We start from the raw sequence: 144,179 nt of genomic DNA on the forward strand, positions 1-144,179 counted from the left end.
TGAATAATCCTTGAATAAATCAATCTGTTTAACTTCAGCTCATGTAGTGTTTCTCAAACTAGGTTGAACTCAGAATTTTTTCTTCATGTAAATATTTATTAACTTTCCTTGGAGGTGGTTTAGTAAAATACACTTTGAGAAACACTTAGAGATGTTGGAATACACTTTTACACTTTGGATAATACTTAAAAGATTAATTTTATTACTTTTTATTTTTTAAAAATTTATTTATTTGTTTTCAGCTGCGTTGGGTCCTTGTTGCTGCATGCGGGGCTTTTTTTTTTTTTTTTTGGGGGGGGGGTTTTTTTAGTAGTTGTGGCGCACGGGCTTAGTTGCTCCGTGGCATGTGGGATCTTTCCGGACCAAGGCTCGAACCGCTGTCCCCTGCATTGGCAGGCGGATTCTTAAGCACTGCGCCAAGATTCTTAACCCCAAGATTAATTTTAGAATTAAGATTAGAATTAATTTTAGAATTAAGATTAATTTTAAAATTGATTAATTTTAGAAAAATTGTGTAAGTCCTAAGAAATTTGACAGATTTGGGTAAACTGTTTTTACTGCCCATTTGAAGACTGTGTTGATATTCACGTTGCCAAGGTTCGGTCAGGGTACTCTGAGAAGCCAAATGGGAACATGAAGAGGAACTCGTGGGGTGATTTAAGGGAAGGTGTCTGAGTGACTACCTGTCCTGTGGATCCCCACGAAGCATCTAGTGGTGGGCTTGGGGTAGCTGCTGGCCGGCAGGCAGAGCCCTTAGGAAGATGGAAGACAGCAAGGACAGGCTGGAACCGCTGGGTCCGAGCTATTCTTTCAAAGTTGAAGACCTTTAGAGAGGAATGGCTGCCCCGGAGCTTCAGCCTTCTAGATCTTATTCAGATCAGATCTCTTTGGCCAACTCTAACACAACTATACAGGGGAAAAGGATGCTGGAAAAAGTGGTTCCCAGTTTGATGGCGTTGCACAGAGCAAACCACCTTTTTGGGTTACTAGTGAAATGAAAAAGAACAAAAAAGCATACCTCCTTTCAGTCTGAAAACAGCATTCACATGACTCAGACTTAAGGAGCTTTGGGGGAATTCCTACTCAGTGCCAGGCACTCTGCCAAATATTTTCACACACACCCCCCCCACACACCCCTACATAAACACAACTTCTGTAGTAGCATCACACCATATGCTACCTTTCCCCGTTTCTGTTGGTCACAATGAGAGAAAAATGAAGAAGAGTTTGGGCAGACCAGGAACTTTACTGACAAGAGGTAAACAACAATACAGTGGAATACGATGTTGTGTCATAGTTAGGAGAGAAAGCTCTAGAGTTTCCAGGTCCAAATCGTGGGTCCTGTGACATGAGAGTTAAGTGATCTTGGGCACAATATTTAATTCCTCTATTTCTCAGCATTGCCATTGCAAATTTCAGATAATACTCACCTTACTGGGTTGTTGTAATGATTATATGTTATAATATATGTACAGCACCTGGGGTTAAAAAAAAAGAAAGCTCAGTCTAGGAATAATTGAAAAATAAGTATTAGTGAGATTTTTGCTTGTGCCTATAAATACATATATATATATTTAAATATTCTATTGCTGAAACAGAATGGTTTTAAATTATAGTTATGTATTTTTAACTCACGTTCTCTCTTTTTTTATTATCTATCAAAATGTTTATACCGATCATTGTTTAGTAGCATACAGATCACCGAATATGTTACATATATCACAGTCTCAAAATCCAGGATATTCAATTTTTAAAATTATAATTTGCAGTAGAATACATAAGTATGAAGTGACATAAATAATTCCAAATTACTGAATAAACAATTTAAAATAATCGAGTGAAAGGCAGCATACGTTGCATTTTAATAACTTAAAAATTATGATAGGAGAGTCTATTTCGCTGTATATTGTTAAATCTATATGTCTGTATAAAGTTCCTGTTAACTACAGCTTCATGATCTGGATGTTTGCCTAAATTAATGTCAACACATTAGCCCTTCCTCTTCATGATTTCCTGAAAATCAATAGCAATCTCCTGTCCTTGGTCCTTCCTTTACAGCTATTTGTCCTAAACGTAACAATGATTCATTCTGCTACAATAAGAAGATCCCTTGGTTCTTTGACCATGACTCTCAAATCACTTGTCATTGACTCTCAGTTGTTCAATGCTTTGCACTCCTTCCTCATATGTTCTTTCCTTCAATCTTGATTAAAGCATAAATATACTTCTCTGGATAATTTACAAGCTGCTTAAAACAAAAGACCTTAGGCAGAAAATACAGTTTGGCTAGCAAACATTGGATGAATTTTAACTCATACTTAATATTGGCTGTTACCTTTTAAACATTCTGATCAATACTATTAGTACTGGCATGTTCTTTTTACCTCGTATTGAGTGCAAATTAACTGGAGAGGATTTTTTTTTCACTGCTCTGTTCTTCCTTTTCATACACATGAAAACAGCATTATTGATTGACTCTGTAAAGTTCATTTTAAATTAAAGGCTTATTTTTATCCATTGACATTACTCAGCAAAGTGAGAATCAGATTTAAGATATTCATAGTTATCCATTTCAAAGAACAAGCGGGCACCTGCCCACTGGTTACATTTCACTTACACTATAATTTGTATGACTCTTAATCAAGGGGTCTTCTGACCCAGAAGGCAATAAGCGATTCCATAGCAATGATATCATTTAAAAATTCATGTCCTTAGTCAGTATGTGTCAGGATGTGCTAAAACACATGGCATATATTCAGCTGACCGACAAAAGTTATCCTTAAAAGACCCATGACAATTTGCCTGAAGCTCATGCTTTGTGAAGCAATGCCACATTTGGCCAGTAGATAGCACTCAAGATATTCCACTAAACGGAGAGAAGGCGCCTCGGTGCGATTATCACTCTGCCAGCGAAACATTAGACAAGTTCATTTTAGATCAGCAGAGGGGGAAAAGAGATGCCCCCCAAACACCTAGAAATTGGGATTTTTTTGTACAAAACGCCAGCAGCCACTTAATGTAAATCTGTACTTTATTAGGGTAGGAAAACTAGCCCACTTGTTTCCTAACACAATTTCTGTTGGAAGACAAGGAAAGTACCACTCATGTGACACAGACTGAAATAAAACATGAAAGCAGCACCTGAATGGTAATGTTGAGGTCCAGAGAGACCACAAGTGGAATATGCCAGTTGCCTTGCACAAAAAGACTAAAAAGGCAAAACGCTGTGATTCATCCATCCTGCTAAAAAGCCACATGCATTTCAGAATGCCATGTTTAAATAAATAAGAACCTGGCTATAAACAAAAAATGAATTGTAACTGCTTGAAGCCAATGGACAGTGCCGTGGCGTGGTTAGACCTACGCATAAGGGTAACTACTGTTACACTTTGATAAGTGATGGCTTCCACGGTGCGTAAGAACCAACTCATGTTTGCTCAGAGGCTGGAAGTGGTAAAGGGAGCTGCTCCCGTGATTTTTTTGTGTCTGTGGTACGTGGGCCTCTCACTGTTGTGGCCTCTCCCATTGCGGAGCACAGGCTCTGGACGCACAGGCCCAGCGGCCATGGCTCACGGGCCCAGCCGCTCCGAGGCATGTGGGATCTTCCCAGACTGGGGCACGAACCTGTGTCCCCTGCATCGGCAGGCAGACTCTCAACCACTGTGCCACCAGGGAAGCCCTGCTCCCGTGATTTTGAAACCCTCTCCCACATGTCGCAAGCTCAGTTCATCTGATACAGCAAGTACGGGTCTGTGCTAAATGAGGTGATGGTTATCAAGCTGCTGTCCAAGCAGACACAGAAAGCTGGAGTGTGAGAAGCTAGGAGATGAGAATCATTCAAATATCTATCAAAGAAAAAGGGGAGGCACCTAAGCTAGGGAAGACCATGTCAAGGGAAAAAGACATCTGAAAAAAAAAAATCAGTGAAAAGCTAAAGAAACAACTTCAAATTCCTTCTGCAGAAAATTGGTGGTGGTTGGGAGGTGGTCAGGCTCTTACAAAAGTCAGTTCCTAGGAGGACAGGTTTTCATTCCCTGCTCTCCAGGGTCCAACCTTAAGCTCTCTACAGCTGTGCTCCCAGCCCACTTTCATGGACTTACACACAGAATGGCTAACCCAATATCCTGCTCAAAAATTTCTTAATTTAGCCTCAAATTGCCTGAAACTACCTTTAGCCTTTGAACTTACTGTTCCCATAGCCATTAAATGGCTTTCTGTTGTAAGTGCTCAACTTGTTTGAGTTGTGTTTGGGTATTTGCAACCAAAAGTCTCTTTTGACTGTGCTAGGCTTACTCTGGGGTAGGGTGGAGCTGTGGACTGCCTACTGCCTGATCCACAATGATTACAAAAAAGACAACAAGGGAAAAACAACACTTACAGAATGTTATCTTAGCCAATCAAAGGACAATTTTCCAATTTGAGAATGCTTAGGGTTCCTAGAAGGAAGACAAAATCTGGGATGAAAAGAGATTGGATTGAGCTCCCCCTTGCACTGACCCTGGAGTCTAGCCTTCTTCTGCCACAGTCTGGCTGTGTGACCTTGAGAACATCACTTTCCATCTCTGGGCCTCAGTTTTTTCATCTATAAACTGAAGGGTTAAGCAAGATGTTCCAATTCTAACCTTCTGTGGTTCTGTTCTCCTGCCTTCTTTCCATATAGGAAGCTACATCTGAAAGAGGTTAAATGATTTCCTAGTAATGACATCCATCATATTCGATGCACCAGTAGAAAAGGTGATTGATTATTCAGTCAGGTAATCATGCATATATGAACAATGCATGGGAATACACACGGAAAGACAGTGACAAGTTTGCAAAAGTCAGTCTGATTTGGTAGAGATGCTCTCTCCTGCCTTGTCGGTCTTAAGTGATGCTCTCTTCACCCAGGTACCTTCTTATCGCAGGACCCACTGGGACCCGCAGGCTGCCTCTCTTCCTCTCCCTCCAGCCTCTCCCCTTGGCTTCTGACAGTGGCATTAGCCACCAGTACACTGCTGGCAGCATCTTCTGACATCCAAGTGAAGAGATGGTGAAGAGAGAGAGTTGTGGCAAAAAAAACAATTTCACTGTAGAAGAATTCTTTGATTTGTGTTTGAACTTGGAACAACTGATACATTTGTGTGATAAAACTTCATAAATCCCCCAATCATGTCGAAACGGCTACAAAGAAAATGTCCAGTTCTCTCCTGAAAAGTTCTGTAAAAACTAAGGATGTAAATAGGTTCTGATGATGTTCTGTTAAAGGCCTGAGTGCATTCCAAATGTGTGGCCTATTAAGAGAGGGAGGGAGGGGGGAGGGAGGGGGGAAGAAATGTTTCTGGTAGAGTTCAAGTTCTCAACCATGGCTGTATAGTGAAATCTCCGGGTGAAAAATACCAATGTCTGAGTCCACTTTTAAAGAGGTTAAAGTCCCCAGTGCCATCAGAGTTGAGAGTCAATGTAACGCAGCATCATTTTAATAAAACAGCGACTCAAGAATAGTCAATTACTCAACAAGAATGGCAACTCAAAAGGATTTTCATTAAGAATTGCTACCAAAAAGCCCACCAGCTTCTTATCACAGAGGTCTAAGAGGTCCAAAGGGTCCCTGAGAATTCCCTCTATCCTTGGGGTAAGCACTGCCATGTTCTTGAGTCCCCATTCCTCCTCTGAGGCCTGCACAGCTCCTCTGAGCCCTGTGCCATGTAATTCTCCATATCTCTCACCCTTCTAAAATTACTACCTGATCAGTGCTTCAGGCTCAGTACAGTCAAACCTCTTTTCCTGATAATAAGATCGACTCAGGGGCTTTTAACATCCGTAGATCATTCCTGTAACTCTTATTCGCTAAAAGTTCATTCATTCACTACATCACAACTTTTACAACTGCTGGCCAGCTGAAAAATACCTGAGGCAGAGTGATGAATTGGAAAGACACTGTACCGAGAAACTGAAGGCCTTGAATCAAGCTTCAGATTGGCCCATGCCTCTCTCCAGATGACCTGATGCAAGTCACATAACATGTTGAGCTTCCATTTCCTTAAAGGTAAAGTGAGAAATCTGGTTAATGTCTGATATCCACGGCAGCTCTGAAATGTTATACTGCAGATGATGTTCTTATCCACGTTCTGGTAACGATGCTAATGAACAGTAAAGGGTGAGAAAGTAAGTGCAGAGGAGAAGCACAAGGAAAAAGCTAATGGTCCCGGTGAGCCGCAAGTTGACAGACTGGCTCTCAAAGCATCGACAATATCCCTATAAGTTACCTTTTTAAAAGACTACAGTGGAATCTTATGGCAGTAAAATTTGGTGAGTTCTACTTTCTGCTACTTTGTCTGTATGGAAAGACCATTTTCACTCCCCTCACACTGGGAAAACCACCCTTTCAAAATGAAAAGGCAATGATCTGATTCTCCAGTTGTTAAATTGCCTCTAAGAGGAAAAGGGATTATGTTAAAAAAAATTCCTCTAATATGCCAGGAAAGTTTTACAATATTCCAACCCCAAATTCAGTTCCTTGTTCCTCTGTAGGAGCTCTTGCACCCACATCTCTCCATTCTTTTCTTTCCAGCAACCATGACCATCTCCTCATGGAGCTTCGTCCTTAAGACAATCCTGCCTGCTACCACTGCATATATCTTTATGCCACTTGATGTCTGACTTTTCTACTCCAAAAAGTTTGAAGACCAAACTTTGGTCTTATTTCCTGCAGACCAAGTTAAACTATTGATATTTAGCCTGGCATTTCCAGATCCCTACAAGTCTAGCTTGTAACCTACTTTTTCTCTCCCTTTTTCTCAAAGCCAGTCTGACCCACTTTACTGTCCATCCCTCAGTTAAGTCACACGAAGTCCCTCCACTGGGCATTTGCTTGTGCTGTTCCTCCCACATGGAATAGCTTTCCCCATTTTCTCCCACATAGACTAACCTTGGCTATTCTCAGAAACTGAGCCAGCTCACATTTTGTCTCTGCCATGAAGCAGTCAGGCTGGTCTACAATGATCTGTCCTTCCTCCAACTACACTAGGCAGCGATTAAACTTGAACTCCCCTGTATTGTCTGCCTTTTGTTTGTTGCATGTTTCCTGGTTAGACTGCATGTTCGGAATGACAGTCCATGTATTTAATGCTTCTATCTTTCCCCCTTTTCTCCCTCCCTCCCTCCTTCCTTTCTTCCTTTCCTTCCACTTTCCCATAGTACTTACAGTAAAATTTGGGGAATACACTAAATTAGCAGTAGTCACCTTAAAAATAACCACAGTGATACCAGACTTTAGTCAAGGGGGTCCTTGGTGCTTCTCTCTGCCACAGCCTGATCAACGGGACACACGTTCTATTGTGTCCGTTAGCTCTTAGCTTAGAATCCAACACCTGCAGCAAGTTCCATTGTGAGAATACTTAGTATTACTAGGACACATGTCCAAGTTTAGGTTCTAAAATTTTATGCATAAATTTCCCAAAAGGGTAGAAATGGTCTAAGAAATAGCAACAAATTTAAAGAAAAGAGTGAAATATTCCAGTCATTAAATCACTTATTCATTTCAATAGTGTGTTAAGTCATGCGCTCCTCATTTAAAGAGCTAATGATAACAGAATCGGAAACTACTAAATCAAGAAGGGACCTCACCTTCTTGTTTTAGAGACGAGTCAGCTGGGGCTCCGGCAGAAACACTGAGTCTGTATGAGGTACTGCCTCTTGCAATGCCATTTGCCTTCTTCCTCTTCTAGCAGCCCCTCTCCAAAAAGGGGTCCTTCTAATGTCTGCCAAACTCGTTCCCTATTAATCACTTCCCAAAGATTGTCTGTAAATAAAATGCAGAGGCAAAGTTGGACAAGAAGATCAACCTACAGAGATCACTCCCAATTTTTGAAATTATCTTATTTATGCTTCTAGGATAGAATAACTTTCTAGAAGTGAGCTCTAAGCCTAGGTCAAGAGAATTTTTGTGGAGGTGAAGGGTAGCTATAGGGAGGTGAGTTATATATTTAGATATGCAAATAATGATTTTGTTTGTTTTTGAGTCTGTTGCAAGGAAAAGGAAGAGTCTGAGGACAAAGTGGGTTCTCGCTGCTGCAGCCTTTGCCATGGGCCCCAGAATCTCCCAGTCAGGCCAAGTGAGGCGTTAGGAAGGATATACAACCCTCGCTTGCCTCTCTTCCTCCATACAGGAAATGGAGTTGTATTAGAGAGGTACCCCACCTGCAGCCTCAGGGACAACTTTCAAAGTCACATTGGGACCCCAGAACACTCTGGAATGACCTCCCTCCCCATCTGCACAAAATTGACACACCCGGTAAAAGGAAGGGTGGGACCTTGCCCTACCCAGGTCAGTCCTCCTGCCCTTGGTCCTGCACCATTCAAAGACTTACCAACTCCCCTTTCATTTTATTTGGGGGTAGAAGAGCAGTAAGAGCAGGAGATGGAAACGTTTTTCCCCTAAAATTCCAACCCAAATTTCACTTTTTGTTGTTTTTTTTTTTTAAATAAAAATCTATCTCAATTCCACTCTCTTGCCTCAACGTGTTTTTCATTTGCAAGAGGATGTAGGAACTAGCCTTGCTTTGAGTGTTCTTTTGAAGTAGCTGCCTAGAGACTCATCCCTGGAGAACTGATTTTACCTCTCTGGACCTTAGATTTCCCATCTGTTCAATAAAGAGGCTGATGGATGATGTCTAAATTCTCACCCGCCGTAAACGTGGGAGTACCTGAGCCCCACTGTCCCTTGACTTTTCCACTAGAGGGTCCAGCACAGAGATAGTTAAAGGTTAAGGATCTCTCCAATGGAGAGTTGTTAACATGGGGTTGAGGGATCGCGGGCAGCAGGTTTCTGGCCTCGCCCAGCCGCGGCCTCAGAAATATCCCTCTCCAAGATTTCCCAACTGGGAGGGAGGCTGCGGCAGGGTCTCCTCTTCTTATTCTTCTCCCCAGGCGCCCGGGCGCAGCTCTATCCTCCTGGACACCGAGCGGCCGACAGCATCCTCAAACCCGAGTAAGCCTGGACCCCTACACCTAGCTCGGTTTCTCAGAGCCCTGCCGCTACCCCTCCTCAATGTCCCTCTAGGTGCCCACTACTTTCCACTTCCAGACATTCTTCCAGCCGCACCAGCCTCACTTTGGACCCCCTGCGCCGGGCTCTGAGAGCCAGGGCTGCTGCGGAGCAGGGCGCTCTCCCGGGGCGTCCCGGGCTCCAGCACCCCTCCACAGCACCACCACCCCCGCCCCACGCCCCGCCTCAGGACCCTGCCGTCGCCTTCCCCTAGAACTCCCTGGGTGCTCTCCCGGCGCGCTCCTTCCTGCATCCACTCAGGGAGACCACCCGTCCCCCCCATCCCCGCAGCCACCTCCCCGGCAAAACAAGAGCTGGTCAGTGGGCAGGGCACCCGGCCCAACCGGCCCTCTGCTGGGCGGGGGCGGAGAAGGCCCCGAGCCTCGCAGGGCTCCCGGGCGCGCTCAGCTCTTCCGGGAGCAGCCTCGCGCGGAGGCGTGGCGCGGCGCTGCGCTCGGATTCCGGGAGGGAAGCGCCGCGCGGAGTCCCTGGCGTCCTCAGTCCTGCCCCGCGAAGTGGAGATGCGCGAGAGGCAGGCGAGGGCGCGCAGCTCGTGAGACGCCGCGCCAGCCGGCACCATGCGCCTGCGGCCGCTGCCCCTCGTCGTGGTCCCCGGCTTGCTGCAGCTGGTGAGTGCCCGGCCCGCCGCGCGCCCCACGCCCCACGCGCCGGGGCCGCGTTTCGGCGGGAAAACCGCTCCGGCTGCCGACTCGGAAGCAGAGTCTGGGGCTGCTTGGGACATGGGGTCGGGGGCGCAGGCAGTGGAGGGAGTTTAGGGTTGCCTTAGAGGTTGAAGGGAAAGAATCAGGGAACGGGGATCAGAGTGGGGACCCTGAGGCGAGTGCGGTGCTTATGGAGGATTGGGACTGGAGGGCTGAGGTAAAGAAGGAAGAAAGTGGCAGGGAAGAAGGTGAGAGAGAAGGAAGAGGTTTATTGAGGAGCGGTCAAGGAGGGGATAAGGGTAGACGGACGCGATAAGGATGGGCTGAAAGACCTGCCTCTAGCCCAGAGTTTGGGGGGCTTGGTGGTTATTTTTCACGTGGTATTTTGCCCGGATGCCCGCAAACACTTATAAAGCACGGCATCGTGCATCCTCGCTCTCAGGGCCGGTTGGTGGCTCCTTGCTGGGGAAAAACTTAGGCAAAAGACCGATTTGGGAGGCAGATTGGATTTCTCTTCGTTTTCTATCTGGCACTGGGGACTAGGATGGGGTTTTGTGCCGGCGGGGACGCAGGATGTAACTTTCAAATCCAACTCCACACAGGAGCCCCCTCCCCGTCGTCTCTACGCATTTTGTTCCCAAAGACCTCTCCTGTCTGGGCTGGGCGGCTCAGGGGGCACCGAGGAATATGAAGGGTATTAGAAGGTGGTTGCACAGTCCGCCAGGGAGGCTCTAGGCGACCATTCCAGTGGTGCCTCTCATCTCTCCTCGCTTTTCCCGCGTGGCGCCACCCTCTCCTCCTTCCGAAATATACCTGTATGCTGTATGGATTGCTAGCTAATTCTGTTTAAGGGAGATCCCAAGTAAGACGTTCAAGAAGACAACTTTTAAAGTACAATTATAGAAGGGGATTGCTTTGGCGCAGTCCGCCTCTGTGATGGATTTCTCTTGCTCTCTTGGCACTTGTCTTAATACGGTGCTATAAAGAGGGCTTTCTCCAGAAGCCAAGGTTTCTTTGGTCTTCATATTTAAGACTTTACCCAGTTTAATCTGGCTGTTAAAACAGGGTTAAGGAACCCAAGGATGATGATCCTTCCTTTTTTCCTTCCTTCATCCCTCCCTTCTCTCTCTCTCTCTCTCTCTCTCTCTCTCATTTCCCTTTAGAGGGAAAAATCAAGTAACTTATTAAAGTTTCTCTATGATACATATGATATTGTAGACACAAAGATACTCTGTAAGTTTGAGGATGGAAGGAGTTCTAAAATGTCTTAGTGAAGGGGAGAGAGCACGAAAGGGCCTGTCCATTCCTTTTCCACAGAGATTAGCTTCACCTGCACAGCATTAAGAAATTCTTCAATGGCTTCAAGAAGAAAATGCAGTGATGTTCCCAAATGTCCTTAAATGAGCCAGCACATACTGCCTATATACAAGATGGCATGTTAAAATAAATTTTACATCTAAGGCATTAAGCATGCCACATATATGCCATAATACTCTTCAGTATCCCTTGCTTTTTGAAATGTTTGATCTAGATTCCAAAAAAAGGTGATTTAACAAAGCAACATTTGTATGGTGTGTGTAAGTAAAACTGTAAAAACCTGGGGAACTCAGGTACTTAGGTAGGATCTTCAGAATATCTTCATGAATCTCTTAGTTCATTCATTTATTTTTGCATTCAATGATCATGAACTGTGTATCTGTTCCACTGTATTAGACTCTTAAAGATAAGGAGCTATACTGGGGGATGTGTTGGGAAAAGTTCTTCCATCAGTTTACTGTATTGGGAATGTTAGATTTTTTTTTTTTTTTTCACACCACCAGAGTCAATAGGGAATAAGAAATACATCTTGACAAGATTATATACCCTCCTTAAGAGCTAGATTCTAATATTACAACGTGGCTTGATTTATCAGTTTTTAAGGAAGTGTATGTCAAATTCTAATCCATTTTTGGATTGTGCTTGGGTTGTGATGTTTTTTTCCTGGAGCACTTTATCATGGTAAGTGAGGTGGGGAGCTGCAGCTGGGTGATAAGCATACATTCCTTACACTGCCATCCTTTTGGACAATAAAAAGCTGTTTACATTCTCCACAATCTTAGAGCTGTTTCCAGCCTTATAACACAAGGGGGTTAGGATGTGAAAGGAAAACAGAGTGGCTGAGCAGGGTAGATCTAAATGAAAACACCCCCCAATCCCACCATTCGCCCCAACCCAGCAGGTATCCAAAAAAAAAGTTATAATTTGGCCCTTCGGATGGCTTATAGTTTTAGTCTACCTTTTCAGCTAATATTGAACTTCTTTGGTAAATCCCAATAGCAAGTGGAGAAAATGTTTGAAAACTAATTTTTTCATTTTCTAGGAACCATGTGTACATAGTACATCTGCCCTTGGGGGGAGGGAGTGGAGACGAGGTTGGGTTATCGCTGGAACTGGATTTTACTTTTCCATTCCCACTGCCATCCTAAAATGCTAAATATTTTTAAATGAGTAGTGGATTCATTGGGGGATATTGAAATTTTAATTTTAAGAAAATTGCCTGATTCATATGAAAGCAGTCAGAGGGAGTTGGGCCCAAATAAGTCCCTATCATATAATACTGATACAATAACTAGAAGATTTTTACTTATTTGGGGGATATTTATAATTTTTAAGAAAACAATAAGCTGAATTGATAAATATTGCAGGTAAACTATGAGGTATGTGTGTCTGTGATTTGTCCTTACCCAATTTTCCTGGCCTGTGTCTAGTGTTTTAACAGACAGGTTGCTATACCTAATTAATAAGATTACTAGGCATTTGCAGAATTAAGTATCAATCCTGAATGTATTATTTTCTTTGAAATTCTTATTCAGCAACATATCTTTATAAAAATACTAATAGCACATTATCTCTTGTCTGCCATCTAATGAAGAGAAAATTAGCATTTGAAGTTAATATTATAATGAGTGTTATTTTGTGACATGATACAAGGTAAAGACTTCGCCAGTTGACAGCTTCTTACAGATTTGCATGGTTATTTGTAACTCATAATAAGTGTGATTTTTGCCTCTAAGTAAAATGCAGATTGTAAAAAGATTAAATTTGAATTTAAATGGATGCTAAGCTTGAGTTTAAGATAAAATTTAGTGGTGATTTTAAAAATTAGTTTGTTATACATTTCAACTTGTTTTTCTGTGATATAATGATGAGTTTATCAAGTAAAATATAAATTAAAAAAGCGATACAAGTTAGCAAATTTTTAGAATCCTATAAAATCAGAATACTTGTGATGCAAAGTGTTAACAATTTTAAGCTCATCCTCATTATATAGTATCATCCCACATGAACTTATTGAGGATATTTTTATCTTAGCAAATTATTGATTTTAATATTTATTTAGTGTCATAGTCATAACTTATATTTATTCCCAGTTCTGTATTTTCAAGAAGTGATAACTCATGACTGTCTTCCATTCAGAAATCACAATTTCCCTTATACAGTTTTGATCAATTAACATCAGAACAGTATTTTCCAGTGCAGGATCAATAGTCGTCTGTTGCCTAGATGACAAGGCAGAGGAGAAGAAAAAACCACCATATCATGGTTAGGACTTAGAGTTGGCTGGGCTTTGAAATTGACTCCTCATTAAAAGGATCATTATCTTAGACATTTTTAAAAATGAGAACTAGGATTAGACAATTAAGTCCTCTATTCCAGCCACTCACCTCCCAGTATAAATTGTGTTCCCTTGGCCTATTTTAAGATTAGGTTTGTGTAGTTCAGTTTTAAATGCCTTCCACATAGGAAACTGACTCCTCTTGGGAACCTATTTTATAGCTCAATAGATTTCCGAATGGAAAAGAAAAGCCTTGTTACTTTTTGTTCCATAGTTTCTTTCTTTCTTTTTTTTTTTTTTATAGTTTTTTTCTTAATTTTTTATTGTTTCTGATTAGTGGTCAAAATGCTAAATAAGGCAGAAGGCTTTTTTGAAAAACTTTTATTAGAGGTTTTCCATTCTCAGCTTAAAATGTGTAGCTCTTGCAAATCGAATGAATTAAGAAATGTTGATTTTTACAACACACTGCCCACCTTTTATCTATTAAAGAGCTAATCAATACATTGTGAATGATCTCATTATTTAGTAGTAGCAATCAGAGATGAATATAAGTGTGTCAAGGTTTGTGATTTTGTAAAAGCTCCAGGACTGTCTCCTACTGTTTACATATTCTGCGGTCTCTTTTACCTGAAGCTTTGCTGGGTAAGATTTGAAAAAAGAATTATAGCCACACGCTCAAATGCCTACAGTTAGGGCTGTGTCAGCATTTCTGTGAAGAATCTCATTTCCATCTTAGCCATAAGCATTATAGCTGGTTAGAAGTTGGCATTTAATATCTTGATTTGGGAGTCAATTATTTTAAAGCTGCTTTAAAAAATTGGTCCAAGTGATTTTGAGCACTCATCCATGTGAGTTTACTCTCTAGATATTCTTATAGTATGTGGAATGATGATTTAAGAAACTAATTTCTATATCATTCTTGCACAGTGGTTATAATTTAAAATGTAGCATGTTTGAATTATTTTCAATAATCTCTTCCAAGTTAACCTATTTATTGAACCACTGTAAGATATTGTAACACCGTTTCATCACGAACAATTTTAATTGTGCCAAATTCAGCTGCCTTAGTTGGTCTTTATTTACTAAAAATTGTAAGAGTCTTTATTTGCTGACAATCTGTTTGAATTTTTTATTACTTGTGATATGACCAACGGTATCGATGACAACTCTGTTCTTTATTTCAAAATCTTGCTCAATAAAAGAAGTATCTAAAGCAATTTACAGTGTAGATTTTCATATTATAGAAAGAATTCTAAGATATGATTGATTGAAAACTTCCAATTTATGTTGTTTTTAGTTTATGAAGATCTAGATACAAACCTTCAAATAACTGTTTGGTTCATTATGCTGTAAGATCAGTATTTAATAAGGAATTCTGTTTCTTTATAGAACTACCATTAAAAATGAATATTTCATTATCTAAACCCAAAAGCTATAAGAAATGTTTTTCTTAGCCCGATCATTCAAGAAGTTAAAATAGTTGTCTTTAAAATTGTCATTCTTGTAAATTTTGCTTTTCTTAGATTTATGGACCCATAGTAAGAAAACTGGGAAGTTTTACAAATTTAAACTACAATGATAATAATGCTCTCTTAGATTTGCATATACCTACCTGTTTTCAAGTTTCTTTCACACAGTTTATCACATTCTGTTCTCCCAAAAAATCTACAAGAAGGACATGTTGAAAGTTTCCATTTGTGTACTGGAAAGAACAATGTATTTGAAGTCGAAAGACGAGTTCTATCTCTAAATAAATTGCATATTCAACAAATAGTTACTATTTTGTCCCTGACTTTACACTGAGACTGTAGCAGACATTGAGGACATAACAGTAAAAAAAACGGAACTGCTATGAGAATATGAGTGTGTGTGTGTGTGTGTGTGTGTGTGTGTGTGTGTGTGTGTGCGCATGCGCATGTCTGTGTGTCTTGGGCTGGTCATTTAATAACCTCAAATCCCTCATCTGTACAATGACGTCATCAGTGATAAAGAGAATGAAAAATGATTTCTAACATCTCTTTCCTTTTTTTAAGGTACAGTAACAGTGTTACTGTATTTTTCTTTTATGAATTATGTACATCTTTACTGTACGATTTAAAGTATGTCTTACCTACAAACATAATTGCTTTAAATATAAGTTTTACATGGAGTTTGTGCTTTTAACCATATCACAAATGGTACATCTATTTAGAAATAGATTTAAAATACTACAAGACTGCTTAATGTTATATCTTCTTGTGGAAAAGGACAATTTAGTGAAACTAGGCAAAGGGAATTGACAAATACTTATTTAACACATGTAATCAGCAAAATCAATAAAATTTAAATTAAAATGGTACAATAAGGGCTTTTCCCCCTATATACCATTTTTAAATTGTAAACCACTAACATCTACTCCTTTCTTTAATTTAAATAAAAAGTAAATTGGCTCTCAGTTAAATTCTAATTATTAAGATAAGCAGCATTACAGCTTAATACTGTACCTCAACCAGAAAACTAGCATGTGACTTTTTGTACACCTCAGTAGAATCCAACCTATTTAAATCAGGAATACTATTAACTAACTCCAAAGGTCTTGGGAATTCTGATATTAATGGTATGAAATTTTAAAAAGAAAACCAAGAAAGAACTGGCATGTGAGACCTATCAAAGATGGAAGAAATTGTTAATGCTTTTAACATCAGGGGACAAGTCAACTGAAACAGACTGACTAGTCCTGGGGTTCAGTCCAACTATATTCTAAACAACATGAATGTCTTTAAAAATGAAACTTGACTTTGTGATAGTGCTGGTTTGGGCCAAATAAAAGGATTCTCAGGTCATAAAAACACTTAAGTAAATCTCTTTATTCAAGATTATGCAAGATGGTGATTTTCAAGCATTGACATATATATTGACAGTTTTAAAATCTCATCAGTTTTACCTTAAGTTATATGGCTTGTATATTTATTCACTCAAAACTGTAACTTAGGAAATAGTTGAGATTACTTGAAGGGAGAGACCACATATGTAATTTATATGGCTGTTAAAAGTCCATGATCTGCATGATATTTTGAACGGATAATGTGTACATAAGAGAATAGGGACTCAAAAGAACCATTTAACACTTTGTAGCAATGATAACGATCATTTTTATTAATACAGTTTTTGCATTTGGATAACCCAAACAGAAGATAGTTGGGATCAGTATAAGAAATGTGGCTGCAGAAATGAAAAGGGAGGTGAAGTTTTCAAAAGTGTGTTTTCCACAGTCATGAATTCACCTGCTGCTTCCATGTTGATGATTCCCAAATTTGTACCTCAATTCTTACCCTACTGCTCAGCCTCCAAGGCCATCTCTCCATAGCTCACTTTCTTTGCCTTGGATGTTTTACTGCCAACTCACACTCAACATGTCCACAGCCACACACAGCTTTCCTGAACAAGTAACCTTCCAACATTCATGGATTCAGATCTTGAAGTCACTACCTTGTCCCCCTTTTTAATGTCTGGTATCTTTGTGTTGGGACAAGCAACTTAGTATAAAGCATCACATGGTTTATAAGATAATTTCATGTGTGTGATCTCAGGGTTCATCTTCACATCAGCTCTGGAAGGTAAACAGAGCAATAGTTATTGCATCCATTTTTAAAAATGAAGACACAAAGGCATGGAAGATTTCCAAGACGGACTGTATACAGACCACACAAAAGGCGCAACTTGAATTGTCCGCCCAGTCCATCCCCAAGGTCACGGTAGCATCTGTTTGTAGCAGAAGGCTGTGAGATCCATCATAGACCCCCAGAGTGAAGGGCTTGAGGGACGTTTCCAGGAAATGTTCTGTTCTGCTCAGCAGCCATGCCGAGGCAGAAACCTCGACTCACTCATTCTAGGAAGGTTTTAAACAAATTTGCCGTGAAGTCAACAGGTTTAACAGAGTAAACAGATTTTTAGAGCCTGGCTCTTAATCGGGAGTCCCGTTTAGAATTTAGCCTCAGAGTTTAGTTTCCAGGTGCTCCAGCTTTTACAGCTTTAGGGCTAAGTGGACGGCCTAGTGATGTGGTTCCAGTTAGGATCAGCAGAGGGTTGGAGAGTTCCTCTAATTCCTCAAGATCTCAACCTGTCCCGCTTCAGATGGAAAAGGTGAACAGGAAGAGAGAGAAGGGCTTTAACTACTATGAAGAGCTACTTATTCTTGGTTTTTTAATGGACAGGTGGGAATGTGAGAAGGAGCCAGTGGGGTGGGGGGAGGCATCTAGTAGGTGCTGACACCTACTAGACTCGCAGAACTTGTGAGCTTCCATAGAAGATTTTACTCTACCAGTAGCATTCTTGCTCTTGCCCTCTCTCCCTTTCTTACTTTTTATGAAAATATGTATTTGATTACAGAGGTGGTATAGCATAGTGAATGTTTTTGGCTTTCCACCCAGATCCCTTTGGATCTCTTCTTACCATTTCTGTGCGCCCTCTCCTTTTTTGGTTTCTGTTCTAACGCTGGGCACCTATAACTCTCCTTCAGAGGATTTCCCTGGGGGTGTTGGATGCCCCTTGCCAGAAAGCATTCAGAGCCAGACTGCAGTTCCCTTCCTTCTGGGACAGCTCTTGACAAATGACTGACAGGTGCCAGAGTGTGAAAAGCCCAGCTCCCTTGCTCAGAGGTTTAAGGAATACATTGGAGTGTCCCTGTGAGAGCAGGTCAAAGCTCCCCTCAAGGGGACTTCGCTTGAGATCGCACACGTCCATGGCTTCCTCTTGTTCACTGCCCCGCTGCCCCGCTTCCCCACCAGACTCCCCTGGATGCGCTTCACTATAAATCACTTGCACTCAAACACTTGTCTTGCTGTCTGTTTCTGGGGAACCCAACCTAAGGTGTCTGTTTAAATTTTTTTTAACATGCAGAAATTTTTAAAGCAGCTATTCGTACCTCTGCCTGCTTTGTGCCATCTTATACTAAGAGATCACTATTAGTAGTTTAATGTGTCTCTTTCCAGAAATTACGGATATGTATGCTTTCATCATAATTATATCAACACAACATAACACCATGTAACATGTATTTTTAATGCAATAATATACTGTGGCCATTTTTATACAATGTACAACTTATATTTTTGAGAATTCTTAGTATTTCATGGCATTGATGTGCCATAATGTATTTAATCAGTCTCTTATTAATGAAAATTTTGACTGTCTTGAATTTTTTCAGTTCATTTGTGAGTATATTTATAAAATGAATTCCTAGGGGGGTGGTGGGATGAATTGGGCGATTGGGATTGACATGTATACACTGATGTGTATAAAGTGGATGACTAATAAGAAAATAAATAAACATTTAAAAAATAGAAAAAAAATAATAAAAAATAAACAAAATGAATTCCTAGAATTGAAAATACTTGTCCAAGGCCGGGAATGTACAATATGAATTTTGATAAATATAAATTTTCCCCTTAATGACTATACAGTACCACTCACAGTGGATATGCATCCTATATCCCTATCTGGATAGTGGCTTTTTTGTTTACTTTTTCAATCTGTTAGAGGAAAAGACCTCATTGTTTTTAAAATCTGTTATATATTACTTATTAAGAAGGTGAAGTTTATTCTTATATTTAATAATCCTTTGAATTTATTTTGTGATTCCTTCCTTTTTAAATAATTTCCCATTTTTCAGTTCTTTTTGTCTACAGCTTTTAAACTTTTATAGTTTTTTTTTTTATATTACTCTTGCACAAATGTTGTTTATTTTACTATTCCTGGATATTTTATATATTATGGGGTTGTGGCTACATTTCTAGGCCTGACATTTTTAAATTGATTTTTGCTGGAATTTAAAGAAAGCTACTTATTTTAGTATATTTATTGTATCAGTTCTATTTCTGAACTGGATTATTAGGTTTAATAACTTTTAATTTAATTCTCTTGAATTTTATATGTAGACAATCATATTACCTATAAATAATCGTATATAGAAGCTAAATAGAAACTTTCTGGGGCAGATTCCATAGCTGATTGACTAAGTGGCCTAGGTTGAATGAAGCCTGGAGTTAAGGGGTGCGCATTCAGGACCTCAGCCCTCTTTCTACTTTAGTGAAGGACACGCATCCTCCTGATAGCTGCCCTGCGCCTGCTTGCACTCCCAGGTCCTCCCGTGCTGATTTTGGTGGTGGGAAGAGGGGATTCTGTCCGGGGGGGGAGGCGGTAAACCCCTGTTCAGGTGCTGTTCTCTTTTGCCTTTGTTTGGTTACTGGCTGCTCAGCACACTTGGCTTCTCCATCATTCTGATTCACTCTTCTTTACCTCTTCCAGAGATTCTCACATTTTGTGGACCCTTGGCATCCTTTCCTCTTTGTAGCACTAGGCACTCGTTCTTGATTTTGCATTCCTAGTTCATTTCATTGGAAATTTGAGAGAGAGGAAAGGTAAATACATTCACTCATCTTTCCTCATTGCAACTCAAAATCTTTTAGTCATTTTTGGCTCATCTTTCTTCATCCCCTACAGTATCCATTCAGTCACAAAATCCTGTGAAATTTCCTTCCAAATCCATCTGTAAACTGTCTCTTTCTCTCCACCTGCTTCCATTTCATCACTACAGCAGCCTCCTAGCTGGTCTATTTTATTCCAACATGAGCCCTCTAAACGTATTCCACATGTCACAGATCATCTTTCTTAAATTCTCCTTTGATTTACTATGCCACTCCACTATTAAGGATGAGACTGTGATTCCCTTTTCCTTAATACATTGAGTCTAAGTTTCTCTTTCTGGTTTTCCAGCCTTAAATCTCCCATCCAATATTCATCACATACTCTTAACTGCAGCCAGGTCTGTATCCTTATACTCCATGAATACTTCAGAGTAAGGAGAAAGCATAGGTTTTGGTGTCAGACTGACTTGGATTCCAATGCTTTTTCTGGCACCTTGGACAAGAGAACACATCTACTCAATTTCAGTGGGTTTTTTGTCCTGAAATAATGGTAATTATAACTATTTCTTAGGGTTATGATGATTATATACCAAAAAAGTGAAATGCCTAGTACCTAGCATTAGCTTAACGAAGGTCAATTTTCCTTTCCACCTGCAACAGCTTACTTAGGTTTTTTGTGGGTAAGCAATAGAAACTGACTTTGACAAACTTAGAGAAGAAATTCGTGAAAACAGGGCAGCTCACAGGAAAGGTTGGAGAATCAGGCATGTCTAGAGCAAAATCAAGGGTCTAGGTATCGGGAAAGTATCAGTTGGCCAAGATGATGAATAAATGTCCATCTTTTTCTCTCAAGTTTTTCTTTCACTTCATTTAAGATGCCATGTTCTGGTTGAGAGAGCCTAGATGGCTTGGGTCATAATGCCTTGGCTTGAGAAGGGTGGGACACTTTGATGAACAGTTCCACGCATCCTAGGGAATCAACACTATATGTTCCTGTTAGAGAACCTGTGATCAGAACTCCCACCGCAGGAAGAGCTCGGAGAAAGAGACCCAAGCACCCACAGTGAAGACCCATTCCAGCTCTTTGTGTTAATCAACCAGATCTCCACTCGTAAATAGACATAGACCACAAGATCACCAGACATTTAAGTGAAATCTTTAGCAAAAAAATAATAAGGAGGAGAAGGACAAAGAGAAACTAACAGAACCTACCCTGGAAGAAACAAATAATACAAGGGACAGATTTCAATTTTAAAAATTCCTAATTAGGATTCTCAGAGAGTCAAGAGGATATTGCATCCTAAAAACAAGGCCTTTTCACAGACTGCTATGAAGAAAGATCAACTGGGTAATAAGAAGGAGTTCTTGGAAGTGAAATATATAACAAAATTAATAGGTCAGGGAGAAGGTTAGGAGGAGTAGGAACAGAGATCATGCTGGTGAACTGTAAGGTGAAATCAAGGGAACCTGCCATGACAGAGCCGGAAGACCAACATGGAAAATACGAGAGAACAGTGACGAGACTTAGAGGATAAATCCGGCGAGGAGCCCTAGAAACAGATAACAGGAGGCTATGAGGGGAAGGAACATAGTCAACAGGGTTGAATGGGCTGATAAAAAAAATAAAATCCTGGTGAAATTCCTGAACTCAAAGGAAAAAATAGAAAACCCTGAGAGCTTTCAGAGATTACTAACAAAACAAACAGACGCCTCATTAACCACACTGGATGTTAGAAGCAATGGAACAATGCCTTCAAATTTCTGAATATTCTGAAAGAATATTGAACCAACAGCCAAATTATCAATCAAACATGAAGGGGAAAAGTAGGAGGAAGAGAAGGAAGAGAAAATAAACAATGACATTTGGAGCATGCAGGCGTCTCGGGGGAGTTACCACTCACTCCATATGGAAAAATCCTCAAAGAAGTACATCAGCAAAGCAAGAAAGAATATAGCACAAGGGGATGATGTGGGGTAGCGTGGTATCTGAGTATGACTCAGAAGAAGCAAAGGAGGCTAGAGAAGGGTCCATTAGCCTCTGACCCAGGGGAGATGTGGGGTCTGTTTCCTTTGGTGTGGTCCAGTCACACTGTGGCCCTACTGGGAATTTCATTTAAACCATTCAGTTTTATAAATGCTATTTATTAACTTGCTGTGTTTAAAATGGATTTGTACTCAAAGCAGGAATGATTTAAACATAGTTTAAGAATGGAATGGGCTTCCCTGGTGGTGCAGTGGTTGAGAGTCCGCCTGCCGATGCAGGGGACACGGGTTCGTGTCCCGATCCGGGAAGATCCCGCATGCCGCAGAGCGGATAGGCCCGTGAGCCATGGCTGCTCGGCCTGCGCGTCCAGAGCCTGTGCTCCGCAACGGGAGAGGCCACAGCAGTGAGAGGCCTGCGTACCGCAAAAAAAAAAGAATGGAATGTAACTATAATAAACATTAATGAACTGAAATAATAAAAATTGGAAGTAAAGGGAATACAAGAGGTGAAGCTAGGTGAGCATATCAGTTTCCTTGTTTTTCATAGTAAGAACTTAAGCTGTCTAATGTTAATAAATTAAGAAGTAGACTTACAAATAATAATACAACCAACCAAAACCAAGAATTGGAGAAAGGGAGATAGGCACAGTCATCACCCTTCATAAAAAGAAGTCAATGATATTATTTAAACTGAAACAGAGTAGTAAAACAATCAAAAATTAAAAAAAACTCTACATGGTGAAAAAGAAATAGACTTAAAGCCTTAAAAGCTACCAAATAATAGAATTAAAAATAATACAACCAACAAAAATTCAGTATGTAAGTTTATTTACTCTATGCTCTAATTTCTTCTATCATTTAAATAGATTAGAAAATGAATATTAACATCTGGAAAAGGCATTTTGACCTTAAAATGTGATTTTGTATTTGTGCCCTTCTTTTTCTGTAGTGCTTTTGACAAATATCATTCATCAGTGAATTTCAAGATAAAGTGGGTCTTTTCAGTGGTAGGAGCTGTCCAGCAGTTGTAAAGACATGCTCAGGACATGGCCATAAGCGCACCTTCCCTAGGAGGTGATAGATATGTTTATGGTGTAGATTGTGGCTTGATGGTTTTTCACAGGTGTATACTTATCTCCAAACTCATCAACTTGTATACATTAAATATGTATAGCTTTTTGTGTGTCAATCATTCCTCCAAAAAAGTCATTTTATAAAAAAGAGGTAAGCAGAGGCCATCTGTTGTGTCATGCCTCAGGGAAGGGTTTCTCAGCCTCAGCACTACTGATATTTTGGGCCAGATAATTACTTGAGTGGGGGGAAGGGGTGGAAGAAAAGTGGCTGCCCTGTGCCTTGTAGGATGCTTAATAGCATCCCTGGCCTCTACCCACTTAGATGCCAGCAGCACACTCTCCCAATTGTGACAACCCAAAATATCTCCAGACATTGATAAATGTCCCCTGAGAAGCAAATACACCCCAACTGAGAACCACCAGTGAAGGGAATTCCTGGCTGTGAGAAGCTGAACCAGGTGAGCTCTTTGGACTCTCCCAATTAAATACTTTGTCTTTGAACTGTTGGGAAGGGGTCAGCATTTTGCAAAGACCTAGTTTATTTCTTAACACTTCTTTCCATCTCAAGCAAGTTTCCTTCAGTTTAGTTTTTGAGTGCCAAGTCCATCAGGCACTGTGCCCAGTGCACACATCTCTGACAAATTTTCCTTTTTGAGGGAAATGATTGACGAGTGATCCCCCTGATATTCCTCTCCTGGATAAGAGTTCCCTCCAAGAAAAGTTCACACATTTCATCTTGCCTCAGGTACACATCTTACCAGTAGTTAGGGCTGGCTCCAAGAGTTTTAGGAAAGCTTTCGAGTTTCCATAATTTACAATGCAGTAATGAGGAAGTGTTACTTTGTAATGAAGATAGCAAATAAAACTGAAAATGATAACCATAAATAATAGTTGGTTAATAAAAACGTGAACTAAAACATCCTCGATGTGCCTATTTGTTATAATTAAAATATAGTGGGATTACATTCTTCAAAGAATTGATCCCAAACCCAGATTACTATGGATATCAAAACAGGACAGTAACACTTTTGAGTGGAAGATTTGACCTAGTTTTTGAGATTTTTAAAATGTAACTTAAAACTATTCAGTTCAACTTTTGAGGGCTAGACTGCATTTCTTTTTGTTGAAAATTGGGGATTTTCAAGTTTACAAATGTAAACTGTGAGTTACTCTATTTTTTATAAATGGTATATGAATCACTTTCTTCTACATCAGAATGCATTTTTTAATTAAGTTTCTCCTTTAAGGCAATTCTCATTTTTTAAGAAATTGTATCTATGAAGGTACTATAAGACTTGCATTTTCTTCCCCAGAGATAAACGTGGTAATAAAAAAGTAAAAAGAATCCCAGCTGGTGTTAAAATTTGAAATAGAGTATATTTTCATGAAATTAAATCTATACATAAATAATGACCTTATTTATTGGGATAAAATCTGAGAACTCCAGTGAACTGCAGCTGGGCTGCCACTCCAGGGATATATAAAGGGATATATCCCTTTATGTCAAGGCGGGTAGGCCTTTGTATAGGCTCCTGTAGCTTTCCACATGAGTGTGTTACAGACACGCCAGGCACGTCAGGGCTCCTGCATTCCAGCCCATGCCTTTAATACATACACACATACATGCACACAGATGACATTCTCCTACTGAACCTTTCCCACTACATCAAAAGTGGTATCCTGGGGCTTCCCTGGTGGCGCAGTGGTTGAGAGTCCGCCTGCCGATGCAGGGGACACGGGTTGGTGCCCCGGTCTGGGAGGATCCCACGTGCAGCGGAGCGGCTGGGCCCGTGAGCCATGGCTGCTGAGCCTGCACTTCCGGATCCTGTGCTCCGCAACGGGAGAGGCCACAACAGTGAGAGGCCCGCATACCGCAAAAAAAAAAAAAGTGGTATCTTTTCACTTGCAAGAGGATGTGTTGTCTCTACCATGAAAGTTACAGACCTGTATAATGCTTCTGTCACTCTGTACAAATGCCTAAATAAGTCGTTACTTACTGATTTACTCTTAGCTTCTGTCAAAGATTAATGTAGGATGTGGCTGTAGGAAAACACTTTTTTAGTTAACACATACTCACATTTTCATTCATTGCTTTATTCGACAGTTGAAGTGTCTACTGTAGGCATGACACTATGCTAAGCCTTTCCTTGGAATATATTCCTAAGGACAAAAACCTGTTTTCCTGATAAATCAAGCATCCTTATTTAAAGAATGAGAGTTTCAACTCAGTTTGGCTCCTTTTTCACTTTTCATACCGGGAAGAGCAGAGGTAATTTATAGCTCATTGCAACAAATACCTTTATTAAGCCCATTTTCTTTTTTTTTTAAATAAATTTATTTTATTTTTATTTATTTTTGGCTGTGTTGGGTCTTTGTTGCTGTGTGTGGACTTTCTCTAGCTGCGGAGAGCGGGGGCTACTCTTCGTTGCAGTGCATGGGCTACTCATTGCGGTGGATTTTGCTGCGGAGCACGGGCCTTAGAGCACAGGCTCAGTAGTTGTGGCACATGGTCTTCAGTAGTTGTGGCACATGGGCTCAGTAGTTGTGGCTCGCGGGCCCTAGAGTGCAGGCTCAGTAGTTGAGGCACACGGGCTTAGTTACTCCGCGGCATGTGGGATCTTCCCAGACTAGGGCTCGAAGCCGTGTCTCCTGCATTGGCAGGCAGATTCTTAACCACTGCGCCACCAGGGAAGTCCAAGCCCAGTTTTCTTGACGTTTTCTCTCCTGTTATATAGTTCTTGACCTTGTACAAATGGTCCTGTTTTATATGGCTTATATCATGCACTTTGGAACTACTCTTTGAAAGTATTTGGACCAAATTTTTCTTTGCCAGATGTTCCACAACTGCTGTCCTAATGTGCCCGAAATCTGTTGAAGTCAGTTCAGTTCTGTGGGTGTGAATTTCCTCTAAAATTCTCCTTCTGAAAATGGAGGTGGTTGGAGTCAGTGATTCCCAAACGCTGGTTCATGGGCTGGCTGCAGCAAGAGAGCCTTTTCAGAGTCTCCAGGCATGTTACATCAGTGTCTCCAGGCTGAGGCCCAGGCACCAGGTGATGCTGGGGCCCAGCCAGATTTGGGAACCCCTAGAGCAGATGGTCTTTTGGATGTCCCTTGGCTTTATGAATTTATAGTGCTGTTGGAACCTTGGCCCTTTGTTGGTGGAATATAAGCCAGCCCCGAGGAAAAGAGCCACAGTTATACAGATTACACTGCCCGTGACACAGGAGGAAGAATGCCTCAGGTCCCCAGGGGTCACCTAGCTTTTCAGATCTCCCCTCCAAAGATACCTCTGTGTTAAGTGTGTCCCTCTGGGCTCCTGCACGCTGTGCATACCTCCGCTGTAGTATTTATCTCATGGCACTGTATCTGCAGGTGCTCCTCTTTGCATTCCACTTAACCCAAGTGAAATCTATGAACACAGAGAATGTGGATGTCAGTCTGTGTAACACCACAGCCAGTCACATAGTAGGCATCCAGTAAGTGCTCAAATGAATGAATGAATGAGTGAACCATTGAGAGAAATCACTCAGTATCCTTCCTGATAGGCTGTGTTTCCAAGTCAATGGAAAACTACCTGTGACCGATTACAGAGAAGTTTGGCTGGCAAATTAAATCCAAGCCCTAAGTCTGCTTGTTCAGTGTCGCTGAACTCCTTCAACGTGTTCTTGAAGCCCTTTTGTTTTGAAGCTCTGGATTTACATGGGAAAAGGCCCTTAACTTTTCTTATTCTTAGCAGTATCATAAGGCTCCTTTGGGACAAAACTTCTACACCTAGGTCGAAGTGCCAAACCAAAATAGACTGTTATTTGTTCTGTCTGATTCTCTCAAGACTAAGTCTGTTTTCTTACATTAGAACAAAGAAAGGATATTCTCAGTAGCCAAGGGACTGGTCTGTTCCATTTTTTACCCTTTTAGAAGTAAATACAGTTAGCCACAAAAGATGTTTGTCCACAAATATCCACTTTGTAATGCTTTACAATCTCTTCCCATCATTGTTGACTCGTGTTTTTAGTACAATATGCCATGCTCTTGTCCTTTTTAATATATCAATATTTATATAATTAGAGAAGAAATAACATAGGAAAAAATTATTTCTAAAGTTTACAATCAATCATAAGGTGGAAAATACCTTGAAAATAAGGATTTAGACATTCAGCAATTTTAAATTTATGATCAAGATTTCTGATCTGGTTTTTAATTGTGATATTTTAGTGCTTCTCTACATTAAGGTCCTTATTTCATTTATTTATTTTTTTGTGAGGTAATAGGTTTAATTTGCTGACATTTATATACTAAGGGCTTTTTCTTAGTATAGATTAACTTACTCTTTTCAAATTGCAATCACTATGAATCAGATTTTTATTTAACTTTAACATTAATTAAGGTGATCATTTCATGATTTAGATTATTTTAAAAATTTCAAAGACCAGCTATGGTTTTAACATACCATATAAGCACTGTAACTTTGTTGTAACAATGAGATATGCCACAACTCTCCCACCTTCTCTACAAGTAGGTGAAACGTTACATAATGGTGCACGCACGTAGGGACAGCCGGACCTGAGGCGCCAGGCATGACTCTGTAGGGAATGGCCCCTCTTCTCATTATACTAAACAAGCATATTTCCAGCAGATAAGGGAGAGATCTACTTTCAGTTGAAGAGCGCTATCTGGTTTAAGCAGGACACAGCCCACAAGCTCCCATGTGATAAAGGCATCCTCTGTTTATCCACAGCAACTCCATAGAGGCTGTCAGGGAAGGAATTTTTCATCCAGGAAAAGCTTTTCTTCTGGGTTCTGAACAACAAAAATACCAGGGTATAATGAGCCCTTCTCGTGTGTTGTACAACGTTGGAGTTGGTAGACCAAAACTGACACAGTGAAGGCACGTGACCGGGTAATTAAGTGCATTCCTTCTACAATATTTGGTTTTGATTTGTCTGTGTTTGGATTTATATTGGGGAGATGTAGAGGCAAAGCATCTCTATCCAAGTTGTTACTAAATGAAATGCCTACAGTGGAAGAACAGTCTTTTATGAGTGCCTGCAGTGAGCAAAAGCTGTCAGCTTTGAATGTTATTAATGAGAGATTTGAAGTTTGTATTAAGAATTCTGGAATGTTCAAGGCTTCTGGGTAAACTGCTAAGCATGGGGAGAGACGTGCCAGCATTGGCATGAAATCTGGTTCCTTTGGTGATGTAACAACTGTTGTAGCCCGTGGACTTCTGTTATGTCAAGTTGACCTTGTTGATGATATAATAGAGTGTAGTTCAAGGCTCTCGTCTCCAGGTATGTCAGGGGTAGGCTAGAGGGTGTGCTATGAAAGAAGCAGAAGTCGTGCTTTTTGTCCTCACATCTGCTCCCTTCTCTCCTCTCACATATACTCAGCTTTGACTCTGCTTAATATGCTTTCCAACAGAAGCGCCTGTTAAGCTCTTTCTCCGGGGACCCATGTTGTCCTGGCTACTTCCCGGTTCTGTATATACCATCCTTCTCTAATCCAGGAAAGAAACGCTCTTAAATTTCAGTTGTACCTGACCCTTATGCTACTCTGGATTTTAAGAAGCCTAAACCTTTGCCACCGTATACTCTGAAATGTGATGACCTTTTGTATATTTAGCAATATTCCCATGACATCCCCTTCGAACACCTCCAAGCACTTTTAAATGGTTTGCTTCAGACGCCTGGCTTTTGCTTTTCTAAATTTCAGAGCTGCTAGGTTTCTCTTTAGCTGAATCTGCCAACCTTCTTTTTTATCTTCAGATGATACATACATTTGAATGCACACGATAAAACGTATTTTGCTTCAGATATGTACTTCAATCAGAATCTTTGAGAGTTAAATATTCTCATAGCTGCAAGCGGCCGGAAAACTACTTTCCCAACTTTATTTTAGTGAACTTTGTGGGTGGGAAGATGTACTCGGGTACTGATGCCCCATCCAGGATCCTCGTTTCTCAGCTTCAAATGGCACAGGAAACCCCCTTCTGATTTCCAACATACTCTCAGAATAGCACTCATTTCTGTTGCCACAGAACATGCTTCGGCTTCTTGCTAAAACCAACAGGAGGCACAGCAGATGTATTAGTAAATCACAGAAATTTCAAAACTACAAAGAAATACAGCCACATTACATTGAAAAGCTCTGATGCATAGGTGTGACTGGGAGTTGGCTGCGGCCCCTGACTGTTGGGGACCTGGCCAAGAAGCTGGGTGTCAGGGTTGCCCCATTGCTAGAGCAGTTGACAGCCATAGGTGAGTGGTAAGGTCAGGTGATACAGATCAGAGAGAATGTTTGGCATAGGGGTTAGCCCTGGGCAGCCAGAGAACATTTTAGAGACTGCCCTGGTGAAATCATTAGTTGAGGTTCGGCAGAGCCCAGGCAGGGAAGGCTGGAACGGCCTGGATAAGGTCAAATGGAGGGGAGGGTTGAGGCATATGGCAGCAGTAGGTCAGGCACAAGGACAAAAGCTTTGGACCTTTACGGATCTCTGAGCTTCAGGTAAAGCTAGCTCCAGCACCCTGAAATCCCTTTAGGATAGTAGACATTTACCTGGTCACGGTATTAGTCAGTTGGAGGCTTGTAGGTGCAGAGCCTGGTTTAGTCAGGTGGCCACTCTTGCTCCAAATAGTTGCTCGGCAAAGGGAGCTCAGGCCTTTGTCCAGAGCATGGTTTATGTAAAGAACTGGAATTCTTGTTCTCCCACCAGCATTTGGCTTCGGAAAGAAGGTCCACGTCTGGTCTGACTGAGAACTCTGCCAGCCTGTCCACTCAGCCTATGAGTCTGGAATGTTAATCTGTTAATCTGTGAAAGTGGCTCTCAACTGCCGATATGCAGCCACCTGGGAAGATTGCTAAAGATACATACTCTTGGGCTGGTGCTCAGGAGATAGATACCAGGTGTTGAAGTTTGGGCCCAGGAGCCTGCATTTTAAAGCAGCATCTTGCAGGGCTTCCAAGGCAGATTTTAGAGGCAATTTGAGAAACACTAACCTAAAGGGAGCTGGTTCTACTTTGTTTTAGAAAATATTCCTCTAAGGACATTATGGTTTTGTTTTTTTTTTAAATTTATTTTGGCTGTGCCGCATGTGAGATCCTAGTTCCCCGACCAGGGATCAAACCTGCACCCCGTGCAGTGGAAGCACTGGAAGAGCAGAGTCTTAACCACTGGACCGCCAGGGAAGTCCCGACATTATGGCTTTTAATGACAGACCATTAGCTAAGGATCTTGACAGTATTTCTCCTCCAAAGCAGGGACCCTTTATGCGGCAGATGAGATGTGGTTCCCCATACTCCACATGTAACTTCTCAGGATGTCACCGTTGGTAAGCATGTTCCTAACAGACAGCTCTTTCTGTTTCAGAGGGTCAGGCTGAGTGATCTTAAAACTTAAACAGATATTGAGTGTGGGGACAGACTCAGAGCATGCAACAAGGAAAAGAGAATGGTTTGAAGATGAGTTTATTATTGCCCCCTAGTGGCTGGGGAGCAGGTAGCCCTCTTACTTTACTGCTGTCTCACTAAGATATATAGGTATTTGTTCAATGCAGGGTTGGGTTTCTTAATTTTCCCAATTGTCTTTGAGAATGAACAAATTGTGGGTGAGTTTTAACTTTTTAATTTGGGGGAAAAAGTTTTAGGTTATGAACATGAAGGCTTTTTCAGAATGATTGTTAATTTAAACACTTTATAGAAGAAGAGTGGCAGAGGAATCTATAACAGACACTCTTGGCTGGCTGTCACAATCATCGTCTACAACCTCTTTGTTCCTTGTAAAATTCTAACACCAGGTAGCTTATAAGACCAGGTATGGCCAACGGCATATGAGTACAAATTTACTGAGTGCTACCGCCAGGAAATCTTTTCCTTTTTTGATTAGAATAAGGATAAATTTGGCTGGAATGCCTTTTGCCCTTTGGCACTTTGCCCCTTTCCCACCTTCCTCCTGGATTATAGAATTATAGCCAGGGGATGCAGCAGCCATTCTGTGAACATGAGGCAGCAAGCATGGGCTGAGGGCTACGTCTTGAGAATGGCAGAGAAGAGTGATGACAAAGCCTGTGTCTCGTACGGCTTTGTTGAGCATCTGTGCCAGCCCTAGTCTGCCTGTCTCAGGACTTCTTGTTTCTTGAGTTTCTGCCTGTTTAAGCCACTGTGGTAATTAAGTTTTTGTTAGTTGAAACCACAAGCTGTCCTAATAGACACAGGGTACTAAAATATTTTGTGAATGCATGACCTTAATAAGAAATAACCATTATCAGAGATAGCTGTGGGGCTTCCCTGGTGCCGCAGTGGTTGAGAGTCCGCCTGCCGATGCAGGGGAAGCGGGTTCGTGCCCCGGTCCGGGAAGATCCCACATGCCGCGGAGCGGCTGGGCCCGTGAGCCATGGCCGCTGAACCTGCGCGTCTGGAGCCTGTGCTCCGCAACGGGAGAGACCACAACAGTGAGAGGCCCGCGTACCGCCAAAAAAAAAAAGGAAGAAATAAAATCCTTAAAACCCACACACCAGAGTCTTATGGGGTTCAGAAGGAGTTACAAGGAGTTTGAAATGACAGTTTTCCTCCCCAGCATATATATTGCTTTCTAAATTGCTTTATAACTCAATGTGGGGGCCACAAAATGTCTCAGGAACCGAGATGGTGACTTCTGTATCTCCTAAGGTAGCCAAAGGAAACACTTCCGTGACATAAATGTATTGTGATTGGACCAACTCTCATCCTCTCAGAATGGGAGACCAAGAACGAAATGTCCCGGAACCGTTTTTGAGTGAACTTTTGGCTGGTGTTCTTGGTGAGGTACAGACCAAAGTCTGATGACTTCAGGATTCTCCAGACATGGTACACCCTCAGGGAAATCGATCTCTAAGGCCACAGTCTCTAATTATGAGTCTTTCAATTTTGAGGACTGGAATTTGCAAATGCAAGCATATGACAACAAATGTAGGACGTTTGATAGTGAGGCAGGGCGTGTTTCAGCCAGAAGACTTATGTGGGAGTTTGCAGGGCCTGATAGGTGAAGATGTGAGTCAGGCACAGAAATAATATCGTGTAGGGCACTCTGGCTTGGGGGCAGGAAGTCAAACTTGAACACTGAACTCTTCTCGTTGACCAGCTGTGTGACTCTGAGCAAGTCACCATATCACTGAACCTAAATGTTCTTTTGTAAATATTATATGAGCTTTAAAGTTGTGCTCAGACCTGAAATTCTGTGATTCTACAGTTATTTCACAAAGATAGAGGGACACGTCCTTTGGGTCAGAGCACATTTCAAGCAGAGGTCTCCTAGGTCCCTGGATAGCTCCTTGGTAATAATATTTAATAATGTTATACGTAGAACCCAGGTGATAATATTTAAGATCAGTGACCAGATTTTTCAAAAGAGGTACAATCTTATTCAATTATGATTTTTCATTTTTCTGGACTTCTCTGTTTTATAAAGGGTTTTGGCCTCTTTTATAAGAGTTAGTCTGTGGATTTAGGAAATAGAAATTTTCCTAAAACCTTGAGTCTATCTGAGAATCAAAAAGACTCATCCCTGATTCATCCTTGTGCCTCTCCCATCTCTCATCACACAGCTTACTGAGGCAAAATCGTAACAGTGGTACTGCTTTGGACAATCACTCCTGTCATTCACAAATGACTCTGGGAGAAAGTTCATGGTTGTGTGTATTAGGGGTCAACTAGACAAGCAGAACCAATGGGGGATTAGATTAGATGATAGATAGATAGATAGATGATAGATAGATAAATAGACATTACATATATATATATACACATACATACACACATATATATCCATCCATCTGTATATACATATTACAGATAGATACATACATACATGCATATACACACATATATCCATCTATATATGTGTGTGTTGTACATATATATACGCACATATAGATTACATATATATATATATATATATATATATATATGAGAGAGAGATTTGTGTATGTATGCACATAATTGGATCTATTATAGGGACTGACCTAATGCAATCTGTGGGCTGGTTAAGCTGTCTCTGTAAGGCTGTTGTCTCTGCATTTGATGCTAGAACTTGAAGGCCAGCCACACAGGCAGCCAAGAAGGGGAGATGACAAGCTGTCTAGAACCAACAAGGATGAGCTGCAACCCCACAAGGGTAGACCACAACCTATGTCAGGTCTCATTAACTCTGACCTTGGTTACAAGGCTTTCCTACAGAAGCCAGGGCTCTTCAGCATGAGCTAAATACACATACCCGGCCCAGGAGTAGAGGAGGTGGGGAGAATCCAAGGGAAGGTGGCCTGATCACAGACCCACCTGCTGCTTCGTCTCAACACAACAGATCAACAACACGTGTGACCCACCAAATGGCCCTTTTCCTTCCCTCTGCCTTCCAGATCTCACAAGAATCTCTTTTGTGGGCCACCCTATCAGCTTAAAGAAAATTCTGAGACATTCAGTCCAGCCCAGCCAAATTGGCCCATTACATGGCCAACACAGTGAGGAATACGAGGAAGTTTAAAGCATATATCTTGCCCACAGGAACTTTATAACTTGCTCAAATTAATGGGAATCTCTATGTAAAAGTACTCAGCATAATTCTTGTAAACAGCTAGTTCCCTTTCCCGGGGAGCTTTGTTTTGTGGAGGATTTAAACCCATGTTCATTCTTTTCTGTTGCAGTCATACTCCTTATAGACAGTCACACTTTCACAAAGTAAAAAAGAAAACTGCGTGCTACATCACTTTGCCTAGTGTGAGAGTTTAGTTATTAAAATGAGTGGCTCACAGACCCGCCAAGTGCTGCCTCATTTGTTCATTGATCCAAAAGTAAGGCTATAATTTAATACAGTAAATTACCTTTTAACCCATTTAACTGGTTTGCCAGTCTCACTAGTGGCTTCATTTCTCTCTGTCAAACTTCTATGCGGCACTGAGAGTTTGAGGTCACTAGATACCTTTCTGAGAACTTTCTCAGTACAATAGAGTTGCTGTTATCAAGTCAGCACCCAACTTATTCATGCCACCTCTGTTATTGTGATTCTGTAATTAATTATTACTGTAAACTGATAAAAACTGAAAGATGTTTTTATTTCTAAATAGTATTTAGTTAAATGCCTTTGAAAGGTTAAGTAAAAGCTAATTTTTTTTTAATCACCGGAAAATTAGGATGGGCAAGGCAACTGGGAAAAAAGCAAAAAATTTCCTAAAACTCTAGGCAGATTCTGTACCCAGATTACTTTGCAAGTATGTTCATTGTGGGGCGGGGTGGGGGGGGAGGTACTTAAAAAACTGGCACTGGAAATCTTAGAAAAGCTGTGGTTTTTATAAGAAATATGATGCCTAACTCCCATCACTGGGCCCATTCTCAGGGAAAGGTCTTGGCCTTACAATGAAAGATTGGCATATTTATATGTTTTGATCAAAATTTTAAATGTTTATATTAGGAGTCTTAACTAATGCACTGAGACAAGGAAAATAAGTAAATCCTGTTCATATTAGAAATGAATGAATAAAACTCTTTATTCATGGATGACATGATTGTATAACTAGAATATCCCAAAGAATCAACAGCAATAACAACGAAAAGTTCTGGAACTAATAAGTGAGTATAGCAAGGTCTCAGGATACAAGGTTAATATACAAAAGTCAGTTTCTTTCCAATATACCGGCAAAGAACAATTGGACTTTGACATTTTTAAAAAAAATACCATTTACAACAGCACCAAAAATAATGAAGTACTTAAGTATAAATCTAACAAACTATGTCAGGATCTATATGTAAAAAACTACAAAAGTGATGAAAGAAAACAAAGAAGATCTCAGTAAATGGAGAGATATGCTTGCTGTGTTCATAGACTGGAAGTCTCAATACTGTTTTCTAACTTGATCTACAGATTCAATGCAATACCAGTTAAAAACCTCAGCAAGCCATTTTGTAGTTATTCACAAACTGGTTCTAAAATTTACATGGAAAGGCAAAGACCTCGAATAACCAACATAGTACTGAAGGAGAAGAACAATGTTTGAGGAGTAACACTATTCAATTTTAAGACTAACTACTAGGCTATAGTAATCAATACAGTGTAAAGTTGGTAACATAGACACACAGATCAATGCAACAGGATAGGGAGCTCAGACATAGATTTACACAAGTATAGTCTGCTGATCTTTGACAAAGGAGCAAAGGCAGTTCAACAGAGAAAGGACAGTCTTTTCAACAAATGGTACTGGAACAATTGGACATCCATATGCAGAAACTGTACCTAGACACAGACCTTACATCTTTCACAAAAACTAACGCAAAACTGATCATAAACCTAAATGTAGAATACAAAACTATGAAACTTCTAAACAAAAATATAGGAGAAAATCTAGGTGACCTTGGGTTTGTTGATGAGTTTTTAAATAAAAAACCAGAAGCAGTCTGTGAAAGAAAAAAAACTTCACGGTGAAAGGACTAATAAGAAAATGAAAAGACAAGCCATAAACTGAAAGAAAATATTTGCTGAATACATATCTGATAAGGAACTTGTGTCCAAAATGTACAAGGAACTTTCATAACTCAACAATAAAACATTTTAAAATGGGCAAAAGATCTGAGCCTCATCATAGAAGACATACAAAATGGCAAATAAGCATGTGAAAAGATGCTCAACATCAGTTGTCATTAGGGAATTGCAAATTAAAACAGTTATGAAATATCACTACGCATCTATTAGAAAGCCCACAATCCAAGTAACTTTCAATACCAATTGCTGGCAGGGATGTTGTGGAGCAACAAGAACTCTCATTTGTTGCCGATGGGAATGTAAAATGGTACAGACAATTTGGAAGACAGTTTGGCTGTTTCTTCCAAAGCTAAACATAGTTTTATCATATGATTCAGCATCTGAGCTCCTAGGTGTTTACCCAACAGATTTCAAAACCTATTTGCACACCAAAACCTGCATGAAAATGTCTATAGCATCTTAGTTCAGAGTCACCAAAACCTGGAAGCTCTCAAGATGTCCTTCAGTAAGTAAACAGATAAACTGGGGCACACCCCATAATAGACTATTATTCAATGATAAAAAGTCTGAGTTTTCAACCTTTGAAAATATATGGATGATTCTGAAACGTATACTGGTAAGTGAAAGAAACCAGACTGAATGGCTATATACTTTATGATTCCAATTATATGACAGTTTGGAAAAGGCAAAATTATAGAGATGGTCAAAAGATCAGTGATTGCCAAGGGTTCAGGGGGCAGGGGAGGATTTGAATGGTAAAGCACAGGAGAGTTTTTAGGACGGTGAAACTATTCTATAGGCTACTATAATGGTAGATACATGGCATTATGCGTTTGTTAAAGCACATACCATTTTGCAGTACAGAATTAATCTTCATGCGTGTAAATTTTAAAGAATTATATAGAATTTGACTGAACTGAAAGAGCTTCCAGTGGTCAGAGCTGGACGATGTGGGCAACAAAGTCAATTAGTATTAGTCATAACCCAAAGTTTAAAATAAATAACTCTGAGTCCTTACTGATACAAGTTACTGAATAAACAAGTGGGGGAGAATAAACAAATCTCTCAGGCAGGAGAATTCCAAATGATTTATCGAGATGCTCCACCTTCAAGGATATGGACCATAACTCCACTTGTTAAGCTCAGGCTGTCCATAGTGACTTCCTTCCAAACTGTATGGAAAGGGAAAAAAATGCACATGTGGTGGGGAAAGCTGGCAAACTTTGGTCATCCAGGTGACCAGAGTTAAAATTAACAGTGATGTCATATTGACCGTCTATTTCCTTGATACAATGGAATCAAAAAGGCAGTTTAACTCTGTGGTCTTCCTCCTAAAAACAGAAGAGCATCAGACAAATCCCAGGGGAGGGACATTTCTCAAAATACCTGACCAGGACCCCTCAAAACTGCTAAGGTCCTCAGAAACAAAGTAAGTGTGAGAAACTGTCACAGACAAGAGGCGCCTAAGGAGAAACGAGAACTGAATGGACTGTGTATCCTGGATGGGATCCTGGATCAGGAAAGGACGTTGGGGAAAAACTAAGGGGATCTGAACAAAGTATGGGGCTTTAGTTAATAATAATGTATCAATATTGATTTATTAATCACAGTAAACAAGTATACCATACTGATGTAAGGTGTTAATAATAGGGGAAATCAGGCATTGTCACAATTTTCTATAAACTTAAAAATGTTCTAAAATAAAAAGTTTATTTTTTTAAATTTTATTGGGGTATAGTTAATTTATAATGTGTTAGTTTCAGGTGTACAGTGTAGTGATTCAGTTATACAGATACATGTATCTATTTTTTCAAATTCTTTTCCCATTTATTACAGAGTACTGAGTAGAGTTCCCTGTGCTATCCAGTAGGTCCTTGTTTGGTTATCTGTTTTATATATAGTTGTGTGTGTATGTTAATCCCAAGCTCCCAATTTATCCCTCCCCTGCCACATTTCCCCTTTGGTAACCACAAGTTTTTATTCAAAATCTGTAAGTCTGTTTCTGTTTTGTAAATAAGTTCATTTATTTAATTTTTTAGTTAAATTCCACATATGAGTGATATATGTGTCTTTCTCTTTCTGACTTAGTATGATAATCTCTAGGTCCATCCATGTTGCTTAAAAAGTTTACTTTAAAAAAAATGTTTAAGGTATGCATGATGTATGTACACATCTCAGATAGAGATAGATATCTCTTGAACTGGCTGAGTGCTAGGTCTAAACTCATCAAATAAGAGGCCTTCTCCTGAAACCTCTGCCGTTAATTTAGGACCAGGAATTCCACCTGATGCTTTCCTTTTATTATATCATCCAGTCCCGAACATAACCCCACAGAGACAGTGTTTTTCTTCAGATCCGTGAATAAGGAGACTAATGCTGAAATAAAATAAAGGATTTATCAGAATTCTATAGCTCGTTAATAAGATTGGAGTGGAAAAGAAATCATATGTGGACATTTTCTCTTTACATTTCCTTTTCACATCGTTAGATTCAGGAGGCCTTTTAAACCATGTTGTTAGCTAGAATTAAATCATTCTTTATTACTCTATTCTCAAAATTTATTTTTTAATCCCTTCAGGGCTCCATTTCATAGTTTAATGTATCTTTGAGACCAAACTCAAAGTAATTTAGGCATCTCAAATATTCCTAAAGTTATCTCCCCACAATTTCAATGATGTCTGTTAATCAATTTAGTATCAGATATTTAATGTTGAGTATTAAATATAATATTTAGTATTACAATTTAAATTCAGTATTCCTCACAGCCTTTCAAATAAGAATTGAAGAAAAATAGAGTAAAATTAATTTGAAAACATCTAAACAGAATTACGAGAGGATAAACAAATACTTTAACTGTAAAAGTTAATACCGTTGTTAAAATTCATCATGAAAGCTGCCACTGTTTTACCCGGTGGCCAAGAAAAACAAGGAATGTGATCAAATTATGTCTCCTTTGAAGAGGGAAAATACCAGTTTCTCAGAGAGGCAAAACAAAACTTTCCCCTGTTCCAGATTCTGAAAGAATTTATTATTTAGGGTATTTCAAGGGGGTAAAATAAAAGAATTGTTCACAATAGCTTCACAGCCAATATGGAAATAAAATGTATACGTTTGTTTCTCATAAAACCTGACTAAAAGATGGAAGACATAATAGTAAATGGTAATTCTATGCACATAGTTATTTGAGATGATATTCTAATGTGATCTGTGTGTATTTTAATATATTCCAAATTCTATTTCACTTTGAGTATATATTAGATAACCAAGAGCAGTATATAGCTATATGGATACATAGGCCTGACATGACATGTGAGTTGAGACCAGAGTGAAATGAAGAAACCGGAAGTGGGAATAGCTGGGGAAAGAGAATCTGTATCCAGGAAGAAGGTACAGAAATGCAATGATGCCCATTACTTCCTATTTTAGGTATTAGTAGATTGAATAACAAGAGCATTGAAATAGTAGATATAAATTTCAAAGGAAGGATGCTAAGGCTTGTTCTGGTATGACACCATTTAATATTGTCTGGTTCAGCAAGAATCCTTTTTGCCTCCCCTTGATGATGGTGGGGCTACTACAAGGCAGCTTTTGAAAGAGTAGTTTAATAAAACTGGAGATTGTGTCCTTGAAAGATGTAAATAGACTTACATTTTTCTTGGAATATTTTTCCATAAGATGAGAAAGACTATAATGGGAATAAACTTGCTTCTTCCACAAAAAAAAAAATATTGGATTGAGAGACATAAATTTGCCATTTATTAAAAATAAATTTTTAAAGCTACGAATAATATTGAAATGCAGTATTGAAAGACCCTAGTAAAGTCATAGGCCTGCCTTTGTAAAAAAGCAAAATGTATGGTAATTTTAATTATACTTTTAATTTATCTGCAGGAAATCAACTCTGAACTAAAGGGTAAAATCAGGAAAATAATCTGTGAATAGCCAATGGCAGGGTTTAGATTTAGCAGAGAGAAGTATTTAAAGAGGTCTTCTTGCCTTATCTAGCAAGAAGGTTAGGGCCGTGGAATTTGAAGTATATTTCCTAGAATAGAAAGCTTTATGTTATTACTCTAAGGTTATGTCATACACCGTTCACCAAATAAATATGTTCCCAAACTGACCATAGTTCTAAGAGCTAAACCTAGTGCCTCCCGTGGGGTTTATTCTATATTTTTTTCAAGTAACAAAGCATTTGTTAGAAAGTATTTAATAAAATAAACTCTGTTTGGTTTAACTCAGTGCCATTGACTAACTCTTGGTTAGTTTTTTAACAACCTAGAAATGTTTTTTCTTTCCAATTATTTTTATCATGTTCAGGGGTGCATTTGTCTGACCACAGAATGTTTTCATTCAATCAGTCTTGTCAGGTCCTTCAACGGAAAGAGCTGTCCTATGCCAGTGTGAAAAAGCCTGTAATATTTAGGGTTTTTTTAAATTGTCTTAGTTTCTGGGGCTGTGCATACATCTCCTTTTCCTGTTAATTTGATTTTTGAAGTCATGTTATTATCCAGTAGATTTGTCGTCATCCACTTGTGTATAAGGACTTCATAGGCAAGGACTGTGTCTTATTCACCTTTGTGTCCCTAATATCTAAGCAGAGTTCATGGCCTTACAGTAGCACTCAATACATGTTTGCTGAATGAATGAATGAGTGACTAGACAGATGAATGAGGCTTCATGCTGCTCTTACACATTTACAGCTCTACTTGCTGGGCTAGATCATGATATTTGTAATATCTAGATACTCTAGATAGAACTTTTTCTTATTTCATGAGTTTCTTTTATATCCAAAAAGTGATGAATTATTTAATCCTTCACTTGCTTGTATTGTCGGCTATATTTGGACTGTATATTACCGTTTAGAATTAAATTATTTCCATATATTCCAAGTTTTGGGGGTTCTGAGAGACACTCAAAAGGAGAACACACAAGGACTTTCACATTCATAAAATGCTTCTTTTGAACATAGTAAATGGTGAACTACAAAAAGAAACATCTTTTCGGTCTTTACCATGGAAAAAAAATAAAAGAATAAAATAAAATAAAATTGCCTCCTGTATTTTGGAGGCAACAGAAGATTGCATTATTATTTTCCTTCTGTAGGAGCCTCGTGTCACTGAATATCATTCTGTGTGTACACACCCTTGTGTATTTTCTGTTTAGGGCCAAGAGGAAAGAATGTTTAAACTGAAATACCCCCTAATCAGTGAAACACCCGGTATGCTATTTGCTTGCCTTCCCTGAGATCCACGGGTAATACGAGCACCAGTGCCCTGGGTTCCTGGCTGCAGCCTGACTTCGAAGCATTTTTGAAATGAAAAACAAAACAAGTCCTTTATGTAAGCAACACACTCCCTGCTATTGGTTTGCTTTAGATACGAGGAAACGCTTGCACTGGTCTTAAATTAAGTTGGTAGAGGAATGTTTGCTCATTTAAATTCATCCCTTATGAGGAACAAAAACTTACACTGTGGTGTTTTCATAAAAGAAATATTTCATGTCAGTGAATTTATTATTTTATCCTGACATTATAAACTGTACTCTTAACTATTTGTGATTTAAAATCATCGCTCTTTTTTTTTTCTTTTCTCTGTAGTTCAAGCAACCATCCTCAAACCCTTGAATGTTTTTGCTGTTTTATTTTTTAAACTGAGAATTCTGCTTGGGTTAAAGAGGCAGATAAAAGATAATGTGTATGGAAACCTCTAATTCTTGAGCTTGTGTTAAATTTTTTTTTTTTCTTTAATAAAGAGTTTATTCTTTGAATATCTTACGTGATCAAAATCCATCATTAGAAAATTTAAACACATATTGATAATATAGGGTAAAGTGTATGAACATAATTTGATAAACATAAAGAAATGTATGAGGCATATATGGAAATCACATATATGTGATTAAGTTTAGCACATTAAGTTTAGAATTACTTCAAAATAAAACTTTTTTTTGAGATGGGGAAAAAAATAAATATATAAGGTATTATCATTAATAGTAACTTTACTAATCAAACCTGAAAATGTAGGACTAAATGAACTAGGTCATCAGAAATGTGGCCTTTTGGTAAGAGAAGTAGATGTAGAAGTGAGAATGCAAAACTATTTTTCTTTTGTTCCATTTTATTATGTAATCACAAGTTAAGCTTGCTGACCACAATGCACAATTTTCTTTTTTAAAAAAATGCCATTCTCAGTCTAACAACAGGTGCTCTGTTTTGTATATTGATTCCTCTTCTTTTTAGTTTGTAATACCATGCCATCTTTGATTTCTAAAAGCAAATCCAATAGTAAGTGGACGTTCCTCTTTCTGCTGTTTCAACATGGCGATTTCTTCCTCTCACAATAAATACATTGCCAACAGTGTATTATTGTGTGCACGTGTATTTGTGTGAATCTCAAATCTCATTTTCCATTTCTGGCCCATTTCTATCCAGTTCAGTAATAAATCTTTCTAGCTGGTACCGTAATTTTGGCCCACCTTTTTGTTGTTTCTGCTATCATTCTTGTGCAAGGATTGGACCGTGATGGGGAGGCGACCCAGAACTGGCCTTACTGGGCAACAGGATGCCTTGTTGCAATGCTGACCTGTGGAGGATATAAATGATGACACTGAGCTAAGGTTTAATGAGCGCTCACTCTCAAACACCGTGCTAAAAGCTTCACAGCAGACCTTACAACAGTCCTCTGAGATCAGTATAGCCATTTCATTCCTGCATTACGGATGAGAAAACTGAGGCCAGCAAGATTAAACAAACATTAATTGTTCATCATCCCTCTTCCTTCCTGACACACTGCAACGTCACTAGCACCTAGCACAGTGCCTGGCACATAACAGCATTCATAAGACATTGGTTGAGTGAATACATGAAGGTGCTTGCCCTGGTAAATGACAAAGCCGTACAAGAATCCATGGCATCGGATTCCAAACCCATTCCCCTAGTCTCAAAAATAAGGTAGAGGGAAGCTGTTAAAATCATGGTAGGGAAACAAGTCCAGAAAGGAAGATCTGAGCAAGAAAGTCAGAGGATGAAGAACAAGGGGAGGTGTGCAGGTGAAAATGAGTCCGAGGCAGGGTAGATGAAGGTAAGCAACTGAAACTGGAAAAAAGAGAGATAGTCTAGCAAATTCTGGAGAGACAGTTGATACCCATAAATGGATTTTATGAGTGATTGGCATATTTTTTTGTGTGGTCAGGCTGGGTCAACTTCAAGCAGGGAAGGTACTCTCCCAGCATGCCTTCTCAGGCCTCTGTCCCCAGAAGGATGGACCCGGCCAGAGTTTGCCTGATTTCAGATAAAAAGCTCTTAAAGTGCACTGATGTGTGTGTGTGGTGAGATTTATGGCCACTTTTCTGATCCACACTCGTCCTAGAGCAAGCCCAGGTACAGCAGGGCCTCCAGCACCACAATGGTGCCATGTTCCAAAGAGGATCCATCAACACTGTGATGGTCTCACAGCCATGGCAAGGAAAAGGTCATAATCTGGGGCCAAGTGTACCATGTGGGGCCCCCCAACAGCCTTTGGGATTGTATTAAGAGTTTCAGTTGGATCTTCAGTGGTCCATCCAGATGGTGTCAAAGCACAGTCCCCAAACTCGGGTATGTGCCTCCTTGACTGTCCTAATAAACCAGGCCCTCCCCAAACTCTGCACCCAGCACAACCAGCCCCAGGACACTCACCAGTTCAGCAAGGTTTGTTAGGCAAGGGCACCATTTTTCTCTCCCTGCCAGGTCTCCATCAGGCTTAATAGGAACTGAACTGTCATAACCCTGTGGAGCTTGAGGATGTTTGATAAATGTGCATGAATGTTCATCACAGCACTGTTTATAACAGCAAATAATTAGGAACAATTATCAACAGCAGGATGCTCAAGTAACTTGAGATTTATCTCCATAGTAGAGTATTTAACCCTAGGTGGGCAGGAACTATAATGTACTTGATGAACCCCTGAAATAGGTTGGCACCTATAAATTTAAGGAGAAGCTTCTCACAAGGCAGGGCCAGGCACTGCGTCTATCATACAGTTACTCGTCTTTAGTGTCTCCTGGTCTAAAAACATCTTTCTTTGTAGGAAATCTACTTGGGGCAAAAAAAACTAAAGGAAGTATGTGGTGGCACTGGGCCCTTCTTTAAGATGAAGACAATGCTAACAACAGAATTCTGATGTGGAAATGACGGTGAGACTTATTCAGGGATAATGGAGTCATGGGGCTTTAAGTAAGAGAGGCCAGGGTGTAGGTTGTGAGCCACAGAGAGCAGTAGTCTTTTGTTGCCTTCCCATCTGCTTAGTTCAATATTTTTGTTTACAAGGAAGATTAGCAATATCCTTACCCACCAGGGGAGTCTTGGTCAGGTGGGCAGCTGGGCATATTGGGCAGGGTTTGGCTACCAAAGCTCCCTGTTGCTCTGAGAGCTATCGCAGGGCAACAGCGATCACCCTACAGTCAGATACAAGTCACCTTTCGTTCTCCGTATGACTGGAGCCAGGTACAACGAGGGAGCCTCGAAAGTCTTGGCCAATTTCTACACAAGGGATGCTCTTAGTTGCAGAAGTTGTATTGCCAGGTATTTGCAGACACAGTGAACTGCCCCTTCACAGTATATAGGTGGTTAATCTGTCTAGTAGCTTGTCCTTTCTTGAGATCCCAATGAGGGATAAACAGAGACAGATATCAGAGGGATCGATGGCGGCCATGAAGAGGTCTCCATTGGTTCCCAGGGGCATCTGCTATTATTATGTCGAAATTGATGAGACTGGAGAATTTGGTGGGCTTGGTTGTTACAGCAGGCTCAACACGCAACATCACCTTAATGCCTTCATAGAATGGGCCCAGGGTGTCAGCTTCATCCAATCGGATAGCCACATAAGAAGGAAGTCCAGTTGTGGGCTGCCACCTTCCTCACCCCAATCCCCATGACTGTTAACGCTTCCACCAGAATTTCACATGGTCGATAAAGATTTGACAATCACTTGGTGGAGTACGCCACCAGCTATGTCGTCCCGTGTGAGTAGGATGTCCATACCGACACCAAATGGAGTTATGACCCTTTAATCATCTTGCAATTATGAAGTATATCAAGTTCAGTAAATAAAACATTATAGACACAATTAAAGCACTTTCCTACTGTCCGTGCTCCCCCTCTGTAATTTAATTCCTCTCCCACCCCAAATGCAATAGCGCTGAAATTGCTCCTGAAATTGTACAGTGGCTTTTCCTGACATGTTACATGCTTTAATACATATAAATAAATTTATTATAATTCAGGACTATTCTCTGTGTTTTAAAAATGTACATAAATCATATCATACAATGAATATCCATTCGCAACTGTTTAACCCAATATTATGTTTCTAAGAATTTTCCTTTCACTTGCAGGTTTCTCCTATTTTTTTCTCAATTAGAAAGTATTAAACATAAGACTTCAAATCCCTAACAGGTCCAAATAATTCAGTTAAAAAAATAAAGAATATACGTAATGAGCAACGTGAAAACTTGAACAATGAACAAAAGAGAAAACATCAGTAGTCAGTACACATTTAAAAGCATTTTCAACCTCACTGATAATCACTAGCAAAAAGATTCTATTCCATATCCATCTGTGTGTTGGGAGAATTTAGGTAAACCGACTCTCTTAAACACGACTCGCAGAGTGTAAATTGGAACAACCACTTTAGAAAACAATTTGTTAGTATCCAGTGCAAACCCTGTGATCTCCTCGGTCCCGTTTCAGGGGATGACTCTTCTCTCTGCTTCTCCTTTCTAGCAAGAGACAAGAATCGTTAGCCATTCTGTTTGCTCAGCGTGCTAGGTGTCTGGCGCACCCAGCTACGGTTGCAACCAGAACAATGATCAGAGCAGTGTGAGGGCTTTCTCTGTTAGACTTTGGAGCTACAAGAGCCGATGTATGGGTGGATGGGCTCGCCTTGTCATCACAGCAGTGGCTGCGGCTGTTCCCACAGCTTTGCTAACTACACGTGGAAAGGTGACAGCTGGACACACATTTCTGCACGTGCACCCTGAAGGCTGCTAAGGTCCGGCTAAGGGTCCCGGACTCTTCAGGAACACATGACCACTTAATTGTCCACTGTGTAGCGGCCTGGGGATGGGAAGAAGCCTCTGGAAGCAGCAGTCTGCACTCAGAGATCCCCCACCAAACCAGGGAAGAAGTGAGCCTGACTCTCGGTCCTTGCGTGGTGAGGCTGGAGCCAGGAAGAACTCTTCCCCTCACACTGGAAGAAGCCAGACCTTAAGAACCAGAGCTGCACCCAAAGGAGAGTAACTGGGAAGCATGTTCAAGTTGGTCCATTAAAGTAAGGGAGGTTCAAGAAGAGGAAGGGAGTCTGGACACCTGAAGGAGGGAGACGTAGGGAAGATGGCAGCAAAGGGTAGCACATTAAGGGCATCGGTAAGTGTCAGGAAGATCAGATGCACACCTACCCACTGCCCAAACATTGAGCTAATCAAGGAAAAGATTAGTCTAAGAGGTGGTTTTGGACACTCAAAAACAGCCAGTTTATACAAGCCTGTAAAGACTAATATGAAATAGTAGGACCAGTACCAAAGATGACAATAAATTACCATTCTGCCTCTCTTTCTCCCTCTGTAAAAGCCTCTTTTTTTGTCCTATTCTTTTTCACTTTCCTTTATATTGACAAGAAAGAGATCCATTATTAAGTCGGTCATCAATTCACAAATTATTTATCTGTACTAATTAGAGGGAAAAACTTATTGCCTGTTTTATTTATAGTAAGAAAAAATTTTTTTTATAAATTTATTTATTTTTGACTGCATTGGGTCTTCGTTGCTGCGCGCGGACTTTCTCTAGTTGCAGCGAGTGTGAGTACTCTTTGTTGCGGTGCGTAGGCTTCTCATTGAGGTGGCTTCTCTTGTGGCAGAGCACGGGCTCTAGGTGCGTGGGCTTCAGTAGTTGTGGCACGCGGGCTCAGTAGTTGTGGCTTGCAGCCTCTAGAGCACAGGCTCAGTAGTTGTGGCGTACGGGCTTAGTTGCTCCGTGGCGTGTGGGATCTTCCCGGACCAGGGCTCGGCTCGAAGCCATGCCCCCTGCATTGGCAGGCGTATTACTAACCACTGTGCAACCAGGGAAGTCCCTATGGTAAGAAAATTCTTTTTAAAAAGTCCCTACATTCTAATGGTCACAACAAATTCATAACATTATACCTACTGAAAGAATAGTTTTTGCTATAGCCATGTCAGTCTTCTACTAATAATGTTCTTAAAAAGAGTAGGATAAAGACATGGCAAAAAATAAATAAATTAAAATAACAGGATCGCTTCAGTCATTTTTATAACAGTTTCATTGAGATATAATTCATAGACCATAAAATTCACCCTTTCAAAGTGTACAATTCAATGCGTTTTAATATAGTCACAAACTTGTACAACCATCACTACTAGTTTTAATTTTAGAGCATTTTCATCACCCCAAAGGAAATGCCATACCTATTAATAGTTACTCTCCATCTTTTCCCTCCCTTCCAACCCTAGACAACTTGAATTTACTCCTCATATGGATTTGCTTATTCTGGACATTCATACAAATGGAATCCTATGATAATGTCATTTGTGACCGGCTTCTTTCACATAGCATAATGTTTGCAAGGTCCTTCCACATTGTAGCATGTATCAGTACTTCATCCCTTTTTATGACTGAATAATATTCCATTGTATGAATATATACCACATTTTGTTTATCCATTCAGCAGTTGATGGACATTAGTTTCAGTCCATTTCTCCTAGAACTGGATCCTGCCCAGATGACCCTGATTTCAGAGAGGTACCTCATAACATACACAAAATCCATTTCTCCTTGCATTGGGAAACCTTATTTAATCGCTGCAGACCAACTGCCTTTGTCACAAACAATCAAAAGAACTATTTTGACACTATAATAACTCTCTTGAAATACATTTGCAAATGATTTCTTTTGGCAAGTTTTTTGAATTGTGAGTTGCAAGTGTTTACCAGAGAGAACAGTCCTGCAAATAAGAAATGATCTCACTAAATTATACCAATATGCATGGATTTAGAAGTGAAAATGCAGGATAAAATATTGTTGCTGTTTGTGTTTGCCATACCTAAGACCAAGTAATACTGGCCATTTTTTACCCCAGCCATATCTCTACTGTGATATAATTCATTCTATTCAAGGTCAATCTCTAGGCCTGCTAGATATCTGGAACCTGAGCTTCAAAAACACTGCTGACATTGCCAAAGCTTGAGTCAAGATTTATGTCACTATTTTTTTATTTGAGTTCATCTAATAAAGTTGACTTGCTCTGAGCTCAACAGCAAGGGCAGATGCATGCTTGCCAGGAGTGGATGTAGTTTCAGCCATTTGGGAGATTTGCACTGCTCCTCCATGTGTCCTGCTGGGGTCTCACACACACTCCTGTCACATGCATACATCATGGGATCAGCTGTTGTCAGTGGACACTTATGGTGTGTTGGAAACCTTGGGACAAAACCTTTCATCTTATCTGACTCTACAGTCGTACCAGAGTTTTTTGAAATGAATATTCACCACAAATGTTAGTAAGACTCAAATTCATCTCTTGCTTATCAAAAGCAACTACTGTTTTTTTCAATATGCTTTATTAAAAAGCCCTCACTTCATCCCAGGATTCCTCAGTATTTTAATGTTTGTAGGTTCCAGAAAAAAACCACACCTATTTCAGGTCTCCAGCCCCGCATCACAGCAGAGCACCTGAAGATAGTCAGAGGTATCTCACATCTGTGAAGCTGGACACCCAGCTCTGAAGTTGTTGAGGATAAATAAAACAATCTAAATTGGGAGCCCAAGACTCATTATTCCTGGGATTAATACCTCAGTAATGAACTGGTTCAATTCGAGCCAAATTTTGTGTTGATCTCTTTCACTTGGAATGCTGACAGTTGGCCAGAATAATGGGCAAATGATGGCATGGGATTGACTTTGCAAGCTTACTAAATAAGAGAGCAATATGCTAGATTCTGTGGAAGGTGTAACCATGAATTAGCAGTAACACATTTTACCATGGCAACATTCTCCCTGTTAATGCCCAAATCAAGCCCAATACTGGGGTTTCTCTGCTTTGAGCATCCTCTACTTCTGTCTGTTCTGCATCCAGTTAATTATATAAAGGCAGAAGGAAATAGAAGTAAATGTGGTTGATATCCAGTCATTTCTAGCAGCAATACAGGGTAGGATTAGATGTAAACACTACAGAAAGTATATAATACACTAAGTACTTTGCTTTCAAGTCAATGTTTGTTACTTTTGTTGCTTTAGTCTAGATTTTTTTCTAGTTAAATTTGGACGTTTGTGTCTAGGTTACTTCATTTTGCCATGATCTATAGTGGTTAGTACTCTGCATTATGTTTAGGTTATTTCATTTTAGGATTCCAAGTAGCTTATGAGTGGTACTACTTAGTTAAGTGACAAGAAGTGCCATCTCCAGTTGAGAAATCAGTTTGTTTATCTCTTCCAGAAATCACTACAATTTCAGAACTTCATTAGTGAGAAATATGGGGGAAAGGTGGGGGAGGATTTCCCACTTTTCTAGCATTTTTGAAAATCATTTCAAAGGGAAGGTAAGCAAAGGTAGCTGTCAGGGACTCTAGCCTAATACTTCACCAGTTCTGAACTCCCTGGGCTAGTCCTTGTCTGAGTGGCTGGATGAATGAGTGTGTGCAGGGCTGTGCAGGCCATCCGTCTCTTGGACCAAGGGTGTCCAGGGCTCTGCCAGCACTATCTTGGCCGGAGATATAACTGCCTGTGAACAACATGCTTCTGTGGACTGATTCCTAGTGCAGGCCTTACTGGTTCCCATGCACAACAAAGCCGAAACGTCAACAGCATTCATGGAGAATCTGGCCTAGTTGTCGAGCAAAGGTGTTTTCATTCCCTTTCTCCGAGCTGTTAAGTGGATTTCTGTTCTATTTTAAAATCAGTCATTTTCACCAGGAATGGATACAGCGCCTATGACTTGCCAGGAAAAGGTGGAGAGGGAGGCGGAAAGTGAGGGGATTGTCCCAACATGGCTCTTCACTTTAAGGGTCTATTTCAAGGCGTATTTTTCCCACCCAGCCCCCACTCACAGCTCGAGTTGTATCGGCTGTTCTAAAGTGCAGGAGGAACCAGCGCGCGTTTCCAACATTGCTTTAGCAGAATTTGCAGCATGCAGTTATGCACGTCAATTCAGGCCTTTTACGTAGCCTCCCTTTCGCCCTCAAGCCCCATTGTGAACAAAATTTTTACTGTGATCTATTAAGCAAGCAAGAGACTTTCAACTTTAGAATGCAATAAGAATTAAAATTTTGGATGATAAAAGTTATTACACATGAGTGAGTTTATCTCTCCAAATCAAGGAAATGAATTACATTCCCTACTTTGTAGCATATGGTATCCTCAGAATTGCCTGCATATAATTATAACTCTGTTTATTAAAAAGAATTATGTAACAATATGGTTGATTTATTCTGATGTGATTGGATTAGTAACTTAATTGGACTGAGCAGCATACCCAAGATAAAATTAATTTAATTAGCTGATTCATTTCAGGATGACTGGAACCCCTCATCCCACTTTGATAATCTTCTGCAGAGGTGCGCAAGCACGCAAGCAAATTTCAGGAACAATTGGACCTCTGTGTGGCATATTGAGTAAGAGAGGAAACAGGAAAAACAGAGCATCTCCAGCCAAAAAGTTGAAGAATAATACTTTACCTTGTGCTCCTAACTCTTTTTTTTTCCCCAAAGGACAGACTTTGTCTAAGATATCTGTGGTTCTGGGACCCTCTCTTCCTAAGGTGACTAGGATGACCCAGTTACCAAAATCTCCCCTGGTTCCTGAATTGCCCCATCCTCTTCTGCTGCAGTGTTGCAGCTGATCTCCAGCTGCTCAGGCCCTTTGCCCCACCTGAGCATGAGCTTGAGCCTGGCGTGGGCCTGTTTGCATGATTCTTTCCTGTGGATACGGAACACCATGGTGCAAAATTGCACCATTTCACGCAAGAGGATTATAGTGAACAGATATAGGTAGATTAGGGCAAACAGTCATTACAAAAACAACTGAGACTCTGTCCATCCAGATGATTCCAGAGTCAAGAACTACATCTCTCCATCTGTTTCCTATCTGTTCTCCCTGGTTCTGTTTGTTTGTTTTTTCTTCTCATTCTAATCCATTCTGTATAGTGACACTATATTTTACATATATTTCTGTTTCTTTCTTTCTCTCTTTCTTCCTTCCTTCCTTTCTTTCTTTCTTTCTTTCTACATACTTAACGATCTTACCTCATTCCAAAAAAGGACCTGAGGCAGCTTCACAACTGCTAAGTTAATCTTGCACCACACCTTTGATCATATGTCATTTCCCTACTGGAGAGCAGATGGCTTTCCATCAACTAAACTGCAGAAGAGAATCACAGTTCCTCAACCTGGCATCCAAGTGCCTCTACGGCTTGCTCCCACCATATTCCTCCCACCCTGCCTAGCGCAGTCCCACTGTGGGCACCCTGTGTGGCCAGCCCGTGGGACTTCTTGCCGTGTCCTCCCTTGATGGTTTCCTTCATCCTCCTTTGTGCCCTCCGTGCCTTAGCTCGTCTCAATATTTCCAAAGTAATTCCTCACTACATTGCATGTGAAGCCTTTCCTGATCAGCATGGCCAGTAATTACTTCTCCGTCTTCCAAATACGTGTGTGTATGAAATTTTGGCATCAATTATCGTGGGTGTTTGTATATGTCCATTTGTTTCGTTACACAGGAGCAGTGGTCCTTCTTCCCAGAGCCTCCTAGCACAGCAGTGTAGTGTGGAATCTAAGATGGAATTCAGTGGTTACTTGCGGCATGAATGAAAATGCATGATGGTGGTGATGATGATGATGACAGTGTTGGTGGTTGTGGTTATTATTGTGGATATTTTATTTTTAACACTGATGCAGTGCTTTGTTGTCTCTGCTCCTCAAGCAATACAGCATTGCCAGTGGAAACAATAATTGCAATCTTATGCACCATCCTACATCCAATGTGGACTTTAACCCATTGTTTTAACAAGTTTCTCCTCTTAAAAGAAAATAGACCCTGTTTCCCAGGAGTTCATTAATTATTAGAGACAAGGTATCTTTTGGGGTTTGCTGACCTTCATTGCACTCTCTAGAGCTTCTATGAGTCGCAAGCAGACAAGGTCCCTGAGGATGGTGTTATAGGTCTGTCCATCCCCAAAGAAGCTGATGAGAGATTAAATTCCCAATTCACCCGATTGTGTTCCCTTTGATGCTGTGGCACATACAGCATGAGCGATAATATATTTCCCTGCAAGCAGGACTCACTGGGCAGAGCAAGGGGAGCAAATTCAGACAGTCCCCTTGGTTCTGACTCTTTGTTTCAATGTAGTTAGATCAGAGTTGCACTGCATTGTATTGAACTTGGGTGATTTGATTTCCTTTGTTGTAGGAACAAAAGTGTAAAAGAGAGAATAGAACAGAGGTGCTTCTGCAATGAGCACCAAGGTGATGGAGGAAATCTGTATTGGACAAAAGACCCATTTATCAGTGTCAAGACAGTCCTTTGAATAACCACAGTGTGTTTTTTTTCTTAGTGTTTTACCTTGTGGACCAAAGTAATAGGTACATCTCTAAAGGCTAGATAAAGATTTTTGCACACAAGGAGGAGAGGTGAAAATATGTTTTCCAAAATAAAATTAGAAATAGTAGTTACCATTTGGGGGTGAGTCCACTAAATGCATGCATTATTCCAAGTGTATTTTTCTTCTTCTTCATTTTATTTAATTATAAGAACAGTCCCATTAGTTATATATCATTCCCATTTTACAGATAAAGAAAATACGTTTTAGAAAGTAATAGAGTCAGATTTGGAACCCAAAACCTAATCCAAATTCTACTATGATGGACTGGGTCTACGTATGAGAATGAAGATGTTCTGTTTAACAAGACAATAGAATACCTCCTTTGTGTTGATACTGGATTGATTTTTCACCACAAATTAGACTGGCAGTGTCTTTCAAAGGATGGCACACAAAATAATAATCCAAAGACGTGCTCTACGTATTAGTGGCCTGAAAATCATGTAAATATATTTAGACACTGATTAGGATACCAGCAATCTCAATGCTGTGACATGTATAATCAATGGCAGTGAGCAAACTTCTAAAAGTAGAATAAAAGGAATAAGCAATGGAATGAAGAAGAGCTATATTATTCAGAATTATGAGGAGTCAGTTATCAGGACTTCAAATAAAAGGTCCAGGCCACAAACTAGACTCAGAATACCAGCAGAGGGAACATTTAAAAGACCCTAGGCTCAGAGGGAGATTGGGATTGACATATATACACTACTATATATAAAGCAGATAACTAACGCGAAGCTACTGTAGAGCACAGGGAACTCTACTCAATGCTCTGTGGTGACCTACATGGGAAGGAAATCTAAAAAAGAGTGTGTATATGCATATACACAGAAACTAATATACACAGTACAGTGTGTATATGCATATACACAGAAACATATACACAGTACAGCAGAAACTAATACAACATTGTAGAGCAGCTATACTCCAATACAAATTAAAAAAAAAAAAAAAAGACCCTAGGCTCAGGAAGAGACGTCGAAGAGAAAACAGCACAGGTTCTTAAAGCCAAAGTGATAAGGCAGTCGAGAAGGTCAGGGCCCACATGGGGAAGGTTTGAGGTGTAGGAATCAGAAGGTGAGACCACCAGACCTGAGAGAGCCAGGGGATCTCCCCTCATGTAGAAAAGGTCCGCAGCCTCCAGTGTAACATTGACAGAATTTTACAGGAGACCTTCTCGTGAAAGAAGTCCCCATCCTCACAGTGGGGACTTTTGAATGGTGCCTTTTACCTCTCTTCCGGTGCTGTCCCCATGACAGATCACCTGCGGAGCTCCCCGGCCCCCTCTTCTTCTCTCTGATTTTCCATGGACCAAATTTCTCTACAGTAGTATCCTAAAAATACTTCTGATGCCTGAGATGATACATCCCTAATCCCAGAGCCCCGCTTCTGACACAGCACGTGTGCTATTAACAAAACTTGGAAAGCAACGCAGTCTGTAGTTTCTTCTTTCCAGTTTGACACACTCCATATTTAAACCAAGATTTCTGAGGACCATCAAGCCGTTCTTTAATTCCTTTGCCACATCAGTCACGTTTTTCTCATTTCTGTTTCCTCTTAATCCACGTCTTCAACCACACCGGCTCCCTTGGAGCAGCCTACCCAGACATCATGTTCAGACTTTGGGCAGAGGTGCATACACGCAGATCACAGGTCGAGGCAGTGTACAACGCATGAGAACTGAGAAAATAACGAGAAACAACTGTAAGACTTTGGGGGCAAAAACAGAGGCACGGGGGCTTCCCTGGTGGCGCAGTGGTTGAGAGTCCGCCTGCCGATGCAGGGGACACGGGTTCGTGCCCCGGTCTGGAAAGATCCCACATGCCGCAGAGCGGCTGGACCCGTGAGCCATGGCCGCTGAGCCTGTGCGTCCAGAGCCTGTGCTCCGCAATGGGAGAGGCCACAACAGTGAGAGGCCCGTGTACCCAAAAAAAAAAAAAAAAAAGAGGCACTATTTCAGAAGGAAGTGACTCTTAGGAATTGTGAAGTCAGACTTGTCAAGCCCACGCCATCACCTCCCCCTCCTCCTTGTGATGGTTTGATGGCTCTGTTCACCATAGACCAGCATGCTGGTCTTAAGTCCCGAGTCTCCCGTCCTGTCCTTCATCCCTAAGCCTCCAGTTCTCCCCTTGGGTTGACCGCTCTCGTTTCTAACAAATCTCTCTACAAGTTTGCTTAAATCTTTCAGCTTTAGCGTCCATAGACTTCTAAAGGCTTAGGCTGGCATTTATGGGAGAAGGTAGAAACAACTTCACCAACCAAGCACAGACAGGGATGAGCATTTTTATAGTCTCATCACTTTGACACCTACCTTAAGTTGCCAAGGGCCTGGAGAGACTCTTGCCAACATGCAGACTATTTGCGAGTTGCCACAGTGCTCTCTCCCCTCCAGAATTTATTTAACATGTGGTGTTCCTGGTTGTCACTGCTTCCTCAGCTGCTAGATTAGAGCTAGCAAGAACAGGTGCTCCGTAAAAGCATACTGCTTACATGTAACCGAGCCTCTTCCTAAATCCGATCAGTTCACTTTCAGTGACTTTTTTGTAACCAGAACAGAGCAATACTGAACCCACAGTCGTTTATCTATTCAACAGATATTCCCCAGCCCCTTATGATGAACACATAGAGCATATCCTATGCTCAGAGAACAAGTGAAAAGTGGTTCCTGCTCTTCAAAAGCAAGTAGTATCATGGAAGACAGAGACTGAAAAATTAAAGAATTAGATACTGTTAATAGGAGCTCTGAAGGAGAAGAACAGGGAGCTCTAAGACAAATGAAAAGGGATACTTTGGTAGTCAGAGGAGACGTCTCTAAGGAGGTGATGTTTAAGGCAAGAATCAAAGGATGATGATAAACGGAAGAGCACTCCAGGGAGAGTAAAGAGCCTATGTGAACCTCTCCCCCCAAGATGCTGTTAGAGTCACTTATTGCTACATAATAAACTACCCCCAACTTAGTGACATAAAATAGCCAATTTACTGTGCTCATCAGCCCTGTGGGTCAGGAATATGGATAGGGTGCAGCTGGAACGGATTGTCTCTGCTCCACAAAGTATGGGACATCACCTGAGATGACTCAAAATATCTGGATAACTTGGATTACTAGGGGCCGAAATGAGCCAGAATTGTTAGGACTTCACTCCCACGTCTGGCTCTTGTGCTAGCATGACTCAAAGGCTAGGCTGTGTTCACAGCAGCACTATTTACAATAACCAAGACCTGGAAGCAACCTAAATGAATGGATAAAGAAGATGTGGTACATGTATACACTGGAATACTACTCAGCCATAAGAAAAGAATGAAATAATGCCTTCTGCAGCAACATGGATGGACCTGGAGATTATCATACTAAGTGAAGTGAGCCAGAAAGAGAAAGATGATATGATATGATATCACTTATAAGTGGAATCTAAAATATGATACAAATAAACTTATTTACAAAAGAGAAACAGACTCACAGACACAGAAGACAAACTTATGATTACCAAAGGGGAAGAGTGAGGAGGGATAAATTAGGAGTTTGGGATTAGCAGATACAAACTACTATATATAGAATAAATAAACAAGAAGGTCCTACTGTATAGCACAGGGAACTGTATTCAGTATCCTGTAATAAATCATAATGAAAAAGAACATGAAAACGTCGATACATGCATATATATATAACTGAATCACTGTGCTATACACCTGAAACTTAACACATGATCGTAAATCAACTGTTCTTCAATAAAAAATTTTTTTAAAAAGAGGCTAGGCTTAGCTGGGGTCATGAACCCAAGCATCTACACATAGCCTGGCCAACGGCTTGGTCTTCCTCATAGCATGGTGCCTTGGGCTAATCATATTTCTTACCTAGTGGCTCAGGGCCTCAAGAATTAGCAATAGATGTTGCTTAACTTTTATAACCTGGCCTCAGAAGTGTTGTGGGCTGAATATATCCCCCAGAATTTATATGTTGGAGTTCTATCCTCCAGTACTTCAGAATGCAACTATATTTGGAGTTAGGACTTTTAAAATGGTATTTAAGGTGAAATGAGCTCATATGGGTGGGCCCTTCCAATATGACTGGGTCCTTATAAGAGGAAGTTAGGACACAGACAACACAGACAAAGGGATGGCCATGTGAGGACACAACAAGAAGATGGCTGTCTACAAGCCAAAGACAGATGCCTCAGAAGAAACCGTCTTAGACTTCCAGCCTCCAGAACTGTGAGAAAATACTTCTTTTAAGCCACCCAGTCTGTGGTATTTGTTATGGCAGCCCAAGCACATTCATACATCACAAAACATCACTTATGATATACTCTACTTCTTCATGGACCCCACTTCTTCATGACAGGAGTGTCAAAAGTTCTGGGACCATGTTTTAAAACTGCAACATATGTTGGAAGGAGCTTGGCAGTCAGAGGAACTAAAAGGCCAGTGTAGCTGGGCCATAGTGGGCAAGGCACCACACAGGAAGAAGTCATGTCAGAAGGTAGGTGGGATCTGCTATTTGAGGACGTTTAAGCCACTGCAAAGAATTCAGAGCGTGCTCTAAGTGCAGCAGGAAAATTTTAGGTTAATCGGGAGGATGATGTTTTGATTTGTATTTTTAAAAGACGTTAAAGCAACTGGGGGGAAGGGGATGAGAGGAAGCAGAGTGACTGATTCTGAGGCTCACCGAGCAGCTCAGGTGCACAAAGCTGTTGGCTTGGACAAACGTAGTGGTGTTGAAGACAGAGAGTGATGGGTGGACACAAAGTAAGGTTTGAAGGTGAAACTGACAAGTCTTGAGGAGGAACTGAATGTGCTAATGGAGAGAACTGAAAGTATGAAGGATCACTACCAGTTTCTGGCTTGAGAAGTGAATGGTGATATTTACTGGGGTGGGAAAACCAAGGATATACAGATTGGGACAGGAAGAGGAAAACAAATCAAAAGTTTTATTTTGGATCCAAAATGTATCTTCTGAACTTTCCTCAAATAGGGTTTAACAAATCTTCCCTAAAAAAATAATCCAGAAATGAAAAAGGGTCCCTAATTATTATTCACATTTTTCTCATGTAACACAAGCAGATCAGAAAGAAATTATCTGGAACTATTGAAGGCAAACACCAGGAAGGTCACCTCTAACATCCAATCCTTTACTTCCCTACCTCATCCCCAGTTGAAGGTGGACTCCAAGCATGCAAGTATGTACTGGAAACTGTGCTTTCAATGAAAAAAAAAAAAAAAAGTAGAAGATTAGACTTTTTTGGAGCATCAATCTCACTTTATAAAAGAAGAAATATCATTTCTTTCAAGGAACAAGTAAATCCAATTTGTCCAGGAAAATAATTGGAATGATATTAAAACTCTGTATACGTCTAGAAAAAAATTGAACTTTAAGCAGAATTCAACATCAACCTCATTTTTTAGAAGAGGAAATAACATATTTTCTTTTTAAGAACAACAACTACAACCTCTTACCTGATAAAATATTTAGCAAAACATAAGGGTAGTTCTGAACATCGGGAGAAGAATGGACCCATACACAGTAATCTAAAATGTTTTCTCTGAAAAGCAGATAATCTTGTATAATAATTGGGCCAATATGTATAAGAAGAAATATAAGTAAAGTTCTGATCAAATTTAACCCTAAAAATTAAGTAGATTCATAAGGTATTTTAATAACTACCAGGAAATGGCTTCAACCCTTTAGCATAACTTTGTGTCTACATGAATCCCAACAGTTAGAATGAAAAATGAAAACAGAAGTCATTAAAATAGTTTGTAAAGCCACATCTGGATTTTTTTTAACTGATTTTCCCCATTGTGATCTATAATTTTGGCTTTGTTTATTATGCAAATCTTGATGTCTAGATAATGGCAAACATTTTTATCAGAGAATAAGTGTGTCTACATTGTTGTTCTGGCAGTATTTTCATCTAGGAATTTTTTATTTACACTGTGTTTGTAAGCATTGTTTATTCTTTAAGAAAGAATGTGTTTTAGGTGAAAGCCTTCTGTTTGACTTCTAGCACATGAAGCACGCTCTTATCAGAAATAATAAAAGCTAATATTTATATTGAGATCCTTCAATATGTCAACTACTGTGCTAAGTAATTGAAATGACTTTCTTTTTAATTCAAATACTCATTATCAGGTATGTGCTATTTTTATACCCAGAAGGTTGAAAACTCTGTTTTAGAGATTATATTAGTCTTCTAGGACTCTTACAAGAAAATACCACAGACTGGGTGGCTTAAACAACAGAAATTGATTTTCTCACAGTTTTGGAGTCTGGTAGTCCAAGATCAAGGTGCCAGCAGGGTTGGAAAACAGATGGCCACCTTCTCACCATGTCCTCACGTGGCCTTTCCTAGGTGCCTTCAGAGAGAGAGCTCTGGTGTCTCTTCCTCTTTTTATAAGGGCACCAGTCCTATCAGATTAGAGCCCCACCGTATGACCTCATTTAACCTTAATAACCTCTTTAAAAGCCATATCTACAAATACAAGCACATTGGGGGCTAGGGTTTCAAAGTATGAATTTGGGGGGAACACAGCACAGTCCGTAACAGCGATGTGAAGAAACCTACCCAAGGTCAAATACCCAGGAAATATGAGAGCTAAGTTTGGAATCCAGGCAGCCTGACTCTGGAGACTTGAGCCTCCAACTACTATTTAATATTTTCATTCACTTAGCCTTATACAGTAACATCTGTCTCTGTCTTCCAGAAACCTTGGCAGAGTACACAACAATTAGGAGTAAACTCAGTTGGCGGAAATGTATTTAGGTCAAATAATATGAAAACATGTCATATACACAACAAATAAAATTTGGTCTTTGGTGCTGTGTTGGAGATATTTTATGCATGTTCCTTTTTTATTTTTTTTTCAAATTGATACAAATTAAGCAGCTGATTTCGGTATGGATTGAATTTTTTTTTTTTGCGGTACGCGGGCCTCTCACTGTTGTGGCCTCTCCCGTTGCGGAGCACAGGCTCAGGACGCGCAGGCTCAGCGGCCATGGCTCACGGGCCCAGCCGCACCACGGCATGTGGGATCCTCCCGGACCGGGGCACGAACCCGTGTTCCCTGCATCGGCAGGCGGACTCTCAACCACTGCGCCACCAGGGAAGCCCTGGATTGAATATTTTTAATCTCTAGAAATCCTAAGGAAAGTATTACAGTAATAATAATGGTTCATTTCAGCAGCACAATTTCTACATCTTGATTAATAATCTAGGGGGAAATATATCAACATTATGTTAATTAAACTCTAAACTGGCGGTACCAAGGGAGATATTATGAATGGTGCTGAGGAGAAAAAGTCAATATGCAAATAGTTACAATATCAAGATATAGTCAGGAAATTGTAGCACAGATGAAACAAACTTATATATCTAGGAAAGAAGAATATAAATGGAGATAATGTGTATGACAGTAAATACTAGAAGCAGGCATCCCAGAACAATGATAATACTTCTTACCTGTGCATTTGAAAATTCTCTACACACAGTAAATGGACTTTTAAATGCAGGAAAATATAAAAGCACAGAGACTGTCAGAGAAAGCCACTGATCATTGAAGCTGGAAAATACAACTCATTGTCAGAAGACTATTTTGAAATACAAAGAACTATATACATAGTTTGGTGGAACAAATGTGGGATAAACTCAAGAATAAGAAGCAGTGTATCTACAATGCCAAATATTACGTAACATAAGTTACATCTGTAACAACCTGTTGCCACAATCATGAATTAAAACTATCTGTGAAAAAAAAGCTTGCATGAACTTTACCTAAAACAGTCACAATTTAGCATCTATTAATTATTTGCCTTCAATAAACAAATGTTCAGTCAACAAGCATTTACTGAATCAGACACTCATATCACATAAGAAATCATAGCTTTGTGGATTTATCTCTTTTCTCCATCCTCCCCCAAGGATCTAATATTTATCAAAGATTGGGACACTAGTAAATACAGTAAAATCTGAGTTCAGAGGATGGGTAAATATGTGAGTCTGTCTTATCTATTTGGGGATGCAGAGTCCATTAACAAAGCATCAAGTGAAAACTTTAAAAATCGACCACTTAGTAAATATTTGTAGTGCATTACCTCAAATACCTGCACATTTTAAAACTTACAGAGGTTTGAAGTAGCAGAATAAAATATTCCAATAATTAACTGGCCTCTCAACTCTTTTGTTATGGAATCGACATAATCCATGTTTATATTTCAGACTACATTTTCAAAGCAAATGCAAATTGTATTTTAATCGTTCTGTGTCTTAGCTCATCTTTTTCACCACTGCCATTTGTTAACAAAAAAATAGTGAGCCGTCCATATGTGGAACTCCAGAAGAAGGGCTCGGTCATAGTAACAGTGGCAATCCCAGCGACTGCTGTCAGCGTGTCTCTTCCATTCATAGACTAATTCTCAACTATGTGTACTCCTATTGTGTTAAGAGAGCCAAGTTCCAAAGGGGCCTACATGCTACATGCATGAGTGCCTGCTGTGTAATAAGCACTCCGTTGATGTTTATTTAGTTAATTATAACATTCCTCTTCTTGAGCCATTAACAGACTAATTTGGACAAAAAACACATACGCACAAAATTATCAGTAGTAGAGTTTTGCCATTTCATCAAATTATCTGAGCACCGAAGCAGTCATATACTATGGCTACACTCAGTGTTTCTTCCCAGTGAGGCTATGCTTTTCTTAAAGGCAACAATAGCAATAAATAATGTGAGGGGGAGAATGGTACCGGGAAAGGTACCATTGAAAGGGACAGGTATCCAACAGTGAACAGTGATCTGCTGAACTCTCCCCACCAACCCATACAGAATGCTTCATACAGTGTTTGTAAGTGCGCACGCACACACACACACACACACACACACACACACCCCATAAGCCCATTGCACAGCAGTGGTTTGCTGAAATTGTCTGACATGAGTTCATTCCTTGCTGAAGCTTCATCACTTATTGCAAACTCTGAAGACATGGAGTAAAGCCGTCATGCTAAGTGTGATGCAGTACTCCCTAAAGTTGATAAAATCTTCTCTCTGCCTAATGTTGCTCCTGATACAAGTATTAATAAACCATGAAATGAATGGTTTAGGCATAATGGCGAAATAATCCACAAGCCATACATACTAGCCAGTGAGAGAGGAGGACATCTGAGGCCACAGAGGAGAGGCCTGGCCATCTGTCTCCGCTCAGTCAGTTGTAACATCTGTGGGCTGGGGGTGAGTGACCTGGCCTCTGTCAGTCTCGAGTTCCACCTCTGAAAATTGGAAATACCGATAGTCAATCCAGAGTGCTACTGAGAGAATTAAACTGAATTCTGAGGACCTGACAGGAGGCAGAGGGCCAGTAAAAGTTGGTATCCCTTTATGATCTAAAAGCTAAGGGCCGGAACTTCCCTGGCGGTCCAGTGGTTAAGATTTCACCTTCCAGTGTCAGGGGTGCGGGTTTGATCCCTGGTCGGGGAGCTAAGATGCCACATGCCGTGCGGCCAAAAAACCAAAACATAAAACAGAAGCAATATTGTAACAAGTTCAATAAAGACTTCAAAACTGGTCCACATCAAAAAAATCTTTTAAAAAATTAATAAATAAATAAAATAAAACCTAAGGGCCTTTGAGATGCCTAACCCTAGGAACTGAACTGCTTGCCTTGGTTTTCTTAGTATCCTGATTTTTCTGGCTGTATCTGCACATAAAACGCTGCACCTTGCCCGTTCAGTTCCTAGGATTAGGCATCTAAAATATGTGGAATCTAGAAAAATTATACAGATGAACTTATTTGCAAAGCAGAAATAGAGACACAGACATAGAGAACAAATGTATGGATACCTAGGGGGAAAGGAGGAGTGGGGTGAATTGGGAGATTGGGATTGACGTATATACACTACTATATATAAAATAGACAACTAATGAGAACCTACTGTATAGCACAGGGAACTCTATTCAATACTCTGTGGTGACCTAAATGGGAAGGAAGTCCAAAAAAAGAGGAGATATATGTATACACATAACTGATTCACTTTGCTGTACAGCAGAAACTAACACAGCATGGTAAAGCAACTATACTCCAATAAAATTAATTTAAAAAGAAAACCAAGGCTGCTGCCGTAACAATTGGGCTAACATGAAAACCTCACTTGAAAAGAAGCCTTACAGCTTAGTCATTGAAAACTAGATTCCTGGAACAGGTTTGGGTCAAAGGGGTTGGTTTCTCCTCAAATGTCAGGTATTCTGGTAGGTACACTTAACCATGTTTTTTTTTTTTCCATCCATTTTTCATTTTTTCAGTATTTATAATGTTCAGTGAATTTCTTTTTTTCATTGCTCTCTCTGGAACTAAATTCTCTGCCACAGTTGATTGTTGCTTTTCAGGGCTTCATTAAAGCTACTTGGAATAAAGCTTTGAGTCTTGAGAAACACAGTTTGTGTGTTTATTTCTGTTGCTTGGCTGTGCTTCAATGCGAAAACCTACAATGAATCTCCTCAGTGCTGTTCTGAGAAAGAAAATATCTCGTCTCAAGGAGTTCTTGTCTCTGCTTGCCCTGGCGATAGATATAAAAATAATGCGACACTTAACCTCTTTATTTTTGTTCACCCAGAAGACAAGTAGTCCAGGACACAGGAAGCAGTAGATAATAACTGAAAAAGCACCTTATGCCACTTTTTTCCCCTTTATTTTATTCTGTTCTCCTCTCCCATGTCATTTATGATTTGGGCCTTTACTGATGAGGAGAGAACTTCTGGCGAAAAATCTAAACTCAGATCTAGTTTGTACAGAGTTTCCTACCCTTCTTTCATCCTTCTTTCCCCCCTGTGCCACTCATGGCTAAGCTCTTCTTGGGCCAAGCAGCTGGAGAGGCTAAAAAAAACCTCCAAGGAAGGTGGAAGGGAACTCAGGTTTTTGAGCAACTGTCACATTCTAGGCATTTTATTTACTTTGCTTTATTCTTACAAGACCAGCCAAAACTTTCTTGAGCCAAAGTTCCCACCTTAACCATCCATCAGCAAATCCTGTCGGCACCACCTTGTTAAAACATCCAGAGTATAAGCACCCCACAACACCTCCACTTCCTAGTCGAATCTAGAACCTCTTCATGGCTCTACTGACCTTTCATAGTACCACCTCACTGTGGGAATGATGCCCCCCCCGACACCCCCTACAGTCTGTACTCAACACTGCAGCCCCAGTGAGGCTCAGGCAAGTCAGGTGGCGCCCCTGCTCTTCTCAGGACTCCTTGCCATCTCTCTGATGACTCAGAGACGATGCTGGCCTGGATGCCTACCAGCGCTTCCTTTGCGAGCCTCCACGCTGCCTGCGGATCCCACTGTGATCTGACCTGCACCCCCTCCCTGACCTCATCTCCACCACTTTTCTTCTCCTGCCACACGTGGCTCCTTGATGTTCCTTCCCCCATGCCCAGCTTACTTCCGCATCAGAGCCTTTGCACGTGCTGTGTTCGAAGCCTAGAATTCTCTCTTCCCCAAACATCTTCAAAATTTACTCCCTCACTTCCTGCAGGTGGGTGCTCAAAACCTTATCTCAGATGCCTTCATTGATCACCTTATGTAAAAAGTGGTTCTCAGTTACTCTCTTATCCCCTCACACTGCTGTGTTCTTCTTTACTACCCATACCATCTTTGCAATATATTTGTTTATTGATGTCACTTCAGCTTCCATATTTCATGAGAGAGGCATTACGGATGAGATTGAGTCTCTGGGAGACATTAACTCACTTACCCATAGTGAAAATGGAGCCACTAGACCACAACCTCCAGTCTGCCTCTGCTGCCCATGCTTTCTCTGCTAAATGAAGCAGGGACAAGCAAAAATAGCCAGGCTCCATCCATTGTTCGTGTGGGTCTGCACATGCAACAAAGACAGAATGGTCAAAGCACAGTTGCACTCTCATATCTACCTGCTGCATCTAAATCCTGCAAACTTACAGGCATTATCCACCTGCTGACAAGGTTGCTCAGCCTGGGGAACTTTAAGCCAATGTTACTCTTAGGTTTGCAGAGGGGGGAAGAAAGGTAAGAGAGCAAGACGGAACCTAACGATGGATTCCTTAACTCCCGGAGTTTGTATCACTTGTCTAGCTATTCAACATACTCATTTTTATTAGCATTTTTCTGCACACGTCATATCGCACCCACTGCAACTTAAAAAAAAAGGGGGGGGCTTCCCTGGTGGCGCAGTGGTTGAGGGTCCACCTGCCAATGCAGGGGACATGGGTTCGTGCCCCGGTCCGGGAAGATCCCACATGCCGCGGAGCGGCTGGGCCCGTGAGCCATGGCCGCTGAGCCTGCGCGTCCGGAGCCTGTGCTCGGCAACGGGAGAGGCCACAACAGTGAGAGGCCCGCGTACCGCAAAAAAAAAAAAAAAAAGTCTAATGCTTCTATTGAAATAATGTGATCCCCCTGCCTGCAGTGTTACCACCAAGTCCTACCTCCAAATACCTCCAGGACATCCTCTGTACTGTTCCCAGGAAGGTCTTTATAAAACATGAACCTCATTATTTTGCTCCATTTTGAAAAAGAAAAACTGCTGTACCATATAATCATGATTCCTTGACCTGGCATGCTAGCCTACAAGGCCCTTTCTAACTGAATTCTTGTGTTCCTCTCAGCCTTCTGCTCAGACGTCCCCGACTCTGGCCACTTTTAATTTCATAATGCAAGAATATTTAATAAAGCCCACCTACATCGTTCAGTTTCACATTTAAACACTTTTTTTCTACTCCAGACACTCTGAAATACTGCCTTCTCTGCCCAGTTTTTTCCTGCTGTACATTTCTGATTGTCCTTCGTATCGAGCATCTATTGAGAGCCTGCTATGTGTCAGGTGTTATTCAAGGGGCTTTATGTATTGTTTAATGCTTACAGTAGCCCTGCTCACAAGCAGTTCTGTCCATCTTTTCAGATAAAGGAACTGAAGCTAAGAGAGCCCAAGATCCCATGACTAGACAGTGGGAAAACAGGCATCTGAGTCATGCTTTCTCGTCATGGCACCAGTGCCCATAATTTTCGCACTGTGCGCGGTGCCATGCATCTACCTTTGTGACAGTATCTCCTCCTAAGTGATGCAAGGCTCTCGGTGGCAGAGCTTTTTTTTTTTTTTCTTTTTGCAGCTACGTTGCCTCCATGACCTGGGTCATCAATTTTATAGTTACATAAATAAGATTAATTGTCCGTGTAAAAAACCATGACTAGGAATTACATCGCACACCACCAGTTGTAGACCAGTCAGCCCTTTAACCACATGACCTTGTCCCTCACCACCCATTCAAAGCTGGCTAAGAAAAGCCCCATACTTTGCTGAGGTTTACTCTTTCAGTTTATGATAACCCCAGCCGTGCACACACACTCATGTTTTGTTACTGTCTGCCGACAAGGACGTTTACTGCCATACTTATCTTTTCTGTTAGCCAGGATTTTGTTTGATGCATGAAGATGGAGTCCTCTACCACTCACTGCTTGTGCTCTTCATACAATCAGCAGGAGACCTGCTTTGCATTGTCCTCCCTTTGGTGAAAATGCCCTCTGTTGATTTAACCATACTGCTTTTTTATTTAAAAAAATTTTTTTATTACACTTACAATGCATGTTTCATGTAATCCCACCAGAATTCAACAGATTTATTTTTGCTACTGAACTGGATGATTTAAAAGTTCATATGTAAAAATAAATGCAAGGATGCTCAAGAATGTAAGAGGGAGAAAGAATAATGAGGTGGAACAGGTAGTACGAGATATTGGAATTTACTTTAAAGCTAATGTAATAAAAAAAAATGCTCTTTGCACAAGAAAAAGCAAATATAGCAGGGAATAGAATCAAACTGAGAAACATATATAAGTAAATGTGGAACATTACTATATGATAATGAGAGCATTTCCATGCCATGGGAATTAGAGTTTATTTAATAAATAATATTGGCATTATTGGCTATCAAAGCAAAAAATAATTTGAATGTTAGTAATATATTTAAACAATTCACTTTTAAATGAAGAAAGTAAGGAAGAAAAAAAATGAGGAAGAAAGTAAGAACACTATACATTTATAAATTTACATTTTTGATTTGTTACAACACATATTACCTTTGTAATTTAAAAGTAATATTTACATATTACATATTTCTAACATTAAAACAATTCAGAAGTTTTAGCAGTAAATACTGAAAGACTCCTTCCTTTCCCCAGTACTGTCAGTTTATAGTTTCTCCTCCCTGATATTTACATATATATATGCACACAGACATATTTATTTTACCTTAGTGAGGATGACACAATATTATGTTGCAAATTCCTTTCTTTTTTTACATTAAACATGTAATTGTGGACAACCTTGCATAAAAATATACGTTGACAAATCTCATTCTTTCCAAAGGCTATACAGTATTTCATTATCTGATTCCACTTCAATTTATTTAAGTAATCCTTTACTGATAAAGGAGGTATTTAATGTATTTTTTAAAGTCTAATCATACAGAAGGGTCAAAAATGAAATGTTCAGCTATCTTCTACTATATTTTGAATATTCTCCCCCAGGAATAAACACATGGAAGTTTCTGTGTTGTAGTTCTTCTGGGGTTATCATTACTGCTTAAATTATATTTTTCTCTCTCTCTTTCCTATTTGACTTCCTGGTATGAAAATTATACCATCTAATGAGTGATACTATGTCTCCCATCTCCTACTTCCCTACGTCTGCTGTTCCATGACTATGATTATTTATCCCATGTTTAGTCTATAGGCTAATGCAAAATTTTTAACCCCAACTTAAGAGGCTTTAATAAGATTATGCTCTTATAAATATTTACTGTACAACTGTTATGCTATTGGATTTAGAGAGAAAGCAATATAATGTTAAGACACTAATCTCCAGCCACTCAAAGGATGATGATTCAAGCATGATAGTAGTGGTTTCTCCTCTAATTTCTTTTGAGTTTTTCTCTTTCCTCATAAGACATTTCAGCTGCTACTCTTGTGGCTCATGGTGTACTCTTTTTTTTTTTTTTTAATTTTATTGGAGTATCGTTGATTTACAGTGTTGTGTTAATTTTAGGTGTACAGCAAAACGATTCATTTATACTTATACATATATGCATTCTTTTTCAGATTCTTTTCCCATGTAGGTTGTCACAGCATATTGAGTAGAGCTCCCTGTGCTATACAGTGGGTCCTTGTTGGTTATCTATTTTAATGTATATAATAGTGTGTGTATGTTAATCCCAAGCTCCTACTTTATCCCTCCCCGCTACGCTTCCCCTTTGGTAACTGTAAGTTTGTTTTCAAAATCTGAGTCTGTTTCTGTTTTGTAAATAAGTTCATTTATATCATTTTTTAAATTAGATTCCACAATGAGTGATATCATATATTTGTCTTTCTCTTTCTGACTTATTTCCTTTAGTTTGGTAATCTCTATGTCTATCCGTGTTGCTGCAAGCAGCATTATTTCATTCATTTTATGGCTGAGTAATATTCCATTGTATATATGTACCACATCTTCTTTATCCATTCCTCTGTCAGTGGACATTTAGGTTGCTTCCACGTCTTGAGTATTGTAAACAGTGCTGCAGTGAACATTGGGGTGCATGTATATCTTGTAGGAGGGTTCCCTTTTCTCCACACCATCTCCAGCATTTATTGTTTGAAGACTTTGTGATGATGGCCATTCTGACCTGTGTGAGGTGATACCTAATTGTAGTTTTGATTTGCATTTCTCTGATAATTAGTGATGTTGAGCATCTTTTCATGTGCTTTTGGCCATCTGTATGTCTTCTTTGGAGAAATGTCTATTTAGATCTTCTGTCCATTTTTTGATTTTTTTTTTATATGTAGAGCTGCATGAGCTGTTTGTATATTTTGGAAATTAATCCCTTGTTGGTCACTTCATTTGCAAATATTTTCTCCCATTCTGTGGTTTGTCTTTTCATTTTGTTTATGGTTTCCTTTACTGTGCAAAAGCTTTTAAGTTTAATTAGGTCTTTTAAATTTTATTTCTTTCTTGTTTGATCTGCTTATTATTCAATAAGAGCCTTATTGAATAATGCTTATGGACAGCTTGTGAGGGTGATAAACTTTCTGAGAATTTGTATGACTGAAAATGTTACATGAAATAATAGTTTAAATATGGAATTCTAAATCCAGAGTCATTACCCCAGTGAGTTTTCGGATGGTTTTTGTTCCTTTGAGTTTAGTGTTCGGTGCTGCTAATGGAATATCTGCTGTTAATCTGATTCTCCTTCCTTTATAGATGACCTCGTTTTTTTGTCTTTTTGGACATTTTTTAAATTGTTTTTCCAGAAATTTCAACAGAGAGTGTTTAAGTATGGATCTTTTTTTCCATCTACCTCACCTAGCCTTGATGAGACTTACTCAATATGAGGGCTCTTGTTTTTTCAGTCTGGGATATTTTTATTCCACTATTTCTTTTATTATCCCCCTCTTTCCTATCTAATCTTTCCTCTTGGAACTGATTTTCATCAACAATTGAGCTTCTTGGACTCTTTCTCCATATTTTTAATTTTTTTTTTCTTATTTTTGTGTCATTTTTGTTTTTTGTTTTGGACTGTTGGAAATTTCTTTGCCTGAGCTTCCAAATCAATAATTGTTTTTTAACTCTATTATAATATGTGGTGATCGATTGAATTTTTTATTTCAGCAATCATATTTTAAAATTCTTTTTATTTGGTAGGTGTAATAACCTCTCTAGTTTTTCTACAGATAATATTTAGAATTTTTAGGTCATTTGGGATCCTTTGTGTTTCCTCACCTTTCTGTTGATATTCTGCTATTTGTTCATATTTGTGAATCATACAGGTTGACCGGAGGTGCCACGCCATGAGTATTGTTAAAATTTCTGCAGGTGATTCTCATGTGGAGAAAAGAACTGGGGTATTTCTGCTGGGTAATAGAGAAGCTGTATGATTACGCACATGCTTTTTACCTTGTCTTCTTTAGTCAATAATATGTCCTGTAGATTTTTCCTTCTCAGTGTATAAAAAGCTTTCTCCCTTGTTAGGGCTTCATAGTATTCCATTGTGTAGGTATACTATAGTTACTTAATTACTTCTCTATTGGTTTGAAACACTTGAATTCTTTCAGATATTAGAGAGAGGAATTCTTTCCTTTAATGCTCAATGAATAATCTTATCCATCTATCATTTTGTACATGTGTACCTACAAGATAAATTCTCTAAAGATGGAACGCTGGCTGAAAAGTTAAATGTATTTTTAATTTTGATAAATATTGACAAATTGTTCTTCCATTTTAAACAGGAGGAAACAGCCCTAGAAAGGTGAGGTGGCTTGATCATAGTGACATAAGTTTATGCCCATATGGGGAATGGAACCTTGTGCTTTGTGTCAGTCCTGCATTTCTTCTACTATATGACACTTCTTTTACTGTGTCCTATGAACAAGGACTACAGCTATGTCAGGTAATTTGGTGAAACTGATCATCAGAGGTTATTCATGATATCATGAATTGGTGTCTGGAAAAGACAAAATAGCTACCTCGCATTTTCCATGGCCACATAATACAGTAAAAAAGATATACACATACGGAAACAATGCAACAATGATTGAAGATAAAGCAAGACAAAATAAAAATGAAGTTGACAATGGGCAAAAAAGTTTAAGGAAATTTTGGAGAGAGACAGCCAGAAACACCAGAGATAAGAATAGTTCTTCTTGAGATAGCTTCCAAAGAAACTATAAGTACAGTCAGGACAAAGGCAAGAGCAGATCATCAGCCAAACACCAAGATTTTTTAAGTTAAGAACTACATTTACAGCAGCCAGTCCAGCTCCTTCCCTAACTCTCACACCACCCCAATGTACAGAGCCTAGCAAGGGAGTATTTTGCCCTTAGTATTGAAGACCTGTTCTCTAAAGAATAGATGGCTAATGAGATTGCGGAAGAATCCTAGAAAATGTACAGGACCTGAGAGAGAAAAGAAATGAAGATTTAGGTAATTCTAGACCTCTACTTCAGAGAGTGAAGGAAAATATAAAAGAAGCAGCTCTGTCCAGGAATAAAAACAGGAAAGCCCTCTACCACCAGAGTAAGGTCTTTTTTCCCTTGACTCTTGTGGGATTCCTAGCGTCCTGTCTGCTCCAAGCCAGCATGTACCTGTCAGCATGCCAGTGCACTATCACTGATGAATTCTGCCCTCCAAGTCAGTAGAGGAAGCGTTTAGTAAGCCATCCTGCACCAGGGGTGTGTCACTTTGTTATAATTCATCCAGCTACACATGTAAAATTTGTGCAAAATTATAAACATCAAAAAACCCACCAACTAACTCTAAGTTGCAGCCAGGATTGAGAAACCCTGCTCTAAACAACTGAACTAAATATGTTTCTATGTGTCTAGTATAAAATGATATCTGTTTTTTTAAAATTGAGTTTAGAGTGAAAAATCAAATTCTACGTCGACTTAATAGATAACAGCTTTTGTGCCAAGAGAGCTATTAGCTTATAGTCAATTATAATAAATGTACAGGGACTCAAGTGAAAAGCAAAGTGGCTGTATGTAGTGCACCTACAATGCAATAGAATCCTTTTTAGCACTAGAGTCAACGGAGCACCAGTGTCTCCATCACTAATATAATCAGTGGATAATCTGTATTTTTCTTCAAGTTTCACATCTCCTCTTTCACATCTCACTGGTGTTCAGGAATTTCACTATGATGTATCTACTCATGGAATTGTTTTTACTCATCCTCTTTGGATTACTATTTGTAGATTAATGTCATTTATAATTTCTGGAAAATTCTCAGGCATTACTTTTTCAAATATTTCTTCTCCATTCTCTCTCTACTCTCCTTCTGAGATTCTAATTAGACATATGCTAGAACTTCTCTGTCATATTTCCATCTTCTTGTCCTCTCTGATGATATTTTCTTCAGAGCTCTCTTTCTGTCCACTAATTCTCTCTTTAGCTTTATCCAAATGGCACTTTTGCCTTTTGTGTCCCTCCAAAATTTTCCATTTTTAGAGTTTATATCTGATTTTACATAGAAAGTTTATATTTTACATAGCAACGTGGTCATTCCTGTTAATCCCTTGCTTCTTGCTTGTATTTTTAATTTCTATATTATTTCTTTGAATTGTTTACAGATAACTATTGTAATTCTACATCAGACAATTTCAGTGTCTGCATCCTTGAAGGCCCAGATCTATTCCTTGTCATTTCATTTGACTGTCACTCATGGAGCTTGCCTTATCTTGTGCTTGTCATTCTTTTTTTTTTTTAATAAAATTTGTTGTTTTTTTTTGGCTGTGCCACACGGCATGTGGGATCTTAGTTCCCCAACCAGGGATCGAACCCACACCCCCTGCATTGGAAGCATGGAGTCTTAACAATTGGACTGCCAGGGAAGTCTTTGCTTGTGGATCTTTGATTTCAGGCTTTCTGTTTCTTCTTCATTGGTGGGGATCCTAAGGGGATGCTTTCCTCAGGAGAGTGTTTGTATCTGCTTCTGCTGTGAAGTAAAGGTTTACACCAATCTGGGACCATTTGGTCTCTTTAAGAGTCACAATTCAAGATAGGATTCTCAGGCTCAGCCTGTCGATGTTGTTGTAGACCCACTGCTCAGGATCAAATTTACTGCACCTCTATAGGCATAAGACCTCAGAGCAACCCTGCCCCCTCCCTCTACTTCTAGTTCTGAGCACCTCATGGTTTGTTTTTTTATCATAATCAGAAAGTATGCCCTCACTAGGATCTTTTCTACAGCAGAAAGGTCCTTCACAGCAACACTGGTCCAGTTATCATTATAAAATAGTTTTAGCAATGTTCTGGGAAGCCATGAGTGATTATATCAAAAGTAAATGAGCATAGGATGAAACAATTTGGTTAGTTAAGACAAACTGTAATAAAAAATATTAATACGGTGAAAACAACTTTCTTTCTGATCTCTTTTGTATTAACCCAGAATCTATTTTCCAACATCTCTAATTAAATCCTAAATTAATTTGCTTGGCCACAATGTTTTATGGATTTTCATTTAAAAGTGTGAGAAAAATGTGTTAATAAGCCTTTTAACTAACGTTGCAAGTAACGTTAGTTAAACATATATTGCACATATGTAATGCTTTCTGTGATTTCCTTTGTTTCTCTGGATACAGGAATCACAGAGCTAATGTTAATGGACAGCAACAAATTGAAAAAAAAGTATCAGCATCTATCTGTCTACCTTGTATATGTGTATGCCTTTAGAGGTTACAAAATTTGGCATGAAGTTAGGTTGTTTTAGTACATGGTCTAGTTTCAGGTTCTAGATTCTGTTCTTGTGCTATTTTGCATAAATCTATTGTGGTGGGAGGACGTGGTGGAAATAAAGTAATTCTCATGTCTTAACACCGTTATCTCAGGTGAACCTAGTTTTCAGTACCTTACCTTATATTTTTTATCAGGCCATCGTCAGCAAAGTGTGTTTTTTCCAGTTTGTGGGGCAGTGATTCTGTGTTTAGAAGAATCCAGCACTCGCCTTGCATATCATCTTCAAAAAGACTGCAATATTCTTCCTGGGCTTCCCTGGTGGCGCAGTGGTTGAGAGTCTACCTGCCGACGCAGGGGACACGGGTTCGTGCCCCGGTCCGGGAAGATCCCACATGCCACGGAGCGGCTGGGCCCGTGAGCCATGGCCGCTGAGCCTGGGTGTCCGGAGCCTGTGCTCCGCAACGGGAGAGGCCACAGCAGTGAGAGGCCCGCATACCGCAAAAAAAAAAAAAAAAAAGACTGCAATATTCTTTCTAAGGTGCTGGGAATAGGGAAGTCTTATGTTTATGTGAGAAGGGTTACTCCATTTCTAGGAATTCAAAGAAATTCAGGATACAAAGATCGTCTAAATGAGGGTATATACAGCATCAAGTGAGGTACATGCATGACAGGCACTTAATAAATATTTGTTGAATAAATGAAAACAATGAATGGATGTACTTTTAAAAATAAGGAACCGATAACATAAAACTATCCTACTAGGAGTGAGCTAATGGTGAGATTTTATTTGCTCTCTTATTTAACACACACCCCCGTCACATATACACACAGAAGAGAGAGAAGCAGGAATAGAATATAAATTTAATTTATTCCAGTATGAATTTGAACCCAGAAATAACCAATAATTATAATCCAAACGAGTGACATATTGCGTTAGGACATATATTTAAGCACCTACACTTTTCTGACAACAAGAAAAAGGGAAGAAGCTCTTCTCACTGACTTTTCTAGCCTGTCTTGTTCCACTGACTGTAGGGTTTTTTCCTTTTTTTAACATAATTTGAGAGCGGTGCTCTGAATAGGAATGTGCCAATAGAAACTGAAATTTATCTTGTGAGGAGATAAAAATCAGTATGGAGGATTGTTCAGTAATTCACACTGAAAACAGAAAGGTTCAATAAGAAACTTATTGGATTCCCCTGTCGGGTCCATTGTTGAGTCTGTGTGAAACAAAAGGCAGGGAAGCATCCCCTGTGCCCTCTGTCCTGTCCCAGTCCTATTGTCTGGGCCCACGGCCTCATCACAGAATGCTTCGAGATAGCACTTCTCTTGGGACCCTCAGCAAGTGGAGATTTTGCTTGCACCAATTTTGCGGTTTTTTTTTTTTTTTTTTTTTTAGATTTCTACAATTGACTTTAAGTGCAGTGAAAGCCAGTCTTTAGAAAGGGTTTTCTGTTCTCGTGTTCTCCTTTCCTATTCTTTCCCTTTCCCTCACTGAAATCAGAAGATGAGTACTGAGCACCCCGGATCACCCAGTACCGTGCAGCAAAGCTGGGAGCCATGTTCGCTCGGTTTGCATCTTGTCTCCCTCTGGAGCATCTAAAGATGTCAGGGGAATAAAATATCTGTTACTCCTAATGAATAAGGGTCCCTCTTGAGACTGCTGGGGCCAGCAACATAGCTGAGGAAATCCGGCGTGTTCTCCTGTAACTCTGAGACTTGCTGCTCCAGTCAAGGGAGGCCAGATTCTCAGACAAGCAGCGGCCAAGGGCCCAGTCCCAGCCCCAAGTAAGAGCCACTCGGCAGGGTGGAAGCAGAACCCGAATAACCTCCAAATCCAGTTTTCTCCCCAAAGGAAGCCCTTTTCAACTTGGCAGAGACTGTTTCTCCACAGTTAACCACTGGAGGCCTGGATGCATTGGATAATTAATTTTTTTAATTTTTAAATTTTTAATTTATTTAATTTCATTCAGAGCATTTTCGTGAACAGCCAACATTAAAAATTATCAAGACAATCACAAATGGTAGACACAGCTGAGAGAAGGAAGAATTGGAGGGAATTTATCACGGGATATTTACTAAGTTGTTTCTTTTCTCAATAGTATTATCTGAATACCTGCTGTGTGGCAGGCAGGCTGTATAGGGTGTAGATAGACCTACAAGACACTGGACTAGTCCTCAAAGAGTTCTCCATCCAGACGTGGAAATAAAGGCTGAGCCCAAGTACTTGTAGTGCAATAGAGTTAGTGCACAGTGCCACAGAGTAATCAGTGCATGGCAGAACAATAAAGTCCGTCCTAAGAGCTTAGAGAAGGGAGAAAATAGCTCTGCCTCTGGGAGGTAAACTAGGAAGGTACACTTCGACACATTCACAGGCGTTGCCCTTGGTCTGAGGGTGAGCCACAGACAATCTGCTGCTGCACATTTCAGGCAAACAAAGCTACACTCAAAGGTGCCTGAATGTCTCAAGGCATGTGTTAGGGTTGGGAGAGGTGGTCCTGAGGTGAATTGTATTTAGGCTGTTTGGAGAAAACGGAACCGACAGAAGGTCGTCAGCCCAGAGAGGAGGGAGCTCCGAAGTCCAGTGTGCGTTGGCCTGAGGAGATGAGCCGTTCAGACCCTGTGACAAAGGAGTCCCCATTTTGGGTCATCGACCAGCCACTTGTTGTGATTCTGCAGTCACTTAATATTCTGGTTAGAAATTGGCTTCTAGTTTAAGTCTATCCATCAGGGAGAGACTCTTCTACTCATGTGACTCGCAGGCTTCGATCCCTGTAGGTTATAGTTGTCATTATAAATTAATTAATGTCATGGTCTCCTACAATGCATACACACACACACACACCAGTTCTATAAGCTCAGGTAACGTGTACCCATTCCTAAGAAATAATACTGACCAACATAAGCTTTCAAAGTCAGGTTCCCCACCTACCAGTCTGAGGATAGCACCTGATGTTAGTGAATGTCCCAAGGTGACCTGATTGAGACCATTTGGCAGCCGGCCGTCTGCCCTCTTCTAGCAGCACCCCAAGCTCACTGAATACTTTTCAGATCAAACTAAAACATAAACCAAGTGCTGTAAACTATGCGAGACCAGCAGAGGATATGCATTGTACTTCTAGCTGGAGTCATCACAGAAACTCTATCCTTGAACAAGTGTAGAGGCTCATTAGGCAAAGGGTGTTGGTGAACGAGAATCCAAAAGCCAAGTCATGAGCTAGATGCAGAGGACGTGCACAGCCTGGGCAGACAAGAAACACAGCTAGGAAACAGTAGGTGATCACGAGGGGAATGTGAGTTGGGCCATCGTGGGAAGTTGGGCCAACTGCGGGAGTTAGGTGTTGGAAATCATCCTGAGTAGGAACCAAGGGAGAGTTGAAGGGGGTTTGAGTGAAAGAATTTGTGCTGTATGAGCTGTACTGTGATTGCAGTTGACAAGATGGATTCGACTTAGGTGCACTTCAGAGGCAGTGAGACGAGTTTGGACAAGTGTGGAAGCTGTTGCCGTGAAATAAGTACAGCCACCAAGCAGGATGGAGGCAGATGGAGGACTGAAAGGAGAGTGTAAATGCTGGAAAAAGGTGAAGCAGATTCCTATAGGAGTGGCCATTAATTATCAGCCTCCTTTCTCTGGCTAAGAGTTTTACATAGAATTCAGTTACTGCGGCCATAAGACTGCATTGAATTAAAAGCAGCATCTCGCCTCATCTTGGTAAGAGGGGAGCCGGCCCTAGGAAGATGGCAGCAAGAGGAACGTTCACTAAAGAGCAGCGAGGATATCAGGAAGAAACGCTGAGGGCTCAAGTGAGGTCAAGCAGAGGCTGAGGAAGTGGTGGTGGGGATGCCAACTTGGATAAACGTTGGCCCTGGGTGATTTAGATGAGTTCGATTCGGAGGTGGATTAGACTTTTCAGCAGAGAGGGAGACGGAGAGTGAATGAATGAAGGCTATGTTAATGGGAGAGTAATTAGCCTAAAGCATAGAAAAAATGGTGTTAGTGAAGGAAACTCCCGAGGGCAACCATAGGTCTGGGGCTGGTAAACTGTAATAGCTTATAGTAAAATTTATCTTTTGGAGTCTGAGGTGGAGTAAGGATGCCAGGTAACTTCACGGTAACTGTCAGCTGAACTAACCACTATGCCTGGGTCTGGAGATAAGCTGCAAATTAGAACTCTTGTGCAGTCCTGGTTGGAATGTAAAATGGTGCATTTGCTGTGGAAATCAGTTTGGCCGTTCCTCAGAAAGCTAAACATGGAATTACCATATGATGCAGCCATCCCACTTCTCGGTATTGAAAAACAAGAAAATTGAAAAGAATTGAAAACAGGACTCAAACGTATACTTGTCCACCAGTGTTCATTGAAGAATCTATTCACGATAGCCAAAGGTGAAGACAAACCAAGTGTCCATCACCGGATGAACGGATGAGCAAAACATGGTACCTACATACAACAGAATGTTATTCAGCCATTGGAAGGAATGAAGTCCTAATATAAGCTACAACATGGATGAATCTTGAAAGCATTATGCTAAGTAAAATAAACCAGACACAGATGGACAAATACTGTATGAGTCTGCTTATACACAGTATTTAGAAGAAGCAAATTTACAGAGCCAGAAAGTAGGTTACCAGGGCCTTGGGGTGAATGGGGAGTTATTGCTTAATGGTTGCAGAGTTTCTGTTTGGGGTGATGAAGAAGTTTTGGAACTAGATAATGATATTGGTTGCACGACAATGTGAATGTACTTAATGCTGCTGAATTGTACACTTAAAAATCATTAAAATGTAAATTTTATGTTATGTATATTTTAGCACTATTTTAAAATATTTTTAAAAAAGAGAAGCTGCAAAGGTTGCTTGTAGGATTTAAGAGTGAGAGAAAAATGCAGTGCCTGAGGGGCCCTCCCTCACCTCCTCCTGGGGGATGCTGGGTCCCACTGCTGCTCCTATCATCCTGAGATACTGCAGGACCACAAGCGGAACCGCCAGCCCACATCCCAGCTTCCCCAAGTGACTCTCGGAGGAGTCAGTCCTGCGGGGTCTAAATAGCTAGTCCTGCTATTAGAGCACACACGGGGGCCAGGGGAATAGTGAAGTGCTGGTTTCTGCAGCGTTGGGTTTGGTAGAAAGCCAGAGAACACAGCTTTTGCTGTCATAATTGGTCTAAATTTAAACGCTCACTTGTTTTTGTTCCCAATTGGTGTGTGTGAATGTGGACATAGCCTAGGTCTGTGGGCATAGAGTATTTTGTCAACATGGAGAGAGTGAATCAGAGTGTTTTGTTGTCTAAACCAGCCCTTGTTTTCAGTCTTGATTTCCCTACGAGTTGATAATGTCCTCCAGCCTGTGAGTCAAGGAGAGGTTGGAATCCAACCATTTAATTGGAGGTTTTCCAGTTCACAGTAGTTAACTCTTCTACAACTTGTCTGCTTAATTTAGAACAATATTCAAAGAATAATAAACACTATCTCACATTAGTTTGGGCCTATTTCTAGACCTCTGTGTGGAATATTCAGAACACATTTATTGTCTTTCAAGAGTTTTCAGTAAAATTGTGAAGAAAGAAAACAAAGCCATCTTGAATTTTATTAGAGATTTTCAGTCAAATTGCTAAATGGGGTTATTTAATATTTTTCAGTGAATGCAGCATTAATTTGCATATTAAATCACATTACATCTGCCTCTATTAATGAAATTATTTTTAGGTTTAGGCAATCAATATAGTCTTTTGCAATATTCAAATCCTGACGTAAGAAATAGTGCTGGCTCAATTGTATGTTCAGATAGTTTCTAAAACATCTTAATTTGTCTGTGCTCATTCTTCTCCCAAGTTTAGGTTCATGGCTTTGGGGATCGTTTCAGAGCAGTTTGTGTGTCTGATGGCTGGGGAAAGTAGCAGCTGTTTTTGTTTTTGCTTTTTTCCAGATAGGCTTTCCTTATCGTCCTATGCCAGAAAAAAGAATGAAATTCTCTGATCTAAATACATTTATTAAATGCCCTGTGTACTAGACTAAATGCAATTGTGGACAAGACAGGGAAAGCAACGCATATGAGGCTTTGCCGAAAGACAGCCCTGGCATCTTGGGACAGTCAGAGTTGTGACTGCAAGCACAAATTATTCCAGTGAGGAAGAAATGGAGGAAGTATCTATAGTCATCAGCTTGACTGCCGAGGGAGCCTTCTGACAAGGTCAGATTTTAAAAGGGCAGACACAAGTCTTACTTATTAAATTAGCTGATGGCATGAGGCTCAGAGAGACAGGGGCGGGATATGTTGGTTGACAGGTTTCAAAAAGATCTCAGCAGGCTAGAGTGATGGACCAAATCCACAAAGAAGAAAGTTAAAAGGGATCATTTTAAGGTCTGACACTTGGATACAAAAAGAACAGCACCACCAGAGGATAAACGATATATGGTGAGCAAGTATGGAAAAGTTTTAGTTGCAATAAACTAAAGTTTTGAGTCATCAGTATGGCCAAAGCTTTCCAAATGTGCATAAGTTTTACAGAATGCTTATGCAACCCTAGACTGTATTAATAGACTGTGGTATTTAGTAAGAGAAAAGTGATAACATAAAGCATACTCAGGCAATATACACAGATGTCAAGTAAATGCTCTTTGGGGTCAGACAACCGTTTTTCAGATTGCATCTCCAGCTTATCGTAGCAACTCTTTAAGTGATTCGTAAAACTATCAAATGTGCATTAAACCTTTTAACTTCAACTATGAATGTTCATTCTTTTACACATTTTTTGGTGTAGGATCAAGCCTTTTCCTTTGCTGGTGGAGCTGACCTTCCACCAAATACACCCTGATACGGCCATATCTGTGATTTGTGACTGGCCTCCATTCCCGTTTGCTAGGCGTATGTTCTCATTGGTTATAATAATATTTGGAATATCATCCCCCTGCGTATGGGTCCCCTGACTGGAGTTTTTCATTTTCTCACTTAAACAAACCCCCTCATTAATTATCTAAGATTTCTAGCTGCTTTTTTTTTTAATAGAGCAATTACTTAAAGACAACTTCCAATCCATTCAAATCTTTTTAGAATTTTGATATTTTTTTTCTTTTGTCCTTTTACAGTTTTCTTGCTCTCACTTAGCTGGACAGAAATATTTTAAGAGACTCAGCTGCAACAAGTTTCTCTAAGCATTCAACTTGATTTTCATATAAATGATAACTTTCTTTTCTCACTCATATTTCATCAGCTTATGTAATATTGTATTAAGTTATATAATTTAAATGACCAATATAAGTGGCATAAACAGGATGAGGACAAATAGCTATCTCACATTCAACTCAGAAGAAGAGCCCACTAGCGGTGAACAATGTACTGTGAAACAGTATCAATAAGAGCAAAGTCACCAGGGTGTTTATGGGAACTGAAGGACAGCTTATGATTGAAGCAAGTGGAGGCATTTAGTCTAAAGAGGGGCTGGTTCAGTGATATGAATGTCTTCCACTGTTAGAAGGTTTATTGTATAGATTCACTGAGCTTCTTCTCTGGGACTCCAGAGAGAGACTGAGAGAGAGGGAGAGGACACAGACCACTCAATAATATTATAGGCAGGCAATGTTCAGCTCATATCAGGATGAACTGTAATAGAGAATTTAAAGATGACATAGGATCTCTTGGGAGATACCTGTCACTGGACATGTTTAAACACAGACAGGATGACCAACTTGCCAGTGATGGTACAGAGCAAATTCAGAATAAAGTGGAGAATTCAATTAGATAATGGTAACTTCTCGAATTGTAATGACAATGCAGGAAATCAGCAATTGAAGAAAATCTACTAAGAAGGATTAGGCAGAAGACAGTCCTTGGGCTTTTAGATTGCCAAAATAAGGACAGTTTGAAGTGTCATTGCTTCATCTTAACTTTAAAAAACACATTTTCTTTGTAGAAGAATGATTATTAAGATGTCTGGTATCTAAGAATACATGTGATATATATGTGTATACATCATATATATATATATATATATATATATATATAGAGAGAGAGAGAGAGAGAGAGAGAGAGAGAGAGAGAGAGATTCACAGTATGAGAATTCCATATCTCAAATCAAGGATAAAGAAACAAAGAAACACAGATCTTATTAATAATAATAATATTTTCTGTAAGAGGATTATTTTGCATCTCCACTACACAAATATTTGTTATATCAAATTGAAATGATTTACAAATCTGAAAAGAAGTGTATTAGATTGATAATGTTCAATAGTGCTTATTTGAAAAATATGGTGATATGTTCTACCCTGTTGAATAAGATCCACTTGACATAGTTATAGCTCTCAGAGTATAGCAATCTAATAGCATAGATATCCCTTTATTTTCTTATTGGGAGACAAGATACTGCATTATGGTAGCCTTTAACTCTAGATGGCTGTCACATTTTGAGGGACATAATTTGAACCCCAGTGTACCTTAGCTCCTTTCCACAACGAAGTTTAACTCTACTTCATAGCCAGTGTGTACTCATAAATTTCCAATTTGAATACCTTTAAAGCACATCTATATGGTTAAGAAAAATATCTTCCTTTCACATGTGGCCTCATCTATCCAAATTAACTCAGATGTCTTCATCTAGGGATTCATCCCATTTGGACCCTTTAACGTGAAAGGCTGCTCTTCAGCTGGTACTGTAGTGCTGATTGGTTATAGCCTGTGTCTGTTCTGATTGGTGGGCACTGACCAGCCGCCATTCTGATTGGCTAGTACCTGTGCTGAGCCAGTTGTTAGATCTATTTAGTATTACCACATTAGAATCCCCTGAGGAGCTTAATACCCAGGAGATGCTCAGTCTCCACATCCCTCGCATTCTGAATTAATTGGTCTGAGGTGGCACAAGCTTTCTAGGTCAGTGTTTCTCAAACCACTTTTTGTAAATGACCAGTTGTTGCCGTTGTTGCTTGTTTTAAATTCCAATCTGATACTTTCGTAAAATGAAAAACCACATGACTGGATGCTGTTGCAAATGGCAAATTGCTATAAAAGTTTCTAAACACAGAAGGATTTATCTTGGGCTGGTGACAATTTGTGGATCATACTCGAAGGAGCACTGATTCTAACACAAGGCCAGAGTAATGAACCACAGACTTAGAGAGGCTGGACTGTCTGTCAGTCATTGCCTCCCTTGTAACTGCTTACATTTTACACTTTAGTAGCCTAAAGACACTTTTTTTAGTCAGAACCATTTATTGTATCCTTACTGGTCCATATGATTATGGAGGCTGGCAAGTCCCAACGTCTGCAGGGTGAGTCGGCAAGGTGGAGATCCAGGAGAGGAACCAGTGGTGCGGTTCCAGTCCAAAGACCAGCAGGCTCAAGACTCAGGAAGAGCCAATATTTCAGTTCAAGTTCAAAGGCAAGGAGAAAAGCTAATGTTCCAGTTTGAAGGCTGGCAGGCAGGAAGTCTTCTTTCTTACTCAGGGGAGGGTCAGTCTTTTCGTTCTATTCAGGCCTTCAGCTGATTGGCTGAGGCCCACCTACATTAGGGAGAGGCAGTCTGCTTTACTCAGTCTACTGATTTAAATGCTAATTTCGTCCAAAAACACTCTCACAGAAACACCCAGAATAATGTTTCACCAAATATCTAAGCACCCCAAGACCCAGTCAAATTGACCATAAAATTAACCATCACACTATGACACATAGGAAAATACTAAGACCTTTATCAAATATGTATATTACAGGCATCATCTAAGGCTCTGAGGGAAGGTGACTCGGATCCAAGTTTTGCCCTCAGTAGGCTCACATCTGATATGGGCAAGGGGGGTGTAGCTAGCATGCATTCAAACCATTACAATGCATTTTAGTAACTGGTGTAATAAAGCCATATCCTGGGAGTTGTTGTAGGAGAAGTCTGTAGTTCCCAAGGGTTCCATAGTTTGGAATGAAGCCCTAACCATTTGTATTTGTTATAAAATCCCACTAACCCACCTTATAAATGATAAATAGGAATAGACACATAATGCATTCCCAATAAGTACCATTTCTCAATTAAGAGTACATTTGCCATCCTTTTTATGTGATAGCTGTATTACCATGATAAGCATCCTTAACAATGTACAAAAAGAATCACTGTCAGTTGTGTTTCATTATATTGGCCAGATGATTCCCATTTAATCACAGCATTTCCCAAACATTGTAACTGAAGTAGAATCCTTGAGACTCCCTTAAAACAGAAGTAACAGCAAAAGCTGTTCTTACTTAAAACTTGGTGTGGTTAAGAACTTGTGCTGGGTTTTAGTAATAAACCACTCAGACACCTACTGAGCTAATGACTACTAGCTAATGACCCCCAGGATCTTTCAGTTGTACTCAAGTGGCTGGAAATAGTTTGCTGAGGCACCTCTGCCTTTAAAAGGCACTGGGGACTTATTATTTTAATCCTTGTACAGCCTGATTTATCCCTTCAAACATCTGTCAGCTGTGCTTTGTCTTGAAATTGGTACCGATGCTGCTGCTGATTTTTCAACAGCAGCTGGGAGGCGTTCATTAGACTCTCAGAGGGTGTGTATGGCTGTAATATTTTCTTTTACTAATGATCTCTGAAGCATTAAATATTATGCATCCCATATCTACAGGAAATCTTGAATTTTTATTTCCCTGCTTCAAGATTTGAAGCATTAGGTTTTACTCAGTTAGCTAAATTATTAACAATCCAGTCCCTGGGTCCTAGAGATATAAAAGAAAAATGGACTGTAATTTCCTGGGTTAAATGATTGTTATTTAACACAAGGGAGAGATCATAGCCCATTCTCTCCAGCAGATATAAATAAGAGCTGAAGCACAATTTTTCTTAAACGATTTCCAAATTCATTTGTCAATAGAGCGTCCCTTGATTTAGCTCTCATTAAGCTGGACTTAGCTCTCACTTGCTTTACCTCCTTCTACACTCAGAACAGAAGAGAGGTTTTTTTTGTCCTCCTAAACTTCTCTATCTTCCCTTTGGTTGGCCGTTGTTGAAACACTTATTTGTCTGCTCAGAGATTTAAAAGATCTTTCCCTTTTTTTGTTCTCAGCACCTGGAGACTTACTTCTCACATGTAGACAAAGGCAGCAGCATTTTACACTGTACTTGAAGGACCGGCTATTCCCTGTCAAAGTCATCTGCCCCTCCAGCCGCAGTGTTGCTATGCTTCCATCATTATTATTTTTTCCTCCGGTTAATTTATTCAAGCAATGTGGGGATGAAGCGGGTAGAGTTGGAAGGTGACACAAGAAAAATTTTGAATCTCTTGTAATTCTGGTGGTGGACGCTGTGTGTGGGAACCAGGAGGTGATACGATCTATGGGCCAACGTTAGAGTTTTGCTCGTCAGGACTGAGTCTGGAACATATTAAAAGATAAAGAAACAGCCTCTAAAAAATGGTAACGTAGCCTCAGTGTTACGGAGAATTCTCCCTACATTCCTCCACACTTGCCTTGCCCTACGCCAGAGTAAGAGACACCCGCCCCTGCCCCTCTCCTCTCCAATCGTGGGCAGCCGGGAAGACCCTCTCCCTACAAACAAAGCTAGCTCTGCGCATGCGCAGGGGCGACATTCACGTAGAAGTGAAATGCTCTGAAGTGAATTTCTCCAAATGACCTAAGGCAGATTCTCTAAGCAGGCCAGAGCCCTCGGTTAAATGAAGCAAGTTTCTGTAGCATATGGATGACACTGCTTTTACAATTTATACTATAGGCCATGAACTCTTTGAAGGAAGGATTCCTGTCTTATTCATCGTTGTACCTCTCTGAAATATTGAAGGACAATGTCGCATAATGTAAAAGCTATAGGGTTAGACAACCAGGGTCTCAAACCCAGATTCTGATCTCTCCAAGCCTCATTTTCCTCATCTGTACAATGAAGATAATACCCACCTGACCCAAAGACCCGAATCACCAAGCACATCATAAACATTCAGTGAATGGTCCTTTTAACCTCTCTCCTTGTGTGTAGTTCATGCTCAAAAAATACTGCAGCTGCTCCCTAGAATGTTATTTTCTTCCTCTTGCTCTTTCCTCTATCCTATCCTTCTTTTTATTCCTATTTCCTTTTTAAAACCCCTTTCTGTTTTACTTATTTTGCCTTTTATTTTATTTTTTTTCTTTCTCACATATTTTTACCTTAAGTCTGAGAATTGTACTCAGTTCTGCCATCCAAAGGGCATTCCCTTGTCTGGCTGATGCCATTCCAGGCTAAAGATATCATTGACCTTTCTCTTAAAACAAGGAATAACCTACCCCACCCTGCTCCCACCGATTGGGCCAGCAGATTGCAAACTCTCCAGGAATTAGAATAGCTGCTGCACAGTTAAAATCCTCCCAACCTGAACAGAACTATTACCTGCTATGCTTCCGATTTGATAGCTTTTGTTTTTTCCCCAGAAGGTATTATCATGAATACTTTTACAATGGAGTCTATTTACCATATTTACAATTCTTCCTGCTTGCCTTTGTTCCTCTTCTTAAAATACAGCTCTCTCCATCTCTTTCAAACTGCCTTCTTTCGAGTGAGGGACAAGGTAACTCTTGCTGGAGGCTCCAGGGGATGAGAACAGATGTGAAATTCTCCTGCAGTTCGAAGATATCAGTGCCACTGTGCTTCAGCCATTGATATGAACCAACAGATAATTACAGTTTAAAATTAGTATTTTAATGAACCAGCCTTAGCAAATGTAAAGTGAAATCTCCCAGGCATTCAAGAAATGAGCAGGAGAGAGGACATTAGCTAAGAAATCCAGCCAACGAATGGTCAGCAGATGCTGGTCTGTTGGAGAGCTGAAGTCCTCTTTTTACGTGCTGCACAAGACAGAGAAAAGCCCATATTTAAAGGTGAAGAGAAACACCCAAAGAGCAATGTCAAATTCTAATCAGTCATAGATCTGAGGCTTCAATCCAAGAACCTCAAATTAAATATCAGTGCAAAATATAGGGAAATAAATTCCTTATCCATTTAAACCTAATGTCAAGGTTCCCTTTCAGAAATTAATGGCATCATTAAATATTTATGTGGTCTGATACCCAGCAGTAATTGTTAGCAATATCATAAACTGTTTCAGCACAATAGAAATGCTAGAAACCAGGTATGAGTAGGTGAAAAGCTTGTTGAATTGTTACGGTTTATTTTTTAAGTGTTTGTAGTGCTAAATATATATTTTACTAAGGGCTTGGTTGTTATACACCTTATTCAATTAGAAGAAAAGTCTTAGGTTATGTTAAAATGGTTTGAATGCTGGATTAAAATGGACTATTAGATGCATCCCTGTGAGGGTAATAAAAGGAACTGGGCTCTGTTTATTTTCCAGGGCTCACTTGCTTGGGGAACTTGGATTAGTTGCTTAAACTCTCTGTGCCCTGATAGCTCAGCTGCAAAATGAGGTTATTACAGTTTGCCTTACATGGCTTACTGGAAAATAGGGAAAACGGAATTCGCTGATGTCCTCAAACTGCACAGGCAGCGCAAGGACACAACCAGCACATGAATGGAACAATGTTCCATTATTACACAAGAGTGCACATGTTAGCACACATGCCTCAGTTTATATCTTAATATATTTTGGCCCCCTGCAGGATTTTGAATTCAAGGTTACTATTAACAAGAAAATAAACGTGAACATTTTTCCACAGCTGGTGCTTTGCACCCCAGCAGGAGAGGGGCTGGGATCAGGTATGAGACTTGCTAACCCGAAGCTCTGACTCAGTCTAATCCCAGCAGAAAATACCCCTCTTGCTAGCATCTATCTCTCTCAGAAACTGGGCATAGCAAGATCTGCCCTCACTCTTACCCCACCGTGGCCTAGCTCCCTGAACCCACTTAGACCTTGAACCCTATTCATCTGTTCTCACTGCTCTTTCATGTTTTACTTTTCCACCAGCAATGTATAAGAGTTTTAGTTAATCCACATCTTTGCCACCATTTGGTACCGTCAGTCTTTTTAATTTTGGTATGTAGTGCTATCTCATGTGGATTTCATTTTAATTTTCCTGATGACTATTGAGTATTTTATAATGAGCATATTGGACATTTGTATATCTTTAGTGAAATATATCTTCTTTTGTTCAACTATTTTTCCCATTTAAAAAAATTGCTTGTCTTCTTATTGTTGAGTTGAATGAGTTCTTTACTATAATCTGGATACAACCCTTGTAAGATAACTGTATTGTGAATATGTTTTCCCAGACTGGATTGTCTTCCATTTTCTCAACAGTGCCTTTCAAAGAGCAGACAGATATTGTTAATTTTGGTGACATACAATTTTATCAGTTTTTTTTCTTTTATGATTCCTGCTCTTTAAATCCTATCTATCTAAGAAAACTTTGCTTATGCCAAGGTCTTGAAAATCATTTCCTTTTGTAAAAAAATGTCTTATAGTTTTAAATTTTACATTTAGGTCTAAGATCCATTAGATCCAGTAATTAAATCTAGTGGATCTAATTATTATGTATAAGAGGTTCATTTGTTCCATGTGGATATCCAGATACTTCAGCACCGTTTGTTGAAAAGACCACTGTTTTCCCATTTAATTAGTTTGGCACTTTGATCGAAAATCAATTGACCATCTATTTGTGAGTTTATTTCTGGGTACTTTCTTCTGTTCCATTGCTCTATTTGTCTCTCCATATATCAGTACTTTGGGGCATCCTTTTGTTTTAGGGTAAATTCCTAAAACATGGAATATTGGGTTTGAGGGTATCACAGTTCTTAAGGCTATAGATTCATGTGCCTAAATGTCTCTCTAGGAAGATTGCATCTGTTTCTTTTTCCAGGCACTTTCCCAACCTTCAACATTGGTTGTTTCACTTAAAAAACTCCAACCTAACTTTTGGAAAATATTATGTCATTATTTTTAAATGGATATTTGTGTGCTTATCACAATATTCATTGTCTATTTGTATGTCTTTTCCGGTGAATTATATGTCTTTATCCTTGTGTACGTTTTCATTGTGATTTTTACTCCTTTTTCTTAATGATATGTATTGATAAAATCTCTCTATATGACAAGGTTAGGAAGCTTTTTTCTACCATATTTATTCTAAATAGTTTATCAATTTGTGTTTGCATTTTAATTTCATTAGTCAGAATTCCAATACCAAGAGATGTTTGACATTTATTATTTTATTTCTGAATGGACTTTAAAATCATTTTTTATGTTCTCCAAAAAATCCTGTTCGAACTTTTAGATCAAATTACCCAAAATATATACATTTATTTGAGTAGAAGTAATACCTTCACACTATCCATTCTTCCCAGTCAAGCACATTGTATGTCTCCATTTAATGTAGACGTCCTTTATTTCTCTTCGTACAGTTCTGTAAATTTACTCACAGAAGTCCTAGGCCACCCCTACATTAAATTTTATGTTGCTACCATGAACAGCATCTTTTTCAAATTACATTCTAACACAGTTAGTACTAAAATATAGAAAACTATTTATCTTTGCGTATTAATCTCTTATCTAGTTACTATGCAGGACTAGTATCAATTTGGAATCTTTTTCATTTCATTTCCTTGGATTTCCTGTTTATCCAACTTATTTTTCTCAGCAGGTAATAATAATTTAGTCATTTCATTGCCAGGAGTTTTTCCGACTATTTTTCTTTATGCCTTATTGAATTGGCCAGAACTTCTGCAACAGTATTAAATAATAATGGTGATACATGATCTTATTAAAACCTCAAATATCGTTTACAGACCATATAAAAGTATATTAAAAATGAAGGCAATTTTGAGACTGGAAGAAACATAAACGTTGTCTAAGTGAATACTTAGTTGATTTATGAATTTCCTTATAACCTCAGATATTCTGCTTTAACATCTCAAGTGATGAAGACAGGGAGACTGACCACCTGTGTTAGTTTTCTAGGGCCACCATTTGTTTGCAGTAACAAAGTACTACAAACTAGGGGGCTTAAAACAGCAGAAATTTATTCTGTAACAGTCTGCAGGCTACAAGTCCGTAATCAAGGTGTTGGCCAAGAGCATGCTCCCTTGGAAGCTTCTAAGGGAGGAGGCTTCCTTGCCTCTTCCAGCTTCTGGTAACCCTAGGTGTTCCTGGGCTGGTGGCAGCAAAACTCCAATTCTGTCGCCCTCTTCAGAGACTGTCTTTGTGTCTCTCTCTTCATATGGTGTTTTACCTGTGTGTTTTTTCTTCTCTTAAAAAGACCCCGTCATATTGGATTAGGGCCCACCCTAATGACCTCATCTTAACTTGATTACATCTGCAAAGACTCTGTTTCCAAATAAAGTTCCATTCAGAGGTACCAGGGGTTAGGACTTCGACATATCTTTCTGGGAGTACACAACTCAACCCATTACCCCATCATAGGAGCAGGCTGTTCTACTGATGGATAGTCCTCATGGTTAGAAATCATTTTCTTTTACCAACTACAGTCTGCTTACCTTCTGTCTCCGTACTTATACCCAGGGCAAATGGTTAGAAATCTCACCTGGCTTCTATTGGACAGCCGTTCAGATATACCAAAAGAGTTCTCATAGCTCACAGTTTAGATATAGTCACATTTTGATGAAAAAAATCAAGAAATGGCCACAATTAAGGATCTGTAAAGTATATGGCAGCTCGCAGACATGGACCTTACCTTACATTTTTAGCCTGACCAAAGGCTCATAATAGAGACACTCTCACACCTTTGTAACGGTGAGTTTTATCCTACAGCTGTTGGTAAAGAAGTAGGTGATCAACATTTCTATTTTTTAATCCTTCTTTTATTTTTATTTTTTAAACATCTTTATTGCAGTATAACTGCTTTACAATGGTGTATTAGTTGCTGCTGTATAACAAAGTGAATCAGCTATACATATACATATATCCCCATATCCCTTCCTTCTTGCGTCTCCCTCCCAGCCTCCCTATCTCACAAATCCTTCTTTTAATTGACCATGGTGGTGAGAACAGATGGCCTCTCCTAAGTGTTTCAGCCATGTTGAGAGAGAAAGCTTGAGAAGCATAAGTGCATTTATGAGGCAAAGCATGAAAAGAAATCAAGCAAAGCTATTCAAAACGGAGATAATATGGGAGAGAGGCAAGCAGGGTGTAGTGTTATTAATCGTTAATTCCTTGTTGGAAATTTCTTAAAGAACATGCATGCAATGGAAATATAACTTATGTGCACTGTATAACAAGGAAAAAGTTTTAATTTATTCAAAAAAGGCTTTCTTACAGTTCTGACAACTGACTTAAGAAATTATGCCTGTTCTGATCGTTTTCTCCTCTGCTATCCTTGATGTGATTCCTTTATAAATATTACAAACCTCCAAGTGTTCTGAGGCACCCACTCTTTAGAATTATGTCGTATCAAGATGAGGAGTGAGATATATCTAAAGATCAAATAAGCTGTGTATAAAAATGATGTCCGTTGTGAGTATATTATTACATAAATAAAACCCCACAATCATGAGTGTCACCTGCGTTCTGTTAGCCTAGCTTAACAGTGCCTGCTTGATCATTTTCTTTCTCTTTTGCTGTCCTTTCAGAATCAACCTTTAATAATTTTCTTCTGGGCAAAAAAAGGTGCCCAAGTAAGACCCAAGACATAGGAAATCTTAGGCAAAGCAAAGCAGAGAGATGGTTACTTAGCATTGGAGGATAGTCACTAAAGCTTCCCTTACACATATCTTGAATCTCATTGAAATCTACAAATTGACCAAAGCTCTGCAGTAGCTGCTGAGGAACTAGCACTGGTTCCTTGATGGTATAAACACGATCTTAGAATCTTTGTGGAAGTCATCCCAGCAGTCTGGACGCAGGTGATCGTGTTCGGGGGAGCCCAGGGATTGGGTCTGGAGTTTTCAAGAGCCTTCCTCAACGAGGACCGTGAAAGGCAGAGTTTAGGCAGACCCCAGGGCTTTGGGTGGGATCCATAAATCAGAACAGCTCAGGGCTGAACCATCTAGGCTTATGCTGCGGGTCACTCCACATACAGACAGCCTCATGTACAGGCTCTGTTTATGAAAAGTTCTGATTATCTCTTTGGTGGCTACTACTCTTCACCTCACAGAGTTACACATGCTCTCCATGTGTCAGTTACTGGCTGCGTAAGAAACTACCCCCAAAATCTGACACGTTAAAGCAACAGCCATCTTATTATGTCTCATGATGTTGTGGACCAAAATTTAGACAGGGCTTAGTTGATTAATTCTTCTGCTCCAAGGGGCATTCACGGGCATCGCTTGGAGGTACTAAGCTAGTAGTTGAATTGATCTGAAGAGTTCGAGACGGCTCCACTCACACGCCCAGGGCCTTGGAAGGGTGGCCGGAAGTTTAGACTCAGCTCTGTTCCATGTAATTTCAGAGCCTCCACACAAGATCTCTCCAGCAGAGTTCTTCAGCTTCTCACAAGGCTGCTCAGGTTCCAAGAGTTCATCTATGAGAGTTACAACTTGGTCCCGAGAATGAGAAAAAGCTCCCCAGATGGAAAAAACACAGAGCGTGATTAGACAAAAGGAGTTTGGGGAAAAGGGAACATTCAGGCAGAGAGCAGGATCTGCTTTCAGAATGAAGCTGGACTCAGGGAGACTCAGTAGCTGTCACGCATTCTGATAAAAGGCTGTCAATTAGTACATGTCAATCACGTTCAATCTGTGCATGATAGAAGCTGGCACTTCATCTTCAGATGTGAGTGATCACATCTCCACTCTGCTTCCGTGTCTCCCTGTGGACTAAACGGTCTATAACGATACTAGAAAGAGAACTCAACTGGAAATGTGGAGACCTCACTTCTAGGCTTTTTTTCTTAATTTTAAGGACCTCAGTTTTTTAGCCTGTATAATTTTGCAGCTGGAGTATATTCACCTCATGAAAACTCGACAAGTATTTATGCAACCCTTCCTACCAGTGATCTGACCCCTGCCTACTTCTCCACCATCACCTGTACCCATCCCCCCACCCCCATTCCCACTAACCACCTTCATTTGATTCTTAGGATTCCCTGAGCTTTATCTGGTCTTTCACACACTGGCCCTCTGCCCGCAACACCCCTTCTGCACTGTTCCTACAGTGAGCTCAGTTCACTCTCTCTGTGTGAGCTTAAATGCCACCCCGTCATGCTACCCACTTTCAAGTGATTCACCCTATTCTCTCATGAATCTCCTCTTGCTTTTCCTCTCTGCACCCCCCACAGTTTGCATTTATTTTGTAAATGCATTTGTTTACACATGTTCTGTCCATCTTCTCCACTCCACGCCACACTCCATGAAGTGGGAGTTGTCACCGTCTCATCCACCGTCGCAGCCCAGTGCCTGGAACGCAGGAGTGCCCCTCAAATATGTGCAGAATGGATGTGATGGGAGACTCTCAAAGTAACCTGCAATCCAGTGAGAGAATGTAAAACAAGGCAGAATGCTCACGTGCTGTTAGAGAACCCCGAGCAAAGTTGTCTGATGGTTTTCAAAGGGAATTGAAAGAAGATGACACAAGGTTACTGCCTGGGAGTGAGTGGAATGCTGTTGGAAAGCCAGGAGGAGCAGAGCCAGAGGACCTTGGTCACCGTCTGAGGAGTCTGAGTTTTATTCTCAGTGCACTGGAATCTGCTGACAAGTTTGAGCAGTGGAGGGACACGGCCTGGTTGCCTAAAGTTCATTCTGGATGCTGTGCAGAGAGCCGTGGAAGGGGCAAGATTGGACATGAGGTTCCTAAGTTGTCCAGGAGAGAGATCTCATTGTTGATGGAGAAGACAGGTAGACAGACTTAAAATAGATGTGGGAATAGACTATAGGAATTAGTGATGAATTAGCTGTGGAGGGCAGGAACAAGGGAGGACTCAGAATAACTGAGCTAGGATGAGTGACTGGTGGATGGAGAAGCACCAGATGAGAGATCCCGTGGCAAATGGAGGAGAATACTTTTACAGGAGGGAAATCAGAAAGGAAATCAGTGTAAGTGACCCTGTTATGGGCATGGCGGAGGATAACTTTACATTTCAAGTTTCCCAGTCTCTGGATAACTTTGCTTTCTGACCACTTCCACCCTCTGCCACCACTTCGAGCTACTTCCCGCATGTGCAGCCCCATCGATTCCACTGCAAGTTTGTAGTGAGGGGATGTCACCCACGTGGTCTGTATGCCGTAGATGCTCAGTAAGCACCAAAGTGAACCGACTTTCATCAACAGATTGATTAGTTCTCAACACTTATTTGTACATGAAGACCTAGTGAATCACTGACTGCTCCCCCTTCCCCAATAACACACTGAAAAGGTTTCCACTTGTTATTAAGTATTCTGGCTTATTTGGTGGATTGTTAAATATGTCTACAAAAGCCAAGTGTGGTACAGTGATGAATGGAATGTATGTGATTGAGGTTCAGAACACTTTCGATCTGAAATCATGAGATCTCCCCACAACACTGTAACTTACTTGAATAACTCCTTCCTTCATTCTTCACTTTGACATGGACATTCCTGGAAAAGCATCCTCTCTCCTTGGTACTTTGGTGGATGCTCTGCTAATTCTCCCCCAGGCCCAGAAGGACACCCTTCACAGGAATCTTTCTCCCCCTTTTCCTGTTTAACTAGGGTAAGGCATAGCACCCCATTCCAGGTCCCTTCCTGAATCTGACCACGCCCCCCAACCAAGTCCAGGAACCCTTCTCTTCTGGATCCCAGAGGATGGGATTATGCTTGAGTCTTCAAGGGCCAGGGTGGCCTGGACGCCATCAGGAATAGTTTGTAGCATCCCACCTTTTTCCTTCCTCAAGCGTGGCTTTTCTCTCCAGGCTCTCTATGGAAACCACAGTCAGTTAAACTTCATGTATTTGATCCCCAATAAATTAAAAATATTATATGGTGATTTGGGTACAAGCCAGGAATGACTTTGCAATACATAAAATCTCAGGGGAAGTTTAACCAAGTCATTCAGTCAATATTGAAATGATACTGGCACTTTATGGGAAGGGTTACACTTTTTCAGCAACATATGTTTACTAAGTATGTATACTTTATTTTAGACAATGTGCTGGGCCTTGGGAAAACAACAAAGAACAAGAAAATGCCCCTGTTATTAAAGAATTCAGCCTAATGAAGGGAGACCAACCAGTTCAGGTGCTATTATAAGAGTGTAATGGTGGAAGCCCAAAAGGAGAACAGCCAAGACCATCAGATTGTCATAGATACTTTATGGAGGAAGTACTACCGTGAGCTATTTTGAGGCAGATATGACTGAAACAATCATCTGTTACCTCTGATTTCAAGTTTCATGTTTGTTTTAAGATCCTTATTGTACTCATTCATGAAGTTTACAATAATAGTTGTTACACAGTTGAACTCATGTATAACTGTGCATGTAAATGCCATTTGTGTCTCTTGTATTTATTGAGACTCTACAAAAGCTTACTTCAGAAGGAAAAGGTTCCAGAGCTTTGAAAGTGTGAAAATACTACTCTGGGTAATAAGGAGATATTTAAAGGCTCACAATCAGATCTTAGAAAATTCACTGGACCAGATGCCTGATGGATATGGTTTGACAGGAAATGGTTGCAAGACAGAGCCTGGCCCACTGCCTGTGGTCCTGAACCAGCTCCCAATCCCAGGACCGTACTGTTTGACCTTTCCCAGGACTTCTGAACCAGGTGTGCAGAGACAGCCAGAGAGACAGAGGAGACTTTGATTTTGGTCTGGTTTACAAATGATTGCAGATGGCAAGAAAGAAGCCACAGTTGATCTTAGCCGAGTATCAGATGACTGAAAGAGAGCTCCCAGGATATATACCTGGCTGTGCCGGTTGTCAGCAAGGTACTTCTAGAAGTTCAGGGAGTTGTGCAGGCATGAACGTCAGCCCAGTAGGTAGGATGAGGAAGCGTTGCAGTCCGTTGAGTTCTAACAGAGAGCTCGTAGCCTTCCCAATCCCCTTCTATCCTCGTTGTTAACTGCTGCTTCCACAACCTTGAAGGCAGCATGTTATGTTTTACAAAGTGCAAAACTGGTGGTATATACTTTTCATGGTTCATTTAAAGTGAGGCTGTCTTTTAAAAAGGGAGATATACGGATCATGAACTCCAGAGAGAGTCTGGGCTGAAGGTGGAGGCCTGTGAATTAGCTTATAGGTATTAGATGAAGACACAGGTATGAGGACCCCTTGAAAGTAACACCCTATAAATTAATCCTTTTAATAATTCCTCCTAACTTTTTCAAATATTATTTTTAATATTTTTATTTAGGTTTCATTGTTCTTTTTTATGTCGAATCACTATAATCTTTTTTTTTTAATTTTATTGGAGTATAGTGGATTTACAATGTTATGTTAGCTTCAGGTGTACAGCACAGTGATTCAGTTATATATACACATATATTCATTCTTTTTCAGAAGCTTTTCTCATATAAGTTATCACAGAATACTGAGTAGAGTTCCCTGTCCTCTACAGTAGAGGTTTCATTATTCTTCTATCCAGTTATCACTACTTATTATTCAGTTCCATTCTCCCAACTTGTAACTCCTTACTCTCCATCTCCACTGTTTTTCTTACTTAACTCCTTTACCAACTACGTTTTATTTAAGATTTAAAGCATTTTCCAGTGTGTCCTAAGAGTAAGGCCTAAAGAAATAAAAAGTTGTGAAAAGTCCAGGATGTTCTGTCAGATTTATGTATTCAGTTTTTACTGGGCACTTACTGTGAATCAAGCACCGTGAAGAACACTGGAAACATAAAGGTGAGCAAGATATGGTAGCTGCCACCAAGGAGTTTACAAGAGGAAGAGTCAACTAAAACATAACTAATAATAATAACAAACAATATGACAAGTGCAGTGATCTAAACTTTCACAGTTTCCTCTGGGAGCCACATGGAGTCCCTTGATCCTAAATCTGAACCAGCAATTAAGTCACCATCAAGTATCCCTCTACAGTTGACCCTAGAACAGCACAGGGGTTAAGAGTTGCCCACCCCCTGCACAGTCAAAAATCTGGGTACATTCAGCCCTCCATATCCACAGTTCTGCATCCACAGATTCAACCAACCACAGATCATGTAGTAGTGTAATGCATAATTAGTGAAAAAAATCTGCATATAGGTGGACCATGCAGTTCAGACCTATGTTGTTCAAGGGTCCACTGTATTCGGTTCTATGGAGAAGACAAGAAAGAAAGAGGTATAATTGAATCATGAAAATAAGACATTCACACATAGATATAATTATTAAAATCAAATGGCAGTGTATCAGAGTTCTTCAAAGGTACAGAACCAGTAGGATAGATGATAGATAGATAGATAGATAGACAGATGATAGATAGATAGATAAATAGACATAGATGATAGATAGACAGAGAGAGAGAGAGAGAGAGAGAGAGATAATAGATAATCTAAAGAGCTGTATTTCAAAATATTGGTTCTTGCAATTATGGGGGCTGGCGATTCTGACACCATAGGGCAGACCCCAGAAACTCTTGGGCAAAAGTCGATGCTGCAATCTTGAGGCAGAATGTCTTCTTCCTCAGGGAAGAAGTTTTGCTTTTAAGACATTTCAACTGATTGGATAAGGCCCACTCACAACATCAAGAATAATCTACTTAGAGTCAAACTGTTTGCTCTGGAGAAAACACCAAAGGGTGTGACTGAACAACTTTTGCTGAAGATATTGGGTGTATGACACATGGATCCAATCAACTATCTCAGCATAAACAAGAAGCAGAGACACACTTATCCAGAAAAGATGCTTGGAGGGTACTCTTATTGATGGCTTGGACCCCAGTGAACTACACAGGAAACTGACAAGGTTTTAAGAATTTTATGCCATCAGAAACGTTGCCAGGGACTTCCCTGGCGGTCCAGTGACTAGGACTCTGCACTTCCACTGAAGGGGGCATGGGTTGGATCCCACGTGCCATGCGGGGCAGTCAAAAAAAAAAAAGAAAAAAACTTTTCCAGCCTGGACTGAGAGGCACAGAGACGGGACAAAATAAAGAAAGAATGACTCTGAGGGCAGAGCCATGGATGCAAAGACCAGGGCTGACAATACCTCCTTGGGCTACGACTGAGGGGCTGTTACCGCAGCTCACCCAGAGGACAGTGAGCTTGCTTCTTTCCAGAAAGATCCATGATCCCAAATGATGGAACAGTAAAATGTCCTTCAAGATCTAGGGAGGAGGTCTAGGGGAAACTGACCCAGATTAGAATTTAGATTTTACTCTTAGTAATAGCAAGATTTTTTTCTTCTAGACCATTTGAATTATTATGTGACTGAATACAATGTATTTTCCTTAAAAATAATTAAAGTAATATATAAGATACATATTATTTATATTACATTTGGAGAAAATATAAATAAATATTAAAATATTAGTAATTGTAAAGACCAATTTTCTTCAGTTTTCTTAGTTTCATTTTCTACAGTAAACTTCATTTTGTACTTAGAAAAAAGTTTTATTTATAAGGCAAATGTTATATTATTATTTATATTACATTATTCAAGCTTTTTTGTGTGTCAGGTCCATTACAGTATTAGTGTGGAAAGAGCAGTGACGTGATACAAAAGACTTGATTTCTAGACTTACTGCTACTTCTCAATACTTAGACCTTGGGCAAGTCTCTGAAGTTCTCTCAGGCTACAGAAACTCTGTAATTCTCAGTATAAATGTCAGGAGTGATTAATGCAAAAATAATTTTGACACAGTTATCAGTTTCATATACACAAGCAATATGCATTGAGTTTTTTTTTTATTAAATAGATGTTTTTTAGTGTGGAAACTGACACTGATCTTACAAAACATACTTATATTGGACCATCATAAAGCAGCATTTTTATGGAGGATCCTGTAAAAATCCCCAATAGACTATGAATATTTACATTTAAGTGAAATATCATCTGTGTATCTAAAACCATTTGAAAAATTATTTTAAATTACTGAATGTAATGTTTGGTGAAAGATGTAATCAATAAATGCTGACATTTTTAACTGAAAAAAGAAAAATCAACTTATTGGCAAAGTTAACCACATCTACAAAATACCTTCACAGCAGCACCTGGTATTTGCACCTTGTGTTTGCATACTGAGTACTAGAGCCTAGCCTAGTTGGCAATTAAAACTAACCCTCACAGGCAGTATGTGCTAATTGCTGGATTACTGGTAACTGAAGATTGAAATATCAAATGGATTTGATGGTAGAGTACAAAGCCATACACAGTACACCTCTCCTAACCCCTGTCTCCTGCCCTGTCCACCCACCAACCTGCCATGTTTCCTCATCCTGCATTGAAACTCTGCCTAAACTGGCGTAAAAAAATACAATATCTGCCATTTCCACTTCTCCTTTCACTGCTCTTCCCTCTGTTGCAAACTTTCCTTTTTAAATGCCAGCATTTAGGGGTCAAGACACAGATGCCTGTTGTCTTTCCCAGGCCATTATATTTCAGAAGTATTTATGTGTTCCTGTCATGCAAAGCTCTTCTCTCTCATTGAAAACTTGGATGGGGCTTCTAAGGATGGGGGGTGAAAAGAGACAGTGCCACTTACCATGCTGAGTCACTTATTCCTTAACAGTGAAAGGACTGTTTCTATTAGATGATCAAAAGAATACCTTCCGTGACTCTGCAAAACTTGGGTTAAATGAGATTGCACTCTGACCCTGTTTTACTTTGGAAGCATAGCCATAGCCTAACATTTAGCAGCCCTCTACCACAAGGCATCTTAAAATTTACTTCTAGTCTGTTCATAATTTGTTAAAGAGGCCCTTTTATGCAGCTTGCGAATACAAAATGAAATCTGTTTTCTTTCACACCATCTCTTTTCTTTTTTATTGAAATATAGTTGATTTACAATGTTGTGTTAGTTTCAGGTATACAGCAAACTGATTCAGTTTTATAGCTATCTATCTATCTATATATATTCTTCTTCAGATCCTTTTCCCTTATAAGTTATTACAAAATGTTGAGTACAGTTCCCTGTGCTATGCAGTAGATCCTTGTTGGTTATCTATTTTATATATAGTAGTGTGTGTCTGTTAATCCCAGACTCCTAATTTATCCCTCCCCCCCAACCTTTAGTAACCATAAGTTTGTTTTCTGTCTGTGGTTCTATTTCTCTTCTGTATATAAGTTCATTTGTATAATTTTTTTTAGATTCCACATAAAAGTGATATCATATGATATTTGTCTTTCTCTGTCTAGCTTACTTCACTTAGTATCACACCATTTCTTTTAAATGTTTACAGAAATTATGGTATGTGCATGCACACATGCGTTTATACACGTGATATTTCTGTGTGTCAGAATGTGGGCTTGTGTGTGTGTGTGTGTGTGTGTGTAAGATTTTTTGCAGACGTTGTGTCATCGATTTTCCAGATTACTGTCATCAAGATAAAATAAGAATTGCCATATTTAACCTTAGCAATAAAACTATGCCAAGCCTTGCAATCTAGCTTTCTGGCTCTTACTACTAAGATTTCTGTCTTCACATTTATGTTTCCTGTTAGTTCCTATATCAATTTAGAAAAAAGTAAAGGGTAGCTATTAAAAGATATCTGGAAGGTAAAATGAATTTGCTACCCTCAGCAGAAAGGACGTCCATTGTTTAGCTTTCTTCTCCTAAGCAATCATTTGTTTTTCAACTTGCAAGATGAATTTTGAAACAATGCCACATTATGCCACAAAATATTAATAGGTACAATTAATACATTGATATATGTTTGATTCTGTCATTCTTCATTCCCTTTATGCCATTCTTCTTTTAATCTGCTGTGGCAGTTCTGTAATGGGGCACCAGAAATATGACTTCAAGGCAAGCCATACTACTAATCATCAATATAGTGTTGCCGGTTGTCCAGCAGATGCGTGTTCTCTTGTCAGCAGGGATGATACTCTGCAAAATTTCGACCCAGAGAAAATGCTTTCCAAAATTCGTTTACAAGCAAAAAATTTAATGGGGTGCTAATTTCGATCATAAGAGGGTTTTTCCCTTTTCTTCCTGCTGAGCAGGTCGTTGTTTCATTTTAACTGAAGGATACGGGACAGAATTGTTAGAGCAATCCAGTTATATAAGCTATATATATATGCAACATAAATGATGCCTGAGACCACGTTTCATTATTGGTTCTATAATTGTTCAGCTATAGTGGGATCTGCAGGCCACCTCTATGTTGTATAGCAGTGGTCACTTTGGGGGTCCTTGGCTTGAATTAATACTACCCCAGTGAAATAATTAATGTATTCTATCAGCAACAGTACTATAAACAAATCTATTAAACCAGTTATTCTTCCAAACTGGCACTTAGCAATGATTGTCACTGTGAAAAAACATTAATAAATGCTTCCAGGATATCCAGTGGGGGCAAGCCAGCTGCCTTTAAAAATATTTGTACAGATCTGTATCAATTTATCTCTAGTAGCATATGCCAGTCCTGTTATCATGGAAAAGCCAATCCTCCCAGCTTGGTATAAATTCACAAGTTTGGAGCACTCAGCTCATTCTGCCTGATCCTGGAAAGTCATAATTATTTTTCCTTGATGGACTACATATTTTTGATGTACTATAAAATAGTTAAGGATACGGCCTTCCTTGTTAATGGAAGGTGATCTATTCAATCTATGCATGGTGCATTATTTCTAATATTGCAAGCATTTCACAGAAAATCAGTATGGGCTATAAATATTTTATATTCAGTGTAAACAACAAAAACTGAAAACATCCACTTGAGGTATAGATGCTATGATTATGGGGAAAAATTCAGTTGTTTTGTTTTATCTTTTATTCATATATTTATTTTCTTTAACATCTTTATTGGAGTATAATTGTGTTACATTGTGTTAGTTTCTGCTGTATAACAAAGTGAATCAGCTATACGTATAAATACACCCCCATTACCCTCCCTCTTGCGTCTCCTTCCCACCCTCCCTATCCCAGCCCTCTAGGAGGTCACAAAGCACCCAGCTAATCTCCCTGTGCTATGTGGCTGCTTCCCACTAGCTATCTATTTTACGTTTGGTAGTGTATGTATGTCCATGCCACTCTCTCACTTCATCCCAGCTTACCCTTTCCCCTCCCTGTGTCCTCAAGTCCATTCTCTACATCAGCATCTTTATTCCTGTCCTGCCCTTAGGTTCTTCAAAACCATTTTTTTTTTTTAGATTCCAAATATATGTGTTAGCATACAGTATTTCTTTTTCTCTTTCTGACTTACTTCACTCTGTATGACAAACTCTACATCCATCCACCTCACTACAAATAACTCACTTTCATTTCATTATATGGCTGAGTAATATTCCATTGTATACATGTGCCACATCTTTATCCATTCATCTGTCGATGGACACTTAGGTTGCATCCATATCCTGGCTATTGTAAATAGTGCTGCAGTGAACATTGTGGTACATGACTCTTTTTGAATTATGGTTTTCTCAGGGCATATGCCCAGTAGTGGGATTGCTGGGTCATATGGTAGTTCTATTTTTCCTTTTTAAAGGAACCTCCATAGTGGCTGTATCAATTTACATTCCCACCAACTGTTCAAGAGGGTTCCCTTTTCTGCACACCCTCTCCAGCACTGATTGTTTGTACATTCTGTAGTGATGGCCATTCTGACCTGTGTGAGGTGATACATCACTGTACTTTTGATTTGCATTTCTCTAATGATTAGTGATGTTGAGCATCCTTTCATGTGTTTGTTGGCAATCTGTATATATTCTTTGGAGAGATTTCTATTAAGGTCTTCTGCCCATTTTTAGATTGGATTGTTTGTTTTTTTGATATTGAGCTGCATGAGCTGCTTGTATATTTGGAACATTAATCATTTGTCAGTTGCTTCATTTGCAAATATTTTCTCCCATTCTGAGGGTTGTCTTTTCATCCTGTTTATGGTTTCCTTTGCTGTGCAAAAGCTTTTAAGTTTCATTAGATCCTATTTGTTTATTTTTGTTTCTATTTCCATTTCTCTAGGAGGTGGGTCCAAAAGGATATTGCTGTGATTTACATCATAGAGTGTTCTGCCTATGTTTTCCTCTAAGAGTTTGATAGTGTCTGGCCTTACATTTAGGACTTTAATCCATTTTGAGTTTATTTTTTGTGTATGGTGTTAGGGAGTGTTCTAATTTCATTCTTTTACATGTAACTGTCCAGTTTTCCCAGCACCACTTATTAAAGAGGCGGTCTTTTCTCCATTGTATATTCTTGCCTCCTTTATCAAAGATAAGGTGACCATATGTGTGTGGGATTATCTCTGGGCTTTCTATCTTGTTCCATTGATCTATATTTCTGTTTTTGCGCCAGTACCATATTGTCTTGCTTACTGTAGCTTTGTAGTATAGTCTGAAGTAAGGGAGTCCAATTTCTCCAGCTCCGCTTTGTTCCCTCAAGACTGCTTTGGCTATTCGGGGTGTTTTGTGTCTCCATACACATTTTAATATTTTTTGTTCTAGTTCTGTAAAAAATGCTATTGGTAATTTGACAGGGATTGCATTGAATCTGTAGATTGCTTTGGGTAGTATACTCATTTTCACAATATTGATTCTTCCAATCCAAGAACATGGTATATATCTCCATCTGTTGGTATCATCTTTAATTTCTTTCATCAGTGTCTTATAGTTTTCTGCATACAGGTCTTTTGTCTCTCTAGGTAGGTGTATTAATAGGTATTTTATTCTTTTGGCTGCAATGGTAAATGGAACTGTTTCCTTAATTTCTCTCTCAGATTTTTCATCATTAGTGTATAGGAATGCAAGAGATTTCTCTGCATTAATTTTGTATACTGCAACTTTACTGAATTCATTGATTAGCTCTAGTAGTTTTCTGGTGGCATCGTTAGGATTCTCTATGTATAGTATAATGTCATCTGCAAACAGTGACAGTTTTACTTCCTCTTTTCCAATTTGTATCCCTTTAATTTCTTTTTCTTCTCTGATTGCCATGGCTAGGACTTCCAAAACTATGTTGAATAATAGTGGTGAGAGTGGACATCCTTGTCTTGTTCCTGATCTTAGAGGAATGCTTTCAGTTTTTCACCATTGAGAATGACGTTTGCTGTGGGCTTGTTGTACATGGCCTTTATTATGTTCAGGTAGGTTCCCTCTATGCCCACTTTCTGGAGAGTTTTTATCATAAATGTGTGTTGAATTTTGTCAAAAGCTTTTTCTGCATCTATTGAGATGATCATACAGTTTTTATTCTTCAATTTGTTAATATGGTGTATCACATTGATTGATTTGCGTATATTGAAGAATCCTTGCATTCCTGGGATAAATCCCACTTGATCATGGCGTCTGATCCTTTTAATGTGTTGTTGGATTCTGTTTGCTAGTATTTTGTTGAGGATTTTTTCATCTATATTCGTCAGTGATATTGCTCTGTAATTTTCTTTTTTGGTAGTATCTTTGTCTGGTTTTGGTATCGGGGTGATGGTGGCCTCATAGAATGAGTTTGGGAGTGTTCCTTCCTCTGCAATTTTTTGGAAGAGTTTGAGAAGGATGGGTGTTAGCTCTTCTCTAAATGTTTGATAGAATTCACCTGTGAAGCCATCTGGTCCTGGACTTTTGTTTGTTGGAAGATTTTTAATCACAGTTTCAATTTCATTACTTGTGATTTGTCTGTTCATGTTTTCTGTTTCTTCCTGGTTCAGTCTTGGAAGGTTATACCTTTCTAAGAATTTGTCCATTTCTTCCAGGTTGCCCATTTTATTGGCACAGAGTTGCTTGTAGTAGTCTCCTAGGATGCTTTGTCTTTCTGCGGTGTCTGTTGTAAATTCTCCTTTTTCATTTTTAATTTTATTGATTTGAGTTCCCTTCTTCTTTTTCTTGATGAGTCTGGCTAATGGTTTATCAATTTTGTTTAGCTTCTCAAAGAACCAGCTTTTAGTTTAATTGATCTTTGCTATTGTTTACTTTGTATCTATTTCATTTATTTCTACTCTGATCTTTATTTCTTTCCTTCTGCCGACTTTGGGTTTTGTTTGTTCTTCATTCTCTACTTCCCTTAGGTGTTAGGTTGAATTATTTATTTGAGATTTTTCTTGTTTCTTGAGGTAGGCTTGTATAGCTATAAACTTCCCTCTTAGAAGTGCTTTTCCTACATCCCATAGGTTTTGGATCGTTGTGTTTTCATTGTCTTTTTTCTCTAGGTATTTTTTGATTTCTTCTTTGATTTCTTCAGTGATCTCTTGGTTATTTAGTAACGTATTGTTTAGTCTCCATTTGTTTGTGTTGTTTACATTTTTTTCCCTGTAATTCATTTCTAATCTCACAGTGTTGTGTTCAGAAAAGATGCTTGATATGATTTCAGTTTTCTTAAATTTACTTAGGCTTGATTTGTGACCTAAGATGTGATCTATCCTGGAGAATGTTCCATGAGCACTTTAGAAGAAAGTGTAATCTGCTGTTTTTGGATGGAATGTCTTATGAATATCAATTAAATCTATCTGGTCTATTGTGTCATTTAAAGCTTCTGTTTCCTTATTTATTTTCATTTTGGATGATCTGTCCATTGGTGTAAATGAGGTGTTAAAGTCCCCCACTATTATTGTGTTACTGTCGATTTCCTCTTTTAGATCTGTTAGAAGCTGCCTTATGTATTGAGATGCTCCTATGTTGGGTGCATACATATTTATAATTGTTATATCTTCTTCTTGGATCAATCCCTTGATCATTATGTAGTGTCCTTCCTTGTCTCTTGTAACATTATTTATTTTAAAGTGTATTTATTTCTGATATGAGTATTACTACTCCAGCTTTCTTGTGATTTCCATTTGCATGGAATATCTTTTTCCATCCCCTCACTTTCAGTCTGTATGTGTCCCTAGGTCTGAAATGGGTCTCTTGTTGACAGCATATACATGGGTCTTGTTTTTATGTCCATTCAGCAAGCCTGGTTCTTTTGGTTGGAGCATTTAATCCATTCGTGTTTAAGGTAATTATCAATATGTATGTTCCTGTTACCATTTTCTTAATTGTTTGGGGTTTCTTTTTGTAGTTCCTTTTCTTCTCTTGTGTTTCCCACTTAGAGAAGTTCCTTTAGCATTTGTTGTAGAGCTAGTTTGGTGGTGCTGAATTCTCTTAGCTTTTGCTTGTCTGTAAAGCTTTTGATATCTCCATTGAATCTGAATGAGATTCTTGCCAGGTAGAGTAATCTTGGTTGTAGGTTCTTCCCTTTCATCACTTTATCATGCCACTCCCTTCTGGCTTGTAGAGCTTCTGCTGAGAAATCAGCTGTTAACCTTATGGATTAACAGCTGGGAGTTCCCTTGTATGTTATTTGCAATTTTTCCCTTGCTGCTTTCAGTAATTTTTCTTTGTCTTTAATTTGTCCCAAGTTTATTACTATGTGTCTCGGCATGTTTCTCCTTGGGTTTATACTGTATAGGACTCTCTGCACTTCCTGGACTTGGGTGGCTATTTCCTTTCCCATGTTAAGGAAGTTTTCGACTATAATCTCTTCCAATGTTTTTCTCAGGTCCTTTCTCTCTCTCTTCTCCTTCTGGGACCCCTATAATGCAAATGTTGTTGCATTTAATGTTGTCCCAGAGGTCTCTTAGGCTGTCTTCATTTCTTTTCATTCTTTTTTCTTTATTCTGTTCCACAGCAGTGAATTCCACCTTTCTGTCTTCCAGGTCACTTATCCGTTCTTCTGCATCAGTTATTCTGCTATTGATTCCTTCTAGTGTAGTTTTCATTTCAGTTATTGTATTGTTCATCTCTGTTGTATTGTTCTTTAATTCTTCTAGGTCTCTGTTAAACAATTCTTGCATCTTCTCAAACTTTGCCTCCATTCTTTTTCCAAGGTCCTGGATCATCTTCACTATCATTATTCTGAATTCTTTTTCTGGAAGGTTGCCTATCTCAACTTCATTTAGTTGTTTTTCTGGGATTTTATCTTGTTTCTTCATCTGGTATATAGCCCTCTGCCTTTTCATCTTGTCTATGTTTCTGTGAATGTGGTTTTTGTTCCACAGGCTGCAGGATTGTAGTTGTTCTTTCTTCTACTGTCTGTCCTCTGTCCTCAATTCTTTTCATTCTTTTTTCTTTATTCTGCTCTGTGGTAGTTATTTCCACTATTTTATCTTCCAGCTCACTTATCCATTCTTCTGCCTCAGTTATTCTGCTATTAATTCCTTCTAGAGAAGTTTTAATTTCATTGATTGTGTTGTTCATCATTGGTTGTTTGCTCTATAGTTCTTCTGTTTCCTTGTTAAAAGTTTCTTGTATTTTCTCCATTGTATTTCCAAGATTTTGGATCATCTTTACTATCATTACTCTGAATTCTTTTTCAGGTAGACTGCCTATTTCCTCTTCATTTGTTAAGTCTGGTGGGTTTTTACCTTGCTCCTTCATCTGCTGTGTGTTTCTCTGTCTTCCCATTTTGCTTAACTTACTGTGTTTGGGGTCTCCTTTTCACAGGCTGCAGGTTCACAGTTCCCGTTGTTTTTGGTGTCTGCCCCCAGTTGGTAAGGTTGGTTCAGTGGGTTGTCTAGGCTTCCTAGTGGAGGGGACTGGTGCCTGTGTTCTGCTGGATGAGGCTGGATCTTGTCCTTCTGGTGGGCAGGACCAAGTCCAGTGGTGTGTTTTGATGTGTCTGTGAACTTATTATGATTTTATGCAGCCTGTCTGATAATCGGTGCGTTTGTGTTCCTGTCTTGCTAGTTGTTTGGCATAGCTTGCCCAACACTGGAGCTTGCTGGTCATTGGGTAGAGCTGGGTCTTAACGTTGAGACAGAGATCTCTGGGAGATCTCTGGCTGATTGATATTACGTGGGGCCACAAGGTCTCTGGTGTTCCAGTGTCCTGAACTCTGCTCTCCCACCTCAGAGGCTCAGGCCTGACACCTGGCTGGAGCACCAAGACCCTGTCAGCAACATGGCTTAGAAGAAAAGGGAGGGAAAAAAAAGAGAGGGAAAAAAATTGTTTTTAATTAAATAAAATAAAGTTATTAAAATAAAAAGTTAAAAAATATATTATTAAAATAAAAAATGAAAGTAATAAAAAAAAAGAGAGCAACCAAACCAATAAACAAATCCACCAATGACAAGTACTAAAATCTAAACGAAGACAAACATATAAATCAGAAACTAGTCAGTCATATACAGCAAACCCCAAATCTATAGTTGGTCCCAAAGTCCACTGCCTCAATTCTGGGATGAGTCATTGTCTATTCAGGTATTCCAGAGATGCAGGGTACATCACATTGATTGTGGAGATTTAATCTGCTGCTCCTGAGGCTTCCAGATTCCAGATTCCCTTTCTCTTCATTGTTCCCACAGCTCCTGGGGTTCAGCTTTGGATTTGGCCCCGCCTCTCCATGTAGGTCGTCCTCTGCCATCTGTTCTTTGCCCAGACAGGAGGGGGTTAAAGGAGTGGCTGTTTAGGGGGCTCTGGCTCACTCAGACCGGGGGGGAGGGAGGGGTATGGATGCGGGGCGAGCCTGCGGCAGTAGAGGCCAGCATAATATTACAACAGCCTGAGGCGCGCCATGTGTTCTCCCCCCAGATGTTGTCCCTGGATCCCTGGCAGTGGCGGCTGCACAGGCTCCCGGGAGGGGAGGTGTGGGGAGTGAGCTGTGCTTGCACACAGGCTTCTTGGTGGCTGCAGCAGCAGCCTTAGCGTCTCATGCCTGTCTCTTTGGTCTGCACTGATATCCGCAGCTCACGCCTGTCTCTGAAGCTCATTTAGGCGGTGGTCTGAATCCCCTCTCCTTGTGCACCCTGAAACAATGGTCTCTTGCCTCTTAGGCAGTTCCAGACTTTTTCCCAGACTCCCTCCCAGCTAGCCGTGGTGCACTAGCCCCTTCAGACTGTGTTCACGCCGCCAACCCAAGTCCTCTCCCTGGGATCTTAGCTCAGAAGCCCGAGCCTCAGCTCCCAACCCCCACCCACCCCGGCAGGTGAGCAGACAAGCCTCTCGGGCTGGTGAGTGCCGGTCGGCACCGGTCTTCTGTGCAGGAATCTCTCCACTTTGCCCTCCGCACCCCTGTTGCTGTGCTCTCCTCCGCGGCTCCGAAGCTTCCCCCCTCCGCCACCTGCTGTCTCCGCCCAAGAAGGGGCTTCCTAGGGTGTGTAAACCTTTCCTCCTTCACACCTCCCTCCCACTGGTACAGGTCCCGTCCCTATTCTTTTGTCTCTGTTTTTTCTTTTGCCCTACCCAGGTACGTGGGGACTTTCTTGCGTTTTGGGAGGTCTGAGGTCTTCTGCTAACGTTCAGTAGGTGTTCTGTAGGAGTTGTTGCACGTGTAGATGTATTTCTGATGTAATTGTGATGAGAAAGGTGATCTCCATGTCTTACTCCTCCATCATCTTGAAAGTCCTCTCTACCTTTCATTTAGAGCATTCATCAGTTCTTGTGAAAATCATAGACATTAGTCAGATTTGTTGCCTGTTAGCATATCTTCACACACCTATAAGCATAAAGACAAACATACATTATTTCAAAATATTGTTATTTACCCAGAACATACTTGGTTCATTATCAAGAAGCATTAATATATATTGTAATAATCATATAGGGTAATAGAAAAGTGTTACACCACAGTTATGGCAAAGGTCTGACTGTCCTAGAACCCAAAAAATAACTATTGTTACTTAGGAGGTTTAAGGGTGAAACACAAAGCCTGCTAAGGTTGCCACCCCCAAGCACAAGACCTCCAAGTAAGGAATTTAGCACTGACTGAAACTTGGAGCCTATTTATTGTTAAAAGAAATGGACATGTACTTTAAATTATAAGATAAATAAGGTCTGAGCATCTAACGTATAACATGGTGACTGTAATTGATAATACTGTATTGTATAATTGAAATTTACTAAGAACCCTATCTTAAGGATTCTCACCAAAAAAAAGAAAAGAAAAAAGGTAGCTATGTGAAGGGATGGATGTGTTACTTAAATTACTTGATGGTAGGAATCCTCTCACAATGTAAGCATATATGAAATCATCGTGTTCTACAGTTTAAATATATTACTATTTCATTTGTCAATTATACCTCAATAAAGTTGGAAAAGAAAATAAAAAATGAGTGTTTCACTAGGAAAAATATAACTGTTGTCTTACATTGTTATTACACTCTCATTAATAATTATAAACAGGGCTTCCCTGGTGGTGCAGTGGTTGAGAGTCTGCCTGCCGATGCAGGGGACACGGGTTCGTGCTCCAGTCCGGGAAGATCCCACATGCCGTGGAGCGGCTGGGCCCATGAGCCATGGCCGCTGAGCCTGCGCGTCTGGAACCTGTGCTCTGCAATGGGAGAGGCCACAACAGTGAGAGGCCCGCGTACCGCAAAAAAAATAATAATTATAAACAAATCAATATACGATTTGGAACAAGATGAAAAGAAATATAAATACCAAGATTGATTCATTTTCTTGTCACTGATCCATTCATTTTCAACAATCAACTAGTATATCTTGGGTTTCATTTCTCTATAAAGAATAAAGATATTAATTTCTCAATTCTGTTCACCCCCTGCCCGTTGCCTCCTTTTATTAGGACTAGTGCTCCCTGCCTGATATATCTCTCTGTTCATAGATAGATGATAGATAGATAGATATAGACATATATACATATATTTCCAGGCCCTTATGACAACTATTCATCAGTGGGATGTTATTTATGATTATATATGTAATGTTCCTTTTCCCTAATCTTCTGCAAATCGCATGAAGACAGGCACTGCATCTGCCCTGTTTAGCAGTGTGTTCCCAGTGCCCAGAGCACAGGTGCTGAACCTGGAAGGCATTTGATAGATACATGTTGAATCAGTGATTTAAAATGAATGCATTCAAAAGGTACATGCACCCCAATGTTCATTGCAGGACTATTTATAATGGCCAAGACATTGCAACAACCTAAATGTCCATCAACAGATGAATGGATAAAGAAGATGTGGTACATATATACAATGGAATACTACTCAGGCATAAAAAATGAAATAATGCCATTTGCAGCAACATAGATGGGCCTAGATACTTGAGGGATCTGAGTGAATGACACGTCCTAGTTGAAAAGCTAAATTAAACCCCCTACCATTTGAGTTTCTGTGTTTTGGAACTATGCTTAATGCGTCTATGCATCTACAAAGTAAATTTCTACTACTTAAAAGTAATAGGTGATTTCTTTAAATGTGACAGGTTTTTCTATTTACCTGTTTCCTGATTTCTCCCTAGCTCTTCAGTTATTCTCATTACGGAGAAGTGAAGTCAGACAGAGAAAGACAAATATCGTATGATATCGCTTACATGTGGAATCTAAAATATGACACAAATGAACTTATTTACAACACAGACTCACAAACATAGAAAACAAACTTATGGTTACCAAAGAGGAACAGGGAGAGGGATAAATTAAGAGCTTGGGGTTAACAGATACACACTACTATATGTAAAATAGATAAACAACAAGGTCTTACTGTATAGTACAGGGAACCATATTTAATATCTTGTAATAAACCTAAAATGGAAAAGAATCTGAAAAATAATATGTATATATATGTATATATGTGTATGTATATATATATATATATATAACTGAATCACTTTGCTGTATACCTGAAACTAACACAGTATTACAAATCAACTATAATTTAATTTTTTAAAAAATGAAAATAGGGCTTCCCTGGTGGCACAGTGGTTGAGGGTCCACCTGCCGATGCAGGGGACACGGGTTCGTGCCCCGGTCCGGGAAGATCCCACATGCCGCGGAGCGGCTGGGCCCGTGAGCCATGGCCGCTGAGCCTGTGCGTCCGGAGCCTGTGCTCCGCAGCGGGAGAGGCCACAACAGTGAGAGGCCCGTGTACCGCAAAAAAAAAGAAAAAGAAAGAAAATAAATGAACACATGCATTTGTGACCAAGGTTCCCGGCCTCCGCACTTCTTCCCTGGACTACAGAACTCACCTCCTTACAGGTGTTCCTGCCCCAGGACCCCCCTCACTCTAGCTCACTTCCTACCTCAGAGCCTCCTTCGTCTCCTTGAAGTGCAACTCCAACCTTTCATTTTCACCATTTAGGGCAGGCTCAGGAGGGCACATGGCTTGCACAAGGTGATGGGACCTAAGTGACAGTACCAATGTTCCATCCCAGGGCTCCTGACTCCAACTCCTTCCAGGAAATCAAAGCATTACTGTTTCCATTGCTTGCTTTTTCCTGCTTTGGTTTTTACCTGTTCTGATTGGGTTCATCGCCCCTGCTTCTTTCATTCATTCCTTCACTCTTAGAACAATCTTTTACTTACGGAAGTTCAGCCACTGGAGGATGTGCCAACAGATTCTTTTCTGCAATGCACAGACTTGATTGGGACGCTCACTTTTTCTCTCCGTCCAATAATTTGCAAGTGCCATGTGGGAGTACCGTAGCACTCATAGGATGGCAGGCAAAGATAAAAATCAGTGGAGCCATAAACTTACTCCTGCAAAAATAAAGTAGGAATATTTCTAAACCGTTTGAGGTTTCCCACTCCCTTAAACAAGGTGTGTTAAGTTCATCCAGTCTCTTGAGCTGTATTTCGAAGCAGTGAGCTTGAAGAGCTATGCTTCAACTACTTAGGAAATTGAAGCATCTCCTTCAACTTCCTGGTGCTGTGTACGTGAAGAGTCGATAGGGGCTAAATAAACATGTCAATTAGAATTGCTAAACCCCAGACTGGACAGCAAGGCTGGTCTTGATATTTCATCCACAGGTGTTTCTTCAAATAATAAATAAAAAATAATACCTGTTAGGACAGAGCTACTTGAACTGATAATGACATGCTATACATTGAATGGAATTTGAACCCCAGAAGCTCACATTTTAAATGCCCTCATTTCCTTTCTATTACTCATGGGTGTAGACAAATCTCCTCCCCCTCTTCTTCCCCTGCCCCCCACAGTTTAGGACCCATCCCCACATGCAGCGACAGGGAAGAAGCAAAGCTATCACAATGAGGGACATATAGAAGATGGTTATCCCATAATTACGGCAGAGGTCTGACTGTCTCAGATGCCAAGGGAAAGCAAGTAGTGGTCATGGTCCTGCAGCACCCAGCTTACTATGAATGTAGAACTCTGCTTTGGGAGGCTCTCTTTCCTTAGCTCCATTCCCCTTGGTAAACAGACCTGCAAAGAAAGCCCCACATAAATGTTGATACTGACTCATTGGATGTATAGAGTCAAGTACGATGGAGCTCCAAAACTGAGAAAAGGGACATTTGAATCTAATATGTTAAGCAAGTAATTCCAACTCCATGTGAGATATTTATAGACTAAGCTCTTCTTTATTGAACTATCAGTTAACAAAATGGGCCCCATTTTTAAGAAATAAATACTAAATAAAATAGCAATAATAATAACTGATGATGACAGACATACTTATAGCACATAAGAGCGCCAGAATAATTTATGAATAGTGTAGGATTTCCTAAACAACTCTGACGTTATTTGAGATAATTCAGTGATGTGGTAAAGGGTTATAAATTGAAATGCTTGAGAGTTCCTGACATTGAAAAAAAATCAATCCTAAACCAAGTGCCACTGAATTAAATGTAAATTAAACTAAGCTTATAATAACAAAAATGTACAAGCCTTGTGAAAATTCTGAAAGCAAAACTTAAAAAAAAAATCTTCCCTACCTAAGCCAGAGATTAACATCAACAGTGATTAAGTCACGCTGCTAGCATGTACCCTTGAGATGAAGTAATGAAAACGGCACCTTACTTCTGTATTCTTCCTCCCCAAGGCCCAGTCTAATCATGAGAAAAACATCAGACAAACTCTAATTGAAAGGCATTCTACAAAATGCCTAACCAGTGCTCTCTGCAACATTCAAGGTCATCAAAAACAAGGAACGACCAAGAAATGGTCACAGCCAAGACAAGCCTAAAAATTCATGATGACCAAATGTCATGTGGGACCCTAGATGGCATCCTGGAGCAGATAAAGGACATTAAGGAAAAACTAAGGAAATCTGAATAAAGTATGGACTTTAGTTAATAATAAGGTATAAGCATTGGTTCATTAGTTGTGACAAGTGTAATATGTAAGATGTTAACAATATAGGAAACTGGGTACAGGGTATTTGGTAACTCTTTGTACCACACAACTTTTCTGTAAACTAAAACTATTCTAAAATAAAATGTTTATTGAAAAATACATAACAAATACGGTTGAAAAAAAAGATCTTCTGGTATAGTATTTGCAAAGGGAGATGCTTTTTAGTTTATAAATTATTTCCATAATTCGTGACAGTTCTCACATCTGCTACTATAAAATTCATTGTACCCTCTCTGCCTCTTGGGAAAAAATGCATTTAATTATCAGTGAAATTCAACTCCAGCCTGTTATGATGAATGATTTGAACTTGTCAGCTCCTTTTCCCCCCTAAAAACAAAAGAACTGAAATGAAATACCGTCTTCTGCCTCTATTTCCTTCCTTCCACCTGCTTCATTTAATTGATGAGGGTTTGAGGTTTTATTAATCTTTTTGAGCTCCTCTCTAAGATGCAGAAAAAGCTAATATGATATCATTGTATCTAGCTAATGTGTGTGCTTTGTGAAATTGATACACCCTGCCAAGACATAAATTACTTAAGCTTTGATAAATGTGTTGAAATCAGGGAATGTTCAAACAGATAAAACACAGCAATTCCTCTTTTTCTCCCTTTTTTAAACTCCATTTTGTGCATGCCGTTAAATGTTTTTGCATTATTATTGTAATATGGTGGGACAAAAGATAGCAGTGATACTGATATTAGCATAGGAAGCCCCAGCAAGTACAAAAGTAATGGGGGATACAGCCTTGTGTTTTGCAGATAACATCTAACAACCTTGCCTTGGACAGAGTGGTTTGCCAACAGGCTCAGAACCACCTACGGTCCTCTCCCAGCAGGCTATATCACCGAAATTGTCTATATAGGAATGAGGGCACCTGCCAGACACATTGTACTTTCAGATCCTTTGCTGACTCATTTCGTACGTTGGAATAAAAGATCCACAAACACATTTTGTTGGCAAAAACAGCTCACCTGTCCCTGTGATATGGATATGACTCAGATGTCAGCGAGACTGGAAACACGAAGCAGCATTTGACTGATGCTCTGGGGTTGAGAAAGTCAATTTCTACTCGTTAATGTATCATATGGCACTGAACAAGTTGCTTGATTAACCACTAATCAGTTTCCTGGAGACCGGAGAATCCATAAAATCCTTTGAAAACAATTCTTGGATAGGAGGCATGGGACTACACTTTGGACCACGTAAGAGCCAGCAGTCACTGAATGCCTTTTGCAAGAGATTGGGCTCAGTAATTTCTAGCCATTCTTTTTCTTTTTGGGGGGCTGTGTCAGGTCTTAGTTGCAGCACGTGGGATCTTTGTTGAGGCCTGCAGAATCTTTCCTTACAGCACGGGCTCTTGTAGTTTGCGGCACGCAGGCTCTCTCATTGAGGCATGCAAGCTCAGTAGTTGTGGCACAAGGGCTTAGTTAGTTGCCCCGCATCATGTGGGATCCTAGTTCCCCAACCTGCATCCCCTGCAGCAGAAGGCAGATTCTTTACCACTGGACCGCCAGGGAAGTCTCCATCCATTCTTTTATTTAGTCCTTACAATCAACCGGCAAAGGACATAAAGGTGAGAAAATTGGGGCTCACATCAAATACTTCAAGCTAAGGGGGTGATGAGGTCATCAGGCACCAAACCCTATGCTTTTTCCACCATGCTGCTTTCATATTGGGAGTCTGTGGATGAGTGCAGGCAGGGTTGTGGTTGATCCAAACCCCAGTCATCCCCGGTTAGGTCTTTTGAGGTGAAGCATGAGCCCTGGGGACTTTGGTCTCACAACTGTCTTTGTAGACCTGTTTAGGAGAGGGTGCCCTCTCAGCCGTGATGCATGCCTTTAAGAAAATATTCCAGAGAGAAGGCTGAACAAGTTACACCAAAGGGAGAGGAAGTTGGGAGAGGAGGTACAATTGTTGGCTTTTTAAGACAACTAGAAATATATTTACCCTTTTAATTATACTCTTCTACCAATACATCATCATCCAAAGGTTTTTTTAAAATTTGGGTTTAGATTTAGAAATCAGTACTTGTAAGAACCGTCCATGCATTTTAGAGTAAAAAACAGATGAAGTTATACACAGCTTTTCTCACCTTGTTTAATGTTATCAAAGCAAGTGACAAATGTGATGGTCTAGGGCAAAGCAAAAAAACTAAAAGATACATCCATCTACTTTTTTTGTCTAAGGAACTGTCAGTGACTGTTTTTCACTGGAACAGAGAACAATTATAGATCTGTGCTTAATAGTTAAATTTGATTATTTTTATATAAGCCAACCTTAAAATCAAGGGCTCCTCGAGCAGGTTTGAACCTGAAGAGTATTGTGTTAGAATATATTTTTTAGGAATCAAATTTCATTTTAAATTCTCATCTGGAGAATCTTTCCTGAAGAATTGAAAAGCCTTTCTAAAAGCAAATAATCATATCTAATGTATCCTTTTGATAAGCTTAGGTTTTTTTTTTTACACTCATATTTCTTTAGGATGAGTCACATATGTTTGGGTCAAGTTGCTACACCATGTTACTACAAAGAAAATCTTCAGTTTTTTTAAAAGTCAATAAATGACTTTCTGAGTAATTATTATTGACTAATCTCAGAACCATCACATCAGAAGTCCAAGAGATAAAAGAAGGATCTCATAATGTCTATCTCATAAGGGGGCCCATCATGTATTCTAAAATACGCTAATACCAGTTAACTTGAGACTCTACATGGTTGAAGACTTCTTGTTGAACAATGGGTTCAATGTTGGTAGGTTTTCAATAACAGAAAAGGAAGGAGAAAAATAAGGCAAAGGACTAAATCAAGAAAAATGATCCAGGCAGAAAAAACTCAGGAAAATGTGTAATGTAAAACAAACATTTTTTAAAAAAAGAGCATGTTTCTCCTGGTAGTGAAGAGTGTTGTCATACTTGTAAGTGAAAAAAATTTTTTGAACGGAAAATGGATCTTAATTCTGCTAATAAAGTATTCATCAGGAGCATGGTGTGTAAAAGTAAGAATTAAGATTTGGGGGTGTTTTTTGAAAAAGCAAGCGAAAGGAAATTTACCCTATGAAAGAGAGAATGAAAGGCAGGAGCGAGGGAAGAAGTGAGGAAGTTGTACAAATAGGGGAGTTGAGATCAGGAAGTAAAGAGAAGCTTGAGTACCAGTGATTCTCAGGAACGGTAGTTGTGACTGTCAGCAATGACCAAGGCACATCTCGTGAAATACTGGAAACAGGCAAAACAATAGGTAATAGACAGCAAGAGTCATAATCAGAGAGAAGAGAAATTGGACCTTGATCAGCAAGGGGTTTCTTATCTGCCCATGTGTCCTTGAATGTCTCCCTGGAGAGAGAACAGGACAAGTCACTTGGACCAGGTTGCATCAGTTCCCAGGAAACTCAAGTCATATCTGGAGCCTGTACTGACCTTCATGAGCTGTATGACCAGTTGATCTGAATGAGGTTTTGTGCACATTATAATTAAGAGTGTTCAAAGACAGAAAGCTAGTTACAGTATCAGAAATACCCAGAGTATTTTGAGCCAGAAATCCTGAGCAATGATACCTCTTTTCCTGGTGAATATGCCAGCCCTTTAACGCCAGGAGAGAGAAAGAAGCATCAACTCAGGATGTGTAAGCCCCTAAGAAGAGGTAGTACGGATTTAGGTTTCCAAAACAGTAAGAACATGCAGCATGCAGTCTGACAAACCTCTGTAATTTAAGTAAAGAGAAAAGAATTTCTAAAAATACCAGACCTGAGTGGGGGAAAGCCTTCGGGAAATTAATCAAAGGGACCAAAACATTATTATATGCTCCCTCCCCACCAAAGCAAAAAAAGGAAAAATCTACACATATATTTAAGTCCTTGGACTCCTCCTCTAAAGTGTTTGGGTACAAGCTATAGATGAAAACACTTCTCACAAAACTCTATTAAAACGTTTATGAATATATAAAATGTAACCTCATATTATTAAACTCTACCATGTAGTCAGGTGCAATATTAATAATTCAAGCTTTTTTTTTTTCAAAATTGTATTGAAAGCAATAATTTTTGTAACAACCTGAGACTGGTTTTACCAGGTGCTTTGCCAAGTTTGAAATGGTTGGGGAAACTACATAAACACAGCCCCACTTCTTTCTCATCCTTTTCATCTTGCTGACACTTTTCCAGAGAATCATTACCAGAGTGCTTTGTGCCATTCGAGATAAGAGGCTCTCTGTGTTTCCACTAGAAACCTCTATTTTCCAGACTTTATAACTCATCCGTAAATATTCATGCCAGGCAACAGATTCATATATTATGATTCTGTCCCTCAAAATTCATATTGACTTAGCTAAGTGATTTTTAGAAATCATGAGGACTCTTACACTACAAAAAGAATAAGAAAAATCAAATGCAAATAAAGTGCTATGTTTCAGTGGGTATGATTTGAGTCAAAATACTGTGGAATCCATAAAACACATGCACATGACTCTTTCCTGGCAATCCTATCTTTCAGGGTATTATTCAGTTGTAACAAAATTTAATTTATCAACTATAGGTCTATTAATTAATTCAAAATGTACATTTCCAATTTATTTCTGTTTCTATAAAGGCAGCTAAATTTGAAATTATATTTTTTCAACTAAAACTTTTGTAGAACTTCCTATTCACACTACTTTTCGTTACAGAATTTGAAGTCAAATTATATCAGAAGTTATGAAATTATATGACATAAGCTTTGAATACAATAATACCCTTAGTACCTGCAAAAATATTTTAAGAGTCTTATCAATATCTTATATTCAGGTGGTTTCTAGCTCCATGGTAGAAACCTCAGCATTCTAGAGTTGTTTTCTACCTGAAAAAAAAAGATCTTACAAATTTAATGTTTTTATGAAATAAGAGACCAAAATATACTATTTCCCCCAGTCTGGGAAGATAGAACTGTAAAGATTAGGGAACAGAGACTAAAACCACATCAACCCATTAAAATGAAATACAATCAACCCTTGATATCCATGGGGGATCGGTTTCAGGATCCCCTTGGATACCAAAATCCAGGGATGTTTAAGTCGCTTACATAAAATAGTTTAGTATTTGCATGTAACCTATGTACATCCTCCTGTGTATTTTAAATCATCTCTAGATTACTTATAATACCTAATACAATGTAAATACTTGCCAGAGTATGACAAATTCAAGTTTTGCTTTTTGGAAATCTCTGGTTGGGGGCGGGAGTATTGGAGGGGGTTTTCATTTGTTTTTAACTTAATTCAGTGTTGGTCGAATCCACTGGATTCAGAACCTGCAGATACAAAGAGCCAACTGTACTCTCTTCTTGATCTCATCGTTTCCGTTTTCGTACTCATGGATTTACATTGCTTGAATTAAATGGTCATCTTGTTACACTGTGGAGCCCAGCTGTGTGTGTGAAATGCTATCTAGCAGGAACTGAAATAAATTACAAGAATTAACCTGGTGGGGCTTCCCTAGTGGCGCAGTGGTTGAGAGTACGCCTGCCGATGCAGGGGACACGGGTTCCCACACATGTGGGAAGATCCCACATGCCACGGAGCGGCTAGGCCCGTGAGCCATGGGCGCTGAGCCTGCGCATCCGGAGCCTGTGCTCCACAATGGGAGAGGCCACAACAGTGAGATGCCCACGTACCGCAAAAAAAAAAAAAAAAAGAAGAGGCACTCAAAGCCTAACCTAAAGTGTGTTTCTCTTTCTTCTTTTCGAACAGCTATTTTGTGACAGTAAAAAGGTGGTGCATGCCACAGAAGGGCTGGATTGGGAAGACAAAGATGCTGCCGGGACACTGGTGGGAAACGTGGTACACTCAAGGATCATCAATCCTCTGCGTCTGTTTGTTAAACAGTCTCCAGTCCCCAAGCCCGGACACTTGGCGTATGCGGACAGCTTGGAGAACTTTTGGGATTGGCTGGCCAATATCACGGAGGTTCAGGAGCCCTTGGCAAGAACTAAACGGAGGCCAATAGTGAAAACGGGAAAATTTAAGAAAATGTTTGGATGGGGCGACTTCCATTCCAACATTAAAACTGTTAAGCTCAACCTCCTTATCACGGGGAAGATCGTTGACCATGGAAATGGAACCTTCAGTGTTTATTTCCGACATAATTCCACAGGCCTGGGCAATGTTTCAGTGAGTTTGGTACCCCCCTCCAAAGTGGTGGAATTTGAAGTTTCCCCACAGTCTACCTTGGAGACCAAGGAATCCAAATCTTTCAATTGTCGCATTGAGTATGAAAAAACAGATCGGGCGAAGAAGACTGCCCTGTGCAACTTCGACCCGTCCAAGATCTGCTACCAGGAGCAGACTCAGAGCCACGTTTCCTGGTTGTGTTCCAAGCCCTTCAAGGTCATTTGCATCTACATTGCCTTTTACAGTGTTGATTATAAACTTGTGCAAAAGGTCTGTCCTGACTACAATTACCATAGTGAGACTCCATACTTATCTTCTGGCTGAATCTTTCTACAGCCAATAGAAAGGAAGGACAAATATATATTCAATTAGAATGACCAAGAACCAAGCCCAGCTCTTCGTGGTAAGGGATCCCTTTTGTTTCTGGCAGTGAACCTTCATTCCCTATAAGGTTTTCAAACTTAAAAAGAAACATCTTTAAATGTGAATTGTGTTTGTTTCGATCATAAGTACCTGAATCTAAAGAGTAAAACTGTGTATGAAGCCATCGCTCTCACATAGGATGGCTAAGTCCTCCAGGTATTGTTGTTTCTCTAAGAGTCGATGGTAGCAACATGTAACAGGAAAGAACCGAATTATGCATGTGATAAACATTGCTCTTGAAGTGAGCCTGCCTTTGAAGTATGTTTTGGAAGATTACCTTAAAAATAGCAGATGCAGTAAAGCAACTGAAAAGATTGTATTGGGTAGATGAATCGCATTTCTGACACTGAATTCTTTTTTTTATTGCTGTCTTTTCTCCCACATCTGTGCTGTCACTGATATGAGACATGAAGGGGTAAAATTTGTTTCAAAACTCATGTGTGCAGTTACAGTGCCACAGTGATTGAGTGGAGTGGGATTTAAACACTTAGCCCTGGTTTGGTCACCAGCCTCAGGATTCTCATGCAGGTAGTAACATTAGTGTATTAAGAAAGCAAATCTGGATATATTGTAAGTCAGTTCAACAATAATGACGATCAGGACGTTTTTAGATTGTTTTGTCAAATTCAGTACTGTGAGGTGGTCAAAGATATCATAAATCTGTATTCACCCTTTAACCTCATTCTATTCATTTGGTAGTATGGTTTTTATATACAGGTGTAGAACAACTCTTGAATTGAGAGAAAGTGATTGTTTCCTAGGCTAGAATGGGAAAGAAATTGGAATTGGAAGGAGGAAATCCTGGGATGATATATTCATTATTTCTAGCCTCTTAGATTAAGTCCTCCTTGCATTTAATTATTTACATGAGGGATCAAATTGTGGAAATAAAGAGTATATTTAAACATTGCTAATTATTATTAAGTGTTAATAACCAAGATGCATGATTCACCAGTCTTTTGAGATGACTTCCTAATAATGTTGCTTCACAACCCTGTCCTCCTCATCTTCTCTGAGGGGGTCGACGGTCATCCTGTGTCATAGAACTGGATGGTCTTTGAATTAGCACAGAAAGACAGTCTGGCTGACCAGTACAAAGGTTTCTAGAACCTGTAAGACTCATGGAATGGTTACTCTTTTTTACGATAGACGTTAACTTGTTTCCCCCTTCTTACCTGAAAAATATCAGTTAAAGTAAAACATTAAATTGAGGACTAAAGGAAGACCAGTCCTAACCAACAAAAATGCTCTTACTACATTGTTCAAAAAGCCAGCAGCACTCATCTCTATTTTGCATCTCCATTCCTTTCCTTTTCTTGGTGATATCCGCACAGTGTTTGGTTTTTGTCTTTTGTAAAAATTGTACTAGACTTAGTGTGTGGTAGTACAGGCTTGAAATTTTTGCTCTGAGTTCATTGGGCGCTTTTGTAATTTTGTGGTTGGTGTGAAATATTTTGAGACCTCTTTTTATTTTCACGTAGAAACAAGATTAAAATACTATTTATTGTAAAATATGTGGGAACCATCTATGTATATAAACTTAGAATTTTCTGTGTACAGAGAAAGTATGTGTACACATTTCTATGTAAATAAAAAGAATTTGCTAAATCTGTCACATGGCTTCAGGGTTGTTGTTTTTTAAGACTGTTCTTGTTTCTTTTCCTCACAGTGGTTTAATGTGTGTGCTCGTGCGTGTGTGTGTGTGTGTGTGTGTGTGTGTGTGTGTGTGTGTGTGTTTTATCAACTGAGCATTAAGATTTTCCATATGTTCATATTAAACAGAACAGCTAGGCTATGGAGATTTTAAAGTAGAGTAAAAGAATAACTCATATAAACCACTTGACACATAGCTTGGCATCTAGTAAGAATTCTGTAAGTGTGAGCTGCCATTATGATTGTTATAATTATTATTACAAATGAAATGTGATTTGAAACTATCTGATGTTCAAAAGTTGAGTGGTATAAACATGATATGCATGCAAAGAAAAAAAAGCTAAATCAGTCTACACGATTCTTAGATTTTAGCAGGATCTGTGGAATTAAAAAAAAAGAAAGAAAGAAAGTTCCCCAGGCATATTTTTTAATTGGCATAGAAAATATGCCACATATATTTTGTAGTCATAATTTCATTTCAAAGCCTACATCATTGCCATTAATGGTACTTGGCACAATACAAATCAGATCCCATTTAAACATGCAAATGCACACATTTCCACAAAACCATTTTTGCCTTTGAGTACTTCAATTGAGGAAAAGGACATTCATGTAAGCTAATTTTATACCCAATCACAAATTGTTCAAAATGTAAAGGAAAAGACCCTTTTAAAAATGAAAATCAAACTAATAGATGAACACCTGAAAGCAATAAAATTTGTGTCAATTATGCCTCAATAAAAAAATTAATTTAAAAAATAAAAAAGCACTAGCAGAAATTTAATCTTCAAGGAGGTGTTAGTTATCTTCTCAGGATCTCTCTAGGCCAGCTGTTTACGAGAAAGCAAACGAGTTTGAAGACCTTTTCACCCCTCAGCAGAAACAATCTTGTTACTCATCACCACACAGAATCAGAAAAGAGGTCATATTTCCATGACTCTGGACAATGTGATCATATCAGCTACAGGGTCTGTAAAATCTGGGGAAGGGAAATAAGAGAAAAAAACCTGTGGACACCGTGTAGCACAGCATAATCAGTAAAAAGGAAACAATTTTCTTTCTTCCTACTGCTTGGTACTTGGAATTTCAACACATTCTCATGATCTAGAATAACAGAGCAAGAGTGAGTATGGTTCTCTGGCGTGGGTACTCATAAGAGAACCTGATTCATATCACATTATATTTTTTAATCTGTATTCTGCCACACTGTTCTTTATATGACGCAGATGCTACATGACCCACAATTGCTACACCTTAAACATTCCATAGTTGGCTAATTCTTTCTCCATTCAAGACATGGTTCTGCTGAGTAGGAGCTGCCATTAAGTGCAGTTGGTACATCAGCAGTACTACCTGTAAGCTTGTTAGAAATACAGAATCTCAGGTCCTACCTCGGACACCCAATTGGAGTTTACATTTTAACAAGATACCCGTGTGACTTGTATTGACATTAAAGACTGAGAAGTACTTCCTTAGAAATTCTGATTTAGTAAATGGAATTCGTAAATTAGGAATTAAGGATCTACATCTTAAATAAGAACCCTAGGTTGTGCTGGTTCCAATAGGCTTCTGACAATACTTTAAAAAAATGTTGAAGGAAACAGACCCTTTCAAAAATGAAAATTAAACTAACAGATTGATAACCAAATAAAGAAAGTAATCAAACCAACATTAACATATAGAAGAGTAATATTTGAAAGAGAGTACAGCCTATACTATCTTCTGGTTCATCCCTCTCATTTGACAGACAAGTAAAACCAAGACCCCATCAGAGTCAAGGACATGTCCAATTGGTACGTGACAAAGCCAACTGAAATGCAGGTCTCCTGACTCCTCTTCCCAGGTCTTGTATTACAGAAGAAAGGTAAATTGAAGCAAGATATTCAAAACAAAACAAAAATAATTGTGGTGAGTTTATTACAAGATGTGATCCAGAAGCCAAAATTGAACATGAAAATGGCTGGAAATGCTCTCTTTCCAAAATCCTCAGGATAGCGATTTCTCTAAGAACACAAAATTTTTTAAACCTAAAACTCTGGAAAAATGAAGTCAGAATAAAACCATTATGTCCAAAGATGAGAGTCCTGGGATGTATTAGAGGTATGACTGGCTAAGAGTTAACAGCAGTTACTACATTTGACAGAATTTTCAACTGATTTTAACACCTGAGAATACATTTTCATAGAAATGGGTAAATTGTGTGAAATGCCTTAATTACCCAAGGGTCCAATTTTACTTCATAAAATAGAGGATGGAGTCATGCATTTTTACTTGCAGTAAAACTATCGTTAACCCCAAGTTAATTAATCAGAACATTCAATGAATGGAAATTTCATGTCTCCAACTGTCAGTGACAAATCACAGGCAAAGAAGCTCTTGCTACAGATTTTTTTTCTTCATAAAAATCTTGTAAAAAATATTCAAGGGTCATTTCATATTCACCTCATGTCCTAGTCCTACCCCATAACGTGAGGTCTGGAACCCTGGGAATGTATCCCGTTCTGCTTCACTGGTCGTCTTCCCTTTTCATCATGCTGCTCAGCTTCCCCATAAATAGCCCATAATCTCTTCTCAGAAGGAATGAGTTAACTGTGTCCGCTACAGCACTGGGCAAAGTGTCTGGTATGTAGTAGGTACTTAGTCAATATCTGTCACTCGATTTTTTTAAAATCTCCAGCGAAAAAACAGTGATTATTCAAGACCCCCACTACCCACCTGAGTTACCTTATTTCCAACATGAAGACATTGCTCCAGCTGAATGTGATACCTGTTGAATGCTAGCTCCCAGAACCACAGAAGCTTAAAAGATGGAAACACTCTAGGTTTTGTTTATCAGATAAAGAATTGGTGACCTGATGAGGTTCAACAGCCTTTTTTTTTTTTTTTTTAGCTATTTTTATTGTTCTTCCTGCCTGGATAAAGCCATTCTTTCTCTTCTTTATTCCTCCGAATCACTGATTTTCCATATTTGTGATAGAGACTGTCAGCTGTCCACCAGGATGGGGCCTTCTCCTCCTCGCATTGCAGTGGAAGGGTCAAGGGTATTGCTGGACCACTAGACTGCATGACCCTGCCTCTCCTGCAGTGAGGTATGGCCTGGTTGCTGAGCTACAGCTAGTATAATGTGAGAGGAAGACATGTGTAGACTTACCGTAAAAGCACATTCAGGCTTGCCAATGCTCTTTTCCCTTTGGCTGTCTCAGATAGATGACCTAAAGGACCTGAGATGCTGCCTAGAAAGGGGGGCAAAACAACTGTCCATCTGAATGTCTTTCCAACCATGGAAGATAGCCACCCAGCTAACTAAAAGCCCACCCTACTGCACCTTAGCTTGAGCTTAACTAATACAAATATTGCAAAAGATCTTCTCTATGTGCTCTAACCCACTATAATCTCTATGTGAATTATTTCAATCTATGTTAGGCATTGCAGTAATAATTTCATACACACAACTTTTAGCTTGTGTTATTATTTATACTTCATGTGCTCTGTCATCCAATTCACCAAAGCCAGAGATCACATTTTCCACTTTTTTGGGATATCCTACAATGCCCAGATAAAGCTATTGCCCTTTTTTTTTTAACATCTTTACTGGAGTATAATTGCTTTACAATGGTGTGTTAGTTTCTGCTGTATAACAAAGTGAATCAGCTATACATATATCCCCATATCTCCTCCCTCTTGAGTGTCCCTCCCGCCCTCCCTATCACACCCCTCTAGGTGTACAAAAAGCACTGAGCTGATCTCCCTGTGCTATGTGGCAGCTTCCCACTAGCTATCTATTTTACATTTGGTATGTATATATGTATATGCCACTCTCTCACTTCGTCCCAGCTTACCCTTCCCCCTCCCCGTGTCCTCAAGTCCATTCTCTAAGTCTGCCTTTTTATTCCTGTCCTGCCCCTATGTTCTTCAGAACCTTTTTTCTTTCTTTTTTTTGGTTTCCATATATGTGTGTTAGCATACAATATTTGTTTTTCTCCTTCTGACTTACTTCACTCTGTATGACAGTCTCTAGGTCCATCCACCTCACTACAAATAACTCAATTTCATTTCTTTCTATGGCTGACTAATATTCCATTGTATATATGTGCCACATCTTCTTTATCCATCATCTGCCGATGGACACTTTAGTTTGCACCATGTCCTGGCTATTGTAAATAAAGCTGCAATGAACACTGTGGTACATGACTCTTTTCGAATTATGGTTTTCTCAGGGTATATGCCCAGTAGTGGGATTGCTGGGTCATATGGTAGTTCTATTTTTAGTTTTTTGTTTTTTTTAACATATTTATTAGAGTATAATTGATTTACAATGGTGTGTTAGTTTCTGCTGTATAACAAAGTGAATCAGCTATACATATATCCCCGTATCTCCTCCCTGTTGTGTCTCCCTCCCACCCTCCCTATCCCACTCCCTAGGTGGTCACAAAGCACCGAGCTAATCTCCCTGTAATATGCGGCTGCTTCCCACTAGCTATCTGTTTTACATTTGGTAGTGTATATATGTCCATACCACTCTCTCACTTAGTCCGACCTTACCCTTTGCCTCACCATGTCCTCAAGTCCATTCTCTACGTCTGCATCTTTATTCCTGGCCTGTCCCTAGGTTCTTCAGAACCATTTTTTTTCTTTAATTCCATATATATGTGTTAGCATACAGTATTTGTTTTTCTCTTTCTGACTTACTTCACTCTGTATGACAGACTCTGGTCCATCCACCTCACTACAAATAACTCAATTTCATTTCTTTTTGTGGTTGAGTAATATTCCATTGTATATATGTGCCACATCTTCTTTATCCATTCTTCTGTCGATGGACACTTAGGTTGCTTCCATCTCCTGGCTATTGTAAATAGTGCTGCCATGAACATTGTGGTACATGACTCTTTTTGAATTATGATTTTCTCAGAGTATACGCCCAGTAGTGAGATTGCTGGGTCGTATGATAGTTCCATTTTTAGTTTTTTAAGGAACCTCCATATTGTTCTCCATAGTGGCTGTATCAGTTTACATTCCCACCAACAGTGCAAGAGGGTACCATTTTCTCCACACCCTCTTCAGCATTTATTGTTTCTAGATTTTTTGATGATGGCCATTCTGACTGGTGTGAGGTGATACATCATTATACTTTTGATTTGCATTTCTCTAGTGATTAGTGATGCTGAGCATCCTTTCATATGTTTGTTGACTATCTGTATATCATCTTTGGAGAAATGTATATTTCAGTCTTCTGCCCATTTTTAGATTGGGTTGTTTGTTTGTTTCTTGATATTGAGCTACATGAGCTGCTTGTATATTTTGGAGATTAGTCCTTTGTCAGTTGCTTCATTTCCAGATATTTTCTCCCATTCGAGGGTTGTATTTTCACCTTGTTTATGGTTTCCTTTGCTGTGCAAAAGCTTTTAAGTTTCATTAGGTCCCATTTGTTTATTTTTGTTTTTATTTCCATTTCTCTAGGAGGTGGGTCAAAAAGGATATTGCTGTGATTTATGTCATAGAGTGTTCCACCTATGTTTTCCTCTAAGAGCTTTGTAGTGTCTGGCTTACCTTTAGGTCTTTAATCCATTTTGAGTTTATTTTTTGTGCGTGGTGTTAGGGAGTGTTCTAATTTCATTTTTTTACATGTAACTGTCCAGTTTTCCCAGCACCACTTATTGAAGAGGCTGTCTTTTCTCCATTGTATATTCTTGCCTCCTTTATCAAAGACAAGGTGACCATACGTGTGTGGGTTTATCTCTGGGCTTTCTATCTTATTCCATTGATATATGTTTCTGTTTATGGGCCAGTACCATACTGTCTTGATTACTGTAACTTTGTAGTATAGTCTGAAGTCAGGAAGCCTGATTCCTCCAGCTCCGTTTTTCTTTCTCAAGATTGCTTTGGCTATTCGGGGTCTTTTGTGTTTCCATACAAATTGTGAAATTTTTTGTTCTAGTTCTGTGAACAATGGCATTGGTAGTTTGATAGGGATTGCACTGAATCTGTAAATTGCTTTGAATGACTATAGTCATTTTCACATTGTTGATTCTTCCAGTACAAGAAATTGTTATACCTCTCCATCTGTTTGTATCATCTGTAATTTCTTTCATCAGTGTCTTATAGTTTTCTGCATATAGGTCCTTTGTCTCCTTAGGTAGGTTTATTCTTAGGTATTTTATTCTTTTTGTTGCAATGGTAAATGGGAGTATTTCTTTAATTTCTCTTTCAGATTTTTCATCGTTAGTGTGTAGGAATGCAAGAGACTTCTGTGCATTAATTTTGTGTCCTGGTACTTTACCAAATTCATTCATGACCTCCAGTAGTTTTCTGGTGGCATCATTAGGATTCTCTATGTATAGTATCATGTCATCTGCAAACAGTGACAGTTTTACTTCTTCTTTCCCAATTTGGATTCCTTTTATTGATTTTTTGTCTCTGATTGCTCTGGCTAAAACTTCCAAAACTATGTTGAATAAAAGTAGTGAGAGTGGGCAACCTTGTCTTGTTCCTGATCTTAGTGGAAATGGTTTCAGTTTTTCACTATTGAGAACGATGTTCCTGTGGGTTTGTCATATATGGCTTTTATGATGTTGAGGTAAATTCCCTCTATGCCTACCTTCTACAGAATTTTTAAAATAAATGGGTGTGGAATTTTGTTGAAAGCCTTTTCTGCATCTACTGAGATGATCATATGGTTTTCATCCTTCAGTTTGTTAATATGGTGTATCACATTGAATGATTTGCACATACTGAAGAATCCTTTCATTCCTGGAATAACCCCACTTGATCATGGTGTATGATCCTTTTAATGTGCTGCTGGATTCTGTTTGCTAGTATTTTGTTGAAGATTTTTGCATCTGTGTTCATCAGTGATACTGGCCTGTAGTTTTCTTTTTTTGTGACATCTTTGTCTGGTTTTGGTATCAGGATGATGGTGGCCTCGTAGAATGAGTGTGGGAGTGTTCCTCCCTCTGCTATATTTTGGAAGATTTTGAGAAGGATAGATGTTAGCTCTTCTCTAAATGTTTGATAGAATTCGCCTGTGAAGCCCTCTGGTCCTGGGCTTTTGTTTGTTGGAAGATTTTTAATCACAGTTTCAATTTCAGCACTTGTGATTGGTGTGTTTATATTTTCTATTACTTCCTGGTTCAGTCTTGGAAGGTTGTGCTTTTCAAAGAATTTGTCCATTTCTTCCAGGTTGTCCATTTTATTAGCATATAGTTGCTTGTTGTGATCTCTCATAATCCTTTGTATTTCTGCAGGGTCAGTTGTTACTTCTCCTTTTTCATTGCTAATTCTATTGATGTGAGTCTTCTCCCTTTTTTTCTTGATGTGTCTAGCTAATGGTTTATCAATTTTGTTTACCTTCTCTAAGAACCGGCTCTTAGTTTATTGATTTTGCAATCGTTTCCTTCATTTCTTTTTCATTTATTTCTGATCTGGCCTTTATGATTTCTTTCCTTCTGCTAATTTTGGGGGGTTTTTTTGTTCCTTTTTCCATAATTGCTTTAGGTGTAAGGTTAGGTTGTTTATTTGAGATGTTTCTTGTTTCTTGAGGTAGGATTCTATTGCTATAATCTTCCCTCTTAGAACTGATTTTGCTGCATCCCATAGGTTTTGGGTCAACGTGTTTTCATTGTCATTTGTCTCTAGGTATTTTTTTATTTCCTCTCTGATTTCTTCAGTGATCTCTTGGTTATTTAGCAGTGTATTGTTTAGACTCCATGTGTTTGTATTTTTTACAGATTTTTTTTCCTGTAATTGATATCTAGTCTCAGAGCGTTGTGGTCAGAAAAAATACTTGATACAATTTCAATTTTCTTAAATGTACCAAGGCTTGCTTTGTGAACCAAGATAAGATCTCTCCTGGAGAATGTTCCATGAGCACTTGAGAAGAAAGTGTATTCTGTTATTTTTGGATGGTATGTCCTATAAATATCAATTATATTTCCACTATTTTATCTTCCAGGTCACTTATCCATTCTTCTGCCTCAGTTATTCTGCCATTGATTCCCTGTAGAGAATTTTTAATTTTATTGATTGTGTTGTTCATAATTGGTTGTTTTCTCTTTAGTTCTTCTAGGTCCTTGTTAAATATTTATTGTATTTTCTCCATTCTATTTCCATGATTTTGGATCATCTTTACTCTCATTACTCTGAACTCTTTTTCAGGTAGACTGCCTATTTCCTCTTCATTTGTTTGGTCTGGTGGGTTTTCACCTTGCTCCTTCATCTGCTGCATATTTCTCTGTCTTCTCATTTTGCTTCACTTACTGTGTTTGGAGTCTCCTTTTCACAGGCTGCAGGTTCACAGTTCTTGTTGTTTTTGGTGTCTGCCCCCAGTGGGTAAGGTTGGTTCAGTGGGTTGTGTAGGCTTTCTGGTGGAGGGGACTGGTGCCTGTGTTCTGGTGGATGAGGCTGGATCTTGTCCTTCTGGTGGGCAGGACTGTGTCCGGTGGTGTGTTTTGAGGGGACTCTGACCTTATTATGAGCCTGTCTGCTGATGGGCAGGGCTGTGTTCCTGTCTTGTTAGTTGTTTGGCATAGAGTGTACAGCACTGTAGCTTGCTGGTCGTTGAGTGGATCTGGGTCTTAGCATTGAGATGGAGATCTCTGGGAGAGCTTTCGCCTTTTGATGTTATGTGAGACCAGGAGGTCTCTGGTGGTCCAATGTCCTGAACTCAGCTCTCCCACCTCAGAGGCTCAGGCCTTACACCCAGCCAGAGCACCAAGACCCTGTCAGCCACACGGCTCAGAAGAAAAGTGAGGGAAAACAAAGAGAGAAAGACAGGAAAAAAAAGTAAGATAATATAATATAAATAATATAATATAATATAATAATATAAAGTTATTAAAATAAGAAATAAAAAAAATTATTAAAAATAAAAAATATATAAAGTAATAAAAATAAAGTAAAGAAAAGAAGAGAGCAACCAAACAAAAAACAAATCCACCAATGAAAATAAGTGCTAAAAACAATACTAAAAAAAATAAATAAGTGGTCAGACAGAAGCCTAGGACAAATGTTAAAAGCAAAGCTATACAGACAAACTCATACAAAGAAGCATACACATAACACTCACAAAAAGAGAAAAAAGAGAATATATATATATAAAGGAAGAGAGCAACCAAATCAAAACACAAATATACCCATGAAAATAAGCTCTAAATACTAAACTAAGATAAACATAAAACCACTAATAAATTAGATGCAGAAAGCAAACCCCAAGTCCACAGTTGCTCCCAAAGTCCACCGCCTAAATTTTGGGATGATTTGTTGTCTATTCAGGTATTCCACAGATGCAGGTATATCAAGTTCATTGCGGAGATTTAATCCACTGCTCCTGAGGCTGCATGGAGAAAATTCCTTTTCTTTTCTTTGTTCGCACAGCTCCTGGGGTTCAGCTTTGGATTTGGCCTCGTATCTGTGTGTACGTCGCCTGAGGGCATCTGTTCTTCGCTCAGACAGGACGGGGTTAAAGGAGCACCTGATTAGGGGGCTCTGGCACACTCAGGCCAGGGGGAGGGAGGGGTATGGATGCGGAGTGAGCCTGCGGTGACAGAGGCCGGCGTGACGTTGCAGCAGCCTGGGGTGCGCCATGCATTCTCCCAGGGAAGGTGTCCCTGGATCATGGGACCCTGGCAGTGGCAGGCTGCACAGGTTCCCAGGAGGGGAGGTGGGGATAGTGACCTGTGCTTGCACACAGGCTTCTTGGTCGCTGCAGCAGCCTTAGCATCTCATGCCTATCTCTGAGGTCCGCACTGATATCCGCGGTTCACACCCATCTCTGAAGCTCATTTAGGCGGCGCTCTGAACCCCCTCTCTTCACGCACCCCAAAACAATGGTCTCTTGCCTCTTAGGCAGTTCCAGACATTTTCCCGGACTCTCTCCCGGCTAGCTATGGCGCACTAGCCCCCTTCAGGCTGTATTCACGCCGCCAACCCCAGTCCTCTCCCGGTGCTCTGACCAAAGCCTGAGCCTCAGCTCCCAGCCCCCGCCTGCCCTGGCGGGTGAGCAGACAAGCCTCTCGGGCTAGTGAGTGCTGGTTGGCACCGATCCTCCGTGCGGAATCTCTCCGCTTTGCCCTCCGCACCCCTGTGGCTGCGCTCTTCTCCGCGGCTCCAAAGCTCCCCTCCTCCGCCACCCGCAGTCTCCACCTGCGAAGGGGCTTCCTAGTGTGTGGCAACTTTTCCTCCTTCACAGCTCTCTCCCAGAGGTGCAGGTCCCATCCTTATTCTTTTGTCTCTGTTTTTTCTTTTTTCTTTTGCCCTACCCAGGTACGTGGAGAGTTTCTTGCCTTTTGGGAAGTCTGAGGTTCTCTGCCAGTGTTCAGTAGGTGTTCTGTAGGAGTTGTTCCACATTTAGATGTATTTTTGATGTATTTGTGGGGAAGAAGGACCATCACCATCTTGAAGGTCCCCCTGCTATTGCCTTTTAAGTGATATGTATCTGATGTTATATTGTATTAAACTGTAACATTAGAAGTTATGTATTTTAAAATATTTGTTTTACAAATGGCCCATAAAAAAACAGAGTTGGAGAATTCTTAAAAGATAATAAAATAGAATTTGAAAATCATGCTAATTCTACTTCACCTAATAAAATAGGGAAGAAGAGTATATGTTTTTTCTTCTGTCACTATTTTTCGTTAGTGACACACTTACATGGATTCATAATTCCAAAGGTATCAACATGATATACAATGGAAGTCCTCTCTCCCACCCCTTTTCTATTGCCACTCTGCTTCTCTCTCCAGAGGAAAACCATAGTATAAATGTCTTGTGTATCCTGGCAGAGATAAATGAATATGTCCTGAAGTGTTTTAAATGATTCAAAGTGTTTTCAGTTTCCCCAGATTCTCCCTTTTGTGTGTGTCTGTTTAGTTGAAGTGCTGTGATCTGTTCATTTGTTATTTTTTTATTTTTAAGTTCAACAAATCACTTTCAAATTTCAGTTTTTTTAATTTAAAAATATTACCCATAATCTTATCACCAATAAGTTAAATATATTTTCTTCTCATCTGTACCCATATATATGGATACTTGTGTACACATGCATATATATACAGTGTTTATGTAGTTGCAATAGGTATAGTATGGTAATGCAGTAAATATACCATTATACCTTATGTGCAAAATTTTTGACTGGGATATAAAAACACTAAGAACATTTCCTCAGTGTATGGCTCAATACATTCTCAAAAAATGGAATAACCCCAGGATTGTATGAGTAATGGATGCTCTCTACCTTCTCTCTTTCTTGTCATCCACACTATGACAAACAGAGGTCCCATGGAATTACTCTAGTCCCTGAAACACAAAACAATTTTGCAGAACTTTTAGGCCAAAGAGAAATTACAAATCTTAGTTAAGAGGATTAAGCTCACATCCCACTCCCAATAGGATCTGGGAAGCCAGCTCACTCTCAGAGCCCCTCTGGCACTAATGTGGTAAATGCAGCATATCTTTATAATAATCCCACTCCACTCACTTTCTGAAAGAACCATTCAAATCATAGTATAACAGAAATGAAAGAGTCTTTATAGGAAAAGGGAGCTAATGTTTGTTGATGCTTACTATGGGTCTGACACCGTCCTAGATACTTTTCAAATAAGTACAGACTTTGTAGTTAATCCAACCTAGATTTGTGTCTTAAGTCCTCCATTTAATAGCTGTGTGACCTTGAGCGACATGCTCAACTTCTCTGAGTTTTCCCATCTTCAAAATGGAGTTAGAATACCCAACTCATAGCAGTGTTGAGATTATGAGCTGTAAGGAATGATAAGAACCTTAAAGCAAAATACTCTTTTTATTATTTTCTACTTACCAATTACCAATAATTTTAGACAATGAAGACACACCAAAGCCAGTGTAAATAATTAGATTACATTGTTTTTATTCAAAATCTCTCCCTCGAAAGTACCTGGTATATCAGTGGAAAAGTCCTTATTACCAGGCTTAAAGTGATATGTGCAGATAAACAGGTAGTTGTACCCTCAGGTGTCTTCAGAGAGATATCTACTTAAGATATTTTCATAGGAAACTTGCACAAGCCTCTTAGATAGCCTTATCCACCAGAGGGCAGACAGCAGAAGCAAGAAGAACTATAATCCTGCAGCCTGTGGAACAAAAACCACATTCACAAAAAGAGAGACAAGATGAAAAGGCAGAGGGCTATGTAACAGATGAAGGAAAAAGATAAAACCCCAGAAAAAAAACTAAATGGAGATAGGCAACCTTCCAGAAAAAGAATTCAGAATAACGATAGTGAAGATGATCCAGGACCTCGGAAAAAGAATGGAGGCAAAGATCAAGAACATGCAAGAAATGTTTAACAAAGACCTAGAATAATTAAAGAACAAGCAAACAGAGATGAGCAATACACTAACAGAAATGAAAACTACACTAGAAGGAATCAAGAGCAGAATAACTGAGGCAGAAGAACGGATAAGTGACCTGGACGACAGAAAGGTGGAATTCACTGCTGCAGAACAGAATAAAGAAAAAAAAATGAAAAGAAATGAAGACAGCCTAAGAGACTCCTGGAACAACATTAAACACAACAACATTTGCATTATAGGGGTCCCAGAAGGAGAGGAGAGAGGAAGGACCTGAGAAAAATATTGGAAGAGATTATAGTCAAAAACTTCCCTAGCATGGGGAAGGAAATAGCCACCCAAGTCCAGGAAGCCAGAAAGTCCCATACAGAATAAACCCAAGGAAAACATGCTGAGACACATAGTAATCAAACTGGCAAATATTAGACACAAAGAAACATTATTGAAAGCAGCAAGGGAAAAATGACAAATGACATACAAGGGAACTCCCATAAGATTAACAGCTGATTTCTCAGCAGAAACTCTACAAGCCAGAAGGGAATGGCATGATATACTTAAAGTGATGAAAGGGAAGAACCTAAAACCAAGATTACTCTACCCAGCAAGAATCTCATTCAGATTTGATGGAGAAATCAAAAGCTTTACAGAAAAGCAAAAGCTAAGAGAATTCAGCACCACCAAACCAGCTCTACAACAAATGCTAAAGGAACTTCTCTAAGTGGGAAATACAAGAGAAGAAAAGGACCTACAAAAACAAACCCCAAACAATTAAGAAAATGGTAACAGGAACATACATATCAATAATTACCTTAAATGTGAATGAATTAAATGCTCCTACCAAAAGACACAGGCTTGCGGAATGGATACAAAAACAAGACCCATATATATGCTGTCAACAAGAGACCCAGTTCATACCTAGGGACACACACAGACTGAAAGTGAGGTGAAGGAAAAAGATATTCCATGCAAATGGAAATCAAAAGGAAGCTGGAGTAGCAATACTCATATAAGATAAAATATAATTTAAAATAAAGAATGATACAAGACACAAGGAAGGACACTATATAATGATCAAGGGATCGATCTAAGAAAAAGATATAACAATTATAAATATATATGCACCCAACATAGGAACAGCTCAGTACATAAGGCAACTGCTAACAGCTCTAAAAGAGGAAATTGACAGTAACACAGTAATAGTGGTGGAAGTTAACACCTCACTTAAACCAATGGACAGATCATCCAAACAGAAAATTAAGGAAACACAAGCATCAAATGACACAATAGACCCTATAGATTTAATTAATATTTATAGAACATTCCATCCAAAAACAGCAGATTACACTTCCTTCTAAAGTGCGCAGGGAATATTCTCCAGGATAGATCACATCTTGGGTCACACAACAAGCCTCAGTAAATTTAAGAAAATTGAAATCATATCAAACATCTTTTCTGACCACAGCGCTATAAGATTAGAAATGAATTAAAGGGGAAAAAACATAAAAAACACATGGAGACTAAAAAATACACTACTAAGTAACCAACAGATCACTGAAGAAATCAAAGAGGAAATCAAAAAATACCTAGAGGCAAAAGACAATGAAAACACGATGATCCAAAACCTATGGGATGCAACAAAAGCAGTTCTAAGAGGGAAGTTTATAGCTATACAAGCCTACCTCAATAAACAAGAAAAATCTCAAATAAACTATCTAACCTTACACCTAAAGGGACTAGAGAAAGAAGAACAAGCAAAACCCAAAGTTAGCAGAAGGAAATAAATCATAAAAATCAGAGCAGAAATAAATGAAATAGAAACAATAGCAAAGATCAATAAAACTAAAAGCTGGTTCTTTGAGAAGATAAACAAAATTGATAAACCATTAGCCAGTCTCATCAAGAAAAAGAGGGAGGGGACTCAAATCAATAAAATTAGAAATGAAAAATGAGAAATTACAACAGACACCGCAGAAATAAAAAGCATCCTAAGAGACTACTACAAGCAACTCTATGCCAATAAAATGGACAACCCGGTAGAAGTGGACAAATTCTTAGAAAGGTATAACCTTCCAAGACTGAACCAGGAAGAAATAGAAAACATGAACAGACCAATCACAAGTAATAAAATTGAATATGTGATTAAATATTTTCCAACAAACAAAAGTCCAGGACCAGATGGCTTCACAGGTGAGTTCTATCAAACATTTAGAGAAGAGCTAACACCCATCCTTCTCAAACTCTTCCAAAAAATTGTAGAGGAAGGAATACTCCCATACTCATTCTACGAGGCCACCATCACCCTGATACCAAAACCAGACAAAGATACTACCAAAAAAGAAAATTACAGAGCAATATCACTCATGAATATAGATGAAAAAATCCTCAACAAAATACTAGCAAACAGAATCCAACAACACATTAAAAGGATCAAACACCATGATCAAGTGGGATTTATCCCAGGGATGCAAGGATTCTTCAATATACGCAAATCAATCAATGTGATACACCATATTAACAAATTGAAGAATAAAAACCATATGATCATCTCAATAGATGCAGAAAAAGCTTTTGACAAAATTCAACACTGATTTATGATAAAAACTCTCCAGAAAGTGGGCATAGAGGGAACCTACCTGAACATAATAACGGCCATATATGACAAACCCACAGCAAATGTCATTCTCAATGGTGAAAAACTGAAAGCATTCCTCTAAGATCAGGAACAAGACAAGGATGTCCACTCTCACCACTATTATTCAACATAGTTTTGGAAGTCCTAGCCATGGCAAAGTGGTGCTGGGAAAACTGGACAGCTACATATAAAAGAATGAAATTAGAACACTCCCTGACACCATACAGAAAAATAAACTCAAAATGGATTAGAGACCTAAATGTAAGACCAGGCACTATAAAACTTTTAGAGGAAAACATAGGAAGAACACTCTTTGACATAAATAATAGCAATATATTTTTGATCCACCTCCTAGAGAAATGGAAATAAAAACAAAAATAAACAAATGGGACCTAATGAAACTTAAAAGCTTTTGCACAGCAAAGGAAACCATAAACAAGATGAAAAGACAACCCTCAGAATGGGAGAAAGTATTTGGAAATAAATCATCGGACAAAGGATAAATCTCCAAAATATATAAACAGCTCATGCAGCTCAATATTAAAAAAACAAACAACCCAATCCAAAAATGGGCAGAAGACCTAAATAGACATTTCTCCAAAGAAGACATACAGATGGCCAAGAAGCACATGAAAAGCTGCTCAACATCACTTATTATTAGAGAAGTGCAAATCAAAAGTACAATGAGGTATCACCTCACACCAGTTAGAATGGGCATCATCAGAAAATCTACAAACAACAAATGATGGAAAGGGTGTGGAGAAAAGGGAACCCTCTTCCACTATTGTTGGGAATGTAAATTGATACAGCCACTATGGAGAACAGTATGGAGGTTCCTTAAAGAACTAAAATTAGAATTACCATATGACCCAGCAATCTCACTACTGGGCATTCACCCAGAGAAAACCATAATTCAAAAAGACACATACACCCCAATGTTCACTGCAGCACTATTTACAATAGCCAGGTCATGGAAGCAACCTAAATGCCCATCGACGGACGAATGGATAAAGATGTGGCACATATATACAGTGGAATATTACTCAGCCATAAAAGGAACAAAATTGGGCCATTTTTAGAGATGTGGTTGAATCTAGAGACTATCCTACAGAGTGAAGTAAGTCAGAAAGAGAAAAACAAATATTGTATATTAACGCATATATGTGGAACCTAGAAAATGGTACAGACGAACTGATTTGCAGGGCAGAAATTGAGACACGGAAGTAGAGAAAAAACGTATGGACACCAAGGGGGGAAAGTAGTGGGGTGGGGGTGGTGTTGTGATGAACTGGGCGTTTGGGATTGACATGTATACACTGATATGTATAAAGTGGATGACTAATAAGAAAAATAAATAAATAAATAAATAAATAAATAACGTTTTGTCCTGCATAGGGAAAATGAAAGATTTTAAAAACAAGGGACAATTGACTTCTTATTAAAAAGCCCAGATTTCTTTTAAGTAGAGAATAGATATTGCACTAAACAGAAAGGTAAAGCAGAAGTAAATTAATTTTACTTAGTTATAAATGCTGTTTAACAAAATAATGATGACAAAGGAAAATCTATCACCAAAACAATATCCATGTATCGTGAGCACTTAATGGATGGTCTTGCCACTCCCATTGTCTCCTATCAATTTTACTTTGGCAGAATCAATGTAGTGACATTGCTGGATCCCAGCAGCTATTTTGTGCAATGTGACCTTGCCGGTTGGATTCCTTCAGTAGCACTGGGAATGAGCACCTCTTGCACACTGAGCCAGCCAGAAGTTTTCTCTGGGAATGTCAAGGTAAGACCAAGAGACACTTAGGGACTGTTGGCCATGATGTTTCCAACGTGTAGGTAAAGAAACAAATGAAACTATCCTACAGAAAGAGAAAGAGAGAAGCAAACAGAAAGCAGCAGACATGAGAAACAGCAAGCATGCGAGTCTCTGATTCCAGTTCATTCCCAGGAGCTGGCTGCAATCCCTCCCGTCTTTGGGTTCAGAGAGACTACTCTAGGTATCATTTTAATCATTTTTTTTTCCTATAGATAGTTGTATTAGCTAGAGTCATAGCAGGAAATAAAGGTCACCCAGATTGTCTGAGAATCCTGTGGAAGAAGTAAATGTCCCCACTTATTTGACTTCAGGCTTGGCCATGTTACATGCTTTGGCCACTTGGAAGTGAGTAGACTTGACTTTTGCCCTATCCAAACAGAAGCTTTATGTGTAATTGTGGGGTTTGGGTTGGTTCACTTTCTTAAGTTTCTGCCCTCTGTCATGAAAACATCATATCCTTTCAGCCTGGGATTTAAATTGAGAAGACACTTGGAACTTGAGCCACAGCTGACTCATATCCCTCATGTTACATGGCCCCAAAACAAGTGTCCATTGTTTTAAGCTACTGAGACTTTGCAGTTGTTTGTTGCCACAATAAAAACTGACAAATACAGTGAGGCACCCATAGATGAGCAATAGCTAGAGGTCATTGGTACCTTAAGTTAAAGAAATAAAGGAAAAAATAGTATACTGAGAGCCAGTGAGAGCTGCAGGAGTGAGCAAAGCCTAGGGGAAGCTGTGGTCCAGGGAATGGAGCCACTGCTCAAAGAACAGCAGAGGAAAGAAATGAATATCCAGGTCTCTCCCTCCTCTTACCTTCATTCATATTTGACAGCACTTCCCACTGTCAAAGCCAACCAGAAGTCAATCAACAAGATGGTCCACGTGAATGAGCCCAGAGGGCTCAGCATCCCAGAGCGTTGGCCAACACAATGGCAGACACTAGCCATACTGGCAGTGAATGGATGGAGAACGGGAAGGACAAGTGTAGAATAACTCCAAAATAACTCAAACATATTTATGTTTCATGCAACCAAGAGTCCTACAAATGTAAAAGATAAATTTTACTTACACAAAGAATTAGTGAGAGATACATAATGATTTGAGATCATTCTCTCAATAGAAAAGAACATTGAGACCATAGGTTACTAGTAGGCTATAAGCTATTTTATTGAGAGGAAATAACTTGATGGGAAGGGGAGTCACATTTTATTTAAGCTGATTCTATGGTACCTGATGTTGTACCACATAATTTTATACGTTACATAAGTACTTGATCAGGACAATGACAGTGATAATAGATTTGCTTCTCTTCCAGCATGGATTTAGAGAGTGTATTTCTATTTTCCTGATTATGCAATGTAGAAAAAAGAAAAACTGTACTGTAGTTCTCAAAGATTTTAGGTAACAAAAAACTGAGGGTGTTATTTTGCAAAAGACAGTCCTGAGTTGTGGGATTCTGCAAGTGATTTATTCTGCTACATCATGGGAAAATAAATGCTCTTTCCAACTGACTGAGACTCTTTTCATTTGTCAACTATTGATCCCCTCCCACAACCTCTCTACTTAGTGCCATGATTCTTCTTGAGGTTAAACCAATGAAGCCCAGTCCCATTTATTTCTTCCTACTTTATGCTGTGGTATCACCATGATAACATCAGAGCAGCCAGCCACTCATCTTCAGTTAGTAGCTCTGTGGCAGACACTAGCTAAAAGGAAGCTTTTAGAGGTTGTCTAGGTATTTCCTTTCAGAACCTAATAATATAAATTAAACCCTGAAAGGAACTACAGAATGCATATTTTTAAGAATTATTTCCTTTCAATTTTATAAGCATCTACACCTGCAGTGCCCCTTTGTTTGCATTCTAAGGAGAAAGCAAGAAGGACAGTCATAACAGGTATTAGCACCTTCTATATTAGGTAAGAGGCAGGCAGGTTCCAAGAGAGATAATGAAGGGAATGGACCAAGTTGAAGGTCAAAGAAAAATCCGCCATGACTCCCAAATGCTCCTGATAATTTATTCCTAGGATCCATGGATGACGTTCCTCTAACATTTAGTTCCTCAAATCTTGCTGAAGAACTTTTTGCTCCCAAAGGATTTGTATTTATTGTTTCTAATTCATTAATCACTACTCCCTATTTCTGAGCTATTGTGCAAAGATGCTCATCTCCCTCTTAAGTCCTCCCATTAGGGAATTTCCTGGCAGTCCAGTGGTTAGGACCCCGAGCTTCCAATGCAGAGGGTGATGGCTCGATCCCTGGACAGGAACGGAAGCGGAGCAGGGCAGCCAAAAAAAAAATAAGTCCTCCCATTAAATTGACATGGTTCTGAACATACCAGGGATCTAGACTCCTCCACAAACACTTAGACTACCCAAACACTAGCTTATATTGTGGAAGTGAGAGGCCAAAAGAAAACATCTGTGTCTGTCTAAATAATTTTTGTTGATTCCTTTAGATAGATCAGTAATTTTGTCATTTGAGGGACATTATCATTTGAATTGTACTGACTTTCTTTTTAGACTGAAAGCTACATAATTTTAAAAAAATGTTTCTTAGCTTCTTTTCTAGTCTATGAAATATTAATAACTGCTCATGTGCCCTCAGTGATGCTTGACCAATATTATTAAAAGTACCAGGAGATCAGTCTCTCTATTTATTTACTTACGTTTCATCTTGTCCAAGAAATTATTTAAGGTGGCTTAGAGGGAAAGTTTTTTTAATACAAAATGCTATAGATCAATGATGACAAATGGCTTTTATGCTATATGAAACTTATTGTTTGGTAGTGGAGACCCAGAAAATGGTGTTGAAAAGGATTTGCAGCCTGCTTTGCTGCTCACTAAGAATGAGTGACATAACCAATTAGCAATGTCTGCCATGAGTGGGGGAGGGGAAAACAGCAGATATACCATCATAGTTTTTTTTAGGTAAAAACTGAAACCTAAGTTTTAAATGAAAATATAAGTGAATAATCACGTAGTGAAGAAGGCTTCCCCAAGTATGACACTAAGGCAGAAACTATAAAAACAAAAGACTGATAAATTTGATCCTGGAATTTTTTAAATACCAAAAGAGACCACACAAAAACGTTTTAAAATGAAAAACTGGAAAAGATTTGGCAGTATGGTGTTTTCATACCCTTTAAATCAAAAGAGCTCTTCTAGATTAATAACCAAAATATGGTCTTCACAATTAAATAGGGGCAGAGAACATATCAGCTCCACCTAAAAAACACCCAGCTTAGAATGGCTTAAACAAATAAAGGTTTTGTTGTTTTCATGTGAAATAAGTCTGGAGGTAAGCAGGGAAATCTAGGGCTGTTATGAAAGCATCATGATGTAATCTTGCCAACAGGGACCAGGCTCTTCCTGCTGTGCCATCCCTAGCAGGTGGCTTTCCTCTCCTCCTTACCACACAGTGAAAACGTTTGCATCAATGCAGTCTTATATCAGACAGGAGGAAAAGGACAGACAGCGGGCAAAGCCAAAACAATGAAACAGGCTGGTTTATCTACCCCACGGTAAAGGGCTTTCCCCGAAGCCCCTCCCAGTGACGTCCACGTCACATTCCCTAGGACTGCACAATCCCAGCTGTGAGACAGGCTGAGAAAACAGTTGTTGGTATTGTTTGGGATCCTCAACATTTTCTTCCACAAAACATGGTTACAAGAGTTTGAACCTGAGAGTCATTCTAAGGAAGAGGAAACCCAACAGCTATCCTTCCCCAAACAAACTCTCAGTAAAGCCCTTATCGATTGATTGCCAGTTTTCGTCGATGAAAATAACTTTCACCGAAGTTATTTTCTGATGTACTCTACAAAACGAACCACTTCCAAAATGTGTGCTGAGGGAAATACATGAAGTTATTTCACAATAAAGCATTCTTATTTATTGAGGATGTTTACCAAGAATAACAACTTCATTTAGGAAAAAAGCTATAGCCTTTTTCCTGCAAAACTCAGGAAGAAGTTTTTGTTCAGGTCTTTTCTAACTGAATATAATAAAATCCTATCTGCTGCAAATAAAAGAATGGTCATCTTTCTGTTCCCTGTAGTAAAGGTTGGGGGGAAAGCAGGCAAGATGCAAGATGTGATTAACTCATTCACAAATAGTATGAATGTGTAAGAAACAAGCGAAAGAGAAAACATTTCAAAACACATGCTGGGGTTACCCAACTGGAAATGTTTAACCCTTTCATCCCCAAACCTTCCCACCCGACTTCCATGGAGATCTTGTCTAAGTATCAGTATAGAGGGTTCCATGCTGAGTGTGAGCACTTGAGTCCAACGACAGGTCAATAAAACCTCAACTCATCAAATATTATTTTCCATGATTTTCTATGAGGTGGTAATAAATATAACACGGTCTATGGCAGAATAACTGTGTCCAGAGACCATGTGCTTCTTAATAGATGTTGCCTTGAGGTGCAACCTTAGTGACATGATATCTGGTCAGGGTACAATGTGGACACAATGATAAATAGCAGGTATATAATTTGTGTTAAAAAAGCACTGTCCTTTTGACTAGATTGTCCACTTGCTCAGACCATGGATCTCTTCTTCATTGTTCTTATTCATCATTCTTCCCTAGCACTTAGCAAAGTGCCCGACCCCTAGTATGCCCAGTAATTTGTGTTTAATTCACTTGACAATGAGGAGACTACCTTCTGGGTCCCTCCATTTGGGGACATATTGTGGAATTAGTAAAGTTCACCCTTAGGTGATGTATCTATCAGTCAATATTCCAGCAGGAAACAAAAGACACCCAGAAGAGGTATTCTGAAAAAAATTTAATGACGGACTTATTTACAGAGGTACTGCAAGGATTGAGGAACTACCAAAGGGTGTTGAGACACCGAGGGAAGGCAGCAGTGGGAATTCCCTACTACTCCCAAGCCTGAAGGGAAGGAAGGAAACAGGAAAAAAAATCACAAGAACAACAAAAACAAAAATCAGTGAATTGGAGCTACTACCGAAGAAAGTATGTTCAACAAGAGCTGAGCCATGAAGGGAGGAAGACTCAACAGAATTTTAGTCTGGAGCACGGATGGAGCTGAGGAAGAAATACCCCAATCTTTCTCTCCTCCCATCTTCCAATCTCCCGTTGGTGCTTCCACTGATCAACTCAACCATAAGCCAAAGAGCAATGGAGAACACACAGTACAACATGTAGAGGTCAGATTTCCGTGGCTCAAAGCAGAGCAAAGAAAGGCAGGGAACGGATTGGTTTGGAAGAGGCAGCAGCAAATGAAGACGGACCCGCACAGGGGGAATATGTTTCCCTTGAGGCGTGTTATTCAGAGTGTGAGAGACCATTTCTGAGACTCAATCAGAAAGAATGTGCAGATAAACTGGATTTGTAAATATGGGAGAAATGAGCCTCTCAAGTATGTATGGTTTTCTAAACATTACTCATCAGATCCATGTTTTACCATCTCACTCTTTTTTCACTTAAAAAAGAACTACTAAACTTAGGTTCTCCACAAGGTTTTACTCTGCATTTTGATGATAAATTTATAACCTGCTTTAAGTTTTGCAAGACCGTTTATGACTAATTCTTATAAACTATACTTTGGTTTTGCTTGGTTGTGAGGAGAGGAAAAATAGTCTTCCCCCTACCCTTCTAGGTTTTTGGCTGAGACCACGCCCCCCATAATAAAAGAGAGATTAACAGGAGAAAAACAAATTTAATTGAATTTTGTATGTACAGGGACCCCAAAGATATGAGACTCAAAGAGGTGACCAAAGCAGGCAGGTTTTATACGTTTTTAGACAAAGAAATGATAAATTCATGAAGAATTGATAAGACAAAGAAGTTGAGCATAGGGTAGTAAATTACTGAGGAAGTAACGAAAATTGTTTATACAGCCTTCTCGGACCTGAATTCCCTGTCTCTGGTGATAAGGATGTCTCTCTAACCCCTGGTACAGGGAGGGTACCTTTCACATGAGAGATTTATCTCTCATTTATTCTTGCACCTGATGTTTCTTAAGTAACTTTAAATCAAAATAATCAATATGTCAAAGTGATATATTTTGGGGTGGCCTCCCCTGAACCTCATCAGTTGGTTTGTTTGTTTTTGTTTTGCTTTAACTTTTCAGCTACAAGGCCTTCTTAGGAAAAATCAAGCAATAGGATATTGGAACCATATTTGTTGAGACATATTTTATTAGATAGGTAAAATCAGTTTTAAGTGATTTTCAATATTCAGTTCCTTTAAAAAAAAGAAAACCTCTACCTCTACATGCCTAAAGCCAAGTGTTATATTGTCCTTAAGTCTGAAAGCCTTTGAATCCATCATATACAACAGCATCTTGCCCTTCTCAGGCCTGTGGGCTCCCCAAATTTCTGGAACGGCTATATTCAGGACGAAAACAAAAGGGGCCTCTCCCCTGAACTCCAGACGCATACACCCCTCTGTCTATTTGGCAACTCCATGTGGATGCCACAGGCATCTCAACCCAGGCCTGTGGGCTCCCCAAATTTCTGGAACGGCTATATTCAGGACGAAAACAAAAGGGGCCTCTCCCCTGAACTCCAGACGCATACACCCCTCTGTCTATTTGGCAACTCCATGTGGATGCCACAGGCATCTCAACCCAGGCCTGTGGGCTCCCCAAATTTCTGGAACGGCTATATTCAGGACTAAAACAAAAGGGACCTCTCCCCTGAACTCCAGACCCATACACCTCTCTGTCTATTTGACAACTCCATGTGGATGCCACAGGCATCTCAACCCTAACTAATCCAAACTCAATCTCTTAATCTTCAACCAAAATTGGCTCCCCCCACAGGCTTGCATCATCTTTCCCGTTACTCATCCCCAAAACCTTGGAGTCATTCTTGACTGTGCTTTTTCTCGTACCTCATATCCAACCCAATTGCAGGTCCCATTGGAGCTGCCACTTCAGTTGCCTGCCCTGTTCTAAACCGCATTACCGCTGGAATGGATTATTGCCTCCTAACTGGCTCGCCTCCACCTCTTCAGGCTCCTGACGGTATATTCTCAAGTAGCAGGCGGAGTAACCCTTCAAAATGTAAGTCAGGTCATACTACCCTTTTGCCCACAATTTTGCAACACCCGCCTTCTCATTCAGAGAAAAGCCAAAGTCCCTCCAATCATCCCTCATCATCTGACTTTGCTATTTCTTCTCTCACCTT

General features: G+C 39.6%; 1 protein-coding gene across 1 annotated transcript; it reads left to right on the plus strand.

Annotated features, from left to right (window-relative positions):
- Nucleotides 1–9,568: 9,568 nt before the first annotated feature.
- On the plus strand, nt 9,569–118,999 carry NXPH2 (neurexophilin 2). Its single transcript, XM_024764122.1, has 2 exons — nt 9,569–9,654; nt 117,744–118,999. The coding sequence occupies exons 1-2, from the start codon at nt 9,604–9,606 to the stop codon at nt 118,485–118,487; spliced, it is 795 nt and encodes a 264-aa protein (XP_024619890.1). The 5' UTR covers nt 9,569–9,603; the 3' UTR covers nt 118,488–118,999.
- The last annotated feature ends 25,180 nt before the right edge of the window (nt 119,000–144,179 follow it).

Source organism: Neophocaena asiaeorientalis, unplaced genomic scaffold, assembly GCF_003031525.2.
Source record: "Neophocaena asiaeorientalis asiaeorientalis breed wild unplaced genomic scaffold, Neophocaena_asiaeorientalis_V1.1 scaffold102, whole genome shotgun sequence".
In the NCBI taxonomy this organism is placed as follows: Eukaryota; Metazoa; Chordata; class Mammalia; order Artiodactyla; family Phocoenidae; genus Neophocaena; species Neophocaena asiaeorientalis.

What these genes read in the sequence shown, in the direction of transcription:
- NXPH2 (XM_024764122.1), top strand. Translation starts at nt 9,604, where the DNA reads ATGCGCCTGCGGCCGCTGCCCCTCGTCGTGGTCCCCGGCTTGCTGCAG. An exon ending in TCCCCGGCTTGCTGCAGCTG is followed by an intron (nt 9,655 to 117,743) that starts GTGAGTGCCCGG and finishes CTTTTCGAACAG; the next exon opens with CTATTTTGTGACAGTAAAAA.